The 121,124-nt window shown below is 45.5% G+C and overlaps 1 protein-coding gene and 1 non-coding gene across 4 annotated transcripts; both read left to right on the top strand.

The window, feature by feature from the left end:
- The first annotated feature begins 12,192 nt into the window (after nt 1-12,192).
- On the top strand, nt 12,193-108,258 carry CRTC3 (CREB regulated transcription coactivator 3). Of its 3 annotated transcripts, none has more exons than XM_027522049.1 (15): nt 12,197-12,474; nt 21,739-21,837; nt 65,945-66,064; nt 75,562-75,623; nt 77,148-77,210; nt 79,286-79,386; nt 84,308-84,343; nt 86,155-86,240; nt 88,426-88,475; nt 93,311-93,528; nt 96,955-97,253; nt 102,048-102,248; nt 102,329-102,409; nt 104,220-104,322; nt 104,778-108,258. In XM_027522049.1, exons 1-15 carry the CDS (start codon nt 12,343-12,345, stop codon nt 104,981-104,983), a joined length of 1,857 nt encoding a protein of 618 aa, XP_027377850.1. In that variant the 5' UTR covers nt 12,197-12,342; the 3' UTR covers nt 104,984-108,258. The 3 variants fall into 3 exon arrangements, with proteins under 3 accessions (XP_027377851.1, XP_027377850.1, XP_027377849.1); XM_027522048.1 differs by having other exon boundaries at nt 12,200-12,474; nt 104,775-108,258; XM_027522050.1 differs by lacking the exons at nt 104,220-104,322; nt 104,778-108,258 and adding an exon at nt 103,546-104,201 and having other exon boundaries at nt 12,193-12,474.
- Nucleotides 102,887-102,958, top strand: TRNAW-CCA. Its single transcript has one exon. It is a non-coding gene; the product is annotated as a tRNA-Trp (tRNA).
- Nucleotides 108,259-121,124: the final 12,866 nt, after the last annotated feature.

Raw genomic sequence — 121,124 nt, 5'->3', positions numbered from 1 at the left:
CTTTAGCGTCATTCCTTCCAAAGAACACCCAGGACTGATCTCCTTTAGAATGGACTGGTTGGATCTCCTTGCAGTCCAAGGGACTCTCAAGAGTCTTCTCCAACACCACAGTTCAAAAACATCAATTCTTCGGTGCTCAGCTTTCTTCACAGTACAACTCTCACATCTATACGTGACCACAGAAAAAACCATAGCCTTGACTAGACAGACCTTTGTTACTCCTACCCCAAATGCATAATCTGAAATTAATCATCAGGACACACTACACAAACCCTAATGAAGGGACAGTCCATAAAATAACTGGCCTGTCACTTCAAAGGGCTTCCCTGGTGGCTCAGCTGGTAAAGAATATACCTGCAATGGGGGAGACCTGGGTTCGATCCCTGGGTTGGGAAGATCCCCTGGAGAAGGCAACGGCTCCCCACTCCAGTATTCTGGCCTGGAGAATTCCATGGACTCTATAGTCCATGGGGTGCAAAGAGTCGGATACACTTCAAAAATTTTCAAAGTCAAAGACAAAAACTGAACAACTGTTCCCAATGAAAGGATACTAAAGAGGACTTCCCTGGTGGTCCAGTGCCTAAGATTCTACATTCCCAATGTAGTGTTAGGGGAACCATATCCCACATACACCAACTAAAGATTCCACATTCCCAGTGAAGATTGAAGATCTTGCATGCTGAAACTAAGACCTGGTGCAGTCAAATAAGTAAATAAAAATAAAAATAAACATATTTTAAGAAAGAATAATAAGATTAAAAAAAAAAAGCTCTAAGAAAAAAAGGGATACTACAGAGACATGTCAATCAAATATTGAAAGCAATCCTAGATTTTCTTTTGGCATACAAATGTATTGGGATAGTTTTCAAAATGTTTAAATAATATCTGCAGATTATATAATATACTATATCAAAGTTAATTTCCTGATTTTGATAATTTTATTATGGTTACATAAGAGACTACTCTTGTTTTTATGAAATAAACACCAAAGTTTTTATGGATAGATTGGCATCATATCAACTTACTCTCAAATGGTTTAGAAAAAAATGAACATATATACAGAGAAAGAAATAATAATGCAAGTGCAATAAATTCTTAGTATTTGGGAACCTGGGTAAAGAGTATATGGGAATTCTTTACAAAATGGCAACTTTTCTGTTAATCTGAAATTCTGAAAACATTAAAAGTTAAAGGAAAAAAAAGAAATGAAGATGTTTACTGAAGTGCATCAGGAATGATTTTGGCTGCAAGAAATGGAAAACAGACTCCCCGTGATTTAAACATTGAGATCTACCTTTGTTTCACAGACGTCTGGAAGAAAAAACTTGCTAGTGTTGGTTTAGCTGCTCACAATGCTGGCCCTGATCAGGCTGTTTTCTGTCTTTCTGAATTTGGAATTTTTTAATGTTTTCTCTTTTTGTGACTGCAAGATGGCTTCCATAGCTCCAGGCATCACGTCTGTATTCCAAGTACAAAGGGGATAGGGGCTGGCTGCAGTTGAATATGTTCCTTTGATCTGAAAACCAAAGATTTTCAAAAAGCTTCCTGTTTGGCTTTCCCTTAGGTCTCAATAACCAAACTGGTCATGTGGCCAGGCCCATCTGTGAGACAGCCTGGGAAGTGGCATCTGCCTATCTGGGCTCTGCAAAAGAAGAGTGGAGAGAGTTTTGCTAAGGAGTGATTGCTTTCCATTTGAAAAATATAGCCCATATTAATTTTTAGGTTCATCCTTTTTTATATTTATTTATTTCAACCTTTAAAAATATATATATTCATTTACTTGGTTGTTCCCGGCCTTTGTTACTGCATGCAAACTCTTAGCTGAAGCATGTGAACTTTCAGTTGCAGCATGTGGGATCTAGCTCCCACACTAGGGATCCAACCCAGGCTCCCCTGCACCAGGAGCACGGAGTCTTAGCCACTGGACCACCAGTGAAGTCCCTGTGATTTCATTCTTAATGGCAGCATTTCTTAAGGTTTGACCCATAAATGACCTACATCAAGATCGCCTTCTATAATTTTGATCTATGGGCCCTGAACATTCTTCAACATTCTGGCCAGTTATGCCACATATACAAAGCTCTGGTCATTCCTTGCTGGGCTGTTCCTCAGAGTTGTGTTTATAGCGAGCAACTCGAAGGGATGAAGCAGTGTCTTCTTCTGAGTCAAAGAGCAAATTGATTCCTCTCCTGTAACAGAACCCATGCATGTCTGGGCATCCATCTGGGCCCTTATTGTTTTTAATTTTTAAACATATTTATTTATTTTTGGCTGCCCTGGGTCTTTGTTGCTGCCTGGGCTCTTCTGTAGTTGGGGTGAGCAGGGGCTGCGCTCTAGTTGCGGCACGCGGGCTTCTCATCGCAGTGGCTTCTCTTGTTGCAGAGCACGGGCTCTAAGGCTTGGGGTCAATAGTTTCACAGCAGGTGAAAGCTTCCTGGACTAGAGATGGGACCCATGTCTCCTGCATTGGCAGGTGATTCTTCACCACTGAGCCACTAGGGAAGCCCCATCTGGGCTTTTCTGCATCATCCCTGTGGGACCCGATGGGCAAGGTAAACTGACACATAAATGATGCTCACGAGGCTTGCTGTCTCTGACCTGGGAATCTCATGCCTCCTGCCAGCAGCCATGCAGTAGTAACAGGTTGATGTACATGTCTGTAAGCAGGGTAAAATCCCAGCCTGAAAGAGTAAACTCTACTACAGGCAAAGCTGACAAGGAAGTTTGACTCTCTCTGCCTGGGTTTTGACAGGAGTGGGGAAGCCCCTTGAGAAGCCAAAAACTTGGCCCATACACGGGTTTAGGGTCTGAATGTATGGTTTCTATGTAATAAAATTCTCATGTCTAGTAATTGATTCCCATGCACCTCAACAAAAAAAAACAACAGCAACATTCGAGTCATATTCCCACTACCCAGGATTCCCATGGGGTATAAATCGAGCCCTCCTAAAGTTGAAAGCATAGTTAAAAACATTAGGAAATAATTCATCATAAACAAGAGCCTGCAGATAGAACAAACAGGGTTCAGTTCAGTTCAGTTCAGTTCAGTCGCTCAGTCGTGTCCGACTATTTGCAACCCCATGAATCACAGCACGCCAGGCCTCCCTGTCCATCACCAACTCCCGGAGTTCACTCAGACTCACGTCCATCAAGTCGTGATGCCATCCAGCCATCTCATCCTCTGTCGTCCCCTTCTCCTCCTGCCCTCAATCCCTCCCAGCATCAGAGTCTTTTCCAATGAGTCAACTCTTCGCATGAGGTGGCCAAACTACTGGAGTTTCAGCTTTAGCATCATTCCTTCCAAATAAATCCCAGGGCTGATCTTCAGAATGGACTGGTTGGACCTCCTTGCAGTCCAAGGGACTCTCAAGAGTCTTCTCCAACACCACAGTTCAAAAGCATCAATTCTTCGGCGCTCAGCCTTCTTCACAGTCCAACTCTCGCATCCATACATGACCACGGGAAAAACCATAGCCTTGACTAAACCGACCTTTGTTGGCAGAGTAATGTCTCTGCTTTTCAATATGCTATCTAGGTTGGTCATAACTTTCCTTCCAAGGAGTAAGCATCTTTTAATTTCATGGCTGCAGTCACCATCTGCAGTGATTTTGGAGCCCCCAAAAATAAAGTCTGACACTGTTTCCACTGTTACCCCATCTATTTCCTATGAAGTGATGGGACCAGATGCCATGATCTTCGTTTCCTGAATGTTGAGCTTTAAGCCAACTTTTTCACTCTCCACTTTCACTTTCATCAAGAGGCTTTTTAGTTCCTCTTTACTTTCTGCCATAAGGGTGGTGTCATCTGCATATCTGAGGTTCTTGATATTTCTCCCAGCAATCTTGATTCCAGCTTGTGCTTCTTCCAGCCCAGCGTTTCTCATGATGTACTCTGCATATAAGTTAAATAAGCAGGGTGACAATATACAGCCTTGACGTACTCCTTTTCCTATTTGGAACCAGTCTGTTGTTCCATGTTCAGTTCTAACTGTTGCTTCCTGACCTGTATACAGATTTCTCAAGAGGCAGGTCAGGTAGTCTGGTATTCGCATCTCTTTCAGCATTTTCCAGAGTTTCTTGTGATCCACACAGTCAAAGGCTTTGACATAGTCAATAAAGCCGAAATAGATGTTTTTCTGGAACTCTCTTGCTTTTTCCATGATCTAGCGGATGTTGGCAATTTGATCTCTGGTTCCTCTACCTTTTCTAAAACCAGCTTGAACATCAGGAAGTTCACGGTTCACGTATTGCTGAAGCCTGGCTTGGAGAACTTTGAGCATTACTTTACTAGCGTGTGAGATGAGTGCAATTCTGCGGTAGTTTGAGTATTCTTTGGCATTGCCTTTCTTTGGGATTGGAATGAAAACTGACCTTTTCCAGTCCTGTGGCCACTGCTGAGTTTTCCCAATTTGCTGGCGTTTGAGTGCAGCACTTTCACAGCATCATCTTTCAGGATTTGGAATAGCTCAACTGGAATTCCATCACCTCCACTAGCTTTGTAGTGATGCTTCCTCAGGCCCACTTGACTTCACATTCCAGGATGTCTGGCTCTAGGTGAGTGATCACACCGTTGTGATTATCTGGGTCGTGAAGATCTTTTTTGTACAGTTCTTCTGTGTATTCTTGCCACCTCTTCTTAATATCTTCTGCTTCTGTTAGGTCCATACTATTTCTGTCCCTTATCGAGCCCATCTTTGCATGATATGTTCCGTTGGTATCTCTAATTTTCTTGAAGAGATCTCTAGTCTTTCCCATTCTGTTGTTTTCCTCTATTTCTTTGCATTGATCGCTGAGGAAGGCTTTCTTATCTCTTTTTGCTATTCTTTGGAACTCTGCACTCAGATGCTTATATCTTTCCTTTTCTCTTTCTAACTAACAAGGTTAGAGCTCCCCAAACTTGAAATAACAGAACTACCTGTTGAAAGAGAATATAAAATTAATGTAACTAGAGGCATAAAGGAAGGAATAAAAAGATAAGGAAAGAATAGAACTCAGTGAAGAGTAGTTGTGCGTGCTCAGTTGTGCCTGACTCTTTGCAACCCCATGGACTGTATCCTGCCAGGCTCTTTGTGGGATTATACTGGTAAGAACACTAGAGTGAGTTATCATTTCCTTCTCCAGGGGGGTCTTCCCAGCCCAGGGACAGAACCCATGTCTCCTGAATCTCCTGTATTGCAGGCAGATTCTTTACCCTGAGCCACCAGGGAAGCCTTAGTAAAGAGTAGGCATATTTGAAAAAGAACTAAATGGAGTTTGTAGATGGGAAAACAGTTCTTAAGGAAGAAAAAACTCAAAGGATAGGTTAAACGACAGATTAGACATGACTGGAAAGAGAAGTTAGTAAACTGGAAGACAGATTTGATGAAATTACGTAGATGTAGCACAAAAATTAAGAGTAGAAAAATATAAAAGGGAGGTAGAAAGACATGAAGAATAGAATGGAAATGCTTAATACGCATCTAATTAATCTTCTACAGGGAAAGAACAAATATGAAGAAGCGGCATTTAAAGAGATTTTAGAAAAATTTTCTAGAACATTTGGAAGACATATAGCAAAGTCTTCCAGTTGTTCCCTGTCATCTAAAAGTAATGGCCCTCAAAGTGAGATCCCAGAGAACAGGCAGCATCAGCATCACCTGAGAATTTGTTAAAAGTGCAAATTCTCCCCACCATCCAAGACATACTAAGGCAGCAACTCAGAGTTTCTGAGCTCTTTGAGCCCCAGAATGTGCTCATCAATCTGTGTTTTATATGACCAGAGGTCAGCAAACTATAGCCAATGGGTCAAATCTGCCCCACTGTCTGCTGTTGTAAATAAAGTTTTATTAGAATACAGTCATGTCCATTTATTTATGTGTGGTCTATGGCTGCTTTCATGATACACTGGCAGAGGTGAGTAGTTATGAGGAGACAGGAACAGATGACCTGCAAAACTCTTTACAGCAAAAAGTTTACCAACCCCTGACTTAGACCAATGATACATCTCAGTGAGTGTGGTTCCCAGAGTTTCTCTTCTATTCCTCTTAGATGGATGCTCAAGTGATGGTAGCAATGGTCAACAGACCTGAAGAGCTTCCAAATAAAGCTCCCTGGTAGTCCAGTGGTTAAGAATCTGCCTGCTAATGCAGGGGACATAGGTTCGATCCCTGGTCTGGGAAGATCCCACATGTCTAGGGGCAACTAAGCCTGTGCGCCACAACTCCTGAAGCCTTCCCTCTAGAACCTGTGCTCCACGACAAGAGAAGCCACTGCAATGAGACACTGTGCACCACAGCTAGTGAGTAGCCCCCACCTGCCAACCGCAACTAGAGAAAGCCTGTGCAGTGACAAAGACCCACTGCAGTCATCAATACATTTAAAAATAATTTTTTTAAAGGTCCCAGTTTTAAATTTACTCCTGCAAAAGCAGCCATATCAGTTCTTGGAAACAACTTAGGTGACATTAGCACATAAGAAAATAATTTTGCCATTCTGCAAGTCAGGTCACCTGGGTCTTCATTCTGGGTTCACCATCCTGAAATTCTTAGCGTGTCCAACATATGCAATTTCTCCTTGCCTGTGCCTTTACTTTTAACTTTTTTTTTTTAACCCTCCCAGAACTTCAACATATAACTTTTAATTTTTGTCCAGTTAGGGGCTTTCCGGTAGGCGGCCTAGTCATGACTTCCACCCCATGGACCAATAGTAATCAGCACAGCAGAACATAAAAAGCTGAAACCAAAGTACCTGCGAAGCAGGGGAAAGGGGAAAATCTAATGAGAAGCAAGATGATTTACATCAAAGAACTTCAGAAAGAGGGCCGAAGCACCTGAAGAAGGAAGGGATGGAGTTAAAAATACAAATATTGGTCAAAAATGTGTACAAGGTGCAGTTAGACACCCAGATCCTTTCCACTGTGGCTGTAGACGAGAGGTTAACTGGGGAAGTAGAGGCAGAGATGTTTTGGACTTAGGGAGAGGCAAATACAAAGCTTCCAGTGAGGTGTTTTTTGAAAACAGAGAGATTAAGCACAAGGCAACACGTCAAATAGTGGGACTCTTAGCAGTTTTTTTCCCCACGTGACTCTCAGAGAGCCAGCAGCTTATTTATACTTCTGGTTAGTCAACTGGAAGATTCTTTAGGCAGGAGAAATTGACCTGCCCAAGAGAAAAAACAAATTTTAGAGTCTCTCCTGTGGTACAGATGAATCTATTTCCAGGGCAGGAACAGAGATGAAGATGTAGCATGTGGACACAGGTAGGGAAACGGAGGGTGGGGCGAACTGGGAGGTTAGAATTGACATATATACACGACCTGTGTAACACGCCGGCTGGGAGGAACTGACGAGAACGCATAAGGAGCTCAGCTCGGTGCTCTGTGATGACCTAGGGGGGTGAGATGCAGGGGTGCAGGAGAGAGGTCTAAGAGGGAGGGGATGTATGTATACACATGGCAGATGCACTTCATTGTACAGCAGAAACTAACGCAACATTGTGAAGCAATTATATTCCAATAAAGAAAGCAAAACACACCCCAAATCCTAAGGATATTGTTACTCGGAGGACATGCATTGAAAATTCTGGGTCTCTGTTCCAGTGAGCTCTTTAGTCAGGAAACCTCACAGGTGCACAGAGCTTCCAGTCAGTTCTTTAAAAACAACTGATATTTGTACTCCCTTATTTTTTCCTGATTCTACTAGTAATGCACACTTATCTCTAAAACTGTATATAATTTAGAAATGTGTAAAGTGGAAGATAATTTTCCCAGTAGTCCCTACTCCTCAAAGACAAATGTTATTAACCGTATCTTGATATACTTACAAATTTTTTTCCATTTAAATGTAACAGGTCCTGGCTTGATTCCTGTAATAAGGCCAAAATAAGTGGGTTTGAGACAAAATCAATACTTCTCTCTCAGCCACCTTATAGCCTAGAAGCAGTTTAGAGCTGATACCGTGGTTCCCCAGGGCTGGGAACCCAGGGGCCATCGCTGCTATTGTTCTGTCATTCTCAACACAGTTTTTATCTAATGGTCTACAAAGAGGGAAAAGGTCTTTCTCCTTTTCATTTAAGGGCATGATCCCAAAGTTGCCTGTATTTCTTCTGCTAACATCTGTGGGGTGAAACATGACCAGATCTATTCACAAGGGCGAGTGGGAAATGTAGTCTTAAGTTGATTTTAGCTGGGCAATGAAGCATCCAGTTAAAGTTCAGAATTTCTTTTAATGAAGGAAGAAGGGGAGAATGAATGTTGAGAGAACAGCTAGCAATTTCTGCTACAGAATATATAAAAATATTAATTTAAATCATTTTAATTTCCACAAACAAGATATCTATACATATTTAGTGTTTCTGTCTTAATTATGAATGGAGTCAAGGATTACCAGAGGCGTGAGGGAAGCCTCTAGATGGAGACCAAAATGAACAAACTAAAAATTGAACTCAGACAAAACAGAGACTGACAATACAAGGAGTAGAAGAAAATATAAAAAGAGGAATAACCTCTAATTAATAGCACACCCTTGAAATGAGTATAGGATGCTATTTTAAAAAGGAGCAGTCAGAAATCAGGAAAGAGCATTTAGAAATTAAAAATACAATCATAGAAATAAAAGTTCAACAGAAAGGAAAGACAAAATTGAAAGAAAGAGCTGAAAAAATTTATTAGGAAATAGAATAACAACAGCAAAAGACAAAAAAATAGAAAATAGGAGAGAAAAGATGAGAAAATTAGAAGAGCAATGTAGGCGATCCATTAACTGATCAAGTAGAATCTCCATGAAAGAAAGAAAAAAGAATATTGTCAAAAAGATAAGACAATTTCCCAGAACTAAAGGATATGAGTATTCAGTTTCCACATACATATCTAATGCCAGTGTGGTGAACAAAAATAAAGCCTCCCACCAAAGGACATTATCATAAAATATCAGAATACTAAGCCTTCAGAGAATGGGAGTGTGTGTGAAAATAAACAAACAATAATAGCCCTCAAAAAGCAGGTCACCTACAAAGGAAAGGTGAGTGTGAGTGGAATGTGAGTGGACTTCCCAATGGCAATACTGGAAGTGAGAGAACAGTGAAGCAATGCATTCAAAGAAGTAAATGCGAAGGATTTCTGATGAAGAAGACTATTCTTAGCCCAAATATCAGTCAAGTCTGAGGGAAAAATAAAAACATCTGCACACACACAAAGCCTGGAGGATTTTATTTTTATGTATTCTTTCCCAGGAAACTATTGGAGAATGTCCTCCGCTAACATGAATTAGTACATGAAGCAGGAGGACAACTTGAGATGCAGGAGGCAGAAGTCAGAAGACGGGAGATGAAGGGAACTCTCAGGACGATGGAGGAGAGCCAGCAGATAGCAGGTGAGGAAAGCAAGAGTACAGGATGGAGCAGGTAGGCAAAATGGTCTGCAAGAGAAGTTCCCTCCCAAACTGACCATTCATAGGTTCAGTAATGTCTTTCACAGTTCAGGGAACTTTAGAAAGAAGACCAGAGGGACCAGAAGACGGGAGAGACAGAACTAAAATCCAAATACTATAAATCAGAGTTTGGGAAAGGATTTCTAATGAGTTGAGAGAAATCTAAGCAAGTAAAAAGAGAAATCTAAGCAAATAAAAAGTTTTTAACTAAAAAATAATGTAAAAATGGAACTATTGTGTATTGTGTAAACACTTAATATTGACTTAACAAAAATTATCATATATTAATAACTACATTGAAAGAATGGGAGCAGGGAAAATCATATTTGTGTTGGGGGCACAAAAGAGCCAAAGCATTCTTCCCCATAGTAGAAAATGAATAGTTAACATCTAAAACTGAAAAAATAATCACAAAACAGCAGGAAAAACTTATTTACCGTGGGAACTGGGACTTACTTGGGAAAATTGTGTGCCTTGTAAAGCTATTGTTAAAAAATTCACATGTATTTATTTGATTAAAACATTAAATGGAAAGTGATTAGATTAACCACAATAAGAATAGAAGTAGAATGACTATTTTCCAAATTAGATAAGGGAAAAATGGAAATAAAAAAGAGTCATTCAGGGTTTCCCTGGTGATCCAGTGGTTATGAATCCACATGTCAATGCAGGGAACACTGGTTAGATCCCTGATCTGGGAAGATTTCACAGGCCTCGGGGCAACTAAGCCCTTGCTCCGCAACTACTGGGCTCCCACGCCTAGAGGCCAAGTTCCACAACAAGAAAAGCCAGTGCCATGAGAAGCCCGCACACAGCAACAAAGACTGTAAATAAAAACGGAAGTTAAAACAACAACAGCAACAGTCATTCAGTGCAACAGAACCCAGACATGATAGATCCCTGCATTGGTGAATTGGTGGGTGAAAATAGAGGATTTAGCTCAACACCCATTCCAGTGTCCTACGGCGCCTTCCTATATCTCAGAAGCTGAAAGGCTATAACTACATTGCCTAAATGTTATTGCGGCTAGGATTCTGGATGCAGTTTTGGCACTTCCAGTCCAATTTTGTTTATTAGATTTGTGAGATGGAAGCGAAGCTGAGCCTTTATATGTGCTGTCTCTATTGGTGAGTACTGTTGTATTTTTCTATGGTGGCTTCAGGATCCAGGAGGTGGCCAGTGTAGTGACAACCTTCCAATTCAGTAGGTAGCTTCCAGATTTTAGAAGAAGCTGTGGCTTTTTTGTTGGCCTGGGTCTGTAGCATGTGTCTCCAGGTCACTTCTGAACTTTCAACCCAGAGTCTGTTTCCTCAGCCGTTCACACAAGTCCTTAAGCCATTTTATACCCTATAGTAAACTCTTCTGTACTTTACCTAGGATGAATTCTGTTCTTTGAAACTGAAACCAGACAATGTAACAAGAAAGCAGAAAATATAAAGTAAAAGCATGATAAACAGTACAAAATAAGACAGAAGAAATAAATCCAATTATAATGAGTGAATCAAACTAGCCTCTAGCTAATAGAGATACATTCTCATTAAATTTTCTAAAAAACAATCTATGAGACACATGAAAAGTAGAGTGAAATACTACACAGGAATTAAAAGAATCAACACAAACGAATTTCAAAAGCAATGGTAAATGAAAAAAAGCTGTCAAAGTTTATTTAGCATGATGTAGCTTTTTTTGTAAAATTAAAAAAATAAAATTTGGTATTCCATATGCAGTTGGTGGATCCATATGTCGTATATAATAAAAATGTAAAAACATTAATGCGAATGACACGAACCAACTTGAGCCCAGTGACCATCTCTAGGGAGGAGGGATAAAGAATAAGGGTGGGGTTTTAGTTCTGCCTGATTTTCTATTTCTTTAATAAATACCAAGTAAATGAAGCAAAATGTTTTGATACATTTAACTTTGATAGGGGAGGGCGTGGGTGGCGCTAACATTTTCTGCAATCTTCTGCGTGTCCCTGATAGTCGCTGCCGCTGCTGCTGCATAGATACCAGTTTACAAAAGGCAGAGACACACTCTGAGAGGCGTCCAGGACTCTTTACACACATCAACATCTCTACGGAGAGGAACTTCGGGGGCTGCAGCAGAGGGAGAAAACCAATGAGGCTGACAGACTAGGCTGGAGCTGGAGTCCGAGAGAAGCCACGGGCGCTCATAAAGAGCCTGGAAAAGGGGCCGGGGCAGAGGAGCGAAGAGGGGGACCCCCGGGCGGGGGGGGGCACGGTGTCTCAAGTTCGTGCAAACTCGGGAGATGGTTTTAGAAACTGAGATCCAGATTTAGTAACTGTTTTCTTGGGTGGGCCCGAGCGGACCGTCAGCGACACAGCTCGAGGGAGGAAGCGGGCTGGGAGGCGGAGGACGGAGGGCAGCTGTTAGGCCCCACAGGGTGGGAACCGAGGGAGAGGATTGCTCAAGCGTAGGTCGCCCGTTTTCGCCCCACTGAAGGAATTCGGCCTGACTGGGGAGGGCGAGCAAGGTGTTCAAACTCTTTGAAAACTGTAACGTCAATCCGAAGGCCAGGCGAGCCCTACCAGGGAGCGCTTCAGTAAAATGGTACCCTAGCTGCTCCCTCACGTCTGGCCCACTCTGCCGCGCGAGCCGGGGGTTTCCTCGCGGGGTCCGCGCGGCGGGTCGCGAGCCGGGCGCGGGACGCCGGGGAAAGCCCTCCGGCGGCGGGCGCGGGGCAGGGTCGGGGCCGGGCGGCGGGCGGGCCGCGCCGAGGGCGGGGCCGGGCGCGCGGGGGCGGACCTCGGCGCGCTCCCGGCCGCTCGCTGGCGGTGGGGCCGCGGCGGCTCCTCTGCCGGGTCGCGCCGGAGGACGGGATTCGGGCGGCGGCCGGGGCTGGCCTGCGGACGGACGGGTGGGCCGAGGCAGGGCCCGCGCCCGCCGTCTCCTGCCTCCTGCCGGCGCCGGGCCCGCGCCATGGCCGCCTCGCCGGGCTCCGGCAGCGCCAACCCGCGGAAGTTCAGTGAGAAGATCGCGCTGCACACGCAGCGGCAGGCCGAGGAGACGCGGGCCTTCGAGCAGCTCATGACCGACCTCACCCTGTCGCGGGTGAGGGCCCGGGTCGCGCGGGCGGGGGCGGCCGCGGCACGGGGAGAGGTCGCGGGGCCGAGGCGCCGGCGGGGCCGGGCGCGGGGCCCGGGAGCTGGCCGGGAGGAGTCCGGGAGCGGGGCCGGCGCCCCCCCGCGCGGCCTCGGCGCGGGCCCGCCTTCCGACACCCGCTGACCGTCTGCGGTCGCCGCGGAGGTGGGAGGGTCGCGGGGGCCGGCTGTGCGGGGAGATGGGAAGGGGCCGAGCCCGGGAAGGCGGGCCGCCGGGTGAGGGAGGCCTAAGGGGGAGGGTGACCGGGAGCCCCGGGAGGAAATCACAAACAGCTTGGAGGCGGGAGGTGCGGCTTCTCGCTGCTCCGAACATCCACCGCCCGCGAGTCCTCCGGGACTGCCCGGCGGGGCGGGCCCGGGGCTCCCACCCGCTCCCTCGGGAGAGCTCCGCGCACCCGTGCATCCGGGGACGGTCCCGGCCTGCTTTGGGGTCCGTATGGGTATCAAGCGGTGACTCCTTATCGAGTATGGGGCTTCGCTTCTCTCTCTCAGTGGAGGTGCTGTATCCGTCAGGTTTACCGAGTTCGGCCCCGGTGTATCATACGAACTGGGAAGGTGCACAGCGTTGCGGGTGACCCGAGGAGGGTCCAGGGGAACCTAGTAAGGCGCGGGCCGCGCGACCAACACCCAGCGAGGTTAGGTAACTGTCGAGGGAGGCAGTGGAGGATGGAGAACCAGCAGGAGTGTCCGCGCAGGGCTGCGGGTAAGGAGGGTCAGCGTGAGCGGGGACAGGCCTTGAGGATCCTGAGTGCTGACCTTGAAGGACCATCAGGAGGATGGGGGAGGGTATGCAGGGGCGGGGCCGGGGTGCGGGGCAACCCGGAGGAGAGCTGAGTCGCAGACTGGTGGTCCCTGGCTCCCCGAGCTGCAGACGCGTCCGTTTCTGGCCAGCAGTGTTTGGGTATCTGTTGCCAGAATTGGGAGGGTTTTCGTAGAAATCAAAGTTAAGAGATTTTAAATGTAAAACCGACATTTCTTTACATTTAAAATTGGGAGACCTGATAACACTCCTGATTCCCATGTGACAGCCGCTGGCTGGAGCTGGGTGGTGGCTGCGCACGCCTTCTCTGGCTGGCCACAGTTCACACCACACCCTGTCATGATCCCCCCTCCTGATCCCCCACTGCTGAGCCTAGGTGTCACTTGCCATTTATCATATTTTTGATGTGGTTTTTTTTTTTTTTTTAGCGAAGTTAAGGAGAAACAGAAATATTTCTTATGCTTACTTTTCTGTCATCATGAGAAGAAATATATGCAGATAAAAAAGACAGGATTTCAACAATTTTTTTCCCCCTTGTGTCCTGGCTGGCTTCACTCATTTATGACCTGCCTGGCGTCCATTTGCGACCTTGGTTGTGTCCCGGGATGAGCATGTCAAGCCCATCCCATTGAGGAACATGACAGGGTGATGGTTGAGAATTAATGCTGGGGCCTGTGTTGTTTAAATACATAAATTTTATGTGTACAGATACATGCATTCTGTATGTATATCTAGAGTTGATCTGCTTGCTCACCTAATTCATGAATCCTGTTTAAAGTGTCTCAGACAAACGAGGCCGTGAGTAATGTACAGACTCTTTCAAAGGCAGTTAATTTTCACAAGTCCTGTGTTCACTGAAATGAGTCTGATTATGTTACTAAAAATGTTCAAACGTAAACTTGTATGTAAAATTCTTTGCTTTAACTGTGATATAACCATTAGCTAAAACGTAGGTACCAATAAATTCAAAGTTACAAATGCAGTGAGTTCAAATGGAATTAAGTTAATGTGATAAATGCTGTTTTGCTGAACTGAATTGAGGCTTTCAGTGTGAATCTCATGTTAAACCCTATAGTTCAGATTATCTGGAGTTTAGCAAGCTTGACCAACTGTGCCTTATATGATAATTCAATTCAGCCACCACTTTTCTCTGTTCTAAGTACTATAAAATTATGATGTCATTTTGTCCTTCACCTTGTACAGGACATTATTTACATGTTAATTCTGCCTATGTTCATTTCTGCTGTCTACCAATTGCAAGTAAAATCATGAATGCTACTTGGCTCCGCTGTGTTCATAAACACAAAGGCAAATGATAACTGTATTTGCCTAGTAATTTTTGCTTATTTACATTTTTAGGAATAACTTTCATAATGAAATGACAACGCTGAAGTACTTTTCATAGAGAATTCTTTGATTCCCTGAGCATATGTCCAAAACTCCAAGGGTCCAAAGATCTCAGATGGAAAAGAATCTATCCTGTTCAGTAGATTATCGATAACCTGATGGCACATATACTGATTTTCCATCACCAGCCCATGGCAGTCATGCTTATGGATGGAACAGACATTGCTAATCAACCTAGGTACTCTTTCCTTCCTGAATCTGTGCTGGGCTTTGAGTCTTTCTCCTTATAATCAGAGTTGGAGCTAAATCCTGTTTGTTTAGTTGGTGGGATAGATTAGATTATGGAGAATTTTCCACTCTAGCTTTAGGGGTTCAGTCTTATCAGGAAGCAATGGATAATTTTTGAGAAGAGAATGCTAGGAGGATCAGTTCAGTGATGATGGTAAAGAGGAGGAAGAAAACGGAGGCAGATAGGCCTGGAAAGAGGCCGTTCCTTTGTTCATTCATTAATTTGTCGGTACTTGAGTGCCCAGTGGGGAGATGTTGGGGTGGAGTGAAAGGTGGGGGGAGGTGAAGATGTGGTGCCTCACTTCAAAGATCTTATTAATTTGTTTAGCAAACACCTTTTGAGTCTCTAGAGTGTGTGTGTGTGTGTGTGTGGTCGGGGGAGGGGGCATAGGGTAGGATGGACCCTGGGGATACAGTAGTACAGTGCGTGCGTGTGAAGTCGCTCAGTCAGTCATGTCTGACTCTCTGCAACCCTGTGGACTGTAGCCCTCCAGGCTCCTCTGTCCGTGGAATTCTCCAGGCAAGAATACTGGAGTGGGTTGCCATTTCCTTCTCCAGACAATAGTACGGTAGTGTCTCTTAATAGATTGTAGGGATGCTAAGGAAGACAAAGATTAATGGAGAAGACATTCATTTGATAAGTAAGGGCACATTTTGATGAATATTACGAAAGGGGAACAGCTGGGAGGGTATGGTAGAGAGTCCTCACCTCTTCCAGTGTCATAAAGAATTAATGGGAGTGGGCAAGGGTACTTGCATGTTGAAGGAAGCAGAATGTTTTAGGCATAGGGACAGAGGTGCAGCAAAGGAATGAAGAGGGTGATTTGAGATGAAGCATTCTCGGGGATTTGGAACTTGATCCCAAGGACAATGGAAAGGCATTGAAGGGGTTGAACCAGGAGAGATTTACGTTTTAAAAGAATGACTGTAACTCCCGAATGTAGGATAGATCAGAGGAGGAGGTCACAGGGAAATGGTTTAGAGTCTAGGAGTTGTGATGGTGGCAGTGAAAAGGATGCAGAGAGGTGAACAGGTTGATACTTAGGAGGCAGAAAGGACCAGAATGGTGAATGGACCAGGGAGCCAAGGGGGAGGGAGGACTCAAGAATGATCTCCAGCTTTCAGAGCTGAGCCATTTCAGGGTGTCCTCTGTTGAGAGGGGCTTCCCTGGTGGCTAAGGTGGTAAAGAGTTTGCATGCAATGCAGGAGACCTGGGTTCGATCCCTGGGTCAGGAAGATCCCCCTGGAGAAGGGAATATCTACCCACTCCATTATCCTTGCCTGGAGAATTCCATGGACTGAGGAGCCTGGCAGGCTACAGTCTTTGAAGTCACAAAGAGTCGGACCAACTGAGCAACTAGCACTTTCACTTCACTTCTGTTAAGAGAGGGAGTGCTGGCAGGAGCAAGTTGGGAGCAGACTCGGTGTCAGGAGATGGCTGAGTTTGAGGTGCGCATGAGGCACTTAAGTAGAGATGGTTCAGCAGACGGTTGTCCATGCACTTCTGGAGCTCAAGAAGGAAGTCTTAACTGGGGGGGTCTCTTTGGTTGGTAGCAGCAGGAATAGATTCTGCTGCCTAGGAAGAATTTCTAGAACAGATCTTACAGATTGGTGGCCTGAATTGTAATTTGGCTGTGTGATTTTTTTTTTTTTCAATTTCTTTGGTGGGAGGCCCCAAATGTTTTGGTTTTTTTTAATTAGGGCCAACAGTGAATATTGAGATTTTTACATTAAAATCTGGACTCTGGCTTCTTTTGAAAAATGAGATTATCTAACAACACTTACTGTCCATTTCTGTATGACTGCTGAATGGCAGCTGCCCCCCTTAGACAAGGCATGGACATGTCCTTCATTCTGCCACAGACCTCCTCATTCCCTGTGGTTTCCTCACAAGTGATTCTAGCCTGCTTCGCTTATTTGCCTTCCATACTTGACACCCCTATGCTCTTGAGTTTGTAACCTCTGCTGCAGAATGAAACATGCAAAGGGCCTAGGAGATGTCCAAGGAGCTGCACCATTTAAAGGAGAGGTAAAGGAGGAAGGGAGGAGAAGGGGCGACAGAGGATGAGATGGTTGGATGGCATCATTGACTCAATGGACACGAGTGTGAGTAAACTCTGGGACATGGTGAAAGACAGGAAAGCCTGGCACGCTGTAGTCCATGGGGTCACAAAGTCGGACAAGACTGAACGACAGCCGAGAAGGATGAGCCCACAAAGATGACTGAAGAGTAGACAGAGAGGTAGGAAAAAAGCCAGGAGGATTACGGTTCAGAGAAGGGAAGGTGGACCAGCCGAGCCCGGTGCTGCTGGCTAGTCTGATGTGATAAAGACCCAGCCTCTGGTCTAGTCATTTGGAGGTTGTTGGTGACCTTGCTGAGAGCCACCACATCCACAGCATACTGGGTAGAAGGGAGCTTGCGAGGCATTGAGGGCTTGAATCAAGGAAGCAGGGAAAGGGTTGGGAACCTGTTTAAGAAGTCTGGCTTTGAAGGACAACTGGTAGTGTTGAGAAGCCACAGGATAAATGCCACATCAACCTGGAATGTTAATTTTGCTTGACTATTTGGGAGGAACTATCACTTTCTTGGGCTTCCCAAGTGGTGCATGGTAAAGAGTCTGCCTGCCAGTGCAGGAGATGCAAGTGATGTGGGCTTAGGCCCTGGCTCAGGAAGATCCCCTGGAGTAGGAAGTGGCAACCTGCTTTAGTATTCTTGCCTGGAAACTTCCATGGTCAGAGGAGACTGGTGGGCTGCAGTCCTTGGGGTCGCAGAAAGTCAGACATGACTGGGCATGCATGCACATCACTTTTGTATTAAAACAGGCAATAGATAGGGTATAGTGAGGCCTCTGGGAGAGGAACAGAGAGAGGGGAGGATAAAGATTAGATGTGGTTTGACTATGGAGTGTTATCGCTTTGCCAGGCATTGTGCTGATCACTTTCCATTCATTGTCTCATGTAGTTCTCACAGTAACCCTATGGACTGTGGGTCTACAGTGTTCCTCATTTTGTGGAAGCTTGCATGGCCAGTTCTAGGGTTTGATTATGGTTGTCACACTGAATATCTATATGCTCAACTGCTTTTCTCCCCCACTGAGATATCCAGGGGTACTAGCGGCATTTGCTGAAAACAGTTCTCCACTGAACTGCTGTGACACTGGTCAAAAGTCAATTGGCCATATATGTGTGGGTCTGTTTTTGGACTCTCTCCTGTTTCTGTTGATCTGTTCATCTTTCTTTTGAACAGTAGCACACTGTCTGGATTATGATAGCTTTATAATCACTCTCAAAATGAGGTAACTTAAGGCTTGTGTCTTTACTGTTCTTAAAAATTGCTTTGGCTACTCTAGCTCATTCACTTATCCATAAATTTTAGAATTGTCATGTCAGTTTCTGTGAAGAGGCCTGCTGGGATTTTTGAGGGGAATTGTGTTGACTCTTGATAAGACTTTTTCAAAAAGGAATTGGTGAGACTTAGATCTCATTTTTATAGACATTAGAGGAAATTCCACTAAAGTATGAGACAAAAAAAAAAAAAAAAGATAACCAACCTCAACTGTACAGCACAGGAACTCTGTTCAATATTCTGTAATATCCTAAATGGGAAGAGAATTTGAAAAAGAATATATATATATTTATAAATCAATCACATTGCTGTACATCTGAATCAAGCACAACATTGTAAATCAACTATAGTCCAATATAAAATAAAAATTTTTTAGACTTTTTAAAAAATTGAAAAAAAAAGTGTTATGCCTATAGGCTAAAAGTTGCTAACTCAAGGTACCAGGTGAGGTAAAAAAATGAATGGAGGGATCAGGAAGGAGGTGGTAAATGGTCACTGATCTCAGGCCATAGGGAGGATAACAGGGTACAGTGAGGACTTGGGGAAACCAGAGAACCCAAGCCCTGTCTAAACTTCATGCCACATCTCACAGCTCCATGCCTTGTTGCCATGCAAGAATATGGGTTCAGTGTTTGTCAGATCTTTCAATCAAGAGAAGATGGAAATCCAGATTTTTGTGCCTTCTTGCAATGTTTTAAAATTTAAAACAAGTGGGTCAGTACCATGTGGGTCGAACAGAATTCTGTAGGCTAACCATGGCCTATAGCCTGATGGTCCAAGACCTCTGTCTCAGGCCACTCATTCTTTGGTCCTCATTTTCCTTGTCAGTAAGCATGATGGTATTGGAGACCATCGCTGAGGTTCTTTCTAGCTCGCTCGTTCTCAATTTCAAAAGAGGAGGGCATCAGAATTACTCAGTAGTTTAGGAGATAGCTGAAGATATCAGCACTAATGGTGTTTTGAGCAGTTGTCCCAGACCCTTACACACCACTGTCACATCTGTTCTCTGACTTTAATCCTTCCATCATCTTTGTGAAGTAGGCAGTAAAGTGATTTGTGCAACCACATGGGAATGCCAGGTTACGAAGTCAGGTCTTCCCATTCCAAATCCAGCGCTCTTTTTTACTGTGGTACAACCAGCCCTCTCTGAAAACTCTAGAAATGGGCATTTTGGTAGAGCCAGCAGATACAGGAGATGTGGGGAGGGCCTCCAGTTCAGCTGAAGGCAGATCTCTAGCTAGATCCAGAACTCAGCTTGGTTGAAGTGTCAAAGCTTTGGGTAAGAGTTTAAACCTTTATGAGAACTCCCTGAAGGCAGAGACTTTGGCACATGTTCATCTTAGTAAGCTGGTGCCTGGCACTGTACCCAACACACAGTTTACCATTTTTATGTAAGTGAGTAAGTGGATGGGTTGATGGAAGAAGGAATCAAAAGCTTTAGATCAAGGGGGCTGAGAATTTTGTCTAGAGAATCTCAAGGACAGAGAGTCAAATGTTTCCGGTTGAGAATGTTAAAATCAAAAGCTGAGACTTTATACTGATAACTTAGCTGATAGATGGGAAAAGCTTACCATGGCCTCCCACTAGTATTTAACTCTCAGATCTGAGTTTTGATTAATAGATTATTACCGTTTCCCTGTGCCATGTTTATGAAAAATCAAGCACTGTGGGTATAAGGAAGCTAAAGCTGCCAAAGGGTTTTATATGATATGCCTTTATAACCTCCAGACAGATACAAGCCCTTATCTTTGGAGATACCTATTGAAATATGGAATGCTAGGCTGTCTGGCTTTCAGTGGAGTGTAATGGGTGAAGATGGAGATAAAGATGAATCAAGGTTGGATGTAAGCTGATCATTGTTGGAACTGGAAGATGAAGAGATGGGGTTTCATTATACTCATCTCTATTTTGTATGTATTTGAAAGTTTTCATAATAAATGTAAAAACAAAAAACCAGAGCACACCATAGGCTCAGCGGAGCTTTTGGTTGCTTTTCCCTGAGCTTGTGAATAGTGTGATCACTGAGGAAGAAATGGATCAAAGGAGAGGAACACGGCAGAAAGAAGAATGTGGGTTTTGAGTTTGCCATAGCTCAGGCCCCTCCACGGTGCGACCTTGGGCAGGTCTCTGACCTTCCCTAAGTCTGGGTTTCCAGGGCTGTAAAAGCAGGAGCACTTGGTCTCCCTTGGTGGTTGTTGAGAGGGTGAGGGATAAAGTGGGCATAGCATCTGAGGACAGCATCTGGCTCATCTTCGGGGCTCATAGCTGGCACTTTTTATGATTATTAGGCAAAGACAGAGTAACGAAAGGGCACAACTCTGCCTCAGGGTTCCCAGCTACCCCCTTCTTCCCTACATGAATTACAAGTGCCAAGGGTTATATAACCACAGAGGTAATTTATTGTTTTAGAAACAGAACTCTCAAAGATCAAACTGGACCACTCTGGGATTTACAAGGACCGTAACCAGTTTACTGCCTTTTGAAAAATGAAGCAAGAAAGAACTTACAGAAGAAAAGCATATTAAAACAGTGGGACACCATGTTATACCTGTTGAATTGGTCTCCTTCTTTCCCCTAATTAAGGATAATATCCCGTGTTAGTGAGTTTTTGGCCCAACAGTTTCCTCACATATACATTGGTATACCCTCTGGGAAAACATTTTGGCAGTGTGTATTGAGAGCCATCTAAAAGCCCAAACCCAAGACTTAGCAATCACTCTTTGAAATGTATTCTAAGTCAGTAATGCTGAAGAAGAAATGTTATGTAGCCATTTAAAATGCTTATATAATATCATAGAAAAAAGAGTTGTGATGTAAGCTTGCAGACTTGTGCCTATATTGTGATCACCACTGTGCAGTTGTTTTTTTTTTAAATTTTGGCTGTGCTGGGTCTTTGTTGGGGCATGCAGGCTTTTTCTAGTTATAGCGTGGGCTCAGTTGCCCTGCAGTATGTGGGATCTTAGTTTCCCAACCAGAGATCGAACCCACGTCCCCTGCACTGGAAGGAGGATCCTTAACCACTGGACCACCAGGGAAGTCCCAGTGCAGTTATTACACTTAAAAGTAAATGGAGACTGGAAAAGAGCATGGAGAAGGGAAGATAGTATGTTAGAATCATGGGCAGTGGCTTATTTTTTTTTTTAAGAAATTTCTTTTATTGCTGTTAAAGATTGTGCTTGCATGCGCCGCCTCCCCCCTCCGCCCCCTGCCCCCCACACACATATGCACTCAAAGACTGTGCAAGAAGGTCTTTGAGTCATGCCTGGGACATTTAGAACATGGATAAATTCTTTCCCTAAAATAGACGAATCAAAACCCAGAAAGCCCCGGAAACTGGAAGGTTTTAAGTAGAGAAGAAATTGAAACCAAGACTTTCACTCTTGAACCATGTCGCTGCATAACACTGTACTTCGATGCTTCTTTCAGCTCTTTGCTGTCGTGTCTCAACAGCTTTGAACTCTCTCTGTCCCCAGGTTCAGTTTCAGAAGCTTCAGCAGCTGCGCCTTACACAGTACCACGGAGGATCCTTGCCCAACGTGAGCCAGCTGCGGAGCAGTGCCCCCGAGTTCCAGGTACCCGAGATGCTTGCTTCCTTCACACCTCGTGAAATCTCAGCTCCCTGGCCAGGGATCGAACCCAGGCCCTCAGCAGTGAAAGCAGAGTCCTAACTACTGGGCCACCAGGGAATTCCCAATACTTACTATACTTTCTTTGAACTGAGTGGAGTGTAAAAGAGGCAAAAATTTTCCTTGAAAAGATTAGATATGAAAGGATAAAGTTCAGTAGTGTTCTGGGAAATCCGTTTCGCAAATGGTCTAATGTAGCAGTGGAAATACACTGTGAGCTACATACATCAGTTAAACATTCCTTCATTTAAACCGTGTTAAAGAGAAAGAAATCAGTGTAATTAATTTTAATATTGCTTAAATAATTTCAATAATTATTTGACCCAGTCTATCCAGAATAATATTATTTCAACATATAATCAGTATTAAAAAATTAATGAGATATTTCATCATCTTCTTTTTTTAAATGAAGTCTTTGAAATCTCATGTGTATTTTGCACTTAAAGCATATCTTAATTTGTACCAGTTATGTTTCACCACCTTTATGTGACTGGCTTCCACTGTATCAGACAGGACAAATCTATGGCACAGATAAGTGGTCAATATTTTGTTTAGAGGAGTAGCGTCACAGAGTGCTTTAATCACTCATGTTATTGAAAGCCTTATTCAAAACAATGTGGAATCAGTGATTTAGACAATGGTATATGATATTGTTGTTGAAATCTGAATTAGATTTAGGTATCGAGAAGGTAATGGCAACCCACGCCAGTACTCTTGCCTGGAGAATCCCATGGATGGAGGAGCCTGGTAGGCTACAGTCCATGGGGTCGCTAAGAGTTGGACATGACTGAGCGACTTCACTTTAACTTTTCACTTTCATGCATTGGAGAAGGAAATGGCAACCCACTCCAGTGTTCTTGCCTGGAGAATCCCAGGGACGGGGGAGCCTGGTGAGCTGCCGTCTATGGGGTCGCACAGAGTTGGACATGACTGAAGCGACTTAGCAGCAGCAGTCTCTGAAAAATTAGGAGCCTGACATTTTCGTTAACACAATTTAAGATTAAGTGTTAAATCTGAGATATAAACTTTAAAATGAAGTATAACTGTATTCATTTAGATGCCTCTCTATTTTAAAAGTACTGTCTTCTTTCTCTGTGGTGAAATCTGGTTCACTTGTTTGATGATGTCCCGTAAAGCAGAAGTAATATTATTTAAACGGAGGCTTCCGTTTGAGAGTGCTGATAGAAACTCTTAAGTATAAGGTGGAAAAAGTACTCTGTGAACCGGTTTGTGCCTTAGTACACTGGAATCTTGTCTTGAGTATAATGACTTTGGAATCTCACCATAATAAGGCCTGCGTTAGAAAGCCACTTCTAGCAGTCAAGCTATCTTACATCTTGGCCTATTGGGTCATTCAGTATCCAAATAAATTAGATCTCTACTTTATGCTGGAGTTCGTGCTTCAGAAAATAGGCCATCGCTAAGGGGTACTGGGTTTGAGATTCCAATTTTGTGGTACTCCTGTCAGCCTTGGAGGAATACAGAACGAACTGTAGTGTCCCTCCCCTGGTATATTGGATGAGATAAAGTGACAGGCCCTGGGCTCCCCAGGATTCTTTCTCTGAGTAATTTCTAAACTTTGAAGCAATTGCAAACTTATAGAAAAGTTGGGAGTACAGTAAAAATAGCTCTGTTTTCCCCCTTGAGAATAAGTTGCTGATCTCATGCCCTGTCAGCCCCAAATACTCGACCATGTATATTTCCCACCAGCAAGGCTATTGTTCTACATGAGCTGAATAGAGCCGTGAAATCAGGAAATTAACAGTGATGTGTTACTACCATTTGACAAGCTTGGGCACCTTCAGGGTGGTATGGCTGTGGACACATTATTGATATTTGATCCTGAGACCCCATTCAGGTTTCCCCTAGATGTCCCTTTACTGTCCTTGACAGCAAAAGGATAGAGTTCAGAGCACATACATTGTCTTTAGCCCCTTCTGGACAATTTTTCCGTCTTTTATTTATGACATTAAAAAAATCATTTTTGAATTGTGTGACCTTGCCACTTCTGAAGGTCGCAAGCCAGTTCTTTTGCAGAATATCCCTCGATTGGGGTTTGTCTGATGTTTCTTCAAGATTAGATTTAGATTATGTGTCTTTGGCAGGAATAGCCAAAATTGATTTTAATTTTGTATCCAGTGAAGTGGGGGATTTTTCATTTGCATGATGTTCACTTTTATCACTTAATTCAGGTGGTGTTTGTCAGTCTTCTCCACTCTAAAGTTACTCTTCTTTGTAATTAATATGTATTTTGTGAGGAGGTAATTTATCTGGATTCTCATCACACTTTCAATTTATACATTTATTTATTTCTACATATTTATATGGTTTAGTGATTTCTTATATTATCCGATGGGCTGTAATCTCTAACTATTACTGGTATTTTGGTCCTCACATTTTCCCTGATTAGGCTGATAGGAGCCCCTTCCCAAGAGACTTGTCAAACTGAGAAAAAAAGGGAATCCCAGAAGCATAAATTATTTTTAAGCCAACAGTTTTAGGGTTTAATTTGTATACAGTACAAGTAGCAAGGGGGGACTAGCCTCTAGTTGCAGTGCGTGGGCTTCTCGTTGCGGTGCTTTCTCTCGTGGCGTATGGTGTCTAGAGCTCATGGGCTTATGCTATGTGTGGGCTCAGTAGTTTCGGCTCTCCGGCTCTCTGGCTCTAGAGCACGGGCTCAGTGGTTGTGGCATATGGGCTTAGTTGCTCTGAGGCACATGGGATCTTCTCAGATCAGGAATTGAACCCGTGTCTCCCGCGTTGGCAGGCAGATTCTTTACCACTGAGTCACCAGGGAAGCCCTGACCTCTCTATGATTCACAGTTTTACATTGTATAATTACCACCACAATCCAAGTTAAGAACAGTTTCATCATCCTGCAAAAGTTCCCTTAACATCCCTTTGTAATCTGTTTCCATCCCCACCTCCTGCCTCTGGAACCACTTATCTGCAGTTTTGCCTCTTCCAGAGTGTCCTCCACATGGAATCAGAAGCAGAATTTGTTGACATAGAAATTGCATTTGAGACTCACTCACCCCTATTGTAGCATGTATGTGTTTCTTAGAGCTGCCATAGCAAAATACCACCAACTAGGTGGCTTACATTTTAAACAACAGAAATTGATTCTGTCACAGTTCTGAGGCTGAAAGTCTGAAGTCAAGTCCATAAGGCTATACTCTCTGGGGACTCCAGGGAAGACTCTATCTCCTCGTCTCCTCCGAGCGTCTCTTGGCTGCCGCCAGTCCTTGGTGTCCCTTGGCTTGGGTGCTGTCACTGCACTCTTGGCCTCTATTCCATATGGCCTTTCCTGTTTGCCTGTGTTCGAATACTCCCTTCCTTCTCTTATAAAGACACCACCCTAATCCAGTATAACCTCAATGGCAACCCACTCCAGTACTCTCGCCTGGAAAATCCCATGGACGGAGGAGCCTGGTGGGCTGCAGTCCATGGGGTCGTGAAGAGTCGGACACGACTGAGCGACTTCACTTTAACTTTTCACTTTCATGCATTGGAGAAGGAAATGGCAACCCACTCCAGTGTTCTTGCCTGGAGAATCCCAGGGACGGGGGAGCCTGGTGAGCTGCTGTCTCTGGGGTAGCGTAGAGTCGGACACGACTGAAGCAACTTAGCAGCAGCAGCAATGTGTTTGCATCTGCAAAGATTCTCTTCCCAAATAAATCACATTCACAGGTATTTGGGGTTATGACTTGAACAGATCTTCTTGGAGGAACATGATTCAGCCCACTACACTGCAGTTATCAGTTGTTGTTTAGTCGCGGAGTTGTGTCCGTGTGTCTTTTGTGACCCCACGGACTGTAGCCCACCAGGCTCCTCTGTCCATGGGATTTCTCAGGCAAGAATACTGGAGTGGATTGCCATTTCCTTTTCCAGGGGATGGTCCCAACTCAGGGATGGAACCCGAGTACCCTGCGTTGGCAGGTGGATTCTTTACCACTGAGCCACCAGGGGAGCCCAGTTATCAATACTTGGTTCTGTCTGTGGCTGAGTAGTATTCCACTGGAGGGAGAGACTATAACTTGTTTATCCATTCATCACTTGGTGAGCACTTGGATGGTTTCCACCTTGGGGAAGTTGTGAGTGAAAATACTCACATCCAGCTTTTGTGTGAACACCTCGTGGCAGAACTTTTGGATCAAACGTAAGTGTGTGTTTACCTTTGTGAAAGACTGCCAAACTACTGTACACAGTGGCTGTACCATTTCACATTCCTGCCAGCAAGGTTCCAGAGACTCTGCACTTTCTCCAGCCCTTGGTATTTCAGTTTATTTATCTTTTTAATTATGATTTAAAAAGCACAACACAAAGCTTATCATCGTCACCATTTTTAAGTGTGCAGTTGAGTAGTGTTGAACATATACACGTTGTGGTGCAGCCAATCTCCTGAACATTTTCATCTTATAAAACTGGAACTCCATACCCGTTAAACAGCAACTCTATTCCTTCATTCTCCAGCCTCTGGCAACCACTGTTCTACTTCTGTCTCTATGACTCTGACCACTCTAGGTACATTATATAAGTGAAGTCATATAATACTTGTCTTTTTGTGACTGGCTCATTTAGCATAATGCCCTTGAGGCTCATTCATATTGCAGCATGTGACAGGATTTCCTTCCTGTTCAAGGTTGAATAACACTTCATTGTATATATATGCCACATTTTGTTTACCCATTCATCTACTGATGGACACTTGGGTTGCTTCTACATCTTGGCTGTTATGAATAATGCTACTATGAACATGGGTATGCAAACACCTCTGTGAGATCCTGCTTTGAATTCTTTCTGATGCATACCCAGAAGTGGGATTGCTGAATCACATGCTAATCCCATTTTTAATGGTTTGAGGGACCCCCATACTGTTTTCTACAGTGGCTACAGCATTTTGCATTCCTGCCAACAGTGTACAAAGGTTCCAGTTTCTCCACATTGTTGTTACTATTTGCTGGTTTTATTTGAATTTTTTTTTTTTTTTTGATAACAGCAGCAGCAGCAGCATCCTAGTGGGTGTGAGGTGGTAGTGTATCAGTTTTAAAAAGTTGATCATTCTAGTACATGTGTAGTGGTATTTCACTGAAGTTTTAATTTGCATTTTTCTAATGACTTAAGAGGGCATGGCAACCTACTCCAATATTCTTGCCTGGGAAATCCCATAGACAGAGAAGCCTGGCAGGCTATAGTCCATGGGATTGCAAAGAGTCAGACACGACTGAAGTGACTTAGCATGCACAGTACGAGATGACTTACGATATTGAGCATCTTTTTGTATGCTTATTGCCATTCTTATCTCTTCTTTGAAGAAGTGTCTGTTTAAATTTTTTGCCCAGTTTTAAAAAGGAGTTTTCTTCTTATTATTATTAAATAGTTAGAGTTCTTTATTTATTTTGGATACCTTTTCTTCAATAGATATGTATTTGACAGTTTGTCCTGATCTGTGGGTTATCTTAATTTTATTTTATTTGGTTATTTTATGTGGGTTATTTTAATTTTCTTAAAGTTTTGAAGAGCATAAGTTTTACATTTTGATGAGGTCCAGTTTATCAAAATTTGTTCTTTTATGATTTATCTTTTATATTTTATCTAAGACTTCTTTGTTTAATTCAGAGTCAGAAAGACTTTTTTTTCCAATGTGTTCTTCAGAAGTTTTATAGTTTTAGGTTTTATACTTCAGTAATTTCAAGTTAATTTTTTTAATGTGATGCAAAGAGTGGGTTGGAGGGCTCTTTTTGCATATGGATGTCGAGTTGTTGAGCATCATTTGTTGAGAAGACTTTCCTTTCCCTACTGAATCTGCCTTGGCACCTTTTAATATTTTTATTTACTTCTTTATTTGACTGCACTGGATCTTAGTTGCAGCATCGAGATCTTCCTTCTTCCTTGCTACATGCAGGATCTTTAGTTGGGTCATGTGAACTCTTAGTTTTGGCATGTGGGATCTAGTTCCCTGACCAGGGATCAGACTTGGGGCCCTGCATTGGGAGTGCAGAGTCTGAGCCACTGGAAGTCCCACTTTGGCTCCTTTGTTGAAAATCAATTGACCATATATGTGTGGGTCTGTTTTTGGACTCTGTCTTCTGTTCCACTTCTGTTCCATCATTTCGCTAATATCACACTGTTTTGATTGCTGTACCTTTACAGGAAGACTTGAAAACAGGTAACAGGAGTCCTTTAGCTTTGGTCTTTTTCAAAATTTTTTTGCTTATTTTAGTTCCTTTGCTTACCCATAGAATTTTAGACTCAGCTTATTGACTTCTACAGAAAGGCCTGCTTGGATTTTAATTGGGATTTCATTGAATCTATAATGATGGTGAATCTAAAACTGATGTTTTAATACTGAGTCTTCTAATCCATGAACATGGTACAGAAGCAGAGGTTCTTGAGTCAAGTATTATTTAAACACATTCCACTTCCTTTTTGTTTATAGATCCTTTTGGAGTTTACAGAATGTTTTCACTTCTACTGTTCTACTTGATCTTGCATACATTAGTTGGTAAGCATGCTGCTGCTGCTGCTAAGTCACTTCAGTTGTGTCCGACTCTGTGTGACCCCATAGACAGCAGCCCACCAGGCTCCCCTGTCCCTGGGATTCTCCAGGCAAGAACACTGGAGTGGGTTGCCATTTCCTTCTCCAATGCATGAAAATGAAAAGTGAAGTCACTCAGTTGTGTCCGACTCTTAGCGACACCATGGACTGTAGCCTACCAGGCTCCTCCGCCCATGGGATTTTCCAGGCAAGAGTACTGGAGTGGGTTGCCATTGCCTTCTCCAGTTGGTAAGCATAGTACTGTGTTAATATTGGTTAAAGACTAATTTTCTATTCTAATGGAGGATCTGAAAGTATACTCTTCATCTAATCCATTGGGCTCTTGTTTGGAGAACACAGAGTTACCTGATGAGTAAACCAAAGTAAGCTTTTCAGGCTATGTTCTGATAGCCCTTAGCAAGAGGCAGGTCATCAGTCAGGAATGGGTAGGGTCACAGCCCTCCCGTTTCTGGGCAGGGCCTGGCTTGTGTACATGGAAGGCAGAGAGAGGAACTGAGTGTTGTCCTCTCTCTGAGGGTCAGGGGAGGGCCAGCTGGTCTCTGGCGTGTTTCAGTCCGCATGACAGCCAGGGCCTCTGTTGACTGTGCAGCCTGATTGTCAGGCAGCTACAGAGAGACACAGAGGACATCTATTTGTATAGCACTCTCTGGGTGCAACTGTCCTTTCCTAACCTTCACATAACTCATCTAGTTCTTTCAAACTGTGTCACTAAAAACTAATCACATGTTTGACATTTCTGACTTCTTTAAAAAAAGTTGGGTCATCTTATTTGTAACTGAGAGTTTATAAGATCTAACTAATTTAGGAAACAGTCTGATGGGAGAAAACCCTGTTGCAGGCAGCAAGATGTGGGCCAGATGTGGAACCTGATTTTTCTGAGACCCACTCCCAATACACAGGGGTGTAGTGAGGCCCAGAGTTCCTGTAGCAAGTATATAGGAGAAACCGAAATTACAAATCCTGGTTCCATGTTAATGGCTTTCCATTGCTGCATTTCCTTTAAAATTTTTATAAGATTCTTTCAAAAATGATTGACAGAAGATTTATTGGTTGAATTGAAACAAATGGAAGACTTAAGTAGCAACATGAACCTTAAAATGCTACTAATAATAGCCAGCATTTGTTGAGTGTGGGCTGTGTGCCAGACACTGCATTAAGCCCACTACAAAGATTATTTCTTTTCACAAAAACCAATTGGAGTTGGTATATGTTTTTGGTAGTTGTCAAAGCATTCTTTGAGTCCTATGTGATAAAATAACATAGCAACAAATTATAGTTCTGAGACAGAAAGTTTATATTTATCACTTTTGACTTCCTTTTTTCCCCCCTGTGCTCTTCCCATTCTCCCCACCCTGCCAAGACCTGTGCTGTCCAATATGGTAGTCACTGCTGTGCTGTGCTTAGTCGCTCAGTCATGTCCAACTCTTTGCTACCCCATGGACTATAACCCACCAGGCTCCTCTGTCAATGGGGATTCTCCAGGCAAGAATACTGAAGTGGGTTACCATGTCCTTCTCCAGGGGATCTTCCCAACCCAGGGATCAAGCCCACGTCTCCTGCATTGCAGGCGGATTCTTTACCATCTGAGCCACCAGGGAAGCCTAAGAATACTGGAATGGGTAGTCTATCCCTTCTCCAGGGGGTCTTCCTGACCCAGGAATTGAACAGGGGACTCCTACATTGCAGGCAGATTCTTTACCAGCTGAGCTACCAGGGAGGCCCATGGTAGTCACTAGCCATATTTAAATCTTTAATTAAGGTGAAATAAAATAAAGCACAGCGGAAGATTCACTTTCTCAGTCACACAAGCCATCCTTCCAGTCTCAGTAGGCGCACGTGGGGGTGGCCGCTCCTGCGGTCGGCACTCCTAGGTTAAGGCTGCGCGTGCCCTGAGCACCCAGTGCTTTCAGATGGTCTGTGCTCCCTCCTTTCCTTCAGCAGCCAGTCAGGTCACTGTGTCTTGGCTAAAGTGCTTGTTTGGATTATAAGAAAAGTGTTCTGGGGCAGTTCTCAGTGGTTAGGACCTCACGCTTTCACTCCCGAGGGCATAATTCCATTCCTGGTTGGGGAACTAAGATCCTGCAAGCCAGTAGTGTGGCCAAATAAATAAATAAATATATAGATATATTCTGATTAAATTTATATAAAAATTTTTGAATGGACCTAGATATTATTATACTAAGTAGCAATAAGTCAGACAAAGAAAAATACCATATGATATCACTTATATGTGGAATCTAAAATATGATACAAATGAACTTATTTACAAAACAGAAATAGACTCCCAGACTTAGAAAACAAACTTATGGTTACCAGTGGGGAGAAGGAGTTGGGGAGAGATAAATTAGGAGTGTGGGATTAACAGATACAAACTACTGTATATAAAATAGATGAACAACAAAGTCCTACTGTGTAGCACAGGGAACTTTTATTCAGTATCCCCTAGTAAACCATAAAGGAGAAGGATATGAGAAAAATGCGCATATGTATAACTGAATCATTTTACTGCCCACCAGAAACTTAACACAACATTGTAAATCAACTGTATTTCAATTTAAAAAATAAAAAATGTTAACTTCCACTTCACTACTCTGAGGCACATGCATTTTGGAAGAGGGTACCTGAAAAAATCACGCATCTCCAGTTGGCAGAATTCCACACAATAAATGGTGGTGGTTAATCTGAAAGGCTGTGCAGAAGGGCTTATCCTTAAATTATGGAGTGCACACACACACACACACACACACACACACACACACACACACGCTGGTGGGCGTCTGAACGAACAAACTGACGTGTGAGGCCTTTGTGTTCTCCTGCTCCTTCCCTCCTCTAAGAGAGGATTAACTACTCTTCTTTTTCTCTTCTCACTAATTGATAGATAATCAATAAATACATTCATAAATTTCTTGCAACCACTGTGGTGGCAGAAACGTATTTCTGTATGAAGCTTAGGAAGCGTGGAAATGGGTGAGCTGGCCTCTCTGCAGAAGACTGTAGCCCAGTTGGTGATGGGTGAACCCGCTCAGCTTTGGCCCTGAGGTCTGGGCAGCCTGCACGCGGCCACTGCCCCTCACTGAAGGACGGCTGCTATGCCTTCGTTCCATGATCGTGGACTCTCAGAGACGATCCCAAAATAGTTAGGGCTTGAGTCATGGATGAGAGTCTCCACAGAGACCTCAGAACAGCCTCTCTTGTGCCTTCAGATGGTCTTCAGAAATTCTATCTATCTCTACCTTCAGCTCCCTCTGAGAGCTGATGGTATCTGCTGACCCTCTCCCACCTCATTCTCCCTTCTCCTGAAGTCATGGCAGCAGCTTGCAAGGTGAACTTGCCCTGAGCCTCTGCCTCCGTTAGGTCCTGGGCAGGAGTAGGCTGTGGTGTGCCGAAGAGTGTGGCTTGGGTGTCCAAGCTCTGGCTCCACTGCTCTTTTGATCTGTGATCCGTGGCTTTCCCTCAGCCTCTCTAAGCTTTTTTTTTTTTGGTATGTAAAGTATAATCATAATTATCCATAAGGTAATCTGAGATCGTGGGAGGCATGGAAGCATGGACTGAGGGATTTGGGAGCTGGACTGAGTTAAGGGAACTAGGGTGTAAAGATAACTGATTCCTTCCCAAGCCGCTAACTAAATTCTGTTTATGTATGCTCGTTCGTCATAGTTTGTGGCTTCTGTGGCAGTCATCTCTCAGAACTTAAAAGTGAGAGGGAATTTTGTTCCCAAGGTCATAAACCTTAGCTAGTGCTGCACTTGGGCACAGCATGCTCTCTTCCAGCCCTGAAACAATACCCTTTTATACAAATACTATTAGTTAATAATAGAGAGGGCAGTGACCTTGGTCTTCTGCGTGAGATTTAGAAGACCACATTTATAGATTATTTTATCATGCGTTATTTCCAAGAAAGATTTTCACCGATTGCTAGTATCTGTCTTATGTCTTAGTTTCTTTTCCAGCAAACGATAGTTTTCTGAATTTGTCACTAAACTTTGTTTAGGAGTCTGTACCCCCCAAACTACATGCACTTTGCAACTGTAATTTTTTCCCCGCTGTCTATCTCTGTGCTTGATTAGCTGCCTGTTTTGCCTTTGCTTTTGACTTCAATGAGAAGTTCTTCTCTTCTGCCCAAGGAAATAGTGAGAAGCCCAGAAAGCTAGGGGCTTACTTAATAGCTTTGGAATGTGCCTCTGTCCCAAAATAGGAACTGTGACCAAGAATATGGTTGTCATATTTTTAATACAGAGTCATGTAGTGCTTTCCCCCCTTTTTGTCTAACCATACATGTTGAGTAGAAAACTTACAGAATGAGGGAGAAAAGTAGGCAACTCATGAATCTCTAGGCACTCAGAGTAGAGGTCTGTGATATTATGCTAGGGGCAAGGCAACACTGGCCCCACACCCTGAATCGGGAGCATCTGCCTCCGTGAGAACTTGAACGAGAAACCTGGAGTACAGCCACATTCATTCTGCCCTTCACGTGCTCCCAGCTGTTCCTGTAGTGGAGGGTAAGGAAGAGCGTGGATACCCCAGACAGTGCTTCCGAGCCTGAGCTGTGTTCCATTAGTTTAAAATTTTTTATGCCAGATAATACTGGAAGAGATGGGAACTTCTCCTGAGAAGTCCACCTGTTAGATAAAATCAGGGGTCTGCTTCAAAAGAAATTCTGAGGACCAGAGTGCCTGACATTTTGTTGTTACTGTTTTTCAGATGCTAAGTTGTGTCTGACTCTTTGCGACCCCATGAACTGCAGCACACCAGGCTTCCCTGTCCCTCACTATCTCCTAGAGTTTGCTCAGATCCATGTCCATCGAGTCGATGATGCCACCCAACCGTCTCATCCTCTGTCGTCCCCTTCTCCTCCTGCCTTCAGTCTTTCCCAGCATCAGGGTCTTTTCCAGTGAGTCAGCCCTTCACATCAGGTGGCCAAAGTATTAGAGCTTCAGCTTTAGCATCAGTCTTTGCAATGAATATTCAGGGTTGATTTCCTTTAGGATTGACTGCTTTGATCTCCTTGCAAAGGACTCTCAAGAGTCTTCTCCAGCACCACAGTTCAGAAGCATTTTGCTTTAGAATAAAAGCTTTAGTGCCACACACAGGCTGCCTAGCATGATGGCCAAAAGGTCATGAGTTCAAATCCTGCCTCTGCCGCTTTCCAGCCAGGTGACATGGGACAGATTACTAACATCTCAGCCTCAGCTTCATCATCTGTAAAGTGAGGGTGGTGGCAGGGCCCATGTCAGAGTTTTGTCGTGAGGAATGGATGAGTTAATACATAGGACACTGTCAGAGCAGTGCCTGGCACGAGGTGAGCCTTTGGAGGTCTTTCCTCTTGTTGTTGGCTTTGTTCCTACCCTCTACTCCCACCCTGCTGTTCCTACCACTGTAATTACTTCTACCACCTCGTCTGTGGCCACCTCTGTGGGCACTACTGCCTCTAGGGCTTTGGCATCTGCCTGGCTTGAGTTCTAGCTCTGCCACTGTTTAAGTCCAAAAGCCTCCATGTCTGCATTTGCAACATAGGGGTGTTATGAGTGTCCTTCCCAGGGGCCTGGTAAAGATGACCTCAGGGTGTCATGCAGGTAGGGCTTGTTGCTGTCTTATTTTACTGCGACAGCTTGAAGCCAAGGTGTCACCCACAGAGTGCTGGGCTCTGTGGTGAGTTCCAAGTACTTTGTTCTTGTTAATAAGCTGCCAGTGCTTGAGAATTGACACGACTGAAGTGAGTTAGCAGCAGCAGCAGCAGCTCGAAAATTATTTTTAAAAAGTAATTGGAACTAAGTCAGGTTATCCTCATGTAGCATTGCTGTTTGCTTGCATATTGAGAAATGGGCAGGTGCTTGGAGGGTGGGGACACCCGGGGTACACCTGCTGGACTATGGGTCCTGCATTTGAAAGTTGAGAGCTTTGTGTGAAGCAAAAAGCAGGTGCGAGAGCCATGGGTCTGGGGTGCTGGCCCTTCTGTCACAGAGAGTCCTGTCCACAGTCTTGCACATTCATGCTCCTCCACAGGGCAAATCCCTGTTCCTGCTGCTTGTCAGACCAAAGTGCCGTCCTCCCCAAATCCAGCCATTTTTATCCTGTCCAGACATGTGTGGGTGTGCAAAGTCGCTCTGTCGTGTCTGACTCTGTGACCCCCATGGACTGTAGCCCACTGGTCTCCTTCTCACCGTGGTGTTATTCCAGCAAGAATACTAGAATGGGTCACCATTGTTATTCTGTCCAAACATACGTGTGTGCTCAGCCGCTGAGTAGTATCTGACTCTTTGTGACCCTATGGACTGTAGCCCACCTGGCTCCTCTGTCCGTGGGATTATCCCAGCAAGAATACTGGAGTGGGTAGCCAGTTTCTTCTCCAGCCAAACATGTAGATACTGAGGAAATACTTGTTTGGACTCTGAAAATCACTTTCCATATACATTAAACAGCTACTATGACTTGGTGTGACTTTACCCATTAATAAATATTGACTGAGTGCCTGTTAAGAGTCAAAGATAACTGTCCACTTAGGAAGCTTATAATCAAGTTTGAGAGACAGGTTGTGTACACAAGAACTTGAGCAGAAAAGCATTGACTCTAGTTTCTTTTTCTTTTTTAGCTTCCATTTTAAACTTTTATATTAAAAAAAAGTAACACATTGCGTTTTTTTTATAGCTTGTTCCCTAATTCTTTGTGGTTCCTTGAAAAGTGATATATACTAAATGTATAAAATATAGAAAATATGTAAAAAATGAAAAAGGAACAGAAAAAGTTATCTGTATCTCATCAACTAGAAGTCTCCTTTTGAATGTTTTATTTTAGTTATTTTTCATGCATCTTTTATAGGTGGTATCATTCTCTGTATTTATAACCTTTTAAGAAAATTTCAACCATTATGTAATCATTATTTCCCTAAGTTATTAAGATACTTTATAATTTTAATAGCTAAATAATATTTCATCACAAATGACATAATTTATAAGCACTTTCCGTATATTTTGGATATTTTGATTGATTCTGAGTTTTCTTTATTACACATCATACAGTAATAAACATCTTTGTGTATGAGTCATCTGTGTTTCTGAAACATAGATTCCCATAGGAAGAATATTCAAGGAGTAGAAATACTTGTAAGGTTATTAATACATGTGGCTTTGTTGCTGTTTTGTAAATATCAAAGATATTTAACCTAACAAAAATTTTGACTCTGATTTGAGTATTTATTGCCTTAGCCAAAATATTCATTACCTTAGGTCCTTAGCCTTTGCAGATCTTACGTTCCAAGTATTGACTGTTCAAGAATGACTTCAAAGGGGGGAAATAAAACTATATAGATACATATATACGTGTATATATGTGTGTGTGTATATATATATATATATCTGAATCACTGCTATACACCAGAAACTAATACAACATCGTAAATCCGCTGTATTTCAATTTAAAAAAACTAAAAAAAAAAAAGGAATGACTCCAGAGTTCATGACATAAGAAGTCTGCATATCTACTGAAGCACAAAACTTAATCACATGGACCTTGAGGGGCCATGAGTTGAGCCCCTTGCCTAGTGAGTGACCAAGGCTGCTTAGCACATGTTTCACTGGGGCTTCATGGTTCTTTCTGCAACACCTCTGGTATGTTGCTTTAAAAATTAATTTTTTTTAAGTGTAGAGAACTTCTGTGAAAACTGAAAAAGCCATTAATTTATAGTATACAAGTATGCAAAGAAAATCTATGATCATCAGAGAAATGTGACTCAAGAAAAAAACAAGTTTGTACAATTATTTCCATATTAGAAAAATGAAGATTTTCTTTCCAATTGTTTACCAGTGTTTATTAATCTGTCAGTCATAGAAAACAAATACGATTTCTTGTTTAGTGCCTACTGAAGAAATTTTTCTCTTTATAATAAGTCGTGAAATGGTTATATGTATCTTTATGACAAAATAAGAAAATACATTCATGAAATCATCAGACAGTAAGCTGCAACAGCTCAACAGACATTATCCCCCTTGCATTAATTCTAAAAGTTCTTTGTATTTTGGTGGGAATGTCTTATACTCTAGCTAGGAGAGACAATATGTGGAAAACAATTTAATCAGTGTCTAGGAAGGAGTCAGAGAGCACTCTTAGCAAAAGAGACACTGCTTAGACCAATCACAGGTTAAGCTCTGCTTAACCTAATACCTCTGAGTGGAGCCACCCACCTGCCAGGCTCCAGCATCATCATCTAGAGCAGCTTCCCCTGCTCCCTTTGTCTGAACTGTTCCCCTTCAAGTTGCTTTCTGTCCTCTTGGTGACGAGGGGGTGGCAGTTAGTTCCTATCTCGCCCCCAGCGTGTTTCTTGCTCTGATTTCCCAGTCCCTTGGCAAACTGTCACCCCTAGCTCTTCCCATCCCAGGAGCTGCCTTTTCTTCGCTCCCTTCTGCAAGGTCTCAGACACGTATGAAAGGAGAGACTCATGTTTCTGCACGCCCGGACCTTTCACATAGTGACCTGGCTCCATGGCCCTGCCCAGTGTGTTAAAGGCCTGGAGTCAGTCTGTGATGGGCCAGCATCACCCTGATGATGCAGCTGAGCACAGATATGGAGTCAGGTCTATCTGGTTTCTGGTTCCCGGTGTGGGCTCCTTCCCCAGGCTCCGGAGGCCACGTGACGCCTGATCAGCCAGCCTTCTCACCATCCCTGAGGCCCAGAGAGAGAAGCAGATGGACTGGGGCTGCCTCTCACCCTGTAATTTGGCTGCAAGTCACCATCGTTGGCCTCCTGCCTCAGCTCTGATAACTGGACTCCTGTCTGGTTCGATTGCCAGGATCCCATGGTAACCTGCTTCGTATCCCTGGGCCTCCCTCCCGCAGACTGAAGTCCTGCCCTGAGACGGTGACCGTGGCTCTTGGCTGATGTCAGCCACCCCTCTCACTGGATCCCCGTGCCCTAGATTTCTCATTGTTCCAAAGGGCCTGCAGTCAGGAAGCCTCTGTTCTGGACTCTTATCTCAGCAATGGCAACTCTGCCGTCCCAGTTACTCAGGCCAAAACCTTGGGCTCATCCTGAACTCCTCCCGTTCTCTCTCATCTCACGTCTGAGCCTTCAGCAAATTCTTGGTCCTACATGAAACATGTATCCCGCCTCTGCCTCCTCTGATCTGCACCTGTATCATTCCTGCCCTGGATTCTTACAAAGAACCTCCCGACTGGTATCCCGGCTTCTGCCTTATCGCTTTTCAGTTACTCTCAGCTCTGCCATTTGAGTGACCCTGTGAAAAAATGAGCCAGGTTCTGTCACTTCTGTTTTTGGAGTCCTCTGTGGCTTTCCGTCTCACAGCGTAAAACCAGTGTGAAGCACAGTCCCTGCACCGTAAGGCCCTTCCCCTCTCTGCTCTCACCTGCTACATGTCTGTCCAGCACCCTTCTCACCACTCTCTCCACTCTGGCTCTTTTCTCTGCTCCCCAAACCCTCCCTTGGACCTCACTGCCAGGAATGCTCTTCCCCCAGATATCTTTTTTTTTTGGCCGTGCTGGGTCTCTGTTGTAGCACTTGGGCTTCTCTAGTTGCAGTGTGTGGGCTTAGTTGCTCCGAGGCACGTGAGATCTTAGTTCTCCTACCAGGGATCGAACTTGCATCCCCTGCATTGGAAGGCAGATTTTTTAAAAATTTATTTATCTTTAATATTGAAGGATAATCACTTTACAATATTGGGTTGGTTTCTGCCATACAACAACAACAATCAGCCATAAGTGTACATACATTCCCTCCCTCTTGAACCTTCCCCCCCAAACCCACCCCTTTTTTGATTGTCACAGAGCACAGAGTTTGAGCTCCCTACATCATACGGCAAACTCCCACTGTCTGTGTATGTTACATATGGTAATGTCTGCGTTTCACTGTTACTCTCTCAATTCTTTCCCCCACTCCTTCCCCAGCTGTGTCCACAAGTCTGCTCTCTGTGGCTGCGTCTCCATCGCTGCCCTGCAGATAGGTGCGTCAGTACCATCTTTCTAGATTCCGTGTGTATGCTATATGGTATTTGTCTTTCTCTTTCTGACTTACTTCACTCTGTATAGTAGGCTCTAGGTTCATCTACCTCATTGGAACTGACTCAAGTGGAAGGTGAATTCTTAACCACTGACCATTAGGAAAGTGTGCCCTTCCTCTCTCAGATACCCAAATGGCTTCCTTCCCCCTGGTCTTAGCTCTTTATTCAGATATCTCTCTTCGGTGAGGCCTTCCCTCCTTAAAATCATAACCCCACCCTACTCTCTTGTTTCATTATTTTTCTTCTAATCACTATCCCACATGCTATGTATTTCTGTTTATTCATCTTTTTTTTTTTTTTTCTGTTTCCTCCATTGGAATGTAAGCTCCATGAAATCAAGGGCACTTTGGTTCACTGCTATATGTCCAAAGTCTGAAACAGTGTCTGGTCAGGGTATGAATTCATTAAATTATCTGTTGAAAGAATGAATCAGGTAGTTGAATGTTTGCCATGTGTCAGCACTGTTCCAAGCATTTTATATGAACATTATCTCATTTAATTCTCATGATTACCTATGTGATGGTACTTTTGTGAATCCCATTTTGCCGATGAGAAAACTGAGTCTAATGAGAGAGGTTAAGTGACTTGACCAAGAGGATCTGACCACACACAAAACATTGGTTAGGACAGTGTGTTAGAATGAATGCTTCTTTTTACTAAATGAATCTGCATTCAAGTCCAGCTCTGTCGGTTATTGGTTGAGTTAAAACCTCTGTTGAGTGTCAGTTTTCTCAGATACAAAATATGGACAATGATTCTACCTCTCAGGTAGCAGGACTGCATGAGATCATGGGTATGTGATTTTCGTGTATTTTTTCCTGATGACTGGTAAGGTTGACATTTTTTCATAAATATATTGGCCATTCAGATTTCCTCTGGGAATTTCCTGTTTGTAGCCTTTACCTTGCTTTCTTTTCCTTTCTTTTTTCCTTATCAAGTTGCAAGAGCTCTTTAACATCAGATATATACAGTGTCCTATGTGTTACAAATAGTTTTCCTCCCACTGTCGTTTGTCTTTCGGTAATGTTTTTGGAATCTTCTTTTACTCATGTATGGGCAGACCTCAGAGACACTGCAAGTTCAGTTCCAGACCACTGCAATAAAGGAAATACCACAATCAAGCAAGACATAGGAGTTTTTTTTTTGTTTCCAGTGCATATACAAGTTGTGTTTATACCATATTGTAGTCTATTAAGTATAATAGCATTATGTCTAAAAAAACAACATACATCCCTTCATTAAAAATACTAAATTGCTAAAAAAATTCTTTAGCAAGTGGTAATATTTTTTACTGGTGGAGGGTCTTACCTCTGTGTTGATGGCTGCTGATCAGGGTGGTGGTTACTGTAGGCTGAGGGGGCTTAAAATAACACAACTAAAGTCTGCTGCATTGATTGACTGTTCCTTCCACAAACAGTTTCTCTGCAGTAGTCAATTCTGTTTCATGACATTTTACCCACAGCAGAACTTTCAAAATTGGAGTCCATCCTCTCAAACTCTGCTGCTGTTTTATCAACTAAATTTAAGTAATATTCTAAATACTTTGTTGTCATTTCAACAATCTTAACAGCATCTTTTCCAGGAGTAGATTCCATCTCAAGAAATTACTTTCCTTGCTCATCCATAAGAAGCAATTTATGTTTAAGTTTTATCATAAGGTTGCAGCAATTCAGTCACATCTTCAGGCTCCATTTCTAATTCTGATTCTCTCACTGTTTCCACCACATCTGCAGTGCCTTCCTCCCTTGAAGCCTTGAATCTCTCAAAGTCACGCGTGAGGGTTGGAACCCACTTCTTTAATGTTGATATTTTGACCTTTTCCTGTGAGCCATGCATGTTCTTAATGGCCTATTGAATCTTTTCCAGAAGGTTTTCAATTGACTTTTGTACAGACTCATTAGAGGAACCACTATCTATGGCAGCTAGAGCCTAATGAAGTATATTCTTTTTTCTTTTGGCCACACCGTGCATGGCATGAGGGATCCTAGTTCCCTAAGGATCAAACCAATGCCCCCTGCAGTGGAAGCACCAAGTCTTAACCAGTGGGCCAACCCGGAAGTCCTGAAGTGTATTTCTTAAATAATAAGACTTGAAATTACTCCTTGATCTATGGGCTGCAGAATGGATGGTTCACACCTGCTAACACAACATTAATCTCCTTGCATGTCTCCATCAGAGTTCTTGGGTAACCGTGTACCTTGTCATCAAGCAGTAATATTTTGAATGGAATCTGTTTTTTTCTTTTTTTTTTCCTGAGCAGTAGGTCTCAAGCATGGGCTTAAAATATTCAGTGAATATGTTGCCAACAGACGTGATATCATCTAGGCTTTGTTGTTCCATTTATAGACCACAGGCAGGGTAAATTTAGCATAATTCTTAAGGACCGTAGGATTTCCAGAACAGTAAATAAGCATGAGCTTCAACCTCCAGTTACCAGCAGCGTTAGTCCCTACAGGAGAGTCAGTCTGCCCACTTTGAAGCTTTGCAGCCAGGCACTGACTTCTCTCTAGCTATCAAAGTCCTTGATGGCTTCTTCTCCCAATAGCAGGCTGTTCGTCTACACCAGCAGTCCCCAGCCTTTTTGGCACCAGGGACAGGTTTTGTGGAAGACAGTTTTCCTGGACCGAGGCTGGGGGGGAGGGTGGTTTCAGGATGATTCAAGTGCATTGCTTTTATTGTGTGCTTTATTCCTATTGTGATTACATCAGCTCCATCTCAGATCAGCAGGCGTAGATCCTGGAGGTGGGGGACCCTGGTCCGCTGAAGATCTGCTGTGTAGTGTAGCCACCTTCATGAATCATCTTCGCCAGGTCTTCTGGATAACTTGCTGCAGCTTCTACATCAGCATGTGTTGCTTCACCTTGTACTTTTATGCCATGGAGGTGGCTTCTTTCCTTAAACCTCATAAATGACCTCTACTGGCTTCAGAAGTTTCTTCTGCCGCCTCCTCACCTCTCTCAGCCTTCACAGAATTGAAGAGAGTCAGGCCTTGCTGTGGACTAGACTCTGGCTTTACGGGAATCTTGTGGCTAGTTTGACCGTCTCTCTAGACCACTGAAACTTTCTCCGTATCAGCAATAAGACTGTTTCCCGTTCTTATCATTCATGTGTGCACAGGAGTAGCACCTTTACTTTCTTTCAAAAACTTCCCTTTTGCCTTCACAGCTTGGTTAACTGGTGCAAGAAGCCTAGTTTCTGCCTTTTCTGGCTTTGGACATGCCCTCCTCACTTCAGCTCAATCATTTCTAGCTTTTGATTTAAAGTAAGAGATGTGCAGCCCCTCCTTTCACTGTGAACACTTAGAGGCCACTGTGGGGTATTAATTGGCCTAATTTCAATACTGTTGTGTCTCAGGGAATGGAAGAGGGATGGAGGACGGCCGGTAGGTGGAGAAGTTAGAATGTGCATATTTACTGCTTAAGTTTACTGTCTTATCTGGACCCAGGTCCGGGGTGCCCCAAAATAATGACATCAAAGATCACCGATCACATATCACTGCAACGAATACAATGATAATGAGAACGTTTGAAATTGCAAGAATTACCAAATGTGACACAAACGCACAAAGTAAGCAAATGCTGTTGGAAAAATGGTACCAATAGACTTGCTTGATACAGGGTTAACACAAACCTTCAATTTATAAAAAACAAAACAAAACGCAGTATCTGCAAGGCACATTGAAAGCATTATATGCCTGTAGTTAGCGATCGAGCGTTAGTGGCCGCTCAGACCCAGGAGAATACAGATTTACTCATTCAGCAGTACTGCTTGAGTGTTAAGACCTCACAGGATGGTCGCTCAGTCAGGGCAGTGCTGTGTCTCTGACTTTGAGTTTGCGTCACCAACGGCGGCTGTCTGCTTTGATTGTAGCAGATTCTTGAAAAAGAACGTGTTTTCTCAGAGTCAAGTAGACCCGACATCTCCCAGACTTTGGCCACATAACCAGAAATTTCCAGAGGCTTGGAATTTGTGGGCGTAGCTCCAAGAGATCAGGCCTGCATCGTCCTCTCCTTTCCTTGGCAGCTCTGCGGCATGGACAGAGCAGAGAACGAGGCCTTCAGACTTGCCCAGTGCGGTGAGCTCCAAAGGCAGCTACTGGATGCATAGTTCCTCCTCCCAGCCTGGGAGGCTCTTCAGAAATCATGTGATGTATTACCAGGTCGCCAGCTCCGTGGGTGCTTGAAGGTCAGGGTGGGTGCAGCAGTGTGGACCAAGAGCAGCATCCAAGTGTCCCCCGCCCGAGCCCAAGCTGCAGGTCCGTGCCCCTGGAAAGTAAATGTCCTGGGAATGAGTCACCGATCCTCAGACGTCTCACACAGGAATTGTCTTGCAAGCCTCTTGGGGGTCAAACAAAATGGGTCTCTCAAAACCTTTAATAACACAAAAGTCCTTGTTTTGAAAGAAGCATCTTCAGCAAATTTCTCCCGTAAGACTCTACAGCCTGCCAGCCAGTACAGCAAAATAAACAGTGTTCATGCTCTGCTTTCATATCTTAGCACCTGGTCAGGTATGCAGTCCTCGGAGGCAGACTGGGGATCTGATAACCAGCTTCCCCACCAGCTAGCACTGGGACTGTAGACAAGCTCTCTAAACTCTCTGTGTCTCAGCTCACTTGTCTGAGGTGTGCTACTAAGAGTACCTAATACAACATTGTGGTGAGAATTTAATTACAACATGTGTCTTTAGAACAGTGCCCGACACTTAGGTACAAGGATGCTTGTTCCTTGAAAGAAAAGCTATGACAAACCTAGGCAACGTATTACAAAGCAGCGACATCACTTTGCCCACAGAGGTCTGTATAGTCAAAGAAACGTTTTTTCCAATAGTCACGTACGGACGTGAGAGTTGGCCCATAAAGAAGGCTGAGTGCCAAAGAATTGATGCTTTTGAACTGCGGTGCTGGAGAAGACTTGAGAGTCCCTTGGAGAGCAAGGAGATCAAACCAGTCAATCCTAAAGGAAATCAGCCCTGAATATTCGTTGGAAGCACTGATGCTGAAACTGAAGCTCCAGTACTTTGGTCACCTGATGCGAAGAGCTGACTCATTGGGAAAGACCCTGATGTTGGGAAAGTTGAGGGCAGGAGGAGAAGGGAGGGACGGAGGTTGAGATGGTTGGATGGCATCACTGACTCAATGAACGTGGTTTGAGCAAATTCTGGGAGATAGTGAGGGACAGGGAAGCCTGGCACGGTGCAGTCCGTGGGGTCACAAAGAGTCGGATACGACTTACCAACTGAACAATAGCAAGAACACGTAGCTATTGCCTGAGAAATGCTGTGAAGTTCCTGGTACATACTCTCCTGTTGAGTGAAATTCTAGAAGCTAAGTGTACCAGCCTTCCAATTTGATTTCAGTAAATTGTCGGTATCATTTTTCTGTCTTTCATTGCAAGTACTCTTTCTAGGGCTAGAGAGTTAAGCTTTGGCTGTTTATATAAAGCTGCTCAAATTCCAGACAGGCTAGTTACTTCCTACTCAGTCTTCAGTGACTAGCTGAAAATACTTTTGTGGAAAGTCTTCGTCAGCCTCTCATGGGGTCAGCAAGGCTGTGTGTTGATCCCCTGACCCAGCACAGCTTCCAGGAAAGGTAGAGGGAATAAATACCCAGACAAAGAAGATGGGCCTGAGTGGTGCACAGCCCAGGACAGAGCCCAAGCCTCTGGATTTCCTTGCATTTCAATTTCACGTTAAGTTCATCTCGTATTGATACGAATACTTTGCTCCTGAGCCCAGCTTGTGACTACTGAATCATGAAGAGAGAGAGAAAGAGAACTACCTTTAAAGCAGTGATTGTCTCCAACTAAACTTTTCAGTTCTCACACTTTTTGGCAGTAGAAACAGCCAAAGTTTTGTTCTGATTCCCTGCAAAGTTTCACAAGAGTCAGGAGTCAGAATTGGTCCCTGTGTTATGAAACTGCCATTTTTTATACTTTAGACTTTAAAAATGAATCTTTAGTTGTGTATGACTACTTTTGATGTTTTCCAAGAGTCAGGATAGCATCTGCAGAAGATTCTACACTGACCTTGATACCGGGTACCAGAGCAGTTTTCCCAATTCCAAAGCAAGAGTCAGTGCTTCAAGGAACTCCCCAGGTACAGAAATTGGCTGCCTTGGAGACAGCTCACTAACTAACATCTTAGCCCTCCTCTATCTTTACCCCCACCCTCTTGGGGACATGACTTCAGAAAGCTCTCCCCTAATTTTCTCCTGTAACCTCAGCAGAGGCAGTCGCCTTGGAAACCATCTCCTTTTATGTTAGTTTGCTTGAGTGCAAGAGAAAACATTTCCCCACAGACATTAATTAGGTAGAAGTTTAACAGTGGCAAGGAGAAGAGTGCACACTGTGCCTGAGTGCCTGCCTGTACTCTGTGTACCCCATATCCTTTAATCCGTGCATCAGCCCTCTGAGATAAGCATTATCGCCATTTTACTGGGGCTTAAGAAGTAACGTGCCCAGGGCCACCCGAGTGTTAAGTGCTGGAGTCTGGCTTCAAATCCGTGTTTCTCTTGCCCAGGCTTTTGCTTTTATTTTGCAAATCAAACAAGTATGGACACACAAAATCAATTCATTTTTCAGTTAGAAAAGTGTTTTTATTTTCTTTTTCTCAGTTTGAGTAGGTAGATGTCTTTTTCTCATCCCCTGGGGCCATCAGTTGCCCAGTTCAGGGTGATTGTGCTTGGGTTCCTTCTCTGAGATTCTGTCTGTTCACTTGTCTGCCCCCTGCAAAGTCTTTTTGCTGGTTGAATCCTGCTTTCAGTACTTTCCTTGACTCTCTAGGAACCCTGTTTGGGGGTTAGTCTTAAGCTGCCCCTGAAATGAGATCTTCCTACTGGAACTTGGTCGGGAAAAGCTAGAACTGGGTGGCTAGTGTTAAGTCACTCGGTCGTGTCCAATTCTTTGTGACCCCATGGGCTGTAACCTGCCAGGCTCCTCTGTCCATGGGATTCTCTAGGCAAGAATACTGGAGTGGGTTGCCATTTCCTTCTCCAAGGGATCTTCCTGACCCAGAGATGGAACCTACAGTCTCTCGAACTGAAGATGGGGCTCAGATAGCGAAGGCAGGAGCAAGACCAAATGCATACAGGGTCCAAAAGGTCAAGGAGCCAGTCAGGATGGTGGGGGGTGGGCAGTGGTCAATTCGAGCAGACATGGCCCCACAGGTCGTGACTCTCTCCAGGCCCCATGCCTGCCCAGCCTGCTGGGTGCCTGGGACCTGAAGAGCTCAGGGACTCGCTGTTGAATCAGAGGCATGCTTATCTCTCCTCAGTATCTCTCACCACCATCTTGTCATTCACGAAATTGCTCAAGACATCCCTTCTACTAGTCTGTGCCTGTTGGTCTCTAAGTAATTTACAGGCCTAATTTAGAATTAACTAATGTAGGACCATCACTCAAAAGGTTTGAAGCAGCTTATAAATTAAAGTGTAACTCGAAATGAAACCAAGAGAAGGACACTCAAAGGGAAACATTTATGGGAAGCAAAGCACAGCCTTGGCTGGGCTTCTGCCGATAAACTCTCGCTTGGAACAGAGGTCTTTCTGTATTGACTGCTGGCTCTGGCCGAGACAACGCTGAGCTTTTAGAACCAGAACAGACCCTGGAAATCTTTGTTGCAACACGCTTACAGTTACGGGTGAGAAAATGGAAAGCAGGAAAAAGTAGGTGATTAGCTTAGTGTCTCTCATCTAGTAAGGAGCTGATCCCAGGATCAAATTCTACTTCCTGTGTCCATAGAGTTTTCCAGCCACTGTGTACCATTTGACCAGCACGTTTGCCTTTTGTCTCCGAATGCAGTGGAAAAGGAAATTTACCCCTCCCTCCTCGCTCCCTCCTTCCCTCGCTCCCTTCCTTCCTTCTAAATAGGGTTAATACCATTAGTTTTTGTTTTTTAAGATTCTTTTTTTTTTTTTGATGTGGACCATTTTTAAAGTCTTTATTGAATTTGTTACAGTATTGCCTCTGTCTTATGTTTTGGTTTTCTGGACACGAAGCCTGTGGGATCTTAGCTCTCTGACGGGGGATTGAACCCACACCCACTGCCTTGGTAGGTGAAGCTTTAACCACTGGATCACCAGGCAGGTCCCTCATTTTAGTGCTACCACTTGTGCCACTGCCTTGCATGGTGAAAACGTCGTGAATTTGTACCAGACGTGGGGCACTATTGCTCAATACTCTGCATATACTGTTTACTTTTCCCAGTAGCCCCTGTCTCGATTTAAACGGGGGACAGTGGAGACTAAGCAGGATTAGGACTAAGCAGCCTCCCCAGGTCTCACAGCCGTATGTGGTAGCACCAGATCTCAAGTCCTGGCTCTTCGATTATGGAGATCGTGCTTATAACGCCAAGCAGTCCTGGCAGTTTTTTTTTTCTTTGTTCTTTTGTCAGATGACTAAAACAGAACCATTTTCTCCAAATGCAGAAGTTGAAACCTGTTGAGGAAATTCAACCAGAGTATTTCTTGAAGAAAAAAGAAACCATTTCCTGATTTCTTCATCTGTTCACCCGGTGACATCTTTAGGGCTGTTACTAGCCGCCCCCTGCCTTCACACACCAGGATGGAGTTCTGCGATAGTTCTTCAGGGACTTCTGGGGCTGCTGGGAGGGTCAGAAGCTCGACACCCCGCCTCTTTGATTCTTTTGCCCTTGAAGTCCAGCCCTTGAAGTCTTCCTATCCCAGCCAGCCATCAAGGGGAGGCAGACGGCAGAGGCCCAGGTCTAGTCCGTGCAGTTACTGTAGACGTTCTTCTCTAGATTCTGATTGACTTTTACTGCAGACTGCTGTCTTGTCCATTGTCAAAACCTTGGCTCTGAAACTCTGACTTTTCAGCTACCTCTGATCCTTTGGACTTGTTTGTATTTGCCACAGATAGAAAAATCAGGAAATATGAAATTCACTGGCAGAGAGATCTCTGGGAGTGTGTTTGTTGTTCTCTAGAAGCAATGATACGTAGAGTAAAATGACAGTGAGATGCCATGAGCAGGAGTGATTGGTAGATGGACTCAGACTTTAGACAGCATGGTTCAAAGCCTGCCTCCACCCTTGCTGAACTTTGTGCTGAAGACCATAAGCTTTCTAAGCTTCAGTTTCTTCATCTGGAAGATGGAGATATTAGTAACATCTCACAAGTTTGTTGTAAAGTTAAACCAGATGATGTGTAGGAAGCATATGTGCCTGGAGTGTTGTCAGTGCCAATAAAGGTTAGTCATTTAGCCTGTTTGCCCATCAAATAAGGAAAAAATTTGAGTTCATACTCAGTGTTGGTGAGGGGCTAATAAGATTTGTTTTGTCTATGTTACTATAGACAGTGTAAAGCAGTGCACATCTTTTTGAGAGCAGTTCAAGAATATGTATGAAGTATTAAGATACTCCTTTTCTGTGATGAAATCTCCTTTTGGGGCTCCAGCCTAAGAAAGTAATCCAAGGTAGGAAAAGAAAATTTCAGGTGTGATAATGCTGCAGTATTATTAACTGACTCGAGTAAAAGAGGGTACATCTACTCAATACAGTTAAAAATGACAAGTGTGAAGACTCTGCAGCTAGATGGAAAAAGTTTGTACTGTTAATACTATATTAAGGAAACAGTTGAAAAGGAGGCACAGCATTGTAGGCACCAGTGATTAGAGGAGAATGTGAAATTTCCGCACAGCTGCCAGGACACAGCTGCTTTACCCCCCGGGACTTTTTGACACTCCCACTGTGACACTAGTTAGTTAGTTTGTTTTTAAATATGGGGGAAAAAAAGTCAAGTAATGAACGAAACATAGGACCTAACTCATGCCTGAGTCTCACTGTCCGTTGCCAGCCTCTAGTCTCAGGCCGAGGGTAAAGGGTGAAGGGTAGTAAGGGGTGAAGCAGGGGCTCCGAGATGCTCTGAGAAGTCACTCGTGTCTTATGTGGGTTTCCTCTCAATTTCTCGAACTTCTCTTTGTAGACCCGGGGTGGGGAGAGGCGGATGTGGGCATCCGTGTGGTTTCTCACTGTTGACCTTGCCACTGCTGGGGACCTACTCAGTGAAATTTCTAACAGTCTCTTCAGCCACACATCCATCCTACTGAGGCTTCAACTCTTCATCCTAGTGATTATTTGGGAGAAAGAGTGATAAGTTTTAGAAGTTAACCAAGTAGGTTGTAAATTAACCATTGCTCTTTATAGAAATTTTAATAGTAATTCATCCTCATAAGACTTCAGACAATCCAGGAATTAGTGGGATACAAAATCCCCAGTAATGAGAGGTAAGTTCATGATAAGAAAGAGCCTGGGATGTCTGTGGTCTCTTGCACACATGACTTGATTATAAAAACAGCAGTCTTTACTTTGGCTGATAAAAGTTTCATGTTTTGACAGGGTTCAGTGAAATATGTTCCCCAAGCAAAATGCCTGTGTCAGAAGGGTCTTGTCAAAATGTCCAGCTTGGGAATACAGCTAGGAAAAAACACATACAGGGAACAAAACCACTGAGTGAAAACAGTGCTCCTTTTTGTGTGGTAGGATTATAATTATAATATACATAGGTTAATTATATACATTATATAATACATTATTAATAATATATAATTATATAATATATTAATCAATATATTATAAATATAATTATACATTAATATATCAATATATTATATATAAATGCAATTATATATTAATATATTAATCAATATTATATATATGATTATATATTAATATATTAGTCAATATATTAATATGTAAATATATAGGTTAATTATAATAACCACCTGTGTCCCAAATTTGTCTGTAAAAGTGTTACATCACTCAGTCATGTCCGACTCTTTGCGACCCCATGGACTGTAGCCCACCAGGCTCTTTGTCCATGAGATTCTCCAGGCAAGAATAGTGGAGTGGGTAGCCATTCCCTTCTCCAGGGGATCTTCCTGACCCAGAGATTAAACCCTGGTCTCCTGTGTTGCCGGCAGATTCTTTACCACCTGAACCACCAAAGAAGTCCAATCTACCTATAATGTGGTCAAAGTTTCTTTGTAATGAAAGTGCGATTTGGCAGATGTGTGTTGAACACACTGTCTATGTGCCACGTATTGTGCTTGGTGCCCGAGATCAGACAGTGACCCAGACAAGCACAGTCACCATCTGGAGGAACTTCAGTCCAGTGGAAAAGGCGAATGATTTTATAATACAAGTCATTGTGAAACAATATGATAAACCCAGGGTGGAGGGGTTCAGAAAGTGGCTGGGACTCATCTGAGCGGTGCCTACCCCAGACCAGGGGGCGGGGGGCGGGGGGCACCAGGGAAGATTTTCCTGGGGGGAGAGATGTCTGAGCTGGGACCTGAGGGCTCTAGGACTATAGGACTAAAGGTTGGCATGGGGAGTGTTCCAAGCAGAAGAAACAGCATTTGGCAAAGCTTGGAGGCAAGAGAAAGCGTGTCCTGTTTGAGGAACTGGAGGTTTGGTGAGACTGGAACATAGATTGAGCGTGAGATGGGGGTGGTGAGAGCTGAGACTAGAGGGTGGAACAGGAACAAGATCACAGAGGATTGTTCTTTCTTTTTAAGGGATTTAAATTTCGTCCTAAGGGCAATGTAAAGCTTTTGGGGAAATACTTCTTTATTTGCTTGCCTGCTCACTCAGTTATGTATTCTCCCAGATTAGTGCTTATGTAAAAGTAATACATGTTTGTTGCAAAGACTCAATACAGAAGTATAGAAAAGGAAAAGTAAGCTCCCTTTCTCTCCTTTTCTTTTAAATAAACGTATTTATTTATTTATTTATTTAGGCTGCCCTGGTTCTTAGTTGTGGCATGCAGACTCCTTCGGTGCCTAGTTGCGGCATGCATGCGGGATCCAGTTCCCTGACCAGGGATCGAACCCAGGTCCCCTGCATTAGGAGCGCAGAGCCTTAACCTGCACTCTGGACCACCAGGGAAGTCCCTCCCTTTCTTTTCTTGACACACTCCCCAGTCTAATCCCCGGAGGTACTTATTGCCAAGGGTTTCTTTTGCACCCTTCCAGGAGTTTTCTCTGTATATGCAAGTATGTATTGTATGTTTGTATACTTTCTCTTTACACAAATGGAACCATGCCATTCTAAATATCTTCCACCTTAAAAACAAAACTTGAACATCTTGGACATCTTTCTATATCAGAATATAAAGATACGTATTCTTTTCAAAGACTGCATTGTAAACTGTTACATAGCTGTCTCATCATTTATAATACTTAACCAGTTTCTTACTGAGGTCTAGCACTTAAGACTGTGTTGTTGTTTAGTCGCTAAGTCATGTTCGATTCTTTACGACCCCATGAACTGCAGCACACCAGGCTTCCCTGTCTCTCACTATCTCCTGGAGTTTGCTCAGATGCATGTCCATTGTGTTGAGGAAGCCATCCAACCATCTCATCCTCTATCACCCCCTTCTCCTCCTGCTCTCATTCTTTCCCAACATCAGGGTCTTTTCCAATGAGTTGGCTTTTCGCATCGGGTTGCCAGAATATTGGAGCTTTAGCTTCACATCAGTCCTTCCAGTGAATATTCAGGGTTGATTTCCTTTAGGAATGACTGGTTTGAACTCCTTCCTGTTCCAGGGACTCTCAAGAGTCTTCTCCAGCACCACAATTGAAAAGCATCAATTCTTTGGCACTCAGACTTCTTTATGGTCCAACTCTCACATCTGTACATGACTCCTGGAAGAACCATAGCTTTGACTATATAGACTTTTGTTGGCAAAGTAATGTCTCTGCTTTTTAATATGTAGTCTAGGTTTGTCATAGCTTTTCTTCCAGAGAACAAGCATCTTTTAATTTGATAGCTGCAGTCATCATCTGAAGTGATTTTGGAGCCCAAGAAAATAAGTTTTTCACTATCACAAAGCAAACTGCAGTGGACAGTCTTGTTATGTGTATCTTTGGGTATTTATGTAAGGTTGATACCTATAGGTTATGTTCCTATACGTGTACAATATATCCCCCATATATACCTGTATACCCATGTACAATAGCTGGGTAAGAGGATGTATACATTTATAATTAAGGAAGATATTACTGATTTAGTCCCTGTAGAGACAGTTATACTTTCTGTTCCCACCAGCATTATCTGAATGTCTGTTTGTTTGTATTGTCTGCACCATAGGCTATATATGCTTTAAAAAATTGTGGTTAAAAAAATAATAGTATATACTTCACCACCTTTACCATTTTTAGCCATACAGTTCAGTAATGTCGAATATGCACTGTTGTGCAATCAGTTGCCAAAACTTTTTCATCTTGCGAAATAGAAACTATTTCCATTAAATGACAACTCCCTGTTTGCCCCTCCCCCTGCCCCTGGTAACCACCATTCTACTTTCTCTCTCTATGATTTTGACCACTCTGTGTACCTTATATTAGTGAAACCTTGCAGGGTTTGTTCTTTTGTAATTGGTTTATTTCATTTAGCACAATGTCTTCCACGTTCATCCGTGTTGTATCACATGCCAAGGTTTCCTTCTTTTTACAGGCTGACTAGTTTTCCATCGTGTGTATATTCTATGTTCTGTTTACCCATTCATCCGAGGAAGGACCTTTGGGTTGCTTCTACATCTTGGCTGTTGTGAATAATGCTGCTATAATCATGGGTATGCAAATTATCGCTTCGAAATCCTACTTTCATTTCTTTCTGATACACTCTTAAAAGTGAGACTTCTGGATCCTATGGTAATTCTGCTTTATATTTGAGGGAATAGCCATACTGTTTTCCATACTGTCTATACCATGTTACATTCCCACCAGCAGTGTACAGAGTTCTTGTTTCTCCATATCCTCTCCAACATTGGTTATTTTCTGTGGTTTTGATAGTAGCCATTCTAATATGTGTGAGAGGATATCTCATTGTAGTTGATTTGCATTTCTCTAAGGAAAACTGATGCTGAGCATCTTTTCATGTGCTTATTGGCCACTTGTATATCATCTCTGGAGGAAAGTCTATTCAGATAATATCCATTTTTTTACTCTTTGCCAATCTAATGGGTAAAAATGCATCTTGTTGTTTCAACTGGCATTCCTTTAATTAGGAGTGAAATTTATTCATTCCTTCAGCAAATAAATATTGAGCAGCCTCTAGTTGTCTGGCACTGTGCTAAACTGTTAAGGACATAACACAAAAGGCAGGTTGAACGTCTCTTTATGCTTCTTTGACCATTTGTATTTCCTGTTCTGCATGCTTTGTTTTTAAGTCTTTTGCCTGTTTTTCTATTGAGTACTCTATCTTTTTATTGGTTTTTGAGACTTACTTATTACATATTAAGGAAATTGACTTTTTGTGTATTAGATTTCTATTGCTGTGTAACCAATTACCACAAGCTTGGTGGCTTAAAACAACAGGGATTTTATTATCTAACCGTGTCTGTGGGTCAGACGTCTGGTTACAGCTTACCTGGGTTCCCTGCTTCAGGGTCTCACCAGGCTGCAGTCCAGACAGTGGCGGAGGCTGTGGGCTCATTAGAAGCTGAGCTGAGAAGGCACTTCCCAGCTCCCATGGGCTGTTGGCAGTTTATTTTCTTGTGGTTGCTGGACTGAGGCATCAGTTTCTTGCCGGGGAGTCCCCTTGGCTCCTACAGGCTGCCCACACTTCCTTGCCACGTGGGCTTCTCCAGTTTGGCCAATAGCTTCACAGCAGTTTATTTCTTCAGGCCAGTGAAGAGTCTCTCCAGCACTTCTGCTTGCAAGACAGAGTCTTTCAAATATCAAAACAGAATCACTCCATTGCCATGTCCTGGTGGTTAAAAAAAAGTCACAGGTTCTGCCCACATTTCAGGGCAGGGAATTTCACAAAGGCATGAACCAGGCTGTGGTGATCATAAGGAGACACCACAGAGTCTGTGCACCACGATCTGCCATATATATTCCAAATAGTTTCTTCATTTAGTAACTTTTATTTGTTTGGTAGTTTTCTGCTCTAATTTTTATGAGACAAATGTATTGATTTTTGTCACTTCTATATTATAATTTGTATGTTTAGAATGACCTTTATCATGTCAAGATTTCTCAAGCATTCACCCAATTTTTTTAAAACCCATACCATATTCTAATACTGTTGTTACTTTGGGATTTATTTTGACTTGAGCCTTGAGAGAGCCTTTTCCTTCTATGTGCAACCTGTTGTCTCAGTTCTTGAATAATTTATTTTTTATATGATTCTTTCTGTTTTGTTACATTGATGTGGCTGCCCATTTCCTCTGTCCATTTCCATATCAGTGTAGTTACTGTAGCTAAATTTATAATATACTCTTTGTTTTTAATTTTAATTGTTTGTTTTTTAATATATATGTATTGGGTTGGCCAAAAAGTTCACTTGGGTTTTTTCATGTGACCTAGTAGCAAAACCCAAAGGAGCTTTTTGGCCAACCCTGTGCTTAATATTCATGTGGTTTAAAATTAAAGATAATCAAAAGAGTATGCAATTAAAATACCCCTTCCATCTCTGTCCTAATCACTCAGTTCACTCCCTACAGGCAATAACCATACACATTTCTGTAACTTGATATTCTTCCAGAGGTATTTTATTTAGTATTGAATCCACTTCACCCCAAGGTAGCTAACTATAGACATTTATGTGCCTTACATTTTTCACTAATATATTGGAGATCTTTCCATCACACCTCACCAGGAGCATCCTTACTCTTATTTTGTTTTGTTTGAGTGCACAGTATGTCTTCAACTAATTCTCCATGGATGAACATTTAAGTTATTTACAGACTTTTTGAAAATATACAGACTAAGTTGCAACAAATAACCTTATACACATATAATTTTGCACACCTGCAAATAACAGCTGCAAGAAAAATTCTATAGGAGTGGAATTGCTGGGACAAGGAGTATATGCATTTATAGCTTTGATGGGTAGGATCAGTTCACCCTCCATAGAAACCGCACCAGTTTACATCCCTACCTGCTGCATATGAAAGTGCCTGTTTGCCCACATCCTCCCCAGCTCAGTGTTTTATCAAACTGATCTTTGTCATTGTCAGTCTTATAGATGAACAGTCGTGTCTCTGTGTACCTTTAAGTTATATTTCTCTTATTATGAGCGCAGTACATTTTCTCCTATGTTTATGAATTATGTATTATCTTTACTGTGAACAAACTGTTCATATCTTTTGCTCTTAATTCTTTAGGGTGGTTGATCTTTTTCTTATTGCTTTTTAAGGAGATCTTTATATATTAAAAAAGAAAGTAGACATTTTCCCAGTCTATTTGTCTTTTGACTTTTTCTGTGATTTTTTTTTTTTTTTTACCATGCAGACATTTACATTTTTTATGTATCAAAATTTAATGTTTTTCAGTGACTTCTAGGGTTTTTGTAAAGTCTTTTTCTCTTCGTTTCTTGTAGTACTTTGTTCCTTCCTCTTTAGCTGTAAAATCTTTGATCCATTAGGAGCTTATGCTAATGTATGGTGTGCAGTCCGGATCTGACTTAATTTTTTTCAGTTTCCTAGCCAGTTGTCCCAACACTGTTTATTGAAAAATCATCTTTTCTTCACTGATTTAAAATACCGCTTTTATCAGATACTAAATTCCCACAAGTGTCTGATGATATTTTGAGACTTCCTGTTCTCTTTTATTGATTTGTGTGTCTATTCATACACCAGAATCACACTAACTGATCACCGTAGCTTTATATTACATTGTAAAATTCTAGTTGGGTTAATTCACTCTCATGCTTCTTTTCAGGGATTTTTCCAGGCTGTCCTTGCATGGGTATTTTTCCAGGTGAACTTTAAAATCGACTCATTAGTACCTATTTTTAAAAATCCTGTGGTTAATGGGTCTTATGTAGTTGAATGATGTGATCAGATTTGTGTTTTAGAAAAATTACTCTGGCTGCATTGTGGAAACTAGGTTAGAGGAAACAAGATCAGAGACAAAAAAAAAAACAGTGACAAGCTGTTGCAGTGACTCTGGGGAGTGGGTGGGTGAGAAAGTGAGGAGTAGGTTTGGGAAGTGTCTGCAAGGTCAGGGTGACCAGACTTGGTGATGCCTGGGATGGGGAGAGGCTGGGAGGAAGTCTTCAAAGAGGACCCCAGACTTCCAGGACTCAGCCCTGGGGCAGTGCCATCCCCAGACATGTGAAACACACGAGATAGAGTCATTATGGGAGGAAAAGGACAGATTTGCCTCCGCGCACGCCAGCCAGGTAGTCCTAGAAGAGTTGTCCAGTGAGCTGTCAGACTACAAGTCTGAAGCTTTGGTGAGAAGTCTGTGTTGGAGATAGAGGGTTATATGACAGAGCCCTGAGGAAGGCCAGCACTTACAGGATGATCAGGGAGTTCAGGAGCTGGCGTGTTAATGTTTGGTCGCTAAGTTGTGTCCGACTCTTGGCAAGCCCGTGGACTGCAGCTTGTTAGATTTCCCTATCCTTCACTGTTTCCCTAAATTTTCTCAAACTCCTGTCCGTTGAGTCGGTGATGCCATCCAACCATCTCATCCTCTGCCACCCCCTTCTCCTCCTGCCCTTAGTCTTTCCCAGCATCAGGGGAGTCAGCATAGAAGAATGGAAAGAAGCCCCCCCAGTGGTAGGAGGAAAACAGAGCATAAAGTCGTAGATACCAGGGAAGAACGTCTTCAAAAGAGAGTGAATTGTCAGTCATCTCAGATGCCTCTAAGAGGTCAAGTAACTTAACAGCTACAAAAGTCCAACTGGATTTAGTAACAAAGAAAGTCTATGGTTATCTTGGGGAGAGAAGGTTCAGTGGGGAGGGGTTGGGGGCTGAGGTAGGGGGTCAGGGGCTGAGGTGGGGGAGTCGGAGTTGTGGTGGTGGTCGAGGCAACTCCATCAAGAAGCTTGGCTGTGAAGAAGGGAAGAGACAGAGATGTGAGGAGAATAGAGTAGCAAGTTCTGCTTCAAGCCCTACCCACCCCCCCCCCCATGGGAGAGGCTTGGCTGTGATGAAATGCAGGTGAGAGGGAGGCAGTTAAGGTAAGAGGGTAGTGACTGTAGGCTTGGAGGACCAGTAATCCTGAGATGGATAGAAGGACTTAGAGAAACTGGCCAGCGTGAACTGTCTAGAAGAGAGTAATCCAGTTACAGTGTTGGTATATGTTCTCTCATGTTTTGTTGTTGTTGTTGAATTTTCTGATACTTTTGTTTGGCTGGTTTTTTAAAACTCTATCTATTTATGGTGCACTGGGTCCTTCTTTGTTGCTGCACGTGGGCTTTCTCGAGTTGTGGAGAGCAGGGGCTCCTCTCTAGTCGTGGTGACGGGCTTCTCACTGTCGTGACGTCTCTTATGGAGCCCGGGCTCTAGAGCACTGGCTTAGTAGTTGTGGCACACGGGCTTAGTTGCTCCGAGGCATGTGGGATCTTCCCGGACCAGGGATTGAACCCATGTCTCTTGCATTGGTAGGCAAATTCTAAGCTACTGGACCACCAGGGAAGTCCCAGTGTGGCTATTTTTATGTCTTGAGAATTTAGAGAAAGAACTTCTAAAAATTGGAATCAGGTTTAGAAATTTAATTGACGATTAAGTTAAAAAGCAAAGTATAGAATAGTGTATTAGTATGCTACATTTGTGTAAACAATGTAGTAGAAATAATATATATTTATATTTACTGTATATATATAATCAGTATTTGGACAAAGTTACAGAAACTAATAAATCTGGTTACCCACTGGGAGGTGGGAGATGGAAACAGGTGAGCAAGAGTTGGAGGTTGTCTCTTCACTGTCAAGCTTTTAAGAATTTAAATGTATTATTTATCCAAATGATATGATCTAAGCTGGTTGGTTGTTCTAAAAAGTAATGGTTCTGCCAGAGCCTGAGCTTTCTTAGTTATTTATGGCTCTAAGTGTGATCTCTCTGTCCTGCCATGTCTGAGAACCTCCAAGAAGCAAGCTTTATGCCTGTGAGCTGTGGGTGTTTGCTTTTTCTCTGCTCTTCCCCACTGGAGACCAGCAGTCCTGGGGAATTGGACAGTCCTATATTATGGTTCAGGGAAAAGGACTGTGCCCTGGACTGGCGTGTCCTGGCCGTACAATCCACAGTTTGACTGAGTGGGCTATTAAGGGTTCTGCACCCAATTCCACCATGGACAGCAGGGGGTTCCTGGCATCCACAGGCTCATCTCCTACTATTCAACCCGGTTATGACACCATCTTCCCAGAGATAAAGGACTCAGCAGTCTTATAAGACTGCTGCCGTCTACACTTTAGACACCAGTTGCAAGTCTCAGTCTTGGAGTTACCTACAACTTCTGTCCAACTTGGCTGCAAATCAGAGGTTTCCATGACCTCCCCCTCCTTTGGATTCAATGAATCTGATAAAGCATCTCATAGAACTTAGGAAAACATTTACTTACACTTACCAGTTTATTATAAAATAATATGATAAAGGATACAGATGAACATCCAGATGTAAGAAAGGCGTAGGGCAAGGAAGGTGGGAAAGGGCACAGAGCTTCCGGGCCCTCTTCAGAGCATACCGCTCTCTTCAAATCTCCAGTGCTCACCAACCGGGAAGTTCTCCAAACCCCATCCTCTTGGGTTTCTATGGAGACTTCATTGCAGAAGACTGACTGATGACATCCCTGACTGTTAGTGATTGATTCAGTTCCCAGTCCCTTTCCCCTTCCTGGTGGTGGGGTGGGGACACTGAAAGTTCCAACCCCCTGGTCACAGAGTGGGTTCTCTTGACAGCCAGCGCCTACCCTTAGGTATGCTCCAAAAGTCACCCGATTAACAGCAAAAGACACCTGTGCTGCTGTCAGCCCTTAGGAAATTCCAAAGGCTCTAGGAGCTGTGTGCCAGAAATGAGATGCAAAGCTGGCTTATAGGAAGAGAAAGAAGAAAGGGGGCAGTCATAATCCTGACAGGGGCAAAGTCGCCCCCTGGTTGTCTGCTTCCCAGCTGAGGCACACCCCCTGACAGTAATCCTGTGACTTTTCAGTCTCTCCATTTCCATAAAGAATCTGCAGTTTTGATCCCTGGGTTGAGAAGATCCCCTGGAGGAAGGCATGGCAACCCACTCCAGTCTGCTTGCCTAGAGAATCCTATGGACAGAGAAGCCTGTCGGGCAACACTCCACGGGGTTGCAAAAGAGTCGGACACAACTGAGTAGGCACCCATACACTGGGATCCAAATGGGACTTCCCTCCACCTTCTTCCCTCCTCCTGGAAGTGAGGTTGCTTGACCCGGCATAGGCAGGGCTGACCATGCTGACCTCCCTAGTCACAGAGCTAGGGAAAAGCCCACCTTCCTCGCAAGTGAGGGGAGACTCTGCCCTACTCTTGGGAACCAACAAGCTGTCAGTACACGGTACCCCACCAAGGGAGGGGCCCCGCTCAGGACGGCAGCCCTCCTCAGCTCACATCTGAGTGGTCGGTTCTCTCTCTCCTGTCTGTAGACAGAGCGGGGCCCTTGTAGGTGAGATGAAATGGTTTCCTCCTGGTGAGTCCTGCCAGTGTTTATATGAGTGAGGAAAGAAACGCCAAACCAACGTAACCCGGGGTCTCCAAATGAGCAAACCTGACGTATTTGCAGGTTTAGCTCAAATTAAATGGAGAACCTGGTCCCACACCTCAGCCCCTCCACTTTTGCTAGTTTGGTTCCTCATGGAGAAGAGTGACCTTATAATGGTGAATTTTTAGAAACCTCTCAGTGGGCAGATTCCCCCAAGGATAGTTTACAGTTCAGCCTAAGGGAAGATGTAGCAGAAGCAGGGCTGTATGAAAAGGGAGTGGCCTGCCTGGGAAGGTCGTCGGTCCCCTCTCAGCAGGGGCTGGATGCCCATGGCCAGGGTGCTGCTTAGTGGGATTAATGACCTGTAAGGGTGTTGAGACCAGGAGGAGCAGGACGTTATATGTGCCTCTTCATGAGCAAGTGGTCAGATGAGGAAAAGTACCCAAGGCTCTTTTAAATCAAAAACAGGATGTACATTTTTTTTTTTAACTCAACATGCTTTATTTAGAATTGCCACGTGCTGTTCTAACTAAATATTTCAGATTATTTTATTCCCTCTAGAAACATTTTCTTTTAGGATACCTTTTTAGTTCCTTTATTATACACTTACTTTGTCCTTTAAAGTCATGTGAAAAAAAGTACTTTAGTACTAATTTTGGCAGGCCATGTGGTAAAACACTGAGCTTTTATCCCTTTTTTTGCATGTCTGTAGAAGTTATAGAAGGTCCCTGGAGAAGGGCATGGCAACCCACTCCAATATTCTTGCCTGGAGAATCCCCATGGACAGAGGAGCCTGGCAGGCTATAGAGTCCATGGGGTTCCAAAGAGTCAGACATGACTGAAGCCACTTAGCGCACATAGAAGTTATTGGGCTACAGCTAATAAAGGTACCCTTAATTTATTATAGTGTCAAAATTTAATTATTAAAAATTTAAAAAACTTAATTAAAAAAATTAAGCTTTTTATTTGAAAATTTAAGGTATACCCCAAAGTAGAGAGTAGAATAATGAGCCCCTTTATACTCATCACCAGTCTTAGTGTTTTCCAGTTTTACTGAGGTGTAATTGGCAGGTAATGTTGTATTAGTTTAAGGTATACAGCATAATGATTTACTATGTGTACATATTGCAAAATGGTTACTGCAATAAGCCTAGTTAACATCTAATAAAATAAAAACTACTCACTCAGGTGATTCAGGGGCTCTGAGAGTACCCTGTAAGACTGGACTAAGGCCAGCCTGAAGATAGTGTAGCCTTGGCCAACCTCTGGGAGAAAAGCCCGACGTTATTGCCCAAACCTAGGAGCCTTACAGTTTTGTAAATCAAAATCTCTCCTTCTGGCGTGGCTGAGCACCAGCTCCTGCCCAATTCTGACACTGCAGAGGCAGAGGAAGAGGCTGGGAAACTGGTCAGTGGGGGCTGCCAGGGCACTGGTGGGTCTGATCCTGGAGATTTGTAAAGTATTTTGAATTTTTCTTTAAGGTTTTTTTTTTTTTTTTAATGGTAATATAATAGAGTCTCTAAGCAAGCTATGAAATCCTTTTTATTCTGCTCATATTTTAAGCTAGAAGTAAACTGCTCCATTTAGCCCCGAGGCAGTGGATTCAAAGCTGCTGCTTTGCTGTGGGTTGGTCTTCCTCCTTCCCTCCCTTCATCATGAGAACCAAAGGAGGCACTGGCTGTGGCTGGAATAAGCTCCAGCTGGATTCCCAAGAGACGACAGTTGTCCCTTGGTTAGACTGGCCCTTTTAAAAAGAGGGAACCTATAACATCTTCCACTAACTTAACCTGCATGTAAATAAGAGGCCCTGCAAGCTCAAGGAACCTGCCTTACTCCCTACCCTTGTAAAATCTCCACTCTTCCCCCTAGAGAAAGTTATTCAGTACCAGGGGCCAGTCTTTCATGCACTTACCAAGAAATAAAGACGAGCTGCCAGCATTGTGAAAAGGCTAGAGTGCCTGCTAAGCAGATTAGCGAGTGTGACCTCAGGGCCAAGCAGTAACACACCATGTCCAGTAGAACCTTTTTGATCTATTAAACTGCCACCCAGTCTCCTGCCCCACTTGTAGGTCTACCAGGACAGATGAAACAGACGGGAGTCAGATACATAGAGGAATTTGGGATGATTGAGGTAGCATTTTAATTCTATAGGAGGGAGCATGGGCTGGTCAATACATATTCTTGGAACTCATAGCTTATCTTTTATGAAATATTAAGTCAGACCCCTCCTCCAAATGAAATTGTTGGATCTAGTGTAAAGATGTAGGCATGCTGTTTATACTACAAGGTAGCCAGATATCTCAGCTAGGCTGTTACTCTGCAGTTAGATCTTGGGTGTTCAATAGATTTATGAGAATGTAATAAAAGTTTATTTGGGACATTTCTAGAAAATACATATTGTTTTCTGTATATATCAGCAAAAATCCACTTACAATCCACTTATATATGGGCAACTGAGCAAAGGAGGCAAAATGACAGGGTGATGAGAGCCCTGAAGGAGTCTCAGAACCCCAAGTTCAGACTGCTAGGCTATATGGCTGTGAGAACGTCACTTTGTCTCCTTGGATCCTGGCTGCCCAGCTGTAGGAGAGCAGAGAGCTGGGCTCCATGGCGGTCAGCGGGCCTTTGCTCAGCGCTCGGGTGGCTGCCCAGCTGTAGGAGAGCAGAGAGCTGGGCTCCATGGCGGTCAGCGGGCCTTTGCTCAGCACTCGGGTAAGCCAGCAGCCCCTGTGCCCGTGGCGCTCATCCCCACCTTGTCTTCACCTGCTCTGCACTGAGAAGCCAGGTGGCTGGTTCATGAGGCTCAGGTGAGGTGCAGTGGAGACCCTGAGGGGCTCCCTCCAGAGTGCTCTCCCAGGGGGCTCTGTTTTGTTGCTGAGAGCCTCTCTCTGCTTCCTGGTTCACTGGCGAGAGGGGTGAGATGGTCACATAAATGACCCCTGCTCCAAGTTCACACGTGGTCCTTATACCGTAAAACAACAATGGCACTGCATCCTGCCAGTATGTATTTCCAGTATTGACAGTGGTATTCCAGAAAAACATTTCTTGCTCTTACAGGAATTTTATTATTTTTTGTCTTACTCTGTAGTCATAACATCTACAAATGAAACTGTTGAGAATTGTCCTATGTAGACTTATTCCTGTTTGAGAACACTGATTGGGCATCCCCTTGCAAGGATACTGAGGTTATGTATTCTGGATCAGGACTTTTCAAAGGAACCATTTGTCTGCTTAATCTCAGTCTTCTAAAATGTTCTTAGCGGTTTTTTAAAAAATATTTATTTGTCTGCACTGGGTCTTAGTTGCGGCATGTGGGATCTAGTTCCTTGACCACGGATCAGACCCAGGGCCCCTGTATTGACAGTGTGGAGCCATAGCCACTGGACTACTAGGGAAGTACCCCTAAAATGTTTTAAATCTATTAAAAAAAAAAACTCAGAACTTCTGACAATGCAAGAAGGTACTTGGTCATCCTACTAGCATTTAGAAATCTGTATTTCACTCAAGAAAATTTGCAAATTACATTTCTCCTGCTTTTAAGAACACTGTATAGAAATATAGCTGTAAGCTAGAATTGACTCTGTTGCAAGGAAAAATGTCTTGGTCATTGACATACATATAATATACTATAGCATATATACCTTTAATAATGATCATCTCCTTGAGTTGGCAATAACCAGCTCTCCAGTTCTCAGACTTCAGCTCACTTCAGGACTAAACATGGGCTTCGTAGGAATCTGCTTGCAGTTTCTTAGTCACGTGAGAAAGATCTGGGGTTTCCAATTAACCGCAAACTTAATGATACGCTGGCGGTGTTGTGCATCTGCTGAAAGAACCAATGCAAATGTAGGTCACATTGATAGATCAGCAGTGCCTAACTAGAGGAAGTGATCTCCTCTCCTAGGAAAAGATTGCCAGGCCCAGCCATTCACCCCAGGCTGAGGTGATGTGAGGTGGCTGGCAGCAGGTGGTGCCTGCCTGAGGTCTCGGTCCTGGTGGGGAGAACACGGTGCTGTCTAACATTGGCCTGCAAGTCCACAGGGCTGCTGCTTTTGGCAAATCCACATGTCCTGTTTCATCCCAGAAAGAGCTCTGATGTCAGCATTAGCCCTGCCACCCCCACCCCATCAACCACCCTAATGCCTGCAAACCTGAACCAGTTTGCTGGCCACATAGAGATGTTTTCAGAGACGTCAGGAGCATGCAGTCCTACAGAGTGGGGAGGATCTGAGACCAGGACTCTGCACGTGGACACTCAACTCCCGGTAGTACTTTGAGCCCCTTTAAATTTGTTTCCTCCTCACAGAGTTCAAGGGCTTCCCCAATGGCTCAGCAGGTAAAGAATCTGCCTGCAATGCAGGCGACACTGATTCAATCCCTGAGTCTGAAAGATCCCCTGGAGGAGGGAATGGCAACCCATTCCAGTGTCCTTGCCTACAAAATCCCATGGACAGAGGATCCCATGGCGGGCCACAGTCCAGGGCCACAGTCCATAGGGTTGCAAAAGAGTCGGACACAACTGAGCAGGCACGCACGCCTAAAGTCCAACCACAGCAACTAAGTAAGGATCACCTGCGGCTTCCTGCTTGCCAACTCAGGAACCACCCTGACCCTCTCACCCCAGCTTCATTGCCCTCTACTATTAAGGTTTCTGGAACCTTGGTGTTCAGGCTGCACTCCACCCATCTACCCTCTCTCAGGTTTGGGGACATAAGCCCAGAAGCTACCTTTGCCCTGCCTTGGGTTACCACTCGGTCATTCCTCTCCGTGCGCAGCCCTTGGCAGTTCAGTCACAATGCAAAACAGAATTCTCTGGCCACTGTTTGGCTATTAGGGTTCCTGCTGAGCCTCCTAGTGCTAAACTTCACTGTCAGGCTGTTGATGCTGGCACCCCTGAGTTCAGTTCCCTCAGCTGCCAGCAAGGACACTGCTGCCATCAGGGTCCATTCCCATCTGTTTTCTAGTGCTTGGGGGCCTGTGGGGAAACCTGTGCTGGCCCAGGCAGAGACTTGAACTTGTGCCACAGGGAAGAAGAGAAGAAATTATCAAATGTAGGCGGAGTATCCCACCAAACACACACTGCATCCAAGTAATACCAGATCTGGGCCAACAGGGGTTAAGTCAAAAGAGACAAGTGTAAATAGAAAATATATGTGTAATAGGAAACCTGGAAGACATTCCAAGAGCTTTCTGTGTTTTGGATCGTCTTCTTCTTCTTTTAAATTTAGTGTTCTGGCCGCCTAGTTCCCCAATCAGGGATCAAACCTGCACCCCCTGCAGTGGAAGTGCAAAGTCTTAACCACTGGACTGTCAGAGAAATCCCCTTGGACCCCTTTCTAAAGACCCTCCATGCCCCCTCTATTCGCTGGCCTCTGGGAGTCCAGTCTGGCCGTAGTTGTGCTCCAAGACTTCTAAATGAAAATGTTGTTTTCAAGTACATTTCCCATTTGTGTGATTTTTTTCTTTTTTATCACCAGAGAGACCTCTGTTTTCTTTAGTCCTGGAACAAAGTCATCCATCTCTTAAAATTATGTCTGTTGTGTGAACAAGTTCTGATAAAGTGCACGGTGGGTATTCAGCCTCTTGATGAACAAAGGTGTTTCAGTTTATTATTCCTACAGTAGCGTACTCTCTCTTCTGAGCTCAACATCCATCTTGCCTATCGCAATGGATATTTTTCTTCCAGTACCACAGGTGTTCCTCAGGAAGATCTTTTTATTTTAGGTGTTGATAGATTTGGATTGTAAAAGAATTGTTCAACTAAACCAGCCCCAACGTTTCATTAGCCCCCTTGGGAGAAATAGGAGTCATTCCCAAATCCAAGATATGAAAATCCGTATGTTTAACAGCAAAATGAGTGGCTAGTTCTTAACTAAAAGGAACTCCCCTAGAAAGACATACTCCATCATAGGGTTCTTTTCATAATAAGTTAGCTCTTTGACCTATGATTCAATTTACATGAAAGAAAATCTGTTTTCATGTATATCACAAACACCTCTGACATAATTTTGTATACACATTGCCCCATTATGTACAATATAATGGTGCACCCTAGGATTTGGATTTTGCCAATCAAAAAGCTTTGCCTTTTATGATGCCAGACTCAAAAATGTGAAGAGTGTACTCCAAGCCTGCCTTAACAAAGGACTTTGGATTTATTGACCATGACTTTATCTTGAATCTGTTTATATTTTCATTTGTACCATTTGGGGTATGGCGAGTTGCGTGTTTCCCACTAGTATTCAGGTACTATTCTCTTTTTCCTCCTTAACTCGGGGTCACAAACTCAGACATCTAACGTAAGAAGTCATCAAAGTGGTGTGGTGTCCCACTTGCAGAGAACAGCTACTCTCAATTTCAATCCCCATTGCCGTGTGGGAATTTGGGACCAGTGTGGCTAAAACGTTCAGACTTTTCACTAGAAGCCCCAAAAGTTTTTAAACATTGTTGAGTTTAAAAAAGACAGTGAGTTTAAAAAAGACTGTGTAAGCCAGTAGTCCCCAGTCCATAAATACCCCATTTTATCTCTGGATGCTGTGTCTGTGTTTCTGCATGCCGGATGCCATAGGTACCCACTTCGTTTCTGTCTTAAGCATACCTCTTTTTCATTTCATGCATACCTCCTTGTCACTGGGATTCTGTATAAAAATTCATAGTCTCCAAATTGTGATAGTGTTTAAAAAGTCATTCTTTCAACTTCCATCTTCACACACTAAAGACTCATTTATTTTTTTAAATATTTAATTTATTTTTTTATTTGGCTGTGCTGGGTCTTAGCTGCGGCATGTGGGATCTAGTTCCTTGAGCAGGGATCAAACCCCAGCCCCATGCATTGGGAACTCAGTCTTAACCACTGGACCACTAGGGAGTCCCAAGACTATTTCAAATTATTCTGTGATTATGCAGACACAGCTCCATGCTGCATTTGATTCACCTTGACTCAAGGCAGAGTCACAGACACCAGTAAAACTATAAAGTCGGTCTTGTCATCTGTTGTTGCTAAGAGTTGTTGTTGTTCTTGATGACAAGTGGCAATGTCACAGTCACAGGCCAACCAACTCTTCTTCATTCTCTCTGCAGCCGGTGTTCCACCCAGCAGACAGCGTGCGAGGGACCCGCCACCACGGGCTGGTGGAGAGGCCGTCCCGGACTCGCTTCCACCCCCTTCACCGACGATCCGGGGACAAGCCAGGACGACAGATATCCTTTTTCATTGTCTGAGGAGAGGATAAGTTTTGAAATGTTTGAAAACTTTTCAGAATTTATTTTCCCAGTAATTTCCTTTTGGCCTCCAAATCTTCATTTCATCTGACGAATGGAGGCAATAAACCTAAGTGACTTGGAAACTAGAAACATTTCTGCGACTGAAAACTGGAAGGATCCCTGTAGGTGTTTACTTTATGAAAGTGTCAATAAAGTTCCATCTAATGAAGTAACTATACATAAACAGCCTGTCATTCAGCCCCATTGCAAGGCCTGCTCAGCGTTTTCTTCAGACATTGACAAAAATCAGAATTAACCCTGACTTTAAACCAGGTTAGATTTAGTCGGTCACACTAAAACAGACATACAGATAGCTGATTTATGTTTATTTCTGTTCATGCACTGACCTGCTGCTAGAACTTATGGAAGAAATTTTTATATAATTTTCTATTTAGGGAATTTCAGGGGAGAAGGCAATGGCACCCCACTCCAGTACTCTTGCCTGGAAAACCCCATGGGCAGAGGAGCCTGGTAGGCTGCAGTCCATGGGGTCATGAAGAGTCAGACATGACTGAGGGACTTCACTTTCACTTTTCACTTTCATGCCTTGGAGAAGGAAATGGCAACCCACTCCAGTGTTCTTGCCTGGAGAATCCCAGGGACGGGGGAGCCTGGTGAGCTGCTGTCTATGGGGTCGCACAGAGTCGGACACGACTGAAGCGACTTAGCAGCAGCGGCAGCAGCAGCAGGGAATTTCAGACTCAATCAATGACAACTAAAATACAAAGCTGGTATTTAGGAGAATTTTGCATAGTGATATTTATTCACACCAAATCCTATGCTGTAAAGTAGGAAGACAGAAAAGGAGGCTATGAACTCATCGGACAATTTTACTTATCAGGCCAGAGCAGGACGTGGTCTGGGGGTCCAGCAGTGTGCACAGGGCTTTGGGAAACAGGCCTGAGCTGGGATTTGCGGGAGAGGAGACAGGTAGGTATTTCAGGAGAGTCTGCACTCTGCCCTCGTTCTTCTCACCCGCAGGGCCAGAGGGAGGCAGGAGAGGCGGGGTGAGTCTTGCTGCAGAGCTGGGTTCCTGGCAGTGACGGTAGGGTTGGCTTCAGCAGCCTAGAAAGCAGGAAGTGGGGGGAGGGCTCTCGTGTTTACCAAGCACCTACTCATGCCAGGCACTGTGCTAGGCAATTCATAATCATTTAGATGAACTCAAAATTTACTGGGCAGTTTGCTTTTTTAACCCCCATTTCCCAGTGAGGAAACTTGAGTGTCAAAGTGACTTGCCCCAAATTCCACAGCTGAGGCTGGAAGGGCCCAGATTCACCCTCAAGTCAAGCTGTCCGACCCCCCCAGCATGGGCCCCCTTCTTGCTCCAGCGCTCAGTCGCCCCCAGGACCACACTCAAGAGAGACCCCCGTGGAGGAGGTGTGGGGACACAGAGGAACTCCCACTGCTTGTCTAGCCCTCAGGCTTCTCACAGTTTTTTGTCAATCTGAAGTGAGGATAAGGACCCCAAAGGATGTTTGCTTCTCCCCTCTTCCCACCCAGGGGCTCCCCACCCAAGTCCACCAAGATGCCTTGACTCCTGACATCATGCGGCCATTATCAGAGCAGGCAAGAATGATGACTGATTCTTTCCCTTTCCTTTCTGGGAGGCGGGAATTCTACCATTTAACCACCAACACATCCCTCAAATTCCTTTCTGGAATGTATCATAACTTTTAGATAGAAATGCAAAAGGGAAATGAGAATGGAGGCAGTTCTTCAGCAAATTCACACTCAGGTAGGTGGTTGTCCATCAAACCATTGTCTAAATTGCTTGGAATTTTCTAGTAAAAGACTTAGTGTATTTCTTTGCTTGATGTGACTAACATTTTGTCTTTTCCTAATTTCTCAGTTCCCTCTTTCTCTCAGAGATGTTCTCTCTAAATATTTTAATACATATAGATATATTTATGGCTACCTCAGATCTTTTTTTACAACAAGTATAGTCTAAATATATGCATATACTCACAGCTTTTTAATTCAAAAAATTTTTATTTTATTTTGGCTGCACCTTGCTGCTTGCAAGATCTTAAATTCCCCCACCAGGGATTGAACCTGCTCCCCCTGCACTGGAAGTATGCAATCTTAACCTGGAATACCAGGAAAGTCCTCCTCACAGCTATTGTGTTTTTTTTACTTTTTATTTTGTATTGGCTATAGCCAGAGAGCCAACAATGTTGTGATAGCTTCAGGTGGATAGTGCAGGGACTCAGCCATACATATACATGTATCCGTTCTACCCCCAACCCCCACTTCCATCCAGGCTGCCACATAACACTGAGCGGAGTTCCCTGGGTTGTACAGTAGGTCCTTGGTTATTCATTTTAAATACAGCTGTCTCATAGCTTTTTTTTCCGGCTGTGCTCGGTCTTGGTTGTTGAGAGGGCTTTCTTTAGTTGCAGCAAGTAGGTGCTCCTCCCTAGTTGCAGTACGCAGCCTTCTCCTTGCAGTGGCTTTTCTTGTTGCAAAGCAGAGGCTCTAGGCACACGGGAGCCAGTAGTTGTGGCACGTGGGCTTAGTTGCCCTGCAGCATGTGGGATCTTCCCAAACCAGGGATCGAGCCAGTGTCCTCTGCATTACAAGGTGGATGCTTAACCACTAGAACACCAGGGAAGCTCTCATAGCTTTTAAAACTAGAAGACTATCTAGAAGAGGAGGAGACTGAGGAAAGGCAACAGAGAAAAATGGTCATTCACTTAAAAACAGTTGGTGCCGGGCGCCATTTACATTCTGTGGGTGTCACGGCAGAGAATCATGCACTTCTGGCCTCTAGTCGCTCTCAGTCTAGCGGGAGAGGCTCAGTGTGGCGACTGCAGGCACCACCGCCTGGAGGCTGTGCACACTCAGCCACACAGCCCGAACCAGTCCTGGGGGATGGAGAAGGCATCCTGGAGGAAAACCTGAGGCTTGAAGGCTAGGTAACATGTGAGAGGACAGTGTTTTTATTTATTGAACAGGTGTTTTCACACAACCCGTTTTCTGCACAGGTACTCATCTTCTAAGCACTGGGGACTCCGTGGTGAGAGAGACAGCGGTGTCTCTGCCTTCCTGAGTGGGCGATGTCAGACAGCAAACAGGTTAAAAAAAATTATCAAAGCAAAATAATTTCAGGTGGTTGTAAGTGATAGAGAGGAAGACACCCCTGGAGGGAATGTTTCAGGCAGAGGGAATAGCTTGTGTAAAGTGCTAGAGAGGGAGACTTCACTGTATGTGCAGGCTACTGTCTCCTTTCAGGTAGTAAGTCGTAGGCTATATAACTTGACCATGTATCCAGGTCAACTCATGAGAGCAGCTGCAAAGCAGATCACCTCCTAAGGGGAGGAGAAGCAGGAACCAAATAAATATATAGATGAATTAGAGTTTTTCATCAGACAGTACACATCTGATTCACACACCGTGAGGCATCTCTCTCTCAAGCACCTAATGGGGGTCCCAGGACTGGACATCTGCTGACTTAAAAGAGTTATTTAGTGTAAGTCTGCCCATGAATAAACAGTGAGTCTCCTTTGAGGAATCAAGGGACCTTGAGCTCCTGTGTTCAGTCCCTAAGTCAGGTCTGACTCTGCAACCCATCAACTACAGCACGCCAGGCTTCCCTGTCCTTCCCTGTCTCCTGGAGTTTCCTCAGACTCACGTCCATTGTGTTGATGAAGTCATCCAACCATCTCATCCTCTGTCACCCGCTTCTCCTCATGCCCTCAGTCTTTCCCAGCATCAGGGTCTTTTCCAGTAAGTCGGACCTTCATATCAGGTGGCCAAAGTTTTGAGCTCCTGCTGCTGCTGCTGCTGCTGCTAAGTCACTTCAGTCGAGTCCGACTCTTAGCAACCTCATGGATTGCAGCCTACCAGACTCCTCTGTCCATGGGATTTTCCAGGCAATAGTACTTGAGTGGGTTGCCATTGCCTTCTCCTTTGAGCTCCTAGTAAAATGTAAAAGTAGAATGATTTTATGTTGAAGATATTAAAATATGTAGAAAAGATGGGGAAGAGGGCTGCAGTGCCATCTTTCCTTTCATGGCCTGCATTCATTTTATTTTGTGATAATTTGCTTAAAATGGTTGCCTTTCTCACCAGTCTATTACCTCCTGAATGAAGTTTTATCATTTGAAAGGATTAACAGTGGTTTGAATCTTTGTTAGAACAAAGAGAAGACGTGTACCCAGAATTTTCTTACTCTAGCTGTTTCTTGGCTTGGGTGTTATTTTAGATCGCGGGTACACTGGCTTAGGAAGGGGTCGGTTTCATGATACAGTGATTGCAAATACAGTGAACACTGTTAACAGTGTGGCCAGACACAAGCAGCAGAGCACCGGCACCAGGGCATTCCTCCTCTGGTGGGCGGCCATGGTCACAGAGAAGGCTGGTGCACTGGGCTCTGCGCTCTGCCATGGGCATGGGGCCACCACAGGCAGAGACCAGGGCGCTGCCCAGCTGAGCTCCAGTCCAGGCCACACTCAGGACAGAGGCAAGGCGCTAACTGGTCCCCGACTCAGGGTCTGGGTTTGAGAACTCAGAGGGAGGCCCTCCCGCCTTCCTGCAGCTGCTTGTGCCCTCAGCAGCCCTTCTCACTCCTCGAAGGGGCAAACGTGTACCCCAGACACCATCCTGTTGAGTTTCCAAACAATTAACATAAATTTACATATTTATTTGTCATATGATCTCAGACCTGAGGGTTGTACATAGAAGAGAAGGACGACACACTAGTGACTCATAGAAGTGCCTTCCTCTCAAAGAGATGTGTTTTTAGGAAGAGAGAAAAACAAACGTCTAGACATTTTCTTACTTATATTGCCAGCAAGGTTGGAGCGTGTGTTGCATCTGGAAAACTAGAATGAATGGTCATGATGAGACCACCTTGAGATCCACTAAAGCTAGGAGTGGCTTTCCTCTTTGGAGCAGGCCTTGCTTTGGTTCTGTTCATACAAGGAGATGAAAATGTTAGAACATTGGTTTATAGGACAAAACTGTTTCTTCAAAGGGCACCGCCTGTTGTATTTGAGACATGTTGGACTATGTCTCTTATGGAAGCTTCACAGTTTTATATTAGGGCTGTGAGAAGCCCGGCAGTTAAGAAACTTTAACCCAGAGTTTCCAAATCTTACTTGATCACTAAACCCAGTTTTTACCTATCACCCATTAAAGATTTCCGTCTCAAAGGGAGTGCAAGTTTTTAGAGTTTTAAGGGGGAAAGAGTCAGACTTCAGAATTCTACCCATCTCCCGTTCGTCACTCGTGTGCTGAGGGAAACAGGAAGACATCTTCATACACACAAGGACCAAAAAAGATCTTGTTCCCGTGCCTCCCTTCATGTTTGACGTGCAGATGTGTTGTAGCAGGACGTCATTGGAAGCCAGAGGACCAGAGGAAGTTGAGTGATGGTGAAGACATGGTTAAGAAACTAGGAAGGAACCAAATGGTGACTGGTTTTATATACTAAATCCAGCCCTGACACCTGTCTCAGTGAATGTGGGTTCTACTAAGCAGACCTAGAGTTCAGGAACCCTGCCAGCAGCGTGGACAACCACAGGCCAGCCCCACAGCCCCAGTAGAAAACGGAGTTCCAGAGGGGAAGAGAGAGCCTGGCGCCCCAGGCTGCTCCTGAGCCCTGCCCCAGTTCCTGAGCCCTGCCCCAGGTGCCCTTCCCGCATGGGAACAGGAAGCCAAAAGAAGAACTGGGCCATGCAGCCATGACTAGGGAGCCTGGGGAAGAGACAGGGTGGGTCTTGTGTGGGGTTTCTGAGGCTCACTGACCCCACCCACGTGCAGGGAAATGGGCCACAGATGTCCTGTCTCATCAACAGAAGGGCAGAACGTTCTCGGTGACTGAGGCCTTCCCCTCTAACGTTATCTGAGCTGAGAAGGAACAGGAGTCCCTTGGGTGGACTGGGTCGGGAACGTGGAGGAAGGATTCTCCTCCACAGAGCCGCAGGGCCTGGGGAGAGAGAACAGCCCAGGGTGACCAACATCTCCACCTGAGCGCCTGGGTGGAGGGCGCCCTGCATTACTTACGATGGACTGGAGCACGATGAGGAGAGGAGAGGCAGCGTGACGAGTGGGGTTGGAGGTAGAGTTTGGGATGCTGGGGGTGGAGAAGCTGAGTAAGGCAGTGGGAAGGGTGGGCTTGGAGTTCATGAGAACTGTGGCGAGCTGGAAGTATGGATTCACGAGTTACTGGACTGTGGGTGATGGATGGAGCCAAAGACATGGATGGGACTGAGCAAGGCAAGAATGGAGGACAGAGGAGGGGGGCTGCCTCTCAGAGTCTCCTCAGGTGCTCTTCCCAAAGTGGCTGCACCCGGAATCTCTCTCCAGCCTCCCACCCTGCTCCCACTCTACATGGTACCCACGAAACCGAGCTGTTCTCCCCATCACATGCTTTTGAGAGCAATGCAGGCGGATGTGGGCTGAGAGACTGTGAGGCCATAGAAACTCTGGGACCATTAGGGTTGAAGGCAGAAGAGGAAGAGCCCGAAAAGGAGCTGAAAAGCAGCGCACAGGGGGATAAATCAAAAGATCCATTATAATGTAGATTGTTTTTTGACTTAGGTTTAACTGAGGTGATGGAGGCTTTCCTGGTGGCTCAGATGGTAAAGAATCTGCCTGTAATGCAGGAGACCCAGTTTCAATCCCTGGTCAGAAAGATTCCCTGGGGAAGGAAAAGGCAACCTACTCCAGTATTCTTGCCTGGAGAATCTCATGGACAGAGGAGCCTGGCAAGCTCCTTGAGGTCACAAAGAGTGGGACACAACTGGGTGACTATCACTTTCCCTTTCTTTCAAGGTGGTAACGGATGAGGGGCTAATCTGACTTGATTTCCCTGTCACCTAGGCTGCTCTTCTGTTTGTTTCCTGGCAACTCGCAGGCGTTCTAGAAATGTTCATTGAATTGAATGGTAAATTCTAGTTTACAAATAAGGGTATTTTTTCTGTCTATTTAGGATGTTCTTCATGGCATGTTAGTACTGTGGAGTGATTAAAGCCACCTGAATAAAGTTTTCTCAGATCTTCAGAAGAGCAAATAAGCGTTTTCTAAGCTGCTTCTGTTGAATTTAGCTGTAAGCTACTGACATGAGGGGCAGTAAAGCAGACAGTATAGCACCCGCCTCAGTGCAGGAGGCCTGGGTTCCATCCCTGGGTTGGGAAGACCCCCTGGAGAAGGAAATGACAGCCCACTCCGGTATTCATGCCTGGAGAATCCCATGCACAGAAGAGCCTGGTGGGCTACAATCCATGGAGTCACAAAGAGTCAGACATGACTGAGTCACACACACACACACACACACACACACACACACACACACACACACTGACATGAGTAGGCTTCCCTGGTGGCTTAGTGGTAAAGAATCTGCCTGCCAATACAGGAGACATGTACCAATCCCTGGTCCAGGAAGATCCCCCGGAGAAGGAAATAGCATCCCACTCTAGCATTCTTGCCTGGAAAATCCCATGCACAGAGGAGCCTGGTGGGCCACAGTCCACGGGGTCGCAGCGTTGGATACAACTTAGTGACTGAACAACAGCAAGAACAACTGACATAAGTGATCGCTAACATTAGGGCATCTCTTGATGCCAATAAGGTGTTGGGTTTTGAATACCCATTAAGTGAGATATGAATGGTGAGAATTGAGAGAGCTCAGAGGTCACATCTTTTAACTTTTGATGCCTCAGCCCCGTCATATTAAAATTTCAGAAATTCACCACGTTTCCATGTTGTTGATATACATCAGAAAGGCTAACATGCCGACCTACTCCTCAACATTGAAATGATCGATGTTTGATCGTTGTACTACTAATACACCACTGTGTTCTGATTTGTTTACAGGTTCTAGACAAGTGGACTTAATGACTTTAAAGGTGGCAGTGTCCTGAGAGAAGTGGTAAATTTCTGCTTCAGAATTAAGTATTTCTGGACAGAGGTTCATTAAAATCTGCTGAAAAGAGAAAAGTCCAGTGCCTTCTCCCTAGTGGTTCTGCCAACTAAGATACCGCCGTTTTTCCTCTCAGAGACGTTCTTGTTTCTTCTTCACCTTTTCCTCTTCTGTCCCCTACTGTGGTCCATTCCGACCTGTACTTTGCATGCATGCATATGTACAAAGTCGCTTCAGTTGTGTCTAACTTTTTGCAGCCCCATGACTGTAGCCCATTGGGCTCCTCTGTCCTTGGGATTTTTCAGGCAAGAATACTGGAGTGGGTTGCCATGCCCTCCTCCAGGGGATCTTCCGGACCCAGGGATCCAACCCACGCCTCTTATGTCTCCTGCATAGCCTAATAGTTAATGTTGAAGAAGCGTCTGGTCTCTCTTCTGAAAGCACCTCTGTTTTATTGCATTGACTAAGATTCAGATTCAGAAAGAAGGTAACTAGACATGACCACACTAGTACACAGGAAGTGAAACTTGTGATCGTAGTGCTTCTGGCAGAGGAAACATTTCCTTAAGAGTTCATCAGTGTCCATATTTTACTAATGCCAGGTTCTGCCTGCATGATAGTTCTTCTCCATCAAGGCCCCCACTACCTCCTGAGCCTTAGATGGTGATGGCTTCTTTTATACAGAATCACCGAAGATCACAGGAGAATAATATGACTTAGAATGTTTTGAGAAGGTATTCTATGAGTATAATTAAATTAACCAAACAGCTCTATTGTACTCAGCACATATAGTATAGCATCCCATCTGTTTTTCCCTGTTTCCATTTCATCTGGAATGTGTTCTAAGGCAGGCTAGACCCAGTGAAGAATATAGAATCCATAAAACAGGCCACCTGACCATCTAAGGAAGTTCACATTTCTCAATAAACCTAATGTAGCTCTCTTTGGGTTATAAGAAACAGGAACCCTCAACTTGAAGAAAAAAGAAATTTATTGGCTTATGTTACTAGAAGCCCAGAGGGCTAGATCCAGGGATCCGTACAGTAGCACTGAGACTCAGTATCTGGGGGGGTGCCACCTCTACCTTGACTTCCAGGGAGAGAAACCCAGGCCCACATGGTCCCCAAGCTCACCACCTCCGCTGGGGATAGTCCTTTCTTCCCCTGTTTGTATCATGAGTCCATCCCTGAACTAGTCACAGGGGTTAAGTGACCTTGAATGGAAGTGCTGGGTGTGGGTACCTTCTGTGGACAGGGAGGCCCACACAGAGCGACAGCCAAACCAGGTTTCGGATGGGGGTGCGGGCAGTCCTTGGAAGTAAAAGAGCTTGGGCTCGCAAAAAAAAAGAAACACCCCACGTGAATCACGCAAAGATGGTGCTGGTTAGGAGATAGAGGAATGGACTTTTCCAGAGGAAGTTGATAAGCCGAAGTAGGAGGAAGAGCTGTCGGGTATAGAGATAAAGATACAAACTGAAAACTCAGCAGTGGAACTCCACGCGACTCCAGCCTCTTAGTTCTGCCTCAACTTCCCCTTCATCTGGGTTTTCCTTGATTGAAATTTCTACTTCGATGGTAGCACGCTTGGAGCAAATTACGCCTCACAGCCCCTGGATGAAAGTTGGCCCAGGTAAGCAAGTCATATTTTCAAAGATATGATGGGCGTGTGCTGTGCTTGGACAGTCTCACTTTATTTTACCCGCCTCAGAGGTCATTTTAGAAATTTCTAATCTAAAGCACAGACTCTTGTTTTCTCTTATAAAACTTAAGTCTCTCCACATATAATCATGGGCTTATATGAAAGTCTAAAATTAAAAGTTATTTAAATCAATCTGGGTCTTCATTTTAAAGACCAAATAGAAACACATTCAGAATACATTGACCAACATAATAGTCTGAGTTGGTATTATTATATTTAAATATATAAAGGTGTCATGGTAAGCTACTGAAAGAAACAGAGGCCATAGTAAGCTCCTAAAACTGTAATTTGCATAGTGGATTTGATTTAGGGTCTCTTTGAGTATTTTTATATGTAGAGAATATATACCCCCAAATTGAGTATTTTTTGGAATAGTACTGGAGGTGACAGAATATAGAGTTAACTGAAAAGATTGTTACATCCAGTGGATGCATGATATCATTTTCAGATCACCTGGTCAGATTTAAGAGGCATTTGAAATGGACATGTTGAAAAATTTTAGCTCCCTGGATTGAAGTGCATTCTCCATCTATTCTTGGGGCAGATACTGACAGCACTTACTGTGGATAATGTAGTCAGGACCTGGGAAAGGCAGGTATGAAGATGGATAACAGCAGGCCCCTACTGCAAGTAGGTTTTCAGCAACCCTTAAGAATCTTGGGATCCATGATTGTAGAATAAACACAGTATCTTATTTTAAGTCATAAAAGCGTTAGGCAGTCCATCATGTCCAACTCTCTGCAACCCCATGAACTGTGGCCCGCCAGGCTCCTCTATCCATGGGGATTCTCCAGGCAAGGATACTGGAGTGGGTAGCCATTCCCTTCTCCAGGGGATCTTCCTGACCCGGGAATCGATCCTGGGTCTCCCTCATTGCAGGCAGATTCTTTAATTAAATCATAAAAAGATTTTTCCAATTTGAGATTGTAAAAAATTTGTATTTAAGAGAAAAATGTCCTATGCTTTCTAGAGCATGAGGATTAGTTAGATTAATATTTTCAAACATTGGATTACTGTAGCAGTTACGTTCCTCTTTATGGACCTCTGTAGAGGAGTGCGGCATTTCTGTATCAGGGTTTGCCAGGCATCCCCTATGCACATACTCGGGGGATGTGATGAGGGGTAGTTTTTCACACATCTGGAATAAGGCCTCACATCCCCAGAGAGGATTTGGTTATGGATCTGAAATATTTCGAAAGGCATTCAAAAGTGCTTGTTTGCTGCTTAAAAAAAAGACCAAAAACCTCCTTGCATGCCCAGCTGGCTCATTTGCTTGCCCTATTTGCATGAATTTCTGATAGTTTTTATCATAGAAGGGAGAAATCACAGGACCTGGAGAGAGCAGCTGTGCAGCTGAGTGAATAGAAGGGCTGGTTCTCAAACCCAGGCCTGAGGTTTCCCTTTCTCCTTGTGGACTGAACTTCTTTTCTTTTTATGTTATTCTGGTTTTTAAAGGCAGCAGCCTCCTTGGAAGGAAGAGAAGCACCCTGGGTTCAGGCTAACATCTGCACTCAACAGGTACATAGCTTGTTTTCTAGTAGAAATAAACTTTAAAGAAGGCAAATCACCCTGTTGATCCTGCTGCTTTTTAATCTATCATCTGTTTGCAAGAGTACTCTTATATCAATGGGTTGTGTTTATACGAAGTGTTAAAAAGAAGCAACCTAAATCTCCCACCGTGTAGTGAACGTCTGCTCAGGACAATGTAGCTGTGAGAACATGAAGTCTGAGTGAATGACAGTTTGCCTCCTACTCTGTGTCCTTGAGCAAGTTGCATGGCTTCTCTGTGTCTCAGTTTACTCATCTGGAAAAAGGAAGATAACAGTACCTACATCAAGCGATGGTTGCAAGGATTAAATAAGATGCATAAGAAACACAAGGAAGCATAAGCGTTCAATAACCACATTAAACCATCACTTCAAGCTGGACCCCAGTGTTTAAGTCACTTTGTTCAATCCTGATCACATTCTACAAGAATGAGTATGACTTTCTGTTCTAAGAAGTTACAAATGACTTGTCCAAGGTTGCTTAGCTAATATGTGATGGAACTGGGATTAAAAAAAATTTTTTTTCAGTGCAAAATTTTAACATACACAAAAGGGAAAAGCATTCCAAGAATTCCGTGTGCCCATCTTTTAGCTTCTGTGTCTACCCCTACCTCCTCCCTTCCCACCCTTATCCCACCACCAGCCAGCCAGAGTATTTCACCTGCAGATATCTCTAACACTATAAGGCTGATAGGAACCTTTGAAAAACAACAACAATATAACGCAATGCCATTATGCCACGTAACAAAATTAACAATAATTCCTAATATTATCTAATACCCGGTCTGTATTCACATTTCCCCAGTTGTCTCTCTGCATTTGATTGATATTCTCTTGAGTCTCTTTGAATCTGAACCCAAGGCTCCCTGGTCCCAGAATCCTTGCTTTTGCTGCTGCTTCATCCTGGTTCTGAACTGCCTGTCCCTTGTGTAAACCCAACCCAGCCATGGTACACAGTCCAGCCACGGGGCTTAGTGGCTGCAGAAGGCATCACCTGAAACAGCCCACAGAGAAGCATTTTAGGCTAATTTGAAGCCTCACACAAGTTCTTTTTTGGCAGTTTGTCCCTTGATGAGACAAGTAAATAATGTCTCTTGGAGTCAAAGCTTCATGTAAACTGCAACTGTCTGGGAGAATTTCAGAAATTTGCTGTAGTTCAACAGTTCCCCCAATTTTTGTCTTATGATTCTGTCACAATCTTAAAAACCACTGAGGCCCTCTAACAGTGTTTGTTCGTGTGGATACATTTGTTTGTATTTAGCTATTGATATTGGAAATTAAATTGAGAGATTTATAGAAGATACTTATTAATACACTTAGAAATAGCAGTAATAAACTCATTACTCATAAATAAACTCATTTATGTCAACATAAATCATATTTTTGTAAGCACAGTTATATTTTCTGAAACAAAGTAAATCACTGAGAAGAGAGGCGTTGTCCCCTTTATGTGTCTCTTGAAGACAGCTCGATCCTCTGCTTGTGCGCTGTCTGCACTGACACTGCACGTCCCAAGGCTCTTGGAAAACCGCTGTGCTCGTGAGGGCAAGAGTGAAAGGGCAGGGAACACATCAGGGTTATTCTGAAAATCGCCCCGACCTTGTATTCTCCCTGGAAGGGCTGGAAAGCCACTGCTTTGGTGATCCTTCCTAGGGGAGGAGTTATTCCCAGATGGAGAAGATCTAGCCCAGCTGCAGAGAATATATTGGCCACAGCCATCTTCTGAGTTGTGAGGAAAGATGGAACGTTTCTTAAAGAAAGCCATGAATCCAGTGTCTTCCTTGTTGAACCATATCGTTACACCACTAGCTTCAAAGTGTGAAATCTCACAAGTACAAATTGCTGTCTTCTGGGTGTGGGTCATCCTCAGAGGCTGATGTTGTAAGGGACTGCAGGTAGGTCCAAACCCCTCATTTTATGGATGATTGTAAATCGGTTATTCCTGCTTTCTCTCCCGTTGGTAATTTTCAGGAAAGAATATTGCATTTTCACTAAGGAAAAAATGGATTTTTCAGCCAGACTCTCTCTCTCCCTCCTCCCCCTTAGGACCAATTCTGACTCTGCTCTTCACACCAGCGCTCTGAGTACCAAGCCCCAGGACCCCTATGGAGGAGGAGGCCAGTCGGCCTGGCCTGCCTCGTACGTGGGTAAGACACGTAGGCTGGATGCCAGCCAGTACTGCGCCGTCTTGTTCTGTCCTCGGGGAGCAGGGGGAGAGACAAGCTTACACCATGTGCCTTTCCCTGGCTCTTCTTCCACAGAGAACAGCTCCTGGCCAGGGAGGTGTGTGTGTGCTCGTGATGAGGTGAGAGTGGGCCTTCCCTCCCACCTCTTTCTCTGCAGGTCCTCCTTGGCGTCTCTCGGCCCTCAGACTTTGTGTCCTCCACACTCTCCCATTGTAAGGTCCTCATCAGTTTTACAGGGACTCACAGCAACTTTCTAACTGGTCTCCTTATTTGCAGTCTCCTGTCTTCCCAGTCCAGTGTTATGTCGGGTTCTCTGAAAGCCCTTTTTCCAGCCAGGATCTGGACAAACTGAGAAATAAAAGCAGAAGTGACACAGGGAGGTGGATACCACCTTTCCTCCTGATAAGAGGAAGTGGCTTCTCTCTGGGGGGCCATGTCTATTCAGACCAAACCCCAGAGGGACACTGACTCCCCGAGTGGCCAGCAGCCCTGGCCCAGGGTGGCCCCCACGGCGGGAGCCCTGCAGGCAGGGCCAGCCCCGGGGCCAGAGGAGTGGGAGCTCACCTGTTGCCCACTTTGCTGCAGGTCATTGTCCCGCCTCCCCAGGGTGACCAGGAGTAGGGGAAAGAGTCATGCCATCTGCTTCCAGAATGACCCAAATCTGATCAGATTCCAATCACAGTGCAGTAAAGAATCCGTTTGTGATATAGAGATACAGGTGGCGTGGGCTTGACCCCTGGGTCGGGAAGATCCCCTGGAGGAGGAAATGGCAACCCACTCCAGTATTCTTGCCTGGAGAATTCCATGGATGGAGGAGCCTGGCAGGCTACATGTCTGCCACATGGCATGGTCAAAAAAAATAAAAAATAAAAGAGAGGGGGAGAATATATAAGCCTAAGAAAGGTGCAGCAAGGTCTTGGTCTCCCTGGATTGGGAGGGAACCAGACGGTTAGACTTCGATCTGGAATTCCCAAGAAAGAGCTGCCTTTCTGCCTCTGCCATGCCTGTATTCGTGTTGCCCTCTGTTTAAAGTCTGTGCTTCTCTAGAAAAGCCTAAAAGCTTAGAGGGAACAAGGAAATCCTAAGTAACAAGACTTGGAGGCCTGCATGCAGAGAGGAAGAAAAATAGCTAAAGCAAGTGATTAATCAAGTGAAGTATTTACCCTAAGAGTGATGTTGCCTGCAAGGGAAGAGGTGTGAAGTGTCAGAAGGCGTGAGTGAGGACAAATAAGAAAAGCAACAGAGTGTCAGCGTTGATCCTACAACGGAGCCATAGGGAAAGCAGAAAGAAAGAAGGAAATCCTGGAGCAGAGTCCCAGGGTCCCTGCTTTTCACATCAGCAGCTTGAGCCCACTGTGTTTGTACCCCGGTATCTGACAGCTGTGGAAGGCAGGCCGACCTCCAGCCTGGACGTCTGAACCATGTCCCTGCTTCAGTTGCCTTGGAAGTGCAGCAGAACTCAGAAACACGTCCAAATATGGCCGTGTTTACATGGGAAAGCCAGTGTGTTTAAAATATTACTCAAGTCTCCAAGGATCAGAATTATTTCTGGAGAATTCTATCTGTTGGTGGGAGCTATTTTAAATAGTTTCTTGTCTTTCCCCTCTCCCCCTGTCATTCATGAAAGTTTCTCATTTGCTTTCCTTTCAGACTTTTAAAAATATCGACTAGCTTTGCAAAAAGGTATTTCTTATTATAGGAGCGACCAAATAAAGTAAAGATTTAAAAAGTGATGGGAAAAATTATAATTGAAGCTGGGAATTAGACTCCACAAGCAGAAAGCAATAACTGCCTTTTCCCTGGGAATCTTTCCTGAGCATAGTGATGTAGCCTCAATTAATGTTCCCACTATTTTTTTGGTTCTGAGCAGATCATAAGGGAGCATCTGCTGACAGCTTAACTACATGAGCAGAAAGCTGTGATACATTCACAAGCAAAAGTTTGTGTCCCAAGAAGACACAGTCATTAGGCTGATACATGGTTAGTAATTCTCATAATGGTTATTCAGTTTGCGAGACAGGCATCCCTGGTGAAGAGTTGATGGAAATGAGAGAAATAGATTTTTATGCAACCAAGCAAGATTTTTATAATTTCTCTCTTCTTGTTTAATTATCCAGAATTTGTCAAGAAAAATGTTGATCATTTCCCTGGCAGCATGTGCAGTTTAATTATCATTTCACACTCACATGCACGCGTGCACACACACACACATATACCCCCTGAATGGGTAAGCCTGATGGCACTCTGTGACACTTGCCCACTGCCCTGTAGTCTAGGACTGTACCTAACCCACCTCTGCTCATCACTAGCGAGTGGAGGAAGGGGCCAGGGTGGTCCTTGCCCTTTCGAGTAGTAGTCTAGAGCTAAGGGCAGAGCAAGGCATGATGGTTGTCTTCTTAGCACCCAGAGCTGTAGAGGCTGAGTCTCACCAGCCTTAAGAAACACAGCCCTGAGCTCCTTCCCAGGGAAGGAGATCTGCCTTGAACCCCAGTGATCTTACCACAGGTAATACTATACCTTTGACCAGCACCATGAAGGCTTAAAATGCAAATAACCCTGAAAGAAATGAGCCTGTTGAAGAAAATGGCACCCTACTCCAGTATATTCTCGCCTGGGCAATCCCATGGACAGAGGAGCCTGGTGGGCTATATATTCCATGAGTCGCAAAGAGTCAGACACAACTGAGTGACTAAACAAACGAGAGAGAGGTGAGCCTTGGTTGCACAGACAGGAGGAAGAGGGGGATGGCAAAGGCATCTGAGATCTAAAGAGGGGGCAGAGGTGTCACGCAGGTGGCAGGAGGGCCCAGAATGGGGAGGTTTCCTGAGAGAGACACTCTGGTTAAGTACTCTGCCCCCTGCCTCCACCTCTGTTCAGCAGATCCAGGCTGTGCTGGGAGGTGTTTTCGATTCGTCAGGCATGAGGGTGAGGAGAGGGAAGGCGGTCTCAGTTCCGTTCAGGAGGTCGGCCCTCCGTGGCTCCTGGTCCGCGAGGTTTCTTGGAGCACACATGAGCCTTGGTCGTGGCTGTTTGTCCCCTGCAGGGCTGATCCATGTTTCCTCTGCTTCTGGATACCCACTCACAACTCGTTCCCTTTTATTTTTATCCCTTTATTTATAGTTGTATCATCTGATATTTTTCATCCAGTAGTAAAAATCCAGGCTTGGATATGTTGGAAAAAAATCGTACAACGTGAGAGCTGTGAGTTAAGTTTTATTTGGGCAAAATGAGGACTGCAGCCGGGAGATGGCATTTCAGATAGCTTTGAGAGACTGCTCTAAGGAGGCGACAGAAGGAGCCAGGATATATAGGAGTTTTGCAACAAAGGGCAGGTAGTCTGAACATCAAAAGATTGTGGTTAATTAAAGAAAACCAGATAACCCAGGTTAAGGAACCTAGCGCTTTTCTGTGTATGGGAAGGTGCAAGAGTCTGGGCTCACTGAAATCCTTCCTTTCGTATGCATCTCAGCTGTCCGGGGCCAGTATCCTGTGTTTTCACATCCCGAATTTCCTCAGGGCTCACCATGGGGAGTGGCTGTAGTCTGAGGGCTGGTATTTTTTCCTTCCTGGGTTCCCTGGTGGCTGCAATCGCTGGTGACTGTGACAGCCTTTGTTTACTGATATGGTAGGAAACATTCCATTTCTCACATATTTTGTTTATATATTAACTTGGTGCTAACACATCGGTTATTGCCACCATCATCCTTCTAGTTACCGAAACTCTGAACCAGGAGTTAATTGTCTTTAATTACTCTCATTCCCACACCCCTCACACCCATTGAGTAGCCAAGTCTTGTTCATTCCACGCCTGCTGTGTATCTCAAACCTGCTGCCTCTTTTCTGTCCTCGCTACCAATAAATACCCCGACTTATTTCCTTCTTGCCTGGACTGTTATGGAAGTTTTTCACTTGGTCTTCCTGCCTTCAGACTTTCTCCTTTCAATCTACCTCACATTCCACTGCAAGAACAATCTCTCCAAAACAGAGGGGATACACGTATGTGTATAGACTTCCCAGCTGGCTCAGTGGTAAAGAACCCACCTGCCAGTGCAGGAGCTGCAGGAGACGTGGGTTCAATCCCTGGATTGGGAAGCTCCCCTGGAGGAGGAAATGGCAACCCACTCCAGCATTCTTGCCTGGGAAATCCCATGGACAGGGGATTCTGGTGGGCTACAGTCCATGGGGTTACAAAGAATCGGACCCAACTGAGCGGCTAACACTTTGTGCCTTTTTACTTCACTCTCTAAATTACTTCTTTCTTTTCTTCGTGATTTGGTTAGAGGTTCTCAGACTTTGTAAACTGTTCTTCTTTCAGGACAGAGGCAGTAAAAGATTTTAAAGATGGAGATAATTTTAAAGAAAAGTAGACAGGCACCAACTTTAGACTTCAATTCAGTTCAGTTCAGTCACTCAGTAGTGTCTGACTCTCTGCCGACCCCATGAATCTCAGCACGCCAGGCCTCCCTGTCCATCACCAACTCCCGGAGTTCACTCAGACTCACGTCCATCGAGTTGGTGATGCCATCCAGCCATCTCATCCTCTGTCGTCCCCTTCTCCTCCTGCCCCCAATCCCTCCCAGCATCAGAGTCTTTTCCAATGAGTCAACTCTTCGCATGAGGTGGCCAAAGTACTGGAGTTTCAGCTTTAGCATCATTCCTTCCAAAGAACACCCAGGACTGATCTCCTTTAGAATGGACTGGTTGGAAGTTAGTTCTATCAATTTTAAGTTTAGTATAAATGCTGATGCCATCTGAGTGAACATCACTATACCAAAATCGCCTTGGAATTTTCAAAATTCTATTTGAATCAGAAAGATTTACGAATTCATGAATAAATAAATGTGAAAGCACCGCATAATAGTGTTTTTTTCTTTCCCACTAGGTTTCTGTGATGGTGAGAATGACGTGCATGGGGAAGGTAATGATCTGATTTCACCTACCTGTGCTGAGTGGGATGCTGACTGTCGTGTACATAACCTCCTCTTAACATCTGATCTAGTTAATACTCAAGTTTTCTGGACTTCCCAAAAACGCTGACAAGTGCTGACTGGTTTACTTTTCTGAGATGCTCTATAAAATTAAGGCCAGCCCTGATCAAAGCCGCGAGAAGGGAAATGTGTGGTTAGACTACAAAGGCTCCTTGTCATCTGGGTCCCCATGGTCCCATAGTCACAAGGCTGTACAGGGGAGCAAAAGTTGTGATCACATGAGAATAGTGATGAGACACTTAAGCCATTGGTTGTTCCAATATCCTTCCTTCCTCAGCTGTCTTTCTCAGCTTGTTTAGAAAGTTTTGTGAGCCAGTAATCGAAAGATATAAATAATGTGAGGAAAATGCAAAGTGATTGCAAAGTGAAATTGCAAACCTTATAGAAGATAATGAGTTTCATAAAGCTGATTAATGTTGGGGATCTACTAAATGACTCTGGAAGCCATCGACAGATGAAGGCCTGACACAGCTCATTTATTAGTTCAGTACCAGGCACTGTTTTCTTTTCCCTAAAATTTTATAACCTGAAATTTAATTTTCATAATCTGAAAGTGAACAACTAAATTAGGTTTATACACCGCAGGGGTCAGGACTTACAGGGATTGTGATAAATGGGGCGCTTCCTGTGCCAGAGGTGCACATCTCTTTCGTCATCTTATGTACTCCTTTCTGGGAAGGCCATTTCAGGCCAGGAGTAAAATCATGAAAAGTTGAAACAGCAATAAATATCTAATCCACTAGGACAGAAATAAAGCGATGGCTGCAAGGTTGTTTGCATTCCCCCAGTGAGTTCTTTGAAGAATTACAGCCAGTCTTGGGTATGAAGTGACAAAAAGCAATGAACTTCTCCAAGGAAACAATCCCCTTTACAGTGCTGTAGTCCATTCCAGCCATATTCTTGTGACCAGACTCTCATGAGGAGTAGCCTTAAGTCATCTCACGCAGCCCTTGCAACTTTTCCTGTCATCTGATGTTATCTTTCAGGGGCTTCCCTGGTGACTCAGATGGTAAAGAATCTACCTGCAATGCAGGAGACCTGGGTTAGATCCCTGGGGCAGGAAGATCCCCTGGAGAAGATTTCCTCATCTGGGTTCTCAACTCCTCTTTCTGCCCCACACCCAGCCCAGGACCAGGCATCTTCACTGCCACCTTGTCTTCCATGGAATATTCCTCTTCTCTCTTTGTTATCTTCCTCATTCCCTCTTTCCTGGGTTTTTGTGGGTCCCCCCTCATCCCTTTTCTTCCATCGTCTCCTCACCAGGTTTGCAAGGCCCTCCCTGACCTGACCTTGACCTTCCCACCCTTCTCCTTTATATACTCAGTGGCTGTCCATCGCCTCCACTCTCTCTCAGCCTTTGTTCATATTGCTCTCTCTCTGGGGATGGCCGTTTCCTGTGTCCCTAAAAGGCTGCCCTCAGTGCCGAGCCCTAGAGACTGGGCTCTTCCTGATCCACCCAGAGCAGCACTGAGCCCTTCGACCTTTGGGGCCTTCCCCCATCCTCCTTCCAGACATGGGTATCCACATGCCACCCTTTCCCATGTGTAGGGTATGAAATCCTCAGGGGCTGAATTCACGTCTCACCCATGCATCCCCCACAGTAACACTCAAAACACCATCTGTAGTAGACAGTCAATATGTGTTAACTCAGCCGTTTTCACAGAGGTCATTTGTTGGGCCAGAGGTGGGGGTGCGGTGGGGGGCCTTCTAACACGGCGACTGTGCTTCTTCTCCCCTTCAGTGGTGTCTTTCCCCGGCCCGCTGAGGGAAGAGAACCTGCTGAACGTCCCCAAGCCACTCCCGAAGCAGCTGTGGGAGACCAAGGAGGTGGGTGGACAGCTGTGCTCCTTGTCACTGCATGTTTGCCCTTCAGAGATCAGCGTCAAGTCCCAGAGAGGATTTGGGGGAAAAAAGTAGAGCAGAAGTCTGGCGACAGAGATAGAAGAATATACTAGGGGATGATGGTTCAAATAAAACAAGCATAATTATATCGATGAATTAGCACAACCATCTCTTAACTTTCTAGTTCTCATGTGAATTCCCTCTTTCAGAAAGACTGGTTGGTCCCTCCTGTCTCTTTCATATTATAGGAAGTGCTGAAACCCAGTTACAAGTCAGAGGCAGATGTTTCTGTTTTGTAGCCAACACCAGCTGCCAGTCACTAGCTTCTGTCCATAATGGCTGGTTCACCAGATAACTCCTTTCTTTAGTGAAACCCATTTGACCCGAGTCACCTGGAGGTCAGAAAGAAGTCTTCTGTTTAACAGTTTCTAAGACCTTTGAGTACTTGCCCCTGTCTCCACCATGGCTCCCTCTCTGTTAAGCCACCTGCTGTGGAAGAGAGGGGGGTCCCGTGGTACCCAAGTCAGGCTTTCTTCCATACGGAATCTGCCACCTCTGAAAGAAAACAACCCATCCACCCAGCCCTGAGAAAAAGGAAACCAAATGAACTTTCTGGACAACCTAATATATATATATATATATATATATATATACATATATATATATATATATATATACACACACACACTAAAAAATAATAATAATAAAAGAATGAACCTATTGACTCAACTCTTCTCCCAGAAACGAGCAATGGAGAACTGCAGGTCCGTAAGAGCTCAGTGGGATGAGGGGCACTCCCTGGTGGTTCAGTGCTGCGGCTGTTCGTGTTGTCTCGTGCTTAACCACTGCCGCCTGGGCAGGCTTCCTGTGGGCCAGTTTCTTCTGCCAGGTCTACCAAAGTTGTCGTTAGCATCAGGGTGGGCTGGAAAGGTCTTTTGTAAAAGCAAGATGTTTTGACATTCTGTCTTTTTTGGGGAAAGAGATGTAAAAATTCACATACTTAGACACAGGAGAAGCCCACTGTCCTTTTCCACAGGAGGTGCTGGTGGTTTTGGAGGCCTTCGTCAGAGGACAGCTGTCTTCCCCACAGAGGGGTCAGTGGCAGCCAGTCTCCTCTGAGCACCGGGAAGAAGTACTCTCTATAGAAAGAGGTGTTCATCCCTATTAGTTCTTTTTTTCCTCTGCTGTGCCGCATGGCTTGCAGGATCTTAGTTCCCTGACCAGGGATTGAACTCAGGACCAAGGCAATGAAAGCGCTGAGTCCTAAGTGTTGGACTGCCAGGGAATCCCCCTCATCTCCCTTAGCTGTTACAGATTTACACTTCTCCATAAATCACTTCAGTGAGAAGAGACGAGTCAATAGGTTGATTCTTTTTTTTTTTTCCTTAAGCATGTATTAGGTTGACCAAAAAGTTCGTTTGGTTTCCTGTAACATCTTAGGAAAAAAACCCAAACAAGCTTTTTGGCCAACCCAGTGTATATTGAGCACCTGTTGCCAGACATTGAGGTGCAGGGATGGGACAATAAATAAACTGAAAATACCCTCCAGGGGCATCCCTGGTGGTCCAGTGGCTGAGACTCCCCGCTCCCAGTGCAGGGCACCCCTGACTTCCCTCCCTGGTCAGGGAACTGGGTCCCACATGCCGCAACTAGAAGGTCCCCCATGCCACAGCTAGGATTGAGGAGCCCGGGAGCCGCAACTAAGACCCAGCGCTGCCAGATGAAGTGAATTTTAAAAGGCAAGGAAGAAAAAAAGAAATCCCCCTAACTTAGATTTTAGTTGAAATATTTCTTTTCTTCAGATGTTAATTTCCTCTTTCTTCACTCTAGTTTATGTCTCTTTTTTCTTCTGTTCCTCCGAGGCTCGTTAAAAAATGAATGTCTATTTAAAAGCTCTATGGGAAGCATATTGGCCTTCTATAAGCAAATAATTCATTTAGAAGAGAATCATCTAGAAGCATCAAATTAAGAAAATTTATTAGTATCTTGCCTCCCTTATGCCTGGAAAAGTCTAGTCAAAACTTAAACGGCTGCTTTGTGAGGATGCTGTTTCTATATGCTGGCTCTCCACTTGACTGACTGGAGCCCCAGGATACCTGCAATGACAGTTTTTAAAATCTTGAATCTGGCTTTACAGTGAGTAAGCCCGGCTTCCTATGTCTCTCCCCAGATCCAGTCCCTGTCTGGGCGCCCTCGGTCCTGTGATGTGGGAGGTGGCAGGTAAGAGAGGTTCTTTCAGTTCTTGTTTCAGGGCCGTCCTGAGGGTTTTACCAAAAGGAATGTCTCGCTGCTTCATCAGAGAACACTGAGAAATTTCACTCATTACATGAGTTGAAAGTCAACTGAATTTTCACAAAAACAACAGCTCTTTTTTGGTATGCTCATATTTCATTTGTTCAAAGTAATTATATGACATAACTGCAAAAGTAAAACTGCCATAAATATGTTTGAGAATGACATCACCGACTCTGGGTAAACAAACAGCCCCACTGGAGGAAGCCAGGGCCTGCAGGCGTTGAGGGAGCCCGCCAGCCTCACGCCTTTGGAATCCGCGGGCCGCTGGCAGCTTGGTGAGCCAGAAGTTGCCTAAGAGAGTTTGCACAAATATACTGAATGCCACAAAACCATGAACCTCAAAGGGATAGATTTTGTGTTATGTACATTTTATTTTTACCACATTTTTTTAAACTAATGGAAGATGATTAAATAGGAAAACTTGTGATATTAAAAGGAGTTTCTGTGGAACAGCTAATTAATGTATTCAGAAGTATACAACTTCACTCCCTGAAAAATGTGAGAGACAGCTTTCAAAAAAAAAATATGTGTAGTACTAAAAGATTAAAACGTTCCTGAGGAGATGGGACCAAGGAAGAACGTGGAGACAACAGAGGTGATGAGGCCCACACACTGACAGACCCGTGAAGGTGCACTCACCGAGTGACATGGGGAGGGCCCTCTCTCGGGTTCTTCACAGAGAGGACTGAGCCCTGGGGTGCACGGTGGGGTCCTGAGAGCATGGGGGGCAGGGAGGGGGCCCAGTGACCCTCAGGGCTGCCCCCCAGGCTTGGAACAAAAACCTCGGAACGGCAGCTCTTTCCAAAGCCAAACCATGTGGTTTGAAAGCTGGCCTCTTGCATGACCTAGCTGAGCGCAGGTGCACTTTCTAGATGGTCTGACGGTCTGCAGAGGAACTCATGCTGTAGTACCTCAGGCCGTCCTTCTTTCTCACCTCCCCTGTTGTCTAACAGCCCTGAGTTCAGGGCCCACCCTCCTGAGCAATGGCAGCTCAGGCATTCTTTTCAGCTAGTTAAATATAAACCCATGCAGTGAACAGCCCACTGAGCTGAGATCAGGGTTGACCTCTTGAGAAAGTCAGAATGCCCTCTAGGAGGCCCACTGGGTGAGACCAGCACACCTAGGGGTATAGGTCATCCCCACAGTGAGGGCTGAAGATTCTTCTCAAGAATTCGTTTTGGCTCAATCCTCAGGCAGATGGGTGATCGAGGCCCCACAGGCCTAAATTACAGAAGGGGCTGCGTACTTTCAACTCCTCATCCCCGCCCCCGAGAGCTTTGAAACCAGGGTTCCTTAGGTGACAAAACTTGCTTTCCTGCTCTTACACTAGGTGTAGGATTCTGTCCCGTGACTCCTGTTCATCTGGTGTTTATTGACCCCCCTACTCCTAGGCACTGAAGCAGAGCAGTGAACAAAACAGAACAGGTCCCTGCTCTCAACAAGCTGAGGCTCCTGTGGAGCAAAGTAGGCGAAAACAATCAAGCCAATGAATACACGTCATGTATTGTTAAACCCAGTGAGGAAAAAGAAAACCGAGTAAGGAGAAAGGCGACCACAGATGTCTGCAGGAGCCTCTCTCATATGATGAACTGTGACCAGAGTCCAGGATGCAGTGCAGGGAAGGGCAGAGGGAACAGCAGGCGCGTGCCTGCCGAGCATGGAGGCAGGTGCAGCCTGACCCGGAGTCAGGCTGGACTCGTCGGAGAGTTCTGAACCAGGGAGTACGTCATCTGCCTTAATAGAGGATCCAGGAGGTGGTTCTAGCAGCTGTATATGCAAAGTTACAGTGTATATTCCTCTCAAGCAGAGGGAAGGTACTTTGAATGTCAGTGACAACCTGGGTTGTGTTTGTCACGGCTACCTTCTCCATCCCTGCTCTGTGCTACCAGACGCTGTTTCTGCCTTCACCTTGCCTCCCTCCCTCTGAGCACCCAGTCAGAGAGCCCGTTGCCCTCATAGCGAGCAGCTCTGCATTTTCAAGTTTATTTCCTAGTCCTTGGCCCTAACACTGCAACCAGCTGTCTGGAAGACAAAGTATCCCATTCAGCTTTTCTACAGTCTAAATCATCCTCCTTCCTCACCCCAGAAGGACCCCTTTCCTACTTCCCCTTCTCTCTTCAAGCCTCCACAGTGATCCCAGTCCTACTTCACCAAGAAAAGAGAAGCGGCAGGAATGAACGCCCAGCTTCCCTCCCGCCCCTCACTCCATGCCTCCCAGCCCCACGTGCCATCCTTCCTGGTTTCTAGTCCCAGGGACCCATCTGTTCACGCCCGATAGCTTTACCCATGTCCTTGGCCCTTCCAGAGGACTCTCTCCTGCTTATCCTTCCCGCTTCTGTGTTTTCTACCTTTCCCTGTCTACTAGGTCTTCTCTCTGCATTAATCACAGTTAAGGATTCTGCACCGAAAAGTACTATCTGACCTTGCGTTCCCTTCTAGTTCCCTCCTTCTCAGCCACACTTCCAGACTTCTCAGCCACACTTTCTGAAAGGCTTTCCCCTCGAGGCTCCCTTACTGCTTTGTCTGTTCCTCGGCCCACGGTGGCCTGGCTCCCTCCCACACTGTTCTGACAGAACGTTCCTCGAGAGACATCCCATGACACATTACCGAAGCTCAGCATCTACAGCAGAAGTCCTCCTCTTACCCACACCACCTACCCTGTCCCCAGTCTACTCATGTGCTTCCCTGTTCCCGTCCTGGTGGGGGTGGTTCCATCCATCCCTGTGCCAGAAAATCAGGAGTCGCCCTTGAGCACTTCCTTAAACACCTCCAGAATTTCTCCCTATCTCTCCGCCTCCACGCTCTCATTATGTCTTGTTGACTGCTCAGCAGCAGCATAACTCACCTCTTTGCCTCCAGGCCCCGCTTCTTACACCCTCCCCCAAGTCTGGCCTAAGGATGAGTGTGTCTTTCCGTGCTCTGCACCTTCCCTTGGCTTCTTGTCATCAGTTTAAGCCTCATGTACTTTCTGCCCCCTCCTCCAGGCCCATCTCCTGTCACATCCCCCCGTCCTAAACTTGACCTTCCTGATACTCCAGATACTGCTTTGTCCAAGTCTCCTGAGGCCCTGATGCCAGTGGGCCGCACCCGGAAGGTGCTCCGCTGTGTGTGCTGTGCTGAGTCAAGGGCCCTCAGTTGCATTCACCATCTTCCTCCTATCCTGGCTGAGGGCACCTCCTCCAGCCACTCTCCTCCTCTTCACCCCCTCTGTTCTTTTCCTACATCAGATGTGGACCGCACAGTTCCTTCTAACCGGTTCTCCCCAGTAAGGAACCCTCCACACCACAACTACAGGGGCCTCTCTAAACTGTGGTTCTCCATTTCACACCTGGGCTCCCTGTCTCCTGCCATCACTGATCTACACTCTCCAGAACAGCCTCTCATCACGCCCTTGTTTCCTCCCTCGCCCGCTCATCTGCCCCCACTTCCACACTCTGCCCAGCGCCCTGGCCATGCCATGCTGCCGGCTGTTCCATGAGCACAGGGTCACACGATTCGCAAGACCCTCCCTCCCCAACCATCCCCACAACCACGACTCCTGCTTCTGCGTTCCCAGTGACACTTGTATCAGTCCTGGACCAGCGAGCTTCCTGCCATACTGCAATCGCTTGCCTTACCTGTCTGTCTCCAGCCTGTCTGTGAACTCTAAGAGCAGTGCCCCTCCAGCCATGGGCTCAGCGGCCCCTCCCCGGGCCCACACTTCAGAGGGCTCCACTCCCATGACGTAAGGAGTCCAAGGGGCTAAGAGGATGCGGGGAGCGGCCAGACCTGGGTCCCCAGGCTGGGGAAGACACAGGCCTGGTCTGCAGTGCATGACAGGGCTGGGGAGGTAAGCAGTGGACTGCGGGCTGGGGCTGCCTCTCTGCATGTTCCAGCACAGAGCTCCAAGGAGTGGGAGAATTCCAAACTTTAATCTGGCCTTCCAGGCTATTATAAAGGTACAATCTGTCAAGACGGAAACATAGAAGATAATTCATTTAAAGATTTATTGATTTGATTTATAACTTTAAAAGATTTAAACAGTTGGCCTGCGGGGCCCCCAACTGTACTCCTGCTCAAACTGCACACGCTCTGCTCATTCATCATCCTCCCAGCAGCACTCGGCCTGGTGCCTGGGCTCAGAGCAGCCGCGCCACCGATCCTGACAAAGGGACGGTCACATCTCTTTCTCACTTGAAAGTTTATGGAAACTGTTAATGGAAAAAGTATACTTTGGAAGGTATCTGGCTGATACAGGAGATTCTTTTTTTTGGGGGGGGGCGGGGAGGAAAGATAATTTAGAAATGTAACCAAAAGAATTGAATAAATGCAGAGCAGCGTCTCATATCTTACACAGTGCTTGACAATTTTCAAAGTACTTTTGCATCAATAATCTAACCTTCTGTACAGTGAAGTAAACCAGCTATATGTGTATCCCCTCCCTCCTGGACGTCCTTGTACAGTAGAGAGTAACGCAACATTGTAAACCAGTTGCACTCCCCCAAAAAAAAATGCTGACAAAGGAAAACAGTAAAAGCACATGCACGCAACTAATCTTGTCTTAGAAAAGATTCCTGCAACGCGGGCATAGATGACATCTTTAGTCTAGCATTACAGGTGAGCAGATCACACTCTCAGAACGAGGAAGAGGCAGTCTCCACGAGGACTTGGATCTTTGGTACCCACAGCTTTTATTGAACAAGGAAAGGTATCATACACATCCTATTCCCCAGCAGCCAAATGCATTTTAGAAAGTAATACTTAACCTTTCTTTTTTTCAGCACTTTCCCACACAATGGTCAAAACATGGGCCTCTCCCCCTTCCTGGGAACCCTGAACACTGGGGGGTCATTGCCAGATCTAACCAACCTTCACTACTCGGCACCACTGCCAGCCTCCCTGGACACCGGTGACCACCTCTTTGGGAGTATGAGTGTGGGGAACAGCGTGGGCAACCTTCCCGCTGCCATGACTCACCTCGGCATCAGAGGTTCTTCTGGTAAGTGGTCCCCGCTCCATCGGGCCCATGCCTGTGTCCCTTGGTGGCTCAGCCATTGGTGGTCCCTGGCCGGGTGGCATGTTAGTAAATCGTAGAGTGAGGATGACTGTGTCTGAGTTAGAGATAATAGCCCATTGGGCTTCCCAGGTGGCCCTGGTGGTAAAGAATCCACCTGCCAAAACAGGAGATGCAAGAGAAGTGAGTTCAATCTCTGGGTTGGGAAAATCCCCTGGAGTAGGGAATGGCAACCCACTCCAGTATTCTTGCCTGGGGATAGAGGATCCTGGTGGTCTACAGTCCATGGAGTCACAAAGAGTCGGACACAACTGAGTGACTGAGCACGCATGCACACCACCCACTAGCTCATATACCTCTCAACTCTGCTGACATTTCACTTAGGTGGTTCTCTTTCTGCTGAGTTTGATGAGCTCTGGGGCAGCTCAGTGAAACCTCATTCTTTTTTGTTGTTCTATTTTCTTTTGGGTGGGGGTAGGGGCAGAGTTGACCGCACCTCACGGCATATGGGATCTTAGCCCCCTGCATTAGGAGCATGGAGTCTTAACCACTGGACTACCAGGAAGGTCCAAAACCTCATTCTTCATTGTCTTCTCCAGCCCACGTGCCCCAGGGACTTGGAGAATAAGATTTGAGAGTCAAGAAATAAGTGTCCATTCTCTTCTGTGTTAGCTGTGGTCCTTTATCAACATATGATGATATTTAATAATTACAGATATCTCTCTAGATTCCTCCAACTTCCCAATAGATTGCAAAAGAGAATATTTTGAATTTTAGAAAATTGTGGGTACAAGGAAAATATCTATCCTTAATAGATATGTATATTAAGTATAAATCTGCCATAGTTCAAAACTACTGGATCAGATTTTCAGAAGTGCTTAAAGGTGCTTTAGCTTTACTAAAAAGCTTCTCATGAGGTGACTTGGCTGTTACCATAGGAGTCTGAGTCCCTGCCGCTCAGACCACATGTTGAAACATGACTGCATTTGCTTGAACCCTGACAGACGCTCTTGTCAATGTCTGGGGCAGGTAGTATAGCCTCTGGCCACAAGGGTCCTAAGAATGGTGGCATAGCCTATCTCCTTTAGAAAGATCCCCAGCAATGGTCTGTCAGTGGGGAAAGTGCTTGCTCTTTCCGCTCTGGGTTCAGTAAGACTTGTCTATGCAAATCTGAACTCACCACTCAAACGAGGGTGGGCCGCTTCATCATGGTCCCCTGGAAGTTTCTCTGTTGATTATAGTGATGCTGCCATTATGCTATTAATACATAATTTTAGGTTTGAAGAATTGACTTCAGAGACCACCCCTATTTTGGGGTCTCTGGGAGTCTTTGGGGTCTCTAGGGTCTTTGAGTTATCCTGCTGCTTTACTTATGTGACCTTGGTGACGTCTCTGAACAAGGTCACCCGAGGTCACGTGAGTCCAGCAGCTTTGGCACTTAGCCCCCTTGGGTCCTGGGGAAGCTGGCGTTCTCCAGAACAGCCTTGGACGCTGCTTCAGCTGAAAATCCTGTGTTTAATTGCTGGCTGTTATTTTCCTCAAACAAGCATTGTATTATTGAGGATATGTCACAACCAGTGCTTAAGTTTTTAGAGTTTCTATGCACTCCTTAAAAATGCATGGCATGAAAGATTGCATATATATTTTTTAAGATGTGTGTGCTTTCTTTCTGAATGACTGAGTTTTTTAAAAATGTCTAAATTCATATCTTTAGCTCTAATTTTCATTCTTATTTGAGCCAGCCACATCTCTGACTTTTCCATGGTGAGTTAGGTAGGGGGACAACCACTTAGAGTTTTGTCAGAGACATCTTTCCTACCTTTTCAAAATCAATTGTGTTGGGGTGTGTGTGTGTGTTAGTGCTCAATCATGTCCAACTCTTTGCTACCCTGTGGACTGTAGCCCATTAGGCTCCTCTCTCCATGGAATTCTCCAGGCAAGAATACTGGAGTGAGTTGCCATGCCCTCCTCCAGGGGACCTTCCCAACCCAGGTATTGAACCTGAGTTCTGCATTGCAGGCAGATTCTTTACCATCTGAGCCACCAGGGAAGTCCTCAGAATCACTTGCTGGCTAAAAATCCTTTGTCATTTATGCATTCCATAATTTTCATCTAATACTTAACTTTTTATCGATGTGGAACAACACAGACTTCTGCTCGCCCCAGCCGTGGGCACAAGAATGTGGGCTGGGCTCTGAAACACAGGGTCGCCCACGGAGATGCACTGCAGGGCCAGCATTCATTCATGGAATGAAGGCACTCTGCCAGGCCTTGGGCCAGGTGCCAAAGAGCCAGCAGGGCAGAGAACAGGCTCCCTGGGCTCCTGGAGCTTGTGTCCTTGCAGCGTGTGTTATGGAAATGCCTTTCCCAAACTCTCTTGCTCTGGCTAAAATTCACTCCCCTCCCCTTAAAACAAAGCACCAACAGGGGTGTCCTTTTCCCCACACTGGAGGAGACAGTGATGAACCGCTTTTCAGGAGCCAGAAAAACAAAGAGAAAGGAAGCCCTGGTAGAGGGTCCCTTCCTGTGACTTGGTGCTGGGCTCAGGGTGTTTAAAGAGCCCCCCGAGGCAGCCTGCCCCCCACATCGAGAGCCATGACACCCAGTAAAGGCAACCGAGGGTCCTGGCTGGTTGCCAGGGACAAGGCACTGGGGGCCCTGAACATAATGGATTGTCCGGCCTTGGGATCTGTTCTTGGACTGGAGCGGAGGGACTGAACATTCGCCTCTGCTGCCGCCTGCACCAGTTCTTGCTCTCCCGGGGTGGTTTACATGATCTAATTCTCGAGAAAAATCTGTTCTCATCCTTTTTTAAGAAGCTTTTTATTTTGTACTGGGGTAGAGCCGATTAACAATGTTGTGTGATAGTTTCAGATGAACAGCAAAGATACTCAGCCATACATATTCATGTATCCACTGTCCCCCAAACTCCCCTCCCATCAAGGCCACCACGTAACACTGAGCAGAGTTCCCCGTGCTGTACAGTAGGTCCTTGTCGAAACCATTCGCATCAGAATGGCGTCGTCCCTCTTAGTCTGAGTGCCTCTTCTCCTTGCCCTTGATACCACTTTTTTTCCCTTTGGCTTAAACAGCAAACATTTATTTCTCACAGTTCCAGAAGTTTGGCAATCCAAGATTAATGTGTCTGTGCAGAGCCCACTTCCTGGTTCATAGGTTCCTATATATATATATATTTTTTTTTAGTCGGACTATAAGTGCTTTACAGCATTCTGTTTGTTTCTGCTGTACAACCTTGGTACCTTTTCCAGCAGGAGAGTTGCCCGGAGCTCCTTCTCACACAAAATCATCATCAAGTACAAATAGGAAATTGAGTTTTTTCTTTACTGTTTGGGAAACAGAAGATTTGGTCGGTAACTATGAGGTGTACATTGCAAACGATCTGTCTTCCAGGTCTCCAGAGTTCTCGGAGCAACCCCTCCATCCAGGCCACGCTCAACAAGACAGTTCTCTCCTCCTCCCTGAACAGCCGCCCAGAGGCCTCCGCTGCCAGCGCCTCTGCCCTCCACCCTTCACTCCGCCTCTTCTCGCTCAGCAACCCATCCCTTTCAACCACCAGCCTGAGCGGCCCACCCCGGCGCAGGCAGCCACCCGTCAGCCCCCTCACGCTGTCCCCCGGCCCTGAAGCACATCAAGGTTTCAGCCGGCAGCTCTCTTCAACCAGCCCCTTGCATCCGTATCCTGCCTCACAGGTAAAAAGCAAGCGAACTAACAGTGAAACAGACTGAAGCAGATGGGAACTGGACTAGGTCCTCACTCTAAGTGCGGTTCACGAGGCCTCAGATGCAGTCAGTTCTCACTTCTGTGCGAAATCAAATCATTCCTAATGCACTAATGGTTTTCTAAGAGCAGAGCTATTGTGTCGATTTGTCGTTGTTTAGTCACTTAGTCGAGTCCGACTCTTCTGTGATACCATGGACTGTAGCCCCCAAGGCTCCTCTGTCCGTGGGATTCTCCAGGCAAAGATACTGCAGTGGGTTGCCATTTCCTACTCCAGAGGATCTTCCCGACCAACCGATCAAACCCATATCTCCTGCATTGGCAGGTGGATTCTTTACCTCTGAGCCACCAGGGAGGCTCATGTGTTGATTACTCTTAAGCAGACACTGAACAGTTTGGGGTACTCTCAGGAAGTTGGAATTGGAGGAAAGGGTCAGGTGTGGAGGGTGAAACTCAGTTATGTCTGAAATACAAGGGAAGCCAGGTTGGGGTTTTAAGTTTGGTGTGGAAAATCATTAATTGACTATCTGAGCACTGTAAGCCACAGAGAAAGCCAAGGAAGACATTGAAATACCCTCCTGAAGCTTCCAGATTGAATTAGACCTCTTCCCTAATTACATCGACAGATTTAAGAACAGTCCTTCTCTTGTTGATTAAATACTTAGGTACAATAGGATCATATGTCTATAAAAGGGCCCAGATGAGTCTGTTTAGAAAGAGGCACACTTTGAAGTCACAAGCCTGTTACAGAAATTTAGGGTGGAAACATCATCTTTTTGACTTGTTGACTTTGTTTCTATTCTAAGTTTTCAGGGTGGTTTTTCACAGTCATCAGTGAACATGTTTTTAACCTGTTGGTCACTCCCTAGATATATTATAACATCCCTTACTCACCACTTCACTATAAGTGAGTAGTGATTTAGCAAGAAGAAGTTGACAGAACACAACAGAGGTTAGCAGATCCAGTTATTAGTCACTCTTTACCAATTATTAGCCATGGGATCTTTATTATATGAGTAATCCCTTTCGGGAGACGGTAAGAGTATTTCATAATTGTTTTTTAATGGTTCTTTCATGTTATTGGATTGCCTTTAATTTATTTTGCAAGATTATTTTACAGAGGCCTCTCTGGTGGTTCAGTGGTAAAAAATCTGCCTGCAGTGCAGGAGACAACACTTCGATCCCTGGGTCGGGAAGATTCCCTGGAGAAGAATAGCAACTCACTACAGTGTTCTTGCCTAGAGAATCCCATGCACAGAGGAGACTGAAGGGCTACAGTCCGTGGGATCGCAAAGAGTCGGACACGACTTAGCGACTAAACCACCACCACAAGCTTATTTTACAGGATGTAAAAAATAACACCATCTAGCTACATTTTAAGGAGACCGTAGAGATAAACAGCACTCTTTTTCACATATTTTCATTTTTGTCTGCTAAATATTTAAAAATTTAAAAAAAATCAATGTTATTTGTGCACATAATTTAAAAGGTCAAATAGTCCTAAAGGGCCTGTTATGAAATAACAGTTGTCTTCCCCGCCCCCGCCAGCCATATTTCTCACCACCTGGAGGTGGCTCCTCCCGGCCACTTTAGCTGCTCTCTGGTGTAACAGTGTTATTTCATGCTGGGTGTGTTCTAGGTTTTTAGTGGCAGGTGTTCTCTAACGACAGCCTCCTGTGGAAGCCTAGGGTTTAAGCTCTCTTTCAACCCTCCCAGGCCCCTCCCTTCCCCCTTCCCACGTGTTTTTCCTACTCATTCTCCCCATCTCCACAGTGTGGTTTATTACACTTAGTTTTGAATAGAACAGTACTCAGTGTTTAGTGTTTCCATGCTTGTATGTAATCAGAGTTGAACCCTATAGCTTAGTATGAAACAACAAAATGAGGATCTTTTTCTCCTGGGGGTTAATAAATGTCTTGTGTTTTCCTCACTGTGGTTTTCTCTGTATGTCTTGCTCTGTATTTGTATTCAATCTCAAACTGTCAGCATCGGGTAGATCTCCTTCTGATATATTAAACACGAGCCCTCCGGTAGCTTTCCTAGAAAGAGTACATGCGGCGTGGCTTGACTTCAGTGTGTCCTCATTCTCCCCACCTTTTAACTAATAATTGGCTAAGTGTAGAATTCAAATGTGAAATAATTTTCTCTTGAAGTTTTGAAGGTATTAATCTGTCAGCTTTTAGTTTCTAGAGTTGCTACTGAGAAATCCAGTGCCATTCTGATTCCTGAAGTGAATGAAGTGAAAGTGTTAGCCGTGTCCGACTCTTTATGACCCCATGGACTGTATAGCCTTCCAGGCTCCTCTGTCCATGGGGTTCTCCAGGCAAGAATACTGGAGTGGGTTGCCATACCCTCCTCCAGGGGATCTTCCCAACCCAGGGATTGAACCCACATCTCTTATGTCTCCTGAATTGGCAGGCGGGTTCTTTACCATCTAAGCCACCAGGGTACCCCCTCTGATTCTTAATACTTTGAATTAAATCTCCGTTTTTTCCTTGCGAGGTTTGCAGGATCTTGTTTCTTCCCCCCTTAGTGTTCTAAAACTTCAAAATAACATGGCCTGATATGAGTCTATCTGGTTGGTTTCTTCAGTCTGGAAACTCACCTCTTTCGTTTCTGAGAAATTTTCCTGAATTATTTCTTTGACAGTTTCTTCCCTTCAGTTTTCTCTGTTCTCTCTTGAATGTACGAATGTTAGCCATCCTGTACTTTCCCTCTAGCATCCTTATTTTTTTTCTTTCTTTTCTCTCTCTGTCTTTTTCCTCTGCTTTCTGGAAGAGTTTCTTAACATTATCTTCCACCCTTCTCTTGAGGTTTTCATTTCTGCTCTCATCCTTTTAAATTTTCAAGACATGTTTTGTTCTTGTTCTCTGAATGTTCCTCTTTTCATAGCATCATATTTATTCCATGGATGCCATAACATCTTTGATGTCTCTGAGGTTTTTAGTGATAATTTTTATTCCAGTTTCTTTTTATTTTCTTTGAATAGATATTTTCCAAATTGCATAGAAGCAGCGAACATGATATAATGAATCCTCCTATGCCCATCATCCAGCCTCAACAGTCATCAACATTTTTTTTTAAAGAAGTAGCTGTCTTTAGCTGTGCCAGGCCTTCGTTGCGGGAACCCGGGCCCCCCGCATTGGGAGTGCCTTAACCACTGGACCACCAGGGAAGTCCTCGACATTTTCATAATCTTGTTTTATCCATATCCCCTCTCTTAAAAAATGTGTATAGGGGTGCATATTATAAATAACTATGTATTTCTAAAAGATAAGGATTTTTTAATCACTCTATTATATTGATAATTCTTTTTCATGACAGCTTCTTCCTACATAAATTTTCCCAGGTTTGTTTTCTCAGTTTGTCTGCTTGGGTCTCTGACTTGCATCCAGACACATTCCTCATGATCTGGTGACCCTTGGCATCCTGCTCATATTTAGCAACAGGACACAGACTCATGCACACAAACTGCCTGGAAGCTCAGTGTAGGTGGGTGGGCCTGTTGAGTACAGTCTTCCCTGGAGACAGATCCAGCGCAGCTCTTGCCCTAGGGACCTTCTGGTATTGTAAGTTGGATTGTCTCCCAGGCTGGTCAGATCCCCAAAGGATGCTCTCCCCATCTTGCGCCTGGCCTGTGCCTAGACCCAGCACTGTGGGAACTGAGCTAGGAAAGAGGCGGAAGCTCAAGGGGCCACAGTGAGCTTTTTTTTTTTTGGCTTTCTCAGAAGCCCTGCATTCTCAGCAGTGCCTCACCTTCTAGGGTCTGGTGCACCCAGTCCAGAGACCCTGGGGCCATACTCCCTCCAGAGTGCCGCCCTCAGCCTCCCTGCAGGCATGGGCTCTGGAGCCCACTGCTGCCTGCCAGCCTCTCCAGATTTAGCTTCGTCTTCTCCCGCTGCTGTCCTCCCCTCCCCCCAACCCCCACCCGCGGGGACTCTGCAATGGAACCAGACCGCCTCCCTGCTGCCAGCCCTGCATTTGGTTCCCTCAGGTCTACTCAGCCAGCTACTGCGTGTCCATCTGCTTTTCATTTTCCAAACTTTGTTGCCATTTTCTTCCTTTTCATTATCTTCATCCTCGTGTTTTTTATCTTCATTTTAGCATTATTTACGATGGTTTTCGTTTTGTTTATTAATGTTTATTGTTGTTTAATGTTGTTTTAGGGCTTCAGTGGGGTTTGGGGAGACAGCAGAGCTAAGTGCTTTTTTTCAGTCTTCTGTTTTTAACCAGAAGTTATGGCTGTTAAAAAAAAAACAAGCCAAACAAACATGATTTTCACTGAGAAAACTGAGACAAAACTGGTTAAATTGGCTGCATTTTGCTTTGTTTGTTTTTGAAGACAATAGAAATTGTCACTGAATGGAAAATGCTTTGTGGGGAAGTGACATTTGAAGTATACTTTGCAGGAACAGAAGTAGGTTTCTCAGAGCACAGTGTAGACTGCCAGACGAGGAGAATATCAGGATTTTTCCTCACTTTGACATTTCCTAACTGTAAAGGGGGGTTTCCCTGGTAGCTCAGCAGTTAAAGAATCTGCCTGCCAAGCAGGAGACTCAGGTTCAATCCCTGGCTCAGGAAGATCCCCTGGAGAAGGAGATGGCAACCCATTCCTGGGAAATCCCATAGACAGAGAAGCCTGGTGGGCTACAGTCCATGGGGGTCACAGAGTCTGACACAACTTAACAACTAAACAACGACAGCATCCACGGAAGACTGACCACTAGCAACTCAGAAGCTGAGTAGTTAGTGGCTTTGTTTTTCAGATGGTGTCCTCGGATCGAAGCCCGCTCTCCTTCCTGCCCACAGAAGCTCAAGCCCAAGTGTCCCCCCCACCCCCTTACCCCGCAGCCCACGACCTGCCCCAGCCTCTGCTGCAGCAGCCCCATGCCCAGGAGCCGCCTGCCCAGCAGCCCCAGGCGGCCTCATCGCTATCCCAGTCGGACTTCCCGCTCCTCACAGCCCAGGTGAGTCCCACCCGGAGCCCCAGGCATGAGGGGACGCTAAATGGTTCCAAGCTAAATGGTTCCTTCCTTGTTCCCTGAAGGGCTCATCTTTGACCAGCTTCTTCCCAGATGTAAGCTTTGACCAGCAGTCCATGAGGCCAGGTCCAGCCTTTACCCAGCAGGTGAGTGATCGCCTGGGCCTGCCTCGTCCCCACAGCAGGAACTGTCACCATCAGGCTGCTCCGCGCGGGAAACCCACACCCAGCAGGCTCGGTCGGTACCTCACTTCTCCGACCTCGATGCACTCAGTGGCTGGGGAGCTGGCATTGCCCTGAGCCCTAGCTGCTGGTGCTGGCTGCCTTAGTTCATTGTCAGGTGTCAGCGGAGGGCCTTTTGGAACACGTGGTGGAAGACTTGTGATGATATTCTAGCCAGAGAATTGTAGACACGCTCATGCTGGAAGGAACCTAGCAATCCATGGGTCTATCATGATGAGGCGTCAAGGAGCAGGCAAAGGCTTTGCCTCAGCCCGAGTTGCTGTGTGTGGCCTCCTGGGAGCCCATCCTAGCCAGGCAGGGGTCCTTCCTGAAGGTTCTTTCATGGAGCCATTTTCTTTTGCTTTTTAGTTTCTCCCTAATAACATAGACTCCCTAATATCTTCCCTGGTGGCTCAGAGGTTAAAGCGTCTGCCTCCAATGCAGGAGACCCAGGTTCAATCCCTGGGTCGGGAAGATCCCCTGGAGAAAGAAAGGGTAACCCACTCCAATATTCTTGCCTGAAGAATCCCATGGACAGAGAAGCCTGGTAGGCTACAGTCCACAGGGTCATAAAGAGTCGGACACGACTGAGCAACTTCACTTACTTAATAACACAGACAATCTTTTATATCCCTAGATTTTATTTTGTTGTTTAATCACTAGGTCATGTCCAACTCTTTGCAACCCCATGGACTACAGCATGCTAGCCTTCCCTATTCTTTACTATCTCCTGGAGTTTACTCAAACTCATGTCCATCAAGTAGGTGATCCCATCCAACCATCTCATCCTCTGTCACCCCCTTCTCCTTTTGCCTCAATCTCTCCCAGCATCAGGGTCTTTTCCAATGAGTTGGCTCTTCGCATGAGGTGGCCAAAGTATCGGAGCTTCAGCTTCAGCATCAGTCCTTCCAGTTAATATTCAGGGTTGATTTCCTTTAAGATTTTATAGTATTCATTAATTATGGTTTGGGCTCCAGGATATATTACGGAGAGAAGGAAGAGCACTTTCCAGAACTTAACAAAAACAGTAAAACAAATAAAGACAGATGTTTTCTGTGTAGGCCATGGGAAGTGGTGAGAACCAAAAGTCTCTGCCGCCTGATTTTCTAGAGAAGCCATGTGAGTCTAGGTGAGTCAGTGTCTTTCTGAAAAGTGATGGAAACTCCTACTTTTGAAAGATTTTTTAATGATTTAAAAATTAACTTCAGGAACGGCACCTAAAATAGGCCCCAGTTCTGACCCGTCCTCATCAAGGCTTTTTGCAGAGAGAGGCTTGCTTGCATTCCTCCCTCTGAGTGACAGATTGAGAGGGGGCTACTGTCTCGTTTCTTTAGAAAGCAAAGAGGAAAAGAGCCCATCGCTTCCTTGGTTATAGACAGAGCCTTTGAAGGGTTCCCACCAATGGTAGTTTCCAGAAGCCTCAGTGTGCTGAGGAGGGAGGTGGCTGTGACCGGTGGGCCCGCAGAAACCACAGCCAGTGGCGTTATCCAGGATGGCGTAGAGCGCCAGGCAGTGTGCGCACAGGGACACATCACCCACAGCGTGGCCCTCGGGCCCCTCCTCCACTGCAGCACCCCCCGCCCTCCACTACCCAAGCATAATGTTTTGTGTGGGCTGTCACAGCAGAGAAGGGGTATGACAGCTCCCAGGGCTGGTTTTGCTTGGGGGCGCACAGCACGGTCCTTCCCAGGGAAGCAGAGGCCGTCCCTCACACAGTGACCTCTGGTGCCTCCAGGTGCCCCCGGTGCAACAAGGCCCCCGCGAACCACAGGACTCCTTTCATTTGAGACCAAACCTGTATTCCAACTGCGGGAATTTCCCAAACACTGTCCTGACAGGTGAGTGCGGCCACCTCCCAGCTGCTGCTTTCATGTTGCTATGTTTCTCCAGATACTGCTGTAAGACAGTCTAAACAACATGACATTATGTAAAGCCAAAAAATGAAAGCCCTGCAGCCCAGCTTTACCTTGTTGAGGTGTGGGAGTCCAGCCCCAGAGACTGCGAGGCAGTGGGGAAGGGCCTGGTGACCCAAGCCTTCTTCCGACCTGCTTAGTTTCCAGTGACTGACAACTATTCAGAGGGAGGAAACCTGCAGAACTGGGACGTGTGGAACTGAATGCAAAGAACACAGATTCCAGAGAAGGACTGTGGGCCTGGGAGTGGTTAGGACATGGGTGATGACTGTCCTGGTGGGTGAGATGGCAGGGGGTTGTCACCAGTCGTGTCCTGAGCGACCTGACCCCCACGCCTTCTAATCCGCACTGTTCTCCCCTCTCGCTGCTCTTTCCAGAAGACTCGAGCACCAGCCTGTTCAAAGACCTCAGCAGTGCACTGGGAGGCATGCCCGAGGTCAGCCTAAGCGTGGACACTCCGTTCCCACTGGAGGAAGAGCTCCAGATCGAACCGCTGAGCCTGGATGGACTCAACATGTTAAGCGATTCCAGCATGGGCCTGCTTGACCCCTCTGTAGAGGAGACATTTCGAGCTGACCGACTGTGAGGTGATCAGAATGGGACAGGAGGACTTATTTCTGAAACAGCTAAAACAGAACGGAATAGAACCAGCTCCACCCCTGGGCGTTAGTTATCTCGGGCTTCTGACCTGGAAGGAACCCAATTCCTCAGCTCCCAGCTCTCAGATGAGGTCCCATCTCAGTCACCATGGCCTTCTCTCAACCACAGAGCTGGGCACTACCCCTCAGGCCCGCAGCACAGGCCCTGTCGCTGCAAGCCTGCTGCTTTAGCACTTCTGATGACTCAGTCGTCACCACACCCGTGACATCTTTTACTGACCATCTAGCCGGTCGATGAGTAAAAGAAAATGTGTGCCGAGAGGCCTCAGTAGCCATGTATAATGCTCAGAACCACTGATCTCAGTCAACACTGAAGAAAGGACCCAGAGTGGGGGGGGCGGTCAGGGGCTGCGGGCCTCTGGGAGCCGACTCTCCTCCAGCGACGGTACCAAGCCCCACAAGGCCTGCCGTGGTTCCGCTGTCTCACCTCGGCACCCCAGGCAGCCATGGGATGTCCAGGGCAGCACGAAGGGCCAGGACTCCCTGAGAGGGCTCCATTGGAACACGAAGAAGGATTTTCGCCACACGTCCAAGAACAGACTTGAGTTGGGCAAACTGAATTCTAATTGGTTTTCTCCTGGTTTGTAATCTCTTCTCTGCTGCTGCAGTACCCCTTTTCCTTTGGATGAGAGGAAAAGGAAGACTATTTTATTTTATTCTGTCACTGAAAAAAAAATCAAAATCCCCTGGTAATGGATGAGCCTGAAGAGAACGGGGCTTCTGCTCGGTGGCTGCGGAAGACAGAGAGGGGGGCTGTGTGTAGGTATCTTACAGGTACACGATGTCCTCTAGACAAGCTGCAAACCATCTAGGCCTCCCTGTCTACAGACTGGCCAGGAGGAGCAGCCGGGGGTCTGGACCAGCAATTGTGCAGCAGCAGAGGGAAGCTGGTTCTCTGTGGAAAGGGGATGTTCCTGTCACCCTACTAGACCGTAAGCTCCTTGAGGGCAGAGACTGTGCCTTACCCATCACCAAACCCCTAGCACCCAACAAGTGCCTGGCACTGAACAGGTGCCGCCGACCCGTGCGTTGAATGCACACACGCGTGAATGAGCAGATGAATGCACGAATGAATGAATCTGCCTCGCTAGGAGGCAGTCTAATCTTTCACTGACCCTCTTCCTCACCAAAGCTTCTCAGAGCTTCAGCTTTTCTAACACTTGTGCCTGTGGTTAAGTGAAGCATACACTTTAAGATGCTTTTAACACTAGGTGACCAAGTCCACGCTTTGGCCACATGCCCTATCCTCCTCAAGGCTACGGACGTGGGTGGACACTGTCCTGTGAGTGCACCTAGGGTGGCTCAGCAAGCTGGGGCCTCCCCCATATTGGGACTCGGGGGTCCCGGCCATCACAAACATCTTCCCTCTCAGACCCATGTTTTGTTCTCAATTGCATTAAGAGATTCACCCTCTGAGGCTGAAGAAATAGTGTATAGTAAAACAAAGGCCTAATTTACGGAACCATCATTAGGCATCAGTACTTTAGCACAAAATGGTATTACTGTATTTCCACCAGCACCTGCCTCCTCTGATTCAGTCTATGCCAGCCCCTGACCAGAAACCCCAATGGGTGGGCTTAAAAGCCATCAGGGGAGGAGTCTGGGCAAAGGGGCCTCACGTGGGCCTGGGAAGACAGCATAGAGTGGACAGACACACTGAAGGAGGGATAAAGATGCTAGAGCCAGACAGACAGCTTCTTCCCAAGGGACACCAGGCACGATGCTGAAGGGTCCACCTAAAGAAGCAAGGCGGCGCCATGTGGGTCTGAACCTGACACATGTCCCTGGTGGCAGGAGGGGTCTGTCACAGGGTCCTGGGCTATTGACCTCTCCAGACCGTCTCCTATTTCCTTCTGTCTTCAGGGGGCTCCCCTCCCTCCAGTCTTTCAAGTAACCCCAGTGGTGCACTGATCCATGTCCACTGTGGAACCCAGGTCTTGGTCTTCCCGCATCACATTTGCTCTGAACACCCCAGCTCTTGAATTAGAAAGACCAGCGCCCTCCCTGCCTGAGCTCTGGCTCAGGAAGGGGCCATGGGCTTCCCCTTCAAAGCTTTAGTCCCAGTTAGACTTCTAGATTGCAGTGACTTTTTGTGAAAGAAAATGGCCTTTCATTGTACACAGCGCCCCAGCGTGCTGAAAGAGCCAGATGCTGCCTGCCTCTCGTGTGTCGGAGACCCCCTGAGATCTGAACTAGCCTTTCAGACAAGGGGGAGTGCTGATGTCATGAGAGGGTTTTTTTTGTTTTGTTTTGTTTTTTTAATGGAGATTCTAGGATAGTCTGCTCTCTACACAGTGCCTTACCCATGGTGATCACTGGTGTCAGGGTCCCAACTCTCTCTGTCTGCACAGCAGCCCAGCCATACAGCCAGAGACCCCGAGACCTGCAGGACCAAGTGTGCTCCCCCTGGGCATTCACCAAGGACTTGTGGAAATGGAAGGCTCCTGGGAAAAGTGACTTGTTTGGGGGGAGGGTAACGATGACAGTTAGGTTTAGCACTGAATCCAGTTTGTCCTTAGGTCCGTCCATCCCCTCTCTTCCTGTGAAAAGGTTTTGGACATTATACAACCTGCCTTGCTTACCCAGTGTCAAGGACACCCACAGACAGGGGTCACCCTGACCTCCTCACCGCTGCCTTTGGCCCTCAGCATCTGAAATGGCTGCAGACTTCAGAGTAAACTATTTTTCAATATTTAGTTTTTCACAAGAAATCGATGGTTGTACTACTCTCATTTACTAGCAGTTAAACAGCATAGAACTAAAAACCTATCTGTGTTTCTGTTTTTTCCCCCTTCTATACGGTTGTGGTTTTTAGGACAGAAGGTGTCAGGAGAACCTTGGTTATGTCTCGATCAACATGAATTCTCCACTATCCTGTCTCATTTCTCCTAAGTCTACTGTATATTACCTGAGCTGAAATGTATATCCCAGTCCATTTGCATAGTTGAAGACACTTCCTACTCTGACCCTCGTCGTCTTTTCTGATTCACGCACGGACGGTCTGGTCCCAAGCGTGTTTCTTCCACTGCTTTGTGATGGAAACATCACAGCAAAACTAATCAGACTTCCCATCAGTATCCTAGTCCACATGCCCCTCGTCAAACAATATTTAAAGATTGGAAATTCGTATAAAGTAGCTTCCAAGTTTTATAATGCATCGTTTTACATCTTTCGTAATTAAAAGCAGCACAATAAGGTTGTATGTGTGTCTGGTGTCTTCCTTGGCTTCTGGTGAGATAAACCGGTGGCGAGCCCTTCTCAGTGCAGCCTGAAGTCAGAGATTTCTGGTCCATGGCTGAGCAGAGCCTGCACTGGCCCACTTCTCTTAATATGTGCTGTGGCGCCCAGTCCTGAGAGAAGTCCAGAAGGAAATAGCGAAGTAGGGGCACATGTGTACCCAGGACAGAGGCATCATTGTAGGGGCTCAGCATTCCACTCCCTCTTCTGAGGTTCAAGCCACTGATGTGCCTCCCCCAGCCTCTCTGCTGCAGGTACTGGTCTTTAGCTCTTTCAATCCTAAAGGAAATCAACCCTGAATATTCACTGGAAGGACAGATGCTGAAGCTGAAACTCCAATACTTTGGCCACCTGATGCGAAAAGCCGACTCGTTGGAAAAGATCCTGATGTTGGGAAAGATTGAGGGGAAGGGGAGAAAGGGGTAACAGAGGATGAGATGGTTGGATGGCATCACCAGCTCGATGGACAAGAGTTTGAGCAAGCTCCGGGAGATGGTGAAGGACAGGAAAGGCTGGCGTGCTGCAGTCCATGGGGTTGCGAAAAGTCGGACACAACTGAGTGATTGAACAACAACAACCCATTTCACCAAGGACTTGGGTTCTGCTTTCTACCCTCCACCCTTCTCCCCCTGTCCCAGCAGGGTTCAGAGTGTTGACCTCTCCAATCAAACAGCCTCAGCTGCCCCCAGAGACCCACTTCCTCAGCCGCACCCAAGGCTCGTCAGAAAGATGACTCTTCTGAAACCTTACTCAGAAATCCCCCTTCTGACCCTGACTTCCTGAGCCACCATTTCTACTCCAGTCCCCACACACCCTGTTACCTGACTCCACTGGGACTTCTATCCCATGTCCTTCCTCTCAGTCTGCCTGTCCCCTCTTCATTCCCTGGCCGAGCCCGCCGACTCAGAGGCCTTCAGGACACCCTCAGCAGCCCTCCTCCTGCTCTGACCCTGGCGTTTCTCAGTAGCCGCACACTGCCCCTAAACCCCCTCCCTCTTCTGCCTCCAGATCTCTCCTCTCATCAGGGCCCTTCTCTCCTCACAGCCGGAAACTCCAGGTTTCCTTCAGAGGGCAGCTCCCTCAGCAACCCAGCTGCCCCCACGCCATCCTTTCTCATGGAAAACGCCTAAATCTACCCATCCGTACCTCCCTCCCCTCTTTTTCACGTGTGATTTATCTGTGCTTCCTCCAAGGATTCCTGGTTCTCCCAGGCCTCCTCCTCATCCTCTCCAGCAGCTTTTCACCCTCAGTCCAAAGAGGGTCTATGTGTGTGTTTAGCTCCTCAGTTGTGTCCGACAACGCCACGAACTGTAGTCCGCCAGTCTCCTCCATCCATGGGATTCTCCAGGCAAGAATGCCGGAGTGGGTTGCCATTCCCTTCTCCAGGGGATCTTCCCAACCCAGGGCTTGAACCTGGGTCTCCTGCATTGCAGGCAGATTCCTTACCATCTGCGCCACAGTCTCCTCCTTTCTAAAGGCCAACAGTGAAACAACGGTCTCAACTCTGACTTCTCCTCCAACCACGACCTCTCTCTGGAAGAGTCGCTCATGCTCAGCTCTGGTCTCAACTCCTCTGGCCAGTCCAGTCCCTCTCCTCTGTGGCCCTCCCCTGACATTTGAGCCCTGTGGCTGCTCCTGTTCCCTCCCCTAGGTCCTCTGTCTGGCTCCAGTAAATCCTCTTGTTCTCTCAGGGCACGTCCTCCACTACCATCTCTTTTCTCAGAACCACTGTCCCCAGGCCATACCTCTAAGCTGATGGGCCCCGACATCCAGCCTCCCATCCCCCTGCCTGTTAGCTCAGGCTCACCTGCGCTCCGCCCCATGTGCCTGCCGCACAGCCCTTCATAGCTCTGTGTACACTGGCGAGCATTCCTCACCACACTTGACACTGGCCGTCCCCATACAACTCAGCTCTGTGAGGACAGGGACCTTGCCTTCCACTTGAATTCTGTATCGCTGGTGCCTGGCATGTAGGAGGTGCTCAAATATTTTCGCACTGCTGACTTCTGCCCGCCCTCTCAGATCACAGCCTTTATCTACCACACAGCCCTCCTCCTCCCCTCAAATCCAGCCTGAGTCCGAAAGGGCTGCCTCAGCCCCCATTCTCTCTCTCCTTAGCCTGACACCCATCTTCTCATCTGGCTCCCTCCTCATCTCTGGCCCAGGAAGCAGCCTCTACCTCCCCTTAGAAATTAGCAGAGTAGGGACTTCCCAGGTGGTCCTGTAGTGAGGACTCTGAACTCCCAGTGCAGGATGCCTGGGTTCGAACTAAGATCTCACTTGCCACATGATGTGGTCAAAATAAAGAGATTTTTTTAAAAAGAAAAAAAAAAATTAGGGACAGATTTTACTTTAATGTTTTTGTGCCCCAGGGTTCTTAAACAATAAGTACCCCCCCCAGTTTTATAGCATTGTAGGGGTTCATTGTGTAATGAATTCATAATGAGAGCACTTAAAATCATGCCATCAATAAATAAACACTCAATAAATATCAATTATTATATTATTTGTTGCATGGATACACTGTCCTTTAAAAAAAAAAAAAGGGATTCACAAATCTTTAGAAGTACTGAATCTGTATAGTGCTTGCTTTCAAACACCAAATCTTACGGTCTTAAGTTGGTCCTATTTAGGTCCTGTTTGCCAAATGAGCACTTTACTATTTCCAAGTATGGAAAAGCCAGTTATATATATGGGACTGTGTCCGCCTGTGGACACTAGATGGAGCCGAGACACAAGAGTAGCTGTCAGGACCCAGAAACAGCCCCTAGCGCCCCCTGACCCTCTCCTCCAATTTCACCTTTAGACGGGTAGACGGCAGTGTGGTTAACAGGTAATCCTGCAACGGCAGAGTGTAAGTCTCTCTAGTGACCGCTCAGACCCTGCACGTCACACGTCCCCGAAGCAGGTCAAGGGTGGCTTCTTGGGTTTATGGGTGAGGAAGGTGGCCCAGATGGCGCTGAGTCACCTGGCGACACCGGGAGCCCAGACCTGCGCACAGCCGGGCTTCCCCACCGGCGCATCGCGGACCCCCGAAGCTCAAACGTGCGGGCGGAGCCCGGCAAGGGGCCCGACCCCGTCGGACCCCCAGGGCCTGAACCGCGCCCCTCACCCACCCGGGGGCCCGGGGGACCCAGCCCCGAGCGGAGGGTCCTGGAGCGCGGGGAAGGAGCACGAGCCCAAAGGGAGGGCCGGATTTTCTCTTTCCAGCAGTGTTTTTTAATTTTTAAAATCAAAGGCTTTGCTTTTATAATAATAGTACACGCACATTATAAGAAATTCAGGTTAACACTGAAGAGCACAAAAAAGAAAATTTTCAGGTGATCCGGAAAGCAGCACCCGCAGAAATGTCGATGGAGACATCTGCTTACGCACGTATTCAGAGAAAAAGACCAGACAGGTGCCTGGAAATTTCCACCGAGAAGTGTTCACAGAATACATGCTTCTTTTGGAAGAAGTCTTTCACAGAAAGGAAAAAGAAGAAGAATAAGAAGAAGCCTAAATGTAACTAAAGAAATTGCCGAGCTGCAAATAATTAAAAGAGAAGGAAAATACCCAGAAGCTGAATTCATCCTTTAAATTTGTTCCAACTGTAGATGGCATCTCTTGACAGCGCTGGAGCCGGGAGGAAATGAGCTCACCCACTTCCCCTCTCCTCCCCCTCCCAAAGGTTGTGAGTTCTTATTTTTACATTGTCAAGGTTTGTGCTGCTCGCATCCTGTCCTGTAACCATCCTTCCCACCATTGTTTGGCCCCATTCTGTGTGTGCCTGGGTCGCCTGCTCTCTGCCAGGCCTTTCAGAGTGGGTTTCCCAGCCCTCCCTCCTGAGTTCTTTATTTCATTTATTTATTTTAGCTACCCCATGTAGCATGTGGGATCTTAGTTCCCCAACCAGCTATTGAACCTGCGCCCCCTGCAGTGGACGCCCAGTCTTAACCCCTGGACTGCCAGGGAAATCCCGTTAGTTCTTTATTTTGATTCCCCTCATGTCTGACTTGACTTGTCCCTAAGAAATCTGTTTAGGAAGGGCTTTGGGCAGTGGTCACAGACAAGGGGGTGGCTGGCTGCTGGGAGCAAAGGTTGGAGACCTCAGTTCTGAAAAGGGGTGGGTGGGCTCTAAAACTGGCTGAATTATCCCCAGTGAAACTGACATAAATCCCCAATGTAGAGACCAGCACTAATACTCTCCAGTATGATTCCTGGCTGAAAACTGAGTCTTCAGCTTGTATTTGGTGGCACACAGTCCCCAGGTGGCTCAGTGGTAATGAATCCTCCTGCAGGTGATGCAGGAAACTCGGGTTCGATCCCTGGGTTGGGAAGATCCCCTGGAGAAGGAAATGGCAACCAGAATACTGACACTTGTCTGGGAAATCCCCTGGACAGAGGAGCCTGGAGGGCTACCGTCCATGGGGGTTGCAAAAGAGTTAGATACGACTGAGCACACAAGTTGAATTCTTAGAATTTGGAAATAGAGGAAATGACAGGGGTAGGGATCCCAGAGGGTATTGTTTCATTCTTTTTTTTTATTTTTTTGCCACATCATCCAGCACGTAGCATCTAAGTTCCTGGCCCAGGGATCAAACTTATGCCCTCTACCTTGGGAGCACGGAGTTTTAACCACTGAACTACCGGGGAAGTCCCTTATTTTTTGAAGAAAGAACATGCCAGATTTCTGGTTCAGGGGGCCTCTGTTTCCAGGCTATCACCACTACCTTAACAACCCCCTTCACACACACACACACACACACAATACATACACATTTCATCCCTTTGACAGCAGTGCCCTGTCCCATATTCACCTGGAAAAATCCAACTTCTCCTTTAAGACCTAGGTCAAATGACACCTCCTCTGTGAAGCCTTTGTGAAATCTATATTATGGCTTGGCAAACAGGGATGTATGGTCAGCTTGTGCATAGGAATAAGACCTAGGGACTTCCCTGGCAGTCCATTGGTTAGGGCTCCATGGTTCCACTGCAGGGAGCCAGGGTTTGATCCCTGGTCCAGGAACTAAAATTCTGAATGCTCTGTGGCATGGCGCGCACACACACACACACACACACACACACACACACACACACAAGACTATCTAGACACAGTACTGCTTGGGGGCCAAGGGTGCGGGCTCTGGAGTTGTAGAGACCTGGGTTCAAATCTGCCTCCACTCTTCCTGGCTCTGAAGTCAGGGCAAGCAAGTGGCCTCTGTGTCATTCAGTTTCCTTATTTATAAAACAGGGATGGAAAGATTGTGCCAGCCCCTGGTACACACTTCCTAAATCTTCGATATTGTTTTCACTGTTAACTGTTTTCACTAAATGGGTCCTTTATTGCTAGACCTCAGAAACACAACAAAAGGATTCGTTGAGAAGACCAAGTACTCTGAAAGGAGCACTGAATAGTTTTCTCCGTGCACAGAGGGCTCCTGTGGAGCCGCCACCCTCCTGTCTAAGGAGCTGGTGTGACTGACATTGACCAGTCTGACCAGGGCAACAGCAGCCAAATTCACATCTCCTGGTTGCACCAGCTTTTTCTTTATTCCAAAGGATTTTCAGGACTAACCTCTTGTGCTGGTGCTCTTTCATTCAGCATGTCTGACTCCTTGCGACCCCATGGATGTAGCCCCCCAGGCTCCTCTGTCCATGGGATTTCCCAGGCAAGAATACTGGAGTGGGTTGCCATGCCCTCCTCCAGGGAATTTTCCTGACCCAGGGATCAAACTCACTTCTCTTGTGTCTCCTGCATGGACAGGCAGATTCTTTTTTTTTTTTAATTTATTTTTAATGGAAGGATAATTGCTTTACAATATTGTGTTTGTTTATGCCATACATCAACATGATTGAACCATAGGTATACATGTGTCCCCTCCCACCCCATCCCACCCCCTAGGTTGTCACAGAGTGCTGGTTTGAGCTCCCTGAGTCGTACAGCAGGCAGGCGGATTCTTTACCACTGCGCCGCCTGGACTAAACTCAGATGATGCTTCTTCTTCACCTGCTCAAAACTTGGCCTTGTAAGTATCAGATCTTCCTTAACTGATTTCTGCAGGGCTTTGGTTTCACTCCAACAACCCCAGCACACTACCAGGGACTGCTTTATTGGTTGCAAGATGAGCCATGAAGACTGGAGGCTGCTGGGCCCTCCCCTCCCAGAAGCTGGGCCTGCACACACAGGGTCCCCTGGCATGTTGGCTCGATCCACTTGGCCAATCGGATGCTCCCTCCCAGGACTTTGAAGCCTGAGTGGGGCAGTGAGTGAAGCAGGAGTGAGTAAGCAAGGAGTTACCTACACTGAGCCACATTAATGGCAGCGCCTTGGAAAGAAGTTTCCTCAGGCCCCTGCACGGCCATTATTCTGCCATTGGGAAGCTTGGCCATTCAGCAGTTCTCCCAGGCTGGGTGCTGCCCCACTGACTTTCTCATTTGTCCTCTGGAGCAGAGAACTGCTTCATTTCACAGTTTGTGAGGCTGAACTCCCCAAAGAGAAGCCTGGGATCTTGTAACGCTGTGTCTTCCCCAGACCCGGGGGCTGGTCTACCATCTGGGCTCCTGTTGCTGACTCTGCCTTCTCTTTCAGATTCACGGGTAGCAGTGGGAGCTGGTGAAATGTGTCATTCCTGGCTCCAGGTTCTTTCAGAAGAAAGAATTCTGTGGGCCAGCTCTGGGGAGCGTCCACGGTTACACCAGCACACAGCTCTAGCTGCTGCAGACAGCCCTCACCCAGGGGGCCTGAGAACTAGTGCTCCCCACAGCAAAGTCTGGCAAACCCTAGTCCCACAGAATGTTGACAAAGGGATGCACAGGTGGGGCTTCCCTAGTGGTCCAGTGGCTAAGACTCTGTGCTCTCAATGCTGGGGGCACAGGTTCCATCCCCGGTCAGGGAACTAGATCCCACATGCTGCAACTAAAGATCCTGCATGCCTCAACTAAGACCCGGTGCAGTCAAATAGATAAATTAACATTTTTTTAAAAAGTGGCAGGGTTGGGGGAGATGCACAGAGCAATGCTCCTCTGGCCTGGGCTGTTGGCTGCCTGAACATGGTGGAAAGACATCTTCACCAAGGGCAGTCTCAGGGGCTCTCAAGGGCCAACCCACTTCCAAGAGGTTGACCTGGTGGTTGGCATTGCTCAGACTTGTTTGATCCCTGAGTCCTTTTCTTCGGGACCATCTTGTGTGGCTGACGTTCTTTGGAACACACTGGAAAAGGCATGGAGACAATAGGGAGAGAATTGGACTTTGAAAGGAGCAAAGAAGGAGAAGGGAAAGGATGGAGCAAAATGGAAAAGAACACATGGAAAGGAGAGGGCATCCAGAGGTTTTCGAGGGGTTTGTTTGTTTTGGCCTTGCCTGGAGGCATGAGGGATCTTGGTTCCCTGACTAGGGGTTGAACCCATGTCCCTGCAGTGGAAGTGCCGAGTCTCAATCACTGGATCAGCAGGGAAGTCCCTCCTGGAGGTTTCACAGAAGGCCTGGTGAGTCCAGGCTCAGGGAAGCCCATGAGACGCCTCTGAACCATCCAGGAATACTATTAATGCACCTACAGATGGCTAGAAGTCTTTTTTTTTTTTTCCAATTCAAAAATGTCTCCGTGGTCATCTAGTTTGTGTGAATGAGTGTGGCTCACCAATGCAGGTTTGTTAAAATACCTGTGGTAAAATAGTCATTTTACCAAATGAATCTTGCCTTGAAATCTTGGAGAAAATAAAATTGAAATCCAGAGAAAGTTATGTGATTAGGTGAGAATTAATGGTGAAGAGATTGAATCAATACGGCAGCTTGAACACGTGTTGCAACCTAACGTGTTTCCCTAAGTGGGAAAAAAATGTATACATTAAAAAAAAATCTATCATAGGGCTAGAAGCTACAAAGGGATATCCTTTTTATCAGAAATTGTGAGGAGGGACCTGCCTGGCAGTCCAGTGGTTAAGACTCCATGCTTCCAATGCAAGGGGCACGGGTTTGATCCCTGGTGGAGGGGCTAAGATCCCACATGTTGCTCAGCACAGCCAAAAAATAAATAAATAAATAAAATAACAAGAAGAAAAAAATGATGAGGAGTAAAGGATGCCGAAGAGTGAAAGGCAAAGAGATGGGATTGAGTTGAAGGTGAAAGTCTAGCCGTAAGTGTTCAGAAGAGGATGCTGTGAAAGGAAGGGCTGGCCTTTGGGGTGAGGCAAGTGCAGGGTAGGTGGGCACAAGGAGCAGGAGATCCAGGCAGCTGACAAGGTGACCAGTGGGTGTGGTTAGGTCTTGCTGCTCCCCACTGCACCAAGCAGCTGGCCCCGGATGATGCTAGCAGACAGCAGAGAGATAAGGACAAACCGGGAGGCTTATGTACCACAAGGGCTGGACTCAGGGCTCATTTCCTTCAGAAACAATGAGCCCTTTATCAGTAAGATAAAGACTGACAGCCAACAGAAACCCCAGGGTGAAGACACCACCAGGCAATTCACAGAGAAAGAAATACAAATAGCTCATACACACATGAAAAGACTCTCGATCTCATGCATAATGAGAGAAACACGTTAAAACAAGGAGATATAAATTGTTCACTCTTGATGCTCACTCTTGACAGCTCAGGGCTGGGGAGGGTGTGGGGAAATAGGGCTCTCACATAGAGCTGATGGGATGTAAATTGGTACCACCTTTCTGGAGGACAGTTTGACATCAACCACTAGGCAGAATTATGAAGGCACTGTAAGAAAATATGATAAAAAAGTTTTTATATTTCTAGAGTGGGGAAAACTTTCCTAAGCAAGATGAATATACCAAAGACAAAAGATAGGTGACAGCCATTAGGGGCGATATACACAATAACCTAAAATATGCAGTCTCTTCATATCACAGGGTAAAGTTTTATTTTCCAACATATAAATGGTCAAAAGACAAGAATAGGCAATTCACAAAAGAAACGCAAGTGGCCACTTGTTGAGAAATGACATTTATGCTCACTAAGGATCAGAGAAATGCAAATTTTAAAAGTGATAATATCTAGCATTGGCAAGAAGAAAGGCTTGCTCCTGGACACAGTGGGCTTTATGTGCTGTACAGTCTTTTGAAGGACCATGGAGAGAAAGCATCAGCATGAAAAATGTCTACTTCTAGGAACCTATCCTTTAGAAATACTTGCTCAATGGTAGGTGGGTATGTGAAGTACACACGTGATAAAACTCTTTGTTTTAGAGAAAAACTGAAGATAACCTAAAGATAATCTAAATAATCAGAATGTGGGAAGAGTAAGGGGAGTTCACCTGTATTTTTGTATTGTTTGAACTTCTATTTAGGATTTTTTAAATTAATGCCAAATGTCTGATTTTCAAGAAGTTATTTAGGACTTCACTCGTGGCCCAGTGGTTGAGAATCTGCCTGCCAATGCAGAAGATATGGGTTTGATCTCTGGTCAGGGAAGATTCCACATGCCACAGAGCAACTAAGCCCATGAGCCACAACTACTGAAGGCCTCACTCTAGAGCCCGTGCTCCATAAGAGAAGCCACCACAGTGAGAAGCCCAAGCACTGCAACTAGAGAGGAGCCCCTGCTTGATGCAACTAGAGAAAGCTCGAGCACAGCCACGCAGACCTACTGCAGTCAAAAATAAATAATAATTAAAAAAAGGAAATTACTTAGAGTGAGCTGAAACTCCAGCATCTCCCACCCCTAAATTTAAACAACCTTGAAATCAACACCCAAAACCGCTCTGGCACAGCCAGAACAAATAAGGAAAAGCATAGCTCAGAATCTGAATCCATATAATCTAGCCCCTCCTGATGGGAAGAGATGAAGAGGAGTCCCTTCACACAGCACCTCCTTTACCTGGCTGGATGCCCGGTGAGTATGTGGTCATAACTGCATGGAGTAAGCTGGCCAGTTCCCTGCGCCCATATCTGGGCTGAGATCTTTGTCCTCCTCCAAACACTAGTGACCCAGCCTGCCCCCAGGTGCCACTTCTCTCTCTGCCTCTGCCATTTGGTCTCATCTCACCCATGACTCTACCTGCTGTCTTTGTCATTACTCCTATTCAGGGCTGATTGTCAAGATACATAACTACTACTAGAGCATGGCCATCTGCCAGGCAGAACAGACACCAGCTGAACCAGTGGACAGAGGTAGCAAGTTACCCCCAAACTCAGTGGTCTAGAGCAACAGACTTTTATGATCACACACACTCATGGGTCAAGAATTCTGAGCTGCTGAGCTGTGTGGCTCTGACTCAGGGAGTTTCATGAAGTTATAGTCAAGATGTTGGTTGGCGCTGTAGTCCTTTGAAGGCGTGGCCAGGGCTGGAGGATCTTCTTCCAAGACGTCTCTCTCACAAGGCTGTGGGCGGGAGGCCTCAGTGCCTCATGTGTGGGTCCCTCCACAGGGCTGCTTGAGTATCATCACAACGTGGCGGCTAGATTTCCCAGAGGGAGTGACTCAAGGGAGCAAGGCAAAGTCATAATATCTGTCTGTTATGACCTAGCCTTGGAAGTCACATGCTCATTTCTGCAGTATCCTAGTGGTTACACTCATCGGACTTATTTTGTGTGGGAGGAACTACACAAGCATGTAAATGCCAGGAGGGAGACTCAATGGGGATCTTTTGGACACTGGCTACCACAGTGCCATATCACTCCCTGTTTAAAATCCTCTAGGGACTTCCCCGGTAGTCCAGTGGCTAAGACTCCGTGCTTCCAATGCAGGGGGACCCAGATCCATCCCTGGTCAGGGAATAGACTGTACACGCCACAAATCTTTAATAAGAGGTCCCAAGTACCGCAACTAAAAGTTCACATACAGCAAGTAAAGACCCCACATGCCTCAACAAAGATCGAAAATCCTGGGTGCCGCAACTAAGGCCCGGCCCAGCCAAACAATAAACAAATAAATAAAATTCAAAAAAAGATTAAAAACACAATAAAACAAAACCCTCTAATGACTTCCCACCACTCTTAGAATCAAAAGCAAATTCTTGGCCATGACCTTACGAAGCCTGGTGTGAACTGGCCTCTACCTACTGTCCAATCTCATGTCCTTCTGTACCCACTAAACACACCAAGCTTCCATCTATCCCCCAACTTCCCAAGTTCATCCTTTCTGTTTCCTGCTCCCTCTGCCTAGAAGTCTCCTAACCCAGATCTTTGGGTGACTGGTTCCTTCTCATCTTTCAGGTTTCTCAGCTCAAACATCATCCCCTCAGACAAGCTTCCCTGACCACCTTATCAAAAATAGCCCCTGCCCTAGCCTATCACTCTCTTTCACATCACCTTGTTTTGGGGGGTTGTTCACTGCTACAAATGTGTGGGTACTACCTCAATGATGATCCGTGATTTGCATTTTACAGTCTGGTGGTATGATGTATGTACACCTGCAGTCTCTGCCAACGTACTGCTACATTTCCTTAGGGGATGCGAATTCACATCCCCAGGTGTTACGTCTTCCTAGCACTGATCTCCACCTGCAATTATCTTGTTTATGGGATCACCACTCTTCTCCCTTCATGTACCAACTAGAGTTCTTGTTTACAGGCAGCAGATCCTTCTCTAGCTGGTTTCAGCAGGAAAGGAATTTGTTTAAGGATATTGGGTACCTCCTAGAATCTCCAGGAAAGCAGAGAACCAGGCATGGAGGCCATCTGTGTGGACAGCCCCCATCGCACTGACACGGTTGTCTGCTCTGGGGCTGCACTTGACGATGGACGCCGCCACTGGGGTGCCTGCTGCCGCTGCCTCCAGAAGCCAGACGGATCCACTGTCATCCTCGCTTGGCGCCTGCTTGTCAATGACACGTAGCCTCATGTGACTGCATCTGATTGGTAACGTCTTAAGTCACGTGCTCTGCTCCTTCTCCACGTGAGGCTGGGAAGCCACCTGGCTTCTACTGTGGGGAGGTATGTGTTCGCTGGGTGGGGAATTCTCAAAATGTAGGAAGGGTGTTCCATGGTGTAGGGATGTCAAAGTGAAGATGGTGTGTATCTTGCACCATCTACCCCTTACTTACTTAACATCCTCATCAACCCTCCTTCCATAAGTAATGTTACAAATGAGAACCCAAGAGAGAGCTGGGTCGCAAAAAGAAAATAGTTACTTGCAAAGAAAATTCATGACTTCACTCTAAAATGTGGGACTTTCTGCCATTTTCTGACCATCTTACTCACGTACCTATTTCTTATTTGCTTACAGCAGCCCTCTAGTAAGAGTTGTAAGAGCTGGGGCCTTGTTCATCTCTGTATCCTTATACAGCAGTATCCAGCACATCATCAGTTCAGTTCAGTTCAGTCACTCAGTTGTGTCTGACTCTTTGTGACCCCATGAATTGCAGCATGCCAGGCCTCCCTGTCCATCACCAACTCCCAGAGTCTACTCAAACTCATGTCCATAGAGTTGGTGATGCCATCCAGCCATCTCATCCTCTGTCGTCCCCTTCTCCTCCTGCCCCCAATCCCTCCCAGCCTCAGGGTCTTTTCCAATGAGTCAACTCTTCACATGAGGTGGCCAAAGTATTGGAGTTTCAGCTTTAGCATCAGTCCTTCCAATGAACACCCAGGACTGATCTACTTTAGGATGGACAGGTTGGACCTCCTTGCAGTCCAAGGGACTCTCAAGACTCTTCTCCAACACCACAGTTCAAAAGCATCAATTCTTCGGCGCTCAGCTTTCTTCACAGTCCAACTCTCACATCCATACATGACCACTGGAAAAACCATAGCCTTGACTAGACAGACCTTTGTTGGCAAAGTAATGTCTCTGCTTTTGAATATATTATCTAGGTTGGTCATAACTTTCCTTCCAAGGAGTAAGCGTCTTTTAATTTCATGGCTGCAGTCATCATCTGCAGTGATTTTGGAGCCCCCAAA

This window comes from Bos indicus x Bos taurus, chromosome 21 (genome assembly GCF_003369695.1).
Source record: "Bos indicus x Bos taurus breed Angus x Brahman F1 hybrid chromosome 21, Bos_hybrid_MaternalHap_v2.0, whole genome shotgun sequence".
Lineage (NCBI taxonomy): Eukaryota > Metazoa > Chordata > Mammalia > Artiodactyla > Bovidae > Bos > Bos indicus x Bos taurus.
The sequence above is the reverse complement of the archived record's forward strand: the minus strand, read 5'-3'. Positions and strand labels throughout refer to the sequence as shown.

Coding starts and splice junctions, on each gene's coding strand:
- CRTC3 (XM_027522048.1), top strand. CDS start 12,343: ATGGCCGCCTCGCCGGGCTCCGGCAGCGCCAACCCGCGGAAGTTCAGT. Junction 79,387..84,307: donor CTGGCCTGCCTCGTACGTGG/GTAAGACACGTA, acceptor CTTTCCCACTAG/GTTTCTGTGATGGTGAGAAT. Junction 104,323..104,774: donor CCCAAACACTGTCCTGACAG/GTGAGTGCGGCC, acceptor TGCTCTTTCCAG/AAGACTCGAGCACCAGCCTG.